We start from the raw sequence: 142,442 nt of genomic DNA on the forward strand, positions 1-142,442 counted from the left end.
TGTTATTGTTTGTCCTTTTTTCAGTGTTTTATTTGTTCGCGAGTAAATCTGTTTGGCTGAGATTAAAGTGATTAGATTAGACTGGATTAGATTAGATTAGATACAATAAAACTTTATTAATCCCCCGGGTGGGTTTCTCCTTGGTTTTCACACAGCTGAATAAACGTGAAACAGAAAACTGATTAAACAGAAGTGTGAGATGGTCGAAAATTTGCACCAGTGTCCTGTTATATATTAGATAGCAAGGAGCAGACTGCCGAGTTTAATCATCTCCACCAAGACAGCGGTGACACTAATCTGAAGGCTACAGCGTCCAATTCCACGGCTGTTTACTTCGACCTACCAGACCTTCTGAATGTTTCTCTTTGGTCATGTGACCATTTGACCTCTGATCAGTGTGTTCTTCAGTTTCAGGCCTGTTTCTGCTGACTGCTGCAGGTGAGCTGATGTTCCTACACCTATCTGTCCTCATCATGACCTCTGACCTTTGGTGACCTTTAGTGACCTCTGTCCTGTTGCAGGTGTGTGTGTGCTGCTGCTGTCTGCTCTGACCGTTTCTACAGGTGAGTTGAAGGTAACAAGAACTCTGAGGTGATGTAGGTGCTCTGTGGTCGCTGCTCCATCATCATGTCTAATAATCCTCAGTCAGCCTCTTCTTCTTCTTCTCTCCTTTATCTGGACGACTGTTTACAGCTGATAAATAAACCTTCAGCTTATGTTTAGTTTTTCCTGCTTGCCTTAAGAGCTGCTGTTTTATCATTCTTTAAACAGCTTTAAACCCCCTGTGGCTCAGGGGGTTGGGAAGCGCATCTGTAACCGGAAGGTCGCCGGTTCGATCCCCGTGCTCTATGTCCTGGTCGTTGTGTCGTTGGGCAAGACACTCGACCGCCTACTGGTGTTGGCCAGAGGGGCCGATGGCACGATATGGCAGCCCCACTTCTATCAGTCTGCCCCAGGGCAGCTGTGGCTACAACTATAGCTTGCCTCCACCAGTGTGTGAATGTGAGAGTGAATGAATAATGGCATTGTAAAGCGCTTTGGGTGCCTTGAAAAGCGCTATATAAATCCAATCCATTATTAAGATTTTTTAACATTTTTTTCTGACTTAACTATTTTTTTATTGTAACAAATGTTTTGAGTTTATGAAACTCTGAGGGGAATTCAGTTTCTTGGTGTGTCCACACTCACTCAAAGGTCCTCGAACACTAAGAAAAAACCTGGCTTCCACAAGAGGAACTACAAAAGACCATAAAACCACAGTTCTAACAATGTAACCTTGGCCTGCAACACCCACAGGTTTGGGTCAGACCCACAAACATGTACACCTGAGGGTCAAAGGTCAGAGCCGTAGATACAAGGCTGGCCTTCAGTGCAAATTTACTTACAGCAAGATGACCAAGGCTCTGTGTGGTTATAACAGGCAGCTCTATGTCTACAGTACCCAGGATTTGAAGTACTCTATGATGTAATTTGAGTAATAAAGACCTTCTGACTCCTCTGTCCTCCTCTTTCAGGTCCTCCTCCTCTCTGTGAGTCTGTGCTGAGGCTCTTCTGCCATCTAGTGGTTCTCTGTCCGTACTGCATCTCCACTGGTCTGCTGCTGTACATCTGCTGCAGCAGGAAGACACCAAACAAACCGGCCGTCTCCATGGAGATGAGCCAGCGTGATGGAGGTGGTCAGGGACTGACTCAAGATAGTGATGATGTCACTGATGATATCACCACTGAGCATGCCTTCTAAGCTGCAGACTGTGTGTCAGGGTACCAGCATCTGCAGTATTTCTGTATCTGGATTCCTCTTTTGCTATATTGGAGAAAAGTTCTAATGTTTACTGTCAGTATGGATTAGTTTGGTTTGGGTTTATTGCTGTGCCTCCTGTACATTCTCCCAGCCCATCATGTGCGTCTCCTCCTGTTGTCTTCCAAGTTCGTCTAGTTCTTCCATCCTGTCTCCTGTGTCATGTTGTCACGGCCTTTTATGTTCCAAACACCAAAACAGTGCAAGAAAAGGCCATGGGTGGCAACGGGAGGTTTGTTTCAGAACGCACATTCTGACTCCATTGTTTAAAAATAATATGCTGTTTATTTTGTGGAAAATTATAAACAAAAATCAGCCAAATAACTTCTTAAAACTTCAAATTAAATAAAAGTTAACTTAATTTGCTTTAACAACTATAGAAGTGGTCAAAAAATCATTTTCTAACCCTCCTGTCCTCCTCTCTGACATTTGGCAGACATTTGGCAAACAAAAACCATCTTTACCACACCCATCCAGGGTGCTCTTAATCCCTTGATTAATGGGAGGGTCCATAAGCTAATAAACCAATCACTTTCCAAAACCTTTTCCAACAATTAATTACAAATTTACGCAACAAAACTATGTCAGTATATTCTTACAACTTTAAAGAAAAAACTAAAATGAATACAAATTGCATTTTATAAACATTCAACAAAAATGGCCACAACATTCTGGCCCCTAATTCCTGTGTAACATGAATTACTTCTGTCTAAGTGGCCATCACAAAATGCAATACCAATAATTTTCTTCTGTAGTCCATATGTCTTCTTTTATGATCCAAACTTTATTAGATTTAAAAAACAAACAAAAAAAAAACAACAACAACAAAAACCAACAACAAAAAAAACCAAAAAACCCAGAAGATAACAGGATGGACATTCCCAATAACAACAACACAACAATTTGATAATCAATGATACTTCCATCAAAAAAAACAAACAAAACCAAAAAACAAACAAAAAAAACCCAAAAACCAAAACAAAAAAACAAAACAAAAAACCCAACAACACAAAACACAACCTAAGTATACACTGATGCCAGTATTTCACATAGACCCTATTACAGCTATCCTATTTAGTCCGACCTTAACTACATTAGCCGGATACGTCACTGACCTGTATGTAAAAAGTAGTTAGCCCACTTATCATTATAATCGTCCAGTCTATATGATAATTTTTCGTAAGCTTCCACTTGTCCCAAAGAGGTGTACCACTGAGAGAAGGTGGGAGTCGATGAGGCCTTCCACTCTTTCACCAGCAGCTTCCTCCCTAGCATAATAGCCGTTTGTATTCAGTGAGCAAGAGGAGTGGGTAAGTGACTTAAAGCTGAAGGGTCTCCTAATACATATAGACTGTTCATAAATGGGACCCTTTGACCTACCACCTTCTCTACTATCGTGTGAATATGGGTCCAATAATCTTGGACTTTGGAGCAACCCCAAAGCAGATGTAAGAGTGTGCCACTTCCCTGCTGGCACTTCCAGCATGCATTGTCAGTCGCTAGACCCACCCTATGCAGCCGTGAGGGTGTCCAGTATACTCTATTTAAAATCTTAAATTGGACCAATCTTGAACGCAATTCGCGTGACATTTTTTTCAAATTCCTGAGAATGCCATTCCATTCCTCCACAGTGAAGCTAAGACTTAAATCCATTTCCCACGTTCTTTTGAGGGACAGTGTGTTAGGATCAGAGGCTAATAAAAGCATTTTATAATAAGCTGATGCCTCTTGTCCACGCCAAAAGGTTTTTTTTATTTCCTCTAGAAAGTCGCAGCTTAAAGGGAACTTTGCGGATAAACTAAATGTAATGGCCATCAGGTGTCTTAGTTGCAGGTATTTCCAAAATTCCTGCCTGGGTAAATCAAATTCTTCTGCAAGTTTTTCAAATGATTTAAATGTACTGTTTTCGTAAAGATCCCCCAAAACTGTTATGCCTCTCTGAAACCAGAGCTTCCAAAAGAAGGGTAGTTTAGCAATAGAAAGTTTGGGATTATACCAAATGCCAGCAGATTGGTTAAGATATGTCCATATGTCTTCTTAAAAAACAAACAAAAGGAAAGGTCAGTGTTCTATGATTTCAAGTCTCTGTTGTTCAGATGTTTGCTTTGAGTGTATTGAAAAAAGGTGTATGTTGCATAATGGAGTGTAGAGCAAAGTGAGTGTCAGTGTAAATGTAGAGCCAGAGGTTCCAGAACTTGGTTCAGTTGGAGGCAAACATTCATTGTTTCATCTAGATGGCCTCCACCAGGAGACATATTTTGTTGATTGGCCTCTCCAGCTCATTTGTTCGTGTCTTAACTCGAACACGCTGAACTACTCCATGTGCATCGGCCATGGTTTCAGTGATGCGGCCAATGGGCCACAGCTCCATCAACAATAAGCACAACATCCCCAATGCAAAAGTTCCTACGAATCTTGTTCCATTTCTGTCGTTCCTGCAACATAGGAAGGTATTCTTTCACCCACCTTTTCCAGAATAGATCCACAATATACTGGGCTTGTGTCCATCGTCTTCGCAGATACAGATCCTCCTTTTTGAATAAACCAGGTGGCAGCACAGGTTTGCCTTTTAATTGGAGCAAATGATTTGGAGTAAGAGCTTCTACATCATTGGGATCATCAGAAGAAGGTGTGATTGGGCGATCATTCAGTATAGCCTCCACTTCACACAAAACTGTATGTAAGGTTTCATCATCTAGTACTTGCTGGTTTGTGATAGAGTATAATATTCTCTTTATTTCTTGCACCAAGCGCTCCCATACTCCACCATGATGGGCCCCATAAGGCGGGTTAAAGGCCCACTTTATGCCATCCTGTGCTAATCCTTTTTGGATTTTACTTTGGTTCAGCTCTAACATAGCTTGTTTTAACTCACGATTTGAGCTGACAAAGTTGGTTCCATTGCCTGACCGGATTTCTTTGACCTGTCTTCTGCGGCAGATGAATCTCCTGATGGCATTAATGCAGGAACCTGTATCAAGAGAATGTGCCACCTCAAGGTGGACTGCATGACAGGTTAGGCATGTGAAAAGAACTCCATACCTCTTAACAAGACTCCTGCCTCTCTTTACTTCTATTGGTCCAAAATAATCAACACAAACATAAGTAAATGGTGTCAGATCAGCTGAGATTCTATCAATAGGAAGATCAGACATTTTCTGCTCAACTTTGCCGTTGTCTTTGACACACTATACAGTCTTTGATTATTTTTCTAGCTGCCGAATTAGCATGAGGGATCCAGTATTGACGGCGAAGGGTTGAAAGCATGTGATTTCTTCCTCTGTGACCAACCTTTTCATGGATATGTTGAAGAATAAGCTTTGAAACATTGCTTTCTTTTGGCAAAATTCCAGGATGTTTTGTTTCCTCAGGCAAATCTGCTTTACTCAGTCTTCCACCCACTCTCAAAACACCATTAGTAACTACAGGATCAAGCTTATACAGATGACTTGACTTCCTTACAGTGCCGGAGTTTACTGCAGTTATTTCATCGGCATAATGTTTTCTCTGTACAAAGCTCGCTATAGCTTCCTCAGCCATGGACAAATCATGTGTGAATTTAGAAATTTAGAATTTAGAAAGAAAATAAATATACACTTTAGGACTAGAGGTCAATAACAATTTAAAATTTATATTTTACAGTTTGATGATTTAAAGTCTCACACACAACCTGTCGAAAGGGAAGGGGGGGCTGCTTCTTCCAAATGGAGCACATTTCATTCATAATGTTGTAAATCCAAGCCCATTATGTATTCATGATTTGAACCCTGGGTTGTGCGAAATCCTAGAAATAAACTAAAGTGAATCTGTGAACTAAGGTGTAGGTCTGTTAGGTTATGTTGTGGTGATCCTTGAGTTGGGGGATTTGTGTTCATACTGGAGTGCAAAATTAAAACCAAGATGGACAAGAAAAGTTCAAAGCCATCAGGTGCTCAGTTTAGAAAAAAGAGAAAAGAAGAGGAGGAGAAACGAGCAAAAGATACAGGTAAGCAGATGTGTCATTGGATAATGGCAGGTCATCCTGAAACAATCAGAATCAGAATACTTTATTAATCCCTAAGGAAATTATGTGGGTTACAGTTGCTCCAAGAAGAAATTGTAAAAATAGCAACAGTAACAGACTAAACTCCAAACAATACATTATGTTACAGATTTTACACATTTAAGAAATAGCACTAATATATATAGTTCATTCAATTAGAAATGTCAAGGATTAACAGAGGTGATTATAAATAAATATCAAGAAAATTGATGAGAATATTCCAGAGTAGAAAAGAGTGTGTGTTCAGCACAATATTAATTAGTCATTGCCAATTGAATTGTCAATTCTGTCATGGCCCTGGGTCTTTTGACCTAAAGTTTTGAGTTTTGTGCGTTTTTGGCATTCTGTATTACGTTATGTCCACCTGTTATTCCAAAGGTTTATTCTATGGTCCCTGGGATATTCTGTTTAGTTTTGTTTATTGGATTCCCTGTGTTTGTATAGTTGTGTGAATTCTTGTGACTTGTTTCCCCTTCTTGTGTTTTATTCCATTATGTTTATGCATGTTTCCCCATGTCTGCTCTCTCCCTCGCGTTCTCTCATTCCCTCTCATCTGCCTCTCCTCCACTCTCGCATCATGTTTCCTGTTTTATTGTGAAGGTCCTGTGTTTCCATTTTCATTCTGTTCCCCCTGTCTTTTTATGGTTATTCATGTCAGTTGTGTTCCTTGTGTGTTCTCACTTCCTTGTTATCCCTCTGTGTATTTAGGTCCTCCCTCTTGGTTCTGTGCATGTCCCTGTGTCCTTCCTTGTGTATTTAGTGCTCCCATTATAGTTCATGTTATTTTTCCCAGTTTTGGTTGTGTATCACTTTTTCGATTCTCAGTAATAAAGCTGTATTTTAGGTTCACATTTTGCCTAAGTGAGTTTGCGTTTGGGTCCTACCCTGCCTGCACTCAGCTGCTTTATGACACCATCAGTGCATCAGGAAGATAAACCCAAGTGATTAGGTGCTTAGTAAATAATTCAAGCAGCTGAAACGTCAGGAGGAGGAGGTCAAGCAGGAACCATCATGGAAGGACAAACCCTTGTAGGATGAAGCATTAATCAAGGCTCCAAGTACAAGACCAGTAGAGGCTGGTGTTTACCACACCAGGCAGGACCCTAGGTGCAGTCTGTGCAAAGATGCCCGCCATATAGTCAAAGATATTAAATTGGCCCTCCAGTGAGATGACAGTGCCCAATGTGGCACACAACTCATTTAAGTTTGAGACCCCTGCTGTAACTTCTTACAAACAACCTCCACTGCTTCAGCAACTGAAGCACAAGTGAAAGATCAAACATTATATGAGACCATTGTTTCACCTGTTCAATAATGGCATCTCTCACCTTCTCAACAAAATCCAAAGTGTTCTGGATGTGGTGTTTGGAGCTGCTTACAAATGGGTTGTGGACAGAAGACAGAAACGTCGAGGTTTTATCGGTGACCAAGCTGACCATCCACACAATTGGTCTTAAACGTACACCCTGTTTATGTATCATTGGTAACCCATAACACACCTCTTTCACCATCTTATAAATCAAATCAAATCAATTTTTATTGTCACATCACATGTGGAGGTACAGTACATGCGAGTGAAATTCTTGTGTGCGAGCTTCACAAGCAACAGAGGTGTGTAAAAATACAATACCATAAAAACAAGCAAAATATAAGAATGGCTAAATCTGAGAGTTATATAAATAAATATATGTGTATACTAAATATGTATATCTACGTGTATATATGTGTGTGTGTCTGTGTGTGTATGCATATTTTACAAATTAAATAGAGTAAACAATAAAATAAAATATACAGAGGTTGGCAGTTGGACATGCAAAACAAGTGGCATTTATATACAGTATGTGGGTTTAGAGTGAATACAGGAGAGGGCTCAGTACACACCCCTGTGGAGCACCAGTGTTCAGTGTGATGGGGGATGAGGTGATACTGCCCAGACAGGAAGTTAAGGATCCAGCTGCAGAGGGAGCTGCTCAATCCTAGATCCTGCAGTTTCCTGTCCAGCTTTGAGGGAACGATGGTATTGAATGTTGAGCTGTAATCTACAAACAGCATTCTCACATACGTCTCTCTTCTCCAGGTGTGACAGGGCAATCTGTAGTGTCAGGGCTATGGCATCATCAGTGGACCTGTTGTGGCGGTATGCAAATTGTAGAGGGTCCAGTGAGTCAGGTAGTGCAGAGCAAGTGAAGTCCCTGACCAGCTAATTGAAGCATTTGCTCACGATGGGGGTCAGGGCTACAGGTCACCAGTCGTTGAATGAGGAGAGGGTGGAGGATTTGGGTACAGGGACAATGGTGGCCATTTTGAGGCAGAATGGGACTACAGACAGAGAGAGGGAAAGGTTGAAGATGTGTATAATCACTCCAGCCAGCTGAGCCGCGCATGACTTGAGGACGCGGCCGGGAATCCCGTCCGGACCAGTAGCTTTGCGTGCATTCACCTTCCTGAAGCACTTCCGCACATCCTCATCAGACACTGTGCACACTGTCCGGTCTCATGGTGTTCGCTGTGTCGAATCATGCAGACCCTCATGCATGACACAGACACATAGATAGATAGATAGATAGATAGATAGATAGATAGATAGATAGATAGATAGATAGATAGATAGATAGATAGATAGATAGATATGGTGGCCCTGAGAGGCCAAATGGACTGCAACTTCAGAAAACACTTGCAAAAAGAAAAATGCTGCAAAAAGAAAAACGGCGCAAAAATTTCTTTCTTTATTCATTATCTATTTCTTCAGTCATTGTGAGACGCGAGATTGAGCCTCTTAAGGGGGCCTCTTAATGCGTGTTTTGTTTGGGTTTCCACCAGAGTGGAATTACCAAAAATAGAGGGTATAGCCAAACATATTGTGGCGAGCTCAGACAAGGAGGAGACAGAGCTGTCGTTTGGTCTTGCTTCCCCGAGTTGCCGGGAGCACAGCCGTTTTATTTTCCAACAGAAACAGAAACACACCGCCGCTAACCAAACTGCTCAGCATAGCTTAGCACAACAACAACAGCAAAAAGGCGCTCTCTCACCCAGGAAACACAGTCGCAGAGAGAGCGTCGCCCTGTAACCATGGTAACCGTAACACTGCCGCCTGGAACAACAGAACATAGCTGTCAAGCAAAACCTAAACAGTCCTGACCCGCGACAATATGAAACAGGAAAATACCGCCGTCTAATCCATTTATTTCAACAAAGTAACTGTATTCTAAATACCACCTTTTTAAACGGTAAATGTAACGAAATACAGTTACTCATATTTTGTACTTTAAATACATAACGGCGGTACATGTATTCCGTTACTCCCCAACACTGTGCGCTGACCCCAATATAAAGTGCATTACAGTAATCCAGCCGAGTGCTAACAAAGGTATTCCGCTACTCCCCAAAACTGAATACACTTACTCTGTCTGTGTGTCTGTGTGTGTGTCCTCCAGTGTCTCTGTCAGTCTGTCCAAACCTTCAGCAGGTCTTCAGTGGATCTTCTTCAGTGTATCTGAGTTGTGTTGATGATGGACAGACAGTTGATGGATGGACAGTGAAGAGGACCAGAGGAGGACTCACTGAGGACTGTGGAGCAGCTCCAGGCTTTGGGAGGCTTCTTGGTTCCTACTGTGTTCTGGATCGCTCCGTCTCCTCTGGGGGAAACTTCTCCTGTGTGAACTCATCTGGACAGCAGAGCGATGAAGTGTCCATCATTGTTTCAGGTACAGACAGATGTTCCAGCTGCTTCTCTGTCTCTGTGTAGATGTTTCCAGATGTTGGATGTAACATTCCTGTTTTTCCAAGGACATTGTGTCATGACTCTGATCTGTTTGTGTCTCTGTTGGTCAGATAAAGGTGTGATCTTGGAGATTCCTGCACTTCCTGTGAGGACAGGAAGTGATGTCACCCTGCGTTGCAGAGAGAGGAGCGGTGACACAGCTGCTGCTTATTTCTCTTTTAATGGACGTCATGTTGGATCTGATTTAAAATCAGAGCTCATCATCACCAACATCCAGCAGTTTCATGAAGGTTTCTACTCGTGTGCTACTGATAAATCTGGAACATCTACTCAGAGCTTTCTGAGGGTCAGAGGTCAGAGGAGTGACATCACTTCCTGTTTACAGACATAAACTAGCCTGTTGACCTGATAAGAAACTTACTTAATCACCTTCATCATGTCTCCTGCAGATCCTCTTCCTCCTACACAGAGAACTCCTCCTGTGAACTCTTATTTCACTAATGCTTCCTCACCTCCTCTTCAGCCTCACAACTCTATTCTCACACCACTCATAGCAGGTCTTCTTCCACTGGGCCTTCTGGTTCTGGTTCTGTTTTTCTACAGAATAAAAACAGGTATGAAGTCTGTCAGATTCACCTGAGCTAAGGACACCAAATCCTAAATGTTTCCATTTTGTTTTTTGTTGTGGAATCTCAGCTGCTCATAAATTAAATCAAATTCAATTCAATTTTATTTATATATAAATCACTACAGTAGTCACGCAATGTCCTTTATATTGTAAGGTAAAGATCTACAATAACACACTATAGCATACCACAGAGAGTCAACACCAGCAGGACGTAATCTCTAGATGTTTCAGTGGGAGATGCTCTGGGGCGCTGAAAGAATAATTTAAAGCAGCTGGAATACGAGGACAGTGTGGTTTAGCATCATCTGGCTAAAATAATGAGATATTCAATGTGTTAACTGAGGCCTGTGGAGTCTGAGGTGTAGCTCTTGACTTTTGGTTTCCCTGAGGAGTGTTTGAGTTTGGGGTGAATTAGCTGGAACGTCCATTCCTGGGAATATTGGCCCTAATGTGTTGCACTTGTCAATAATCTTTTACAGTACACAGTAAAATTTAATTAGTTCTCTGCTAAAAAAAAAAAAAAAAAAAAATCAAATTTGTTGCTTCAAAAGAAAAACGTTACATTTTAAATAAAGCTTACTAAAGATGGCTAAGATAGAGCAACATATTCACCACACAGTGCTAAGTATAATTAGATTTTTCAGAGTGATCAATACTAATTGTTTCTCCACTGACAAACATTTAAAGTTCTACTAAATTAAAACAATATGTGGTAACTTACTTTTTAAAATTATATTTAAAGAAAAAATATCTTAAACTAAATCACATTAGGTTTTATCATCCTTGCACCTAATCTATTCAACACTTAATATAAACACTCTAGGAAAGTATGGTTTCCTCACAGCAAAAAGGTCCTGAATTCAATTCCACCATCAGTTTTCATGTTCTCCCCGTGTCTCAATGCATGCTCAATCATCCAGGTAAGTAAATCTCCAAAGGTTGAATCTGTTCATCTGGACGTTTTCAGTGGGAGAAACGTTTCATCATCATCCAAGTGACTTCTTCAGTCTCAGCTGACTGCAGGTTATAAACAGGACATTTGCATAATGACTGACACCAGCCCACTGAAGGAACAATGGGCTGGGAGGTCATTAATATGTAAATTGTCATGACCATTGATCAACAACCACTGATCAAACTGTATAGCCGTGAGACCAGTTTTCCTGTGCTTCACTCGTGTACGTTCATTCGAAGAGGAAAAAGAAAAACTTCCACGGGACTCCGATATGAAAAGATAAAAACAAAAATAAAATTTATTCCACAGCTTTTCTTACAGGAGCAATCAGGTCTAACTTATCCTCTAGAACAAACATACTATGGTAGAAAAACAGTGTGGCTCTACTGGCTCTGTGTCTTGCCTCTGCTATACTAGTAGAGACAAGACACAGAGCCACATGGTTTTTCCTACCATAGTATGTCTCTGCTATACCACTCATTTGCAGAAATCCAGGATGCCGGGTTTTTAACTATGAACCAAGCCTTTAAGGCAAATGAATGTATTCACAGTTTTACTTAATCAAGCCAACATGGATCCACTAAAATAATTTTAGCTCAACTATTACCATGAATGTACTTATTAAATTTCTTATTGCATGACTATATTAACTTGGCTCTCAGAAAGACCACTGATCAATGGCCATGAGTACCATTCACAGAGAGTTGGGGAATGGCTGCAGTCACAGGATTGTAAGATGGTGACAGATGTACCCTTAGGCCCCCTCCTCGATACAGAGATGGTCTTTCCCTTTTCACATAAATGGCCTCCTTCACTCCGCGCTCAAACCAGCGTTCTTCCCTGTCCAGGATGTGTACATCCTCATCGTTGAAGGAGTGTCCACTGGCCTGTAGGTGTAAATAGACTGCAGAGTCCTGGCCTGACGATGTGGCTCCTCTGTTGTGCCATCCGCGTAGCCAGATGCTGTTTGGTTTTCCCGATGTATAAATCCTGGCAATCCTCCTGGCACTTAACAGCGGCTTGTGTCAGCCACCAGCAGACAGGACAGACTCTCCAGAGCCACCTGGAAACAGACGACCATGTGGGAGCAGTGGAGTGCTGAAGCAGCTCTCCAGAGCCCCCAGCGGACACGATGGAGTGCTGAAACTGCTCACCAGAGCGACCAGCAGAGACAGACAGCTGGAGCAGCTCACTAGATCCCCCAGTGGAGACAGATGGCGGCGTGGGAGCTGCAGGCAGCAGAACTGGCTCTCCTGAGCCTCCAACAGGAACAGGTGGCAGTGTCGAAACCGTGGTTGGCTGAGCAGGTGACTGGGTTTATGTGCGAGCTGATGACTGAGCTAGTAACTGAATGTCGAGTTGATTCTCCAGAGCCCACTGAATGAGGAAAATGGCTGGATGGGTTCTCCTGAGCCTCCACTGGAGACAGGAACGCCTGCAGGTACCTGCTGGACACTAGCCACTCCCACCTGAGGAGTAGGTACAGGTGCAGAGGTTGGCTCTGTCCTGGCCAACCTCACGTCAGGGACCAGCTTGGACGCTGGGGCAGGCTGGACACCAGTCACTCCCACCCGAGGAGTAGTTATGGGTGCAGGAGTGAGCTGGTTCACAGCCGCCTGCATCCTGGGAGCTGGGACACTCACCGGCAATGGCTGGCATCTGCTGTACAAAAACACTACAAAACAACTAGTGAGGGAAACAGAGAAAGAACTAGCAAAAACCTAAACTGGGGACAGCTAAACATAAGAACATGTGGAACTGCTGCTGGTCGTTCATACTGTCCATGTCCCAGTTTGTTCTCTGAGTTTCAATATCTGCCTGGACTGCAGGTGGTTACGGGCAGCTTAGACACTCTCTGTGGTTTTTCTGTTTCCTTCTCATCTTTACAAGAAAGAGTCACTCCTGTCCTCCAGAAGATGTTCCCTATGCTGAGGTAACCATCAGAAAGACAGCCAATAGGAGAGGTAGGCTGTAAGAATGTGTGTGTGTGTGAGCTCTGATGCCAGACATTACATCATCAGCACACACAGTGTGTCCTCTTTAAGGATGTTAGCAGAGCTTAAATTTACTATGATGTGAATCATTAACACGTGGCCTCTGTGTGTGTGCATGTGTGTGTGTGTGTTCCAGATAAACATCCAACTGATCCACAGATCAGAGATGAGTTTTATGAGGGTGTAGTTACGCTACCAACTCTGTATCAGAGCAGAGTGTGAAATGACAAACATGCACAAGTTGCAGTACCAGCAGAGGGAGACATTCTGTTTCCAGCCAGCATGAAAACAATCCCAGCACATGTAAGTACATATCAGACACCTGGTTCAATCTCACCTGGCAGAGAAGGTGCCTGGACTGTACTTCGTACCTTCCTCGGTCAGTAGCAACTGGTTGGCTGTGAATAAATCATCGCCCCCTGCTGGTACTTCAGCTAAAGTACATGTGTCCATTTCACACTAAGGAGAGGAAAGTGTGGAATCCACACTGTGGACCAGCGTGTCTGTTAATCACTTGCTGTGATATAAGAGGATAATCATGTCTGAGAGGTGGAGGATATTTAACCATGACCTGCATGGTCGAGAGCCCGAGAGCTCAGCCCCAGAGCACGGGAAGTCTAAGGAACTTGGAAAGAAAAGCAGAAAACAAAAGAAAATCTGGGACTCTCCAACAATTTCTCTTAGAATTAAAGAAGCTTCTCGGATGAGAAGCAACATCTCTAAAAGAAACCTAAAGAAGTGCAGATGCTTTTCTTTCCAAGCTCTATAGACCATGATGACCTACATGACTGAGAACCTTCACAGGCGAAGAGCAGAGGAACAGGGTATTGCAATGGTCTCTGCAGTCCTTCATCAGTGTTTCTATGGATTAACTTTCATGATGGGACAGACTTTATATTGGCTTTATTAAGAACAGCAGATGAAGATAAAATCATTTTTATTTGAGAAATGTCCTGAAACCATTTTGTCCCCAGTCTGGATCTGTTCTTTGTGGGGTTTCTATCAAAAACAGTTTCATGGTTCTCACAGAGCGTTTCAGACGTGTTTCAGAGACACGTTCAGCTGATTCAGGTCTCTCAGGACTGAGACGTTTCCTGTGTCTGATCCAGCAGCATCACTTCATTCATGTCTTCAGGTCCTCCTGAGGTCACTTATTGTCAGGTGGCCATCAAACCTCAGAGGAAGGCTGGCAGGAGGACAGGTACCACAACACCACACACATACACAGTAATGGATGTTTTCATCTACAGGCTCAGAGTTGTATTAATATCCTTCCTCTCGCTCTGACTCTGTAAACCAGTATATTACTGCTCTGATGTGGCCTCTGTAGAAAAGAGTGTCAGGCCCTTGAAGTGCACACAGGTGGGTCTAAATGTGGTGCTTTAACTGAGTTCCAGCATTTTTATTAAACATGTTTTTCAGGTCATAATTTAAGCTCTGTTAGAAACTGCACCAATACCATCAGACATAGATCTGTGATTTAGTAGGAAAACCTTTCATATCTGTGATGTAGAGGAACATACATGAGCATTGGAGTCCTGATCTTCTGAAGATACCTTCACAAAGTTAATTCTGGGTAAAATTTAAAGCTGATATCAGCATGTGTGATTAAAAAAACCTTCTTCAGATAGAAGAGTTTCCTCTGGCATGTTGAACAGGTGAGTCAGCACTTAGATCTGTGGGAGCTCTGTAAAGTGTTCACAGTGACTGTGGGTCAGTAACAGCTGCTCACTGAGTCACTGACATACACTTCAACATCGTGTGACATCCTACTGAAACTGTAGAAACAGCTCAGCAGCAGTTTCTACTGCCGTCTGTAGAGGGCGCCAGAGACATGCATGTGAAACTGTTAAAGACAGATGACCATGTGGTCTGTGTGTTACAGAGCAGTCAGCTGATCCAGGTGTTGTGTATTCATCACTATGAGTGCCAGCAGAGGTCAGAGGTGAAACCAGCTGGTGAGCTCAGCCTGATGGATGACCTTCATCCTTCACTCTGCTCCTCTTCATCACGCTGTCTTCATGTTCGATGTTCCAGTAATCCTGATCAGAGTCGGCTCTGAGTTCATTAAAGAAAGACATCGTCAGTGGAGCTCTGATACCAGGATTCACCATGGCAACCAGTAAATGTCTTCATGTTTACTGGTTTCCCTCCATTTGAACCCAGTGCAGTGATGAACGTGATGACTCGTGGCTGTTAAACAGGCGCTCTGATGTTTCTCATAGATGAAGCTGTGATCAGAGTTTAAATGTTAAATGTGATTGTTGAGCTGACAGAGCGTCCACATCAAACCTGTGGGACGTCTCACTGATGGAGCAGAGGTCAAAGTTCAAAGTTCAGCTCTGTTGGTGTCACATGATTAAACCGTCATGTCACGTGATTACTTTGTTATGCTATATTAACCCGTTCTGCTTGCTAATCGAATGTTTCCTGTAAAGTCTTCTCTGTATGGGCCTTTGTCTGATTTTAAAGTGTTACATGAAGAAACTTGAAGCTTTTTATGACTTTATGAATAAAACTCACCTGAAACCTTCCTGTTTTTAAGACTGCTGCATTCAGATGCTCACATTCAGCAGCTGTTGAGCCTCACAGCTGAGATATAACAGGACATAATCATTTAAACTAAAAGCTGAACAGACAGAAACAGAAACCACATTCAGAGCCAAAGACCTTTGACAAAAGCCACATAATCACGGTAAACATAACATGTTACGTGAAGTCCATCATTAGGTGTGTTTGAGTGTTTATGAAACACTGAGACATACATACATAAATTTATGCAACAACCAGCAGAGGGCGTCTGTGAGCCAGTCCTGTCTGAGGATTCTCTGTTTGCGGCTCTTCTTCTCCTGTCAGCAGCTTTCTTTGGTTCAAGGCTGGCAGGACATCTGGGGTACGGGGCCCAGTGGGCTGACGCACATTATAGGGCTGTTGTAAATTATCGCACGACTAATATTGTTAATGAACTACAATAGCTCTTATTCCAACTATGAACAACTCTGCACAGTAGACTCCCTCCCTCTGTGCATGTTTGTCACACTTATTGATTCCAATCATTAAACAAATGCAATATTAGACAAATAAAACCTGATTAAATACACAATGCAGCTTTTAAATGATGATTACATTTATAGACACAAAAACTTATCAAAACCTACCGGGCGCTGTGTGAGTGTGCTTCTCATCAGTGGAGCGTTTGCTCAGACAGTGAAAGTGGTGAAGCTGAAAACGTCTCTGCTGCTCAGACTTCAAACATTCAGTCGCCATTCAGACCCCGTCTGCCTCTCTGCTCCTCGGTGAGTCAAACGTTCATCTACTTATTGATTCATGATATCATCTGAGCTCCAACACACACTCACAGAGGAAAACACACATTTAGGAATTCACCCTGGACAGGACACCAGACCATCTTCAGAGTCAACTGCATCATTCAAAGGCTGTGTTTATTAGAAAATACCCAAAATGTCGAAACTGAGAAACTGTGGGCCACAACTATTAATCACTGAAATCATGTGTTTCTAGTCTTATAAGCACAGGTGTATAAAATCCAGCCGCTGCCATGCAGACTGCATTTAGAAACATCACTGAAAGAATGGATCTTTCTAAAGAGCTCAGTAAATGTGAGGCTAGTAATGTAACAGGGACGTGCCGCTGAAACACGTTGGTTTGTGAAATTTCTTTGATTCTAAATGTTCAACGATCGACTCTAATTGAAATTATTTTACAGTGGAAACATTTAGTAACCACAGCGGCTCAGTCAGGATATATCAGACCACATACGGTTACAGAAGACAGTCGTTGAGTCCCGAGGCACATGGTGTGAAAAAGGCGAAGCTCCAAACATCCTGACACTGACAGACACTGTTCACCGGGAGCTTCATCATCAGGGGGACAAACTGCTGCAGTTTAAAGACCAAATTATTCAGTTTCTAGCTTGATATAAAAACATACAAACTACATAATAAGCTGACAACCAACACTTATCATACAACCTGACTGAGCCTGAAAGAAGAATGGCTCATGCAAATACCAATTTCCCTTGGAAGACCCTGCCAGAGGTAATTTGACCAAACAACTAGAACTTTGGATCACACTTACAGTGACCTCTGACCTTTAGTGACCTCTGTCCTCCTGTTGCAGGTGTGTGTGTGCTGCTGCTGTCTGCACCAACTGTTTCTGCAGGTGAGTTGATGAAGTGAAAACAATCAGTGAGACTCCAACAAGAACACAAATACATTTACTCTGTCTGTCTGTCCTCCAGTGTCTCTGTCTGTCAGTCCAAACCTTCAGCAGTTCTTCAGTGGATCTGAGTTGTGTTGATGATGGACAGACAGCTGATGGATGGACAGTGAAGAGGACCAGAGGAGGACTCACTGAGGACTGTGGAGCAGCTGCAGGCTTTGGGAGGGTTCATGGTTCCTCCTGTGTTCTGGATCGCTCCGTTTCCTCTGGTGGAAGTTACTTCTGTGAGAACTCATCTGGACAGCAGTGCGATGAAGTGTCCATCAGTGTTTCAGGTACAGACAGTCAGATGTTCCAGCTGTGTCTCTGTGCAGATGTTTCCAGAGGTTGGATGTAAAATTCCTGTTTTTCCAAAGACATCACATCTTGACTCCTCTCTGTTTGTGTCTCTGTAAGTGTCGCAGAGACACAGTTGAGCTGTTTAGTGGTGAAGGAGGAACATCATCAGCTGTTTCTTCATCACAGCACACAGGAAGTGCATATTTTGCGCCTTCGGCCCCAACTTATCTCTCTCCTGGTCACCTGGTCCAGCCCTAACTATATGCTTTAGCAAAAAGGAAAGTTTGAAGCCTAATCTTGAAAGTAGAGATAGTGTCTGTCTCTTGAATCCAAACTGGAAGCTGGTTCCACAGAAGAGGGGCCTGAAAACTGAAGGCTCTGCCTCCCATTCTACTTTTAAATACTGTAGGAACAACAAGTAGGCCTGCAGAGTGAGAGCGAAGTGCTCTAATAGGGTGATATGGTACTACAAGGTCATTAAGATATGATTGGGCCTGATTATTTAAGACCTTGTATGTGAGGAGCAGGATTTTGAATTCAATTCTGGATTTAACAGGAAGCCAATGAAGGGAAGCCAAAACAGGAGAAATCTGCTCTCTCTTTCTGGTCCCTATAGATATGTCTATAACAGAAAAGCCAGAGTGTCCTTCATCTGATGAACTAACTCAGAGTTTTACTCAGACCGTCTTCCTGGAACAGAACCTGTGTGTGTACGATGAGTCTCAGTGTGGTGGACTGAAGGTCCTCAGGAGATACATGTCCCGTTTTAGTGGAAGAATCAGCGATCTAGTCTGATTTTTCCCACTGAACTCTTTATTCTAAAACATTTAGAGACCTGAGCTCCATCACACCTGTGGTACCAATGTGCAGGTGTGTTGAGCTGCTGAGTGGTCAAGTCCTGGTGCTGAGCTCAAGCCCACTCTGGGGTCTGAGAGACTCTTTGTTCTCTGAAGTGTTCACGTGTGTCTGTGTGGAGTTTTTAAATGAATCTCTAACTTAAACAGCTGTGAGAGAGCATCACTCACAAATCTCAGCTGCTGCAGCGTGACATCTTTATGAGCGACAGCACGTTAAAATCAGATCAACCACAAAATCCAGATGTGAGGGTGAAGAGCTGTTGCTTCATCATCATCATCTGCTGTGTGGGAATACCTCAGATTTAGGACACATCATCATAAATAAAACGAGTCATACACAGAGAGTGCAGAGTTGTGTTTGCGCCAAAAAACAACACAGCTGACATTTCAGAGATCACCTAAATCATAAACTGGACCCATAATCTGATCCACTTATTATTCTCATACATTCTCAGTTTCATCACTGACAGAGCTTTAGTCAGCTGTGATTGGTCGGTGAGCCTGATGGATGACCGCTGGGCTGATGTCTGCACTGCTTCCCTCCCGCAGTTAATGCAGCATTGATAACATATAAAACATACAAAACACATAAAACCCCAAATCATCTTTTCATGAAATGGATGGTTGAATTTAAAATTACACACATACTGGTATTATAAAATCATGTTAGCACTGAGCTGCTGTGCTATGCTGACACAACCATTATCAAGCTTTTATCTCAGTAATTATCATTCGTGTTCCTTTGTTTCCTTCAGCGTTTCTATTCTGGCAGAGATGAATTCTATGAGCATCATCACTGCTGTGAAGCTGGTCACCTGATCACAGGTGCGCCCTCCTGTGGCCTTCAGGTGCAGAAGCATTTTCATGTGAGGAAAGTGTAATAGAGTGGACTGATTGTAGAAGTGTTACTACCACCTAGTGGTAACTAGGCAGAATGTCCTTTTGTAAGGGAAGTTGTCTTCAGGAAGTAGTGCTCTCTTGCTTCAGTGGACGAGAGCAATCTGGAGCCCTGTACTGTACTGGAGCCCAAACCAAGTACTGAGAGTGTAAATGAACAGAGTTTCAGAAGGTGAACGTTTCTGAATGTCTATTGTTTAATGTGAAGTTGAAGCAGACGGTAAAGTGGAGCAGCACACAGAGTCATCATGTCTTTGAATAAATCCTCACAGTGAGGTAACTCTAATCATCTTATTTCTAATAACGCATTGTTGTGGAAATCTGATACACTGATCTACACAAACAGGTGGTCTTTGCGTTTGCAGAGAGTCAAACAACCAAACATCACAACAGCAACAATCACAGAGTCATTTATAGAAACATGTCATCCTTCCAGGTCAGCTTTACACAGAGGAGGACTGATGTTAAAGTTTTCATTTTACCTCACAGTTCAACACTTTGATACTAAAATAAATAAATATATAAATATGTGCAGTAAGTTTGTTCGACTGAACCATTACAACACATTCAGATTACAGTTCATGTCACACTGATAGGAACAACACACTCAGACCACAGGCTTCAGCACACAGATATAAACAAGTACATGCATGAGCATAATATTCTTCTCTGCTGTTTATTAAAAGCTGATCTTCTCTGAAACTCTGATGGTTCCTGACAGTCAGCAGCTTTGACCTTTGACCCACAAGAAGTTTTCATAATTTTAAATAGATCAGATCAGAGTGTGTTTGAGGTTCTGTGTAATCAGCCTGCAGCAGTAATGTCTGTTACAGGATTACTTTAGGATCATTTATGTTAGTATTATGTTGGGTCAGCTGCTTCTAATAAATGAATCCAGCTCAGGGTTCACTGATGTGTTTGATTTAGTTTGGATTGATATGAGGAGGCTGAAGGAGGTCCTCAGGATGGAGACTCAGGTGGAGCTCAGGGTTTGTCAGAGGAGAGCTGCAGTGGTGGACACGCTGTTGTCATGGAGATGAGTCTTTAGTAGTCTTCGGGGGCTGCAGACATTTTTAAATGTGTTTTGTAACAAAAACACACACATACAAACAGCACGTGGTGACCCATAGTGCCTTCTACTTATGCTCCGCCATCTTATTGTGTTACACATGCACTCGAGTTTGTTTATTTACATCATACTTTTAGGAAGGATTTGTAGTGTAATACTGTAATAGTCACATCATGTCTGTCACCTCCACACTGAACAATTCACACCAACTTTAACAACAGATGAAAAACAAGAGGAACAGAGAGAAGGAGGGAGGAAGAGGACATGACTCACAGGAAGGAGGCAGGAAGAGGACGTGACTCAGAGGAAGCTCGATCAATGGTGGATTCCTCTGGTTGGTTAATTTTCTCCTGAGGAGCAGACAAACAGATTGAGTCTCAGCTCAGAGTCCTGATCAACTTATTTCTACATCAGACACTTGAACATATCATGTGACTCTGAACATGTCTTTTTCTAAAATATTGTAAATATTGATAATGAGGTCCACAGGAACCAATCAGTGACAGAGATCTGAGCTGCCAGGCTTCATGAACATGGCAGAGCTGTGCAGTGATTCTGTCCTAGTGGTAAAAGTGTGTTACTGCGACTCGGCGCTCATCACATGACATCAGTGAGGCAAACTGCATTTTCCCCAAACAAACAACAGGAAACAGTTTTTAGAGAAAGATGAGAAAACTTTAGGAATCAGAATTTGATCCAGTTGTGTTTGTAAAGCAGCGATCACTGGATTAACAACAGGAGTCAGTTTATCAGAACTTTGTCTGAAGGAACCAGGAGAAGAATCTGTGTGATGCAGCTTTGACACTTATGAAACAACATTGCCACTGGCTTTGCTGGTTCAAAGTAACATCATGTAAAATCTAATGGTGGGGAATGAAGGTCCACTGTCCTGGCAGGTTATCGTCTAAATAAGGTGGTCAGACATGATGTATTTGTGGGGTCAGGGCGTGGCCAATAACCAGACACGGGGCTGCTGATCTTTTTACATATGGAAGTCACAGGAGCCCAACTCCTGCAAACTGCACAGGACTCTGAGTGGGTTTATGGTGTGTTTACTGACCTGTGTCAGATGTGTCCCCCATCTTCAACCTTAATGTCAGACTTTCTATCTGAGGAGAGAACAGAGCACATCAGGATCACACTGAAAGACAGATAACAGTGATTTCATTCTCACTTACTTTGGACAAACAGATGTTACTCTCACCTCTGACACTGAGAGTCACTGATTTCTGTAGCAGCTTGTATCCATACTTGTTGTAGACGGTGCAGGTGTAGACTCCACTGTCAGTGAGGTGGAGGTCTTTCAGGATCAGACTGAGGTCTTTAGTAGTCACAGGATCTTCATTCATCTCTGTGCGGCTACTGTAAACCTGCTCCTGGTCGTCTTCATCTGAGAGGTTGTTTCCACTCTCATACACATGGACCATCTTTTCTTCAGGGTGAGTGAGTCTCCACTCTGCTTTGATGTCACGTGGAAGGTCAGCTGTGATTTTAAAAGGCAGCAGGACAAACCCCTCTCCCTCCATCACCTCCACCATCTCTGTCTGGTATCCTGAGAGGAGAACAGACAGACAGACCATCATCATCCATCATCTCCTCTGCTGTGTAACCAACAGCTATTTACTCCTGTTTTAGGTTATTGTAGACAAACAGCTGTTACACTCACCTCTGACACTGAGTGTCACTACTTTCTGTAGCAGGATGCTGCCATCTTTGTTGTAGACGGTGCAGGTGTAGCCACCATGGTCACTAAGTTGGAGGCCTTTCAGGGTCAGACTGAGGTCTTTATTTTTCAGAGGCCCTTCATTCATCTCTGTGCGGCCTTTATAATCCTCGTCCATTAAGAGAGACTGGTTTTGGCTATTCTGATACACATGGACGATGATATTTTGATGTTTCCACTCTACTTTGATGTCCTCAAGGAGATCTTCTGTGATTTTAAAGGGCAGCAGGACAGACGCCTCTCCCTGTGTCACTTCCACCATCTCCAATGGATAGTCTGAGATGAAAACAGAGGTCAAAATTAGGTGTGCAGACATCAGTGAGTGAGTGTGATCCTCCATCATCTCTAACCCTAACCCTTTACTCCTGTTTTTAGTTAATGTGGGCAAACAGCTGTTACACTCACCTCTGACACTGAGAGTCACTACTTTCTGTAGCAGCATGTGTCCATCCTTGTTATACACGGTGCAGGTGTAGACTCCACTGTCAGTGAGGCGGAGGTCTTTCAGGGTCAGACTGAGGTCTTTAGTGTTCAGTGGATCTTCATCCATCTCTGCACGACCTCTGTATACATGGTCTCGTGAAGGAGACTCATTTTTACTCCTTTCATACACGTAGACCATCCGGTCTTCAGGGTTAATGAGTCTCCACTCAACTTTGACATCCTGAGGAAGGTGATCTGTGACTTTAAAAGGCAGCAGGATAGACTTCTCTCCTTGTGTCGCATTCACCATTTCCACCGGGTAGACTGAGATCAGAACAGAGTAGAACATGAGGTGCACAGAGAAACACAATGAGACATCAATGAAAGCCATTCATAGTTCTTACTGTCATAGTTTATTAACTGTCAGGCTGGGCAAGCACACATCCTGCGAGCTCACTGTAAGTACTGCAGTCTGAATTGTTTTTAAATGTCTTTAATGGCAGGCATCAATGAAAGAGTCTCAAATAAAAAGAGTTGGACAACCCCAGACCATGAGATGAAAGAAGCTGACTAGGGTGGTAGTCAGAGGCTGTGGTCCTGGTGTTCCAATACCTCAGCATAACTCAGGCTATGGAACCAGTCCCCTGGAGAGGGGCTGCACTCTGTTCCACTCTGGAGTTGTCCTCCAATAACAGGCGATGGGCAGGAGTGGGTATAATCGTACCCACCCAGTTAACTGCCTTTTTTGGAGGGTTTACCCAGGCAAATGAGAGGATTGCCTCACTGTGCCTTTAGGTTGGGAAATGGGTCATGACTGTCATTTGTGCCTATGTCCCAAATGACGGTTCAGAGTACCCACACTTGGGGTGTAGTGGGGTGCTGGAAAGTGTCTCATCCAGGGACTCCATTTTTCTGCTGCTGGGGCACCTCAACACCCACATGGGCATTGACAGTGTGACCTGGAGGTGTGTGATTGAGACAAACGGCCTAACAGATCTGAATGCGAGTGAAGTTCTGTTATTGGACTTGCTAAGCACAGCTTGTCCTTATTCAAGCATAAGTGTGTTCATAAGTAGACATGGCATCAGGTCACTCTAGATCACATGTCAAGGATTGATTTTGTAATTTTATCAACAGATCTGTGGCTGTACGTCTTAGACACTTGGTTAAAGAGAGGTGCTGAGTAAGCTGATCATCACCTGGTGGTTAGTCGGATCACCATCATCAGGCTTAAGAAGGAAACTTATTGGGCTTGGTTAGCTTGTGAGAATTCAGGTGCAGCTGACAGAAACTGGCAGGAATAGTGATTCTGGCAAAAAATGAGATTTAACACTTCCAAGTCCAAAACCATGGCTCTCAGCTGAAAAAGGGTTGAGTGCCCACTCTGAGTCAGAGAAGAGTTACTATCCCAGGTGGAGCCATTCAAATATGTCAGAATCTTTATCATGAGTGAGAGGAAGGTGGAGGGCAAGCTTGTTAACTAGATTGGGGTGAAGTCTGGAGTGAAACAGACACGTGCTGAAGAGCAAGCTGACCGTAAACTTGAAGCTGTGGATTTACTGGTTAATCGATATTCCTACCCTCCTCTACGGTCAAGAGGTCTGGGTGGTGACCAAAAGAATGAGGTCACAGATACAAGTGGCAGAAATTAGTTTTCTTTGAAGGGTCTTTGGGTTCTCCTTTAGAATTAGGATGAGGAGCTCGGTCATTTGAGAGGGACTCTTCAATATCGAAAGGAACCAGTTGATGTGGTTTGGACATCTGAGGAGGATGCCTCCTGGGTGAGGTGTCTGAGCATATCCCAGCAGGAGGAGGCCCCTAGGCAGACCCAGGACACGCGGGAGAGATCATGTCTCTTGGCTGGCCTGGGAACGCCTTGGTGTTCCCACGGATAAGCTACAAAACTTCACCACTTGATGGATTCTTGTAGAATTGTGGCTTCCTTAGTCAGGAGCTTTGCAGACTAATATTAACTGTACTTCAACATAATATTACCATATTGTGTGTGTATAAGGAGCCCAAAATGGCACCTGCTAAGAGATATGCTTACAAAGCAGATTTCAACATCAAGGCAATAAGTTACGCTCTAGAACATGGGAATAGAGCAGCTGTGAGAGAATTCAGTATCAATGAATCAATGGTATGGAAGTGGAGGAAGCAAGAAGATGGCGTGCTCCAATAAAGAAGACCAAATAACATTTTAGAGGGAAGAAGGTGCGACATCCACAGTTAGAGGACATAATTGAACAGTGGGTTATTGAACAAAGAACAGCAGGTAGAAGCATCTCTACGGTCTCTATTCGACTCAAGGCAACAACAGTAGTGCGTGACGTGCACTAGCACTGGCCAGATCTGGCCAGAACACATCACCAACATGGATGAGGTCCCCCTCACCTTTGAAATCCCCATTTACTGTACTGTCAAGAAAACAGGGACCAGTACGGTGTCTATGCTCACCACAGGGAAAGAGAAGTAATCCTTCACTGTAGTTCGCGGTTGCCATTCTAATGGCCAAAATTACCACCTATGGTCATTTTCAAGAGGAAGTCTTTGCCAAAAGAAAAGTTCCCCGCGTTCTTCAAGACTAACCCAAAGGGCTGGATGGACGGGCGAGTTACACCAATGGATCACGGATGCTTGGGCTAAGGCATCAGTCTCAAGTGTCGTCGGGGTGCTGGAGCCTATCCCAGCTGTCATAGGGTGAGAGGTGGGGTACACCCTGGACAGGTCGCCAGTCTGTCACAGGGCTAAGCACCGACCGACCAACTCAGGTAAAGATGAGCGTGATCTGGGCATGCTTGATGCCAAAATCGCCCAACTGTTAAACTCCGACACTGAAGATGAAGAATTTGAAGCATTTGTGGAAGCGGAATGAACTGAAAAAGTTAGTGTATTGTTCAGTATTTTATGCAATGTTAACAATGTTGAGAGATACTCTGAATGAGTTGAATAAAGTTTGACGGTGACTGTTTTGTATTGCTTAATGCACTTTATGATCTGCAAAATACGGTAACTTCAACAGGGATATTAGTATTCTGAGTCTGATCCGTGAGGCTGCACAAACAGCTGCTTTACTTTTTGCTACTTTCTGCACTTTGACACATTTATTCTCACCTCTGACTGTGATCGACACGACTTTCTGTAGCAGGATTTCTTCACCCTCACTGTAGACAGTGCAGGTGTAGGTACCATCATCAGTGTGTTGCAGGTTTCCATTTTTCACTGGCTCTTGATTCACCTCCTGATCGTGAGACTGGTTACGGCCATTCTGACGCACGTGGACTTTCTTGTCTTCGTGTTTCCACTCCACGGTGACATCCTGAAGCTTCAGGACTTCAGTTGTAAATGGCAGAATGACAGACTGCATCCCTTTAACTACTTCCACCACCTCGGGAACTAAGAGGAGAACAGAGGTTTACAGACAAACAGACATCAGTGAGGTTGATCCTCCATCATCTCCTCTGCTGTGTAACCAGCAGCTCCTGTTTTCAGTGTTTCTCTGACTTGGAGCTGAACTGCTGTGTGTTGATGTGTGAGGCTGTACAAACAGATGTACAGCTTTTATTCTCACATGGCTGGAAACAGCTGGACACACTCAAAGGTTTACACATCTGGGATTCACACTGTGGACAAACAGCTGTTACACTCACCTCTGACACTAAGAGTCACTACCTTCTGTAGCAGGATGTCTGCATTTCTGTCATAGACAGTGCAGGTGTAGATTCCACGATCACTAAGTTGGGGGTCTTTCAGTTTCAGACTGAAGTCTTTAATTCTCAGAGGATCTTCATTCATCTCTGTGCGGTCTCTGTGATTCTGGTCCTTTAATAGAGACTGATTACCACCATTCTTATACACATGGACCGTCGTGTTTTGATGTCTCCACGCCACTTTGACGTCCAGAGGAACATCTTTTTCTTCTGTGATCTGAAAGGACAGCTGGACAGACTCCTCCCCCTGTTTCACCTCAACCATCTCCACTGGATAGACTGAGAGAAGAACAGAGCAGAACATGACATCAGTGAGTGAGATCCTCCATCATCTCCTCTGCTGTGTAACCATCAGTTTTCAGTGTGTCTCTGACTTGGAGCTGAACTGCGTGTGTGCAGCATTCACTCTGACACAGCTGGAAACAGCTGGACAGACTCATGTTTCCCCTGAATGGGAGTGGGAACTGGTTTTGATGAGGATCTGTGATTCTACATGAGCAGCTTCTTTTATTTACCAGCTGCTGTGGAGTCAAATCATCGTGTTAGTTCATTTGTATAATGACAGTGACCTGACTGGATGAGTTAATATGACCTGGTGTGTATAAAACGTATAGCACTGATCAGGTGGTTAAGGCATGTGGGAGTGCCATCAAACATTGTTAGCTCTATAACTCCATCAGAGCTGGAGGAAAACATTTTGAGGTCTTCTGCAGCCTGTGATTAAGACCTTGACTGCCCTGAAACTAAAGGGAACTTTATTGTATTTTAAATGAAATTATAGTTCAATCAGATTGACCTACAGATGGTCACCAGTAGATGCACTAGAATGGGGGGTAACAACTATCCTGTGAGTAGTTGAAGTATTGGGTCCTCCTCTTTGTGCTGTTTCCTTGAAAGAGCAGCATCAGTCTCCAGGGTACCAACACTTGTTTCTATTATAAACCAAGTCTCTGTCTATATCACTGTAACTGTGGGTGTCATGTTCATCTGGTGATGGGGAGACGATTGCTGTTGCTTTTATTTATTGAGGAACACACACACAGTCATATACACTTATATACCTTTTCTGCTCTTCATCATTTTATATCTATGATAGATGAAGACACCAAAGCCAGCAGCCAGGAGAACCACAGGATCCAGGACAGCTAAGAGAACTATGGGCCAGACTGCAGGAGGTTCTGTAGCGCAAACACAAATTTTACTGAAATTATAACAGTATTCATGAGGACGGTGATCTCTGTCTGCAGCACTGACCTGTGACCTTCAGTTGGATATCGATCTGGCTCTGATTTCCTCTAAATACTCGAGTGTTGCAGGTATAGTTTCCACTGTCAGAGACTGTGGGGTTCCTCAGAGTGAGGCTGAGGTCTCCAGTCTGCAGAGCGTCGGCTCTCAGTGATGTTCTGTTGGTGTAACGAACGTTCTGATCTTTAAAATCATCACCACTCTGCAGACGCACGTGGACTGTTGGGTCCTTGAGCTCCTCACGGTCCCACACTGCTGCTAAGAAGTCACTGGAAACATCAGCTGGTAACTGACAGGGCAGCAGGACAGACTCCACCCCATCATACACCTCCACCTCCATACCTGAGGCATGCTGGGAAACTGCGGAGAAAAATATAAAGCAGGTGGGTGCTGTGATTTTGCAACTAGCTGAGATACTCGGGACCCAAATGCTTCACACCACCAGGTAAAGTTCCAAAGTGTTTCCTGATGGTTCACAGATGAACTAAACAGGTAAAGAGGAGCCGACTGACTCAACAGAAGTGACCGACTCAGTAGAAGCAGACGTCCTCTGCACATGTGCAAACGTGTCAGCCTGTCTGAGTCTAAGCTGTCCCTCTGATGGACTCCACCCACTCCACCCTGCCTGTGCTGTCTTCTTTATCTCTGTTCTGATGGTTAACCTCAGGTATTTCTGCTCCTTCATGATCACCTCCCCACCCGTCTCTCTCTCTCATCCACACACATGTATTTTGTCTTGCTTCTACTAACTTTCATTCCTATTCTCTCCACAACATTTGTGGCAGACCCCAAGCAGCTGGGGAAAGAGGGCGGCTGGGTGACGGTGAGGAGGAAGCATAATCTTAAACAGAAGCCCCAGGTACACCACCAACCTGTTCATGTGTCTAACCGTTTTTCCCCACTTGGCGACACACCCGCCGGGGGTCAAACTCTGGTAATTGGTGATTCTGTTCTCAGACATGTGAAGCTAGAGACACCGGCAACCATAGTCAATTGTCTTCCAGGGGCCAGAGCAGGCGACATTGAAGGAAATTTAAAACTGCTGGCTAAGGGTAAACGTAAATACAGTAAGATCATAATTCACGTCGGCAGTAATGACACCCGGTTACGCCAATCGGAGGTCACTAAAATCAATATTGAATCGGTGTGTAACTTTGCCAAAACAATGTGGGACTCTGTAGTTTTCTCTGGTCCCCTCCCCAATCAGACCAGGAGTGACATGTTTAGCGCATGTTCTCCTTAAATTGCTGGCTGTCTGAGTGGTGTCCCAGAAACGATGTGGGCTTCATAGATAATTGGCAAACCTTCTGGAGGAAACCTGGTCTTGTTAGGAGAGACGGCATCCATCCCACTTTGGATGGAGCAGCTCTCATTTCTAGAAATATGGACCAATTTATTAAACCCCCCAAAATATGACTATCCAGAGTTGGGACCAGGAAGCAGAGTTTCAGTCTTACACGCCTCTCTGCAGCTTCTCTCCTCCTGCTACCCCCCCAAAAACCCATCTCCATTGAGACTGTGTCAGCTCCCAAACAGACAAAAAACAAACTAAAAACCAGCAATAAACAATTTAAACATAAAAAATCAAAAAGAAAGAACAATACAGTATCCACATCTGAACCAAAGAATAAAACAGTGAAATGTGGATTATTAAATATTAGGTCTCTCTCCTCCAAGTCTCTGTTAGTACATGACTTAATAATTGATCAACAAATCGATTTACTCTGCCTTACAGAAACCTGGTTGCAGCAGGATGATTATGTTAGTTTAAATGAATCAACACCCCCGAGTCATTCTAACTACCAGAAATCTTGAAGCACAGGCCGAGGGGGCGGTGTGGCAGCAATTTTTCACACCAGCCTATTAATTAAACAAAGACCAAGACAGACTTTTAATTCATTTGAAAGCCTGATGCTTAGCCTCGTCCACCCCAGCTGTAAAACTCAGAAACCAGTCTTACTTGTTATCATCCATCGTCCACCTGGGCCTTACACAGAGTTTCTCTCTGATTTCTCAGACTTTTTATCTGATTTAGTGCTCAGCTCAGATAAAATAATTATTGTGGGTGATTTTAACATCCATTTAGATGCTAAAAATGACAGCCTCAACATCGCATTTAATCTGTTATTAGACTCAATTGGCTTCTCTCAAAATGTAAAAGAACCCACCCACCACTTTAATCACACTCTAGATCTTGTTTTAACATATGGCATAGAAACTGAACATTTAACAGTGTTTCCTGAAAACCCTCTGCTGTCTGATCATTTCCTGATAACATTTACATTTACAATAATTGATTACACAGCAGTGGAGAGTAGACTTTATCAAAGTAGATGTCTTTCTGAAAGTGCTGTAACTAAGTTTAAGAATATAATCCACCCACTGTTATCATCTTCAATGCCCTGTACCAACATAGAGCAGAGCAGCTACCTGAACGCTACTCCAACAGAGGTCGATTATCTTGTTAATAATTTGACCTCCTCACTACGTACGACTCTGGATACTGTAGCTCCTGTGAAAACTAAGGCCTCAAATCAGAAGTACCTGACTCCGTGGTATAATTCTCAAACACGTAGCCTAAAGCAGATAACTCGTAAGCTGGAGAGGAAATGGCGTGTCACAAATTTAGAGGATCATCATTTAGCCTGGAGAAATAGTTTGCTACTTTATAAGAAAGCCCTCCGCAAAGCCAGAACATCTTACTATTCGTCACTGATTGAAGAAAATAAGAACAACCCCAGGTTTCTCTTCAGCACTGTAGCCAGGCTGACAAACAGTCAGAGCTCTACTGAGCCAACAATCCCTTTAACGTTAACTAGTAATGACTTCATGAACTTCTTCACACATAAAATTTTTATCATTAGAGAAAAAATTACCAATAATCATCCCACAGATGTAATATTATCTACAGCTGCTCTTAGTACCATCGATGTTAAGTTAAACTCTTTTTCTCCAATTGATCTTTCTGAGTTAACTTCAATAATTACTTCCTCCAAACCATCAACGTGTCTTTTAGACCCCATTCCTACAAAACTGCTCAAAGAAGTCCTGCCATTAATTAATGCTTCGATCTTAAATATGATCAACCTATCTCTAATAATTGGCTATGTACCACAGGCCTTCAAGGTGGCTGTAGTTAAACCTTTACTTAAAAAGCATCTCTAGACCCAGCTGTCTTAGCTAATTATAGGCCAATCTCCAACCTTCCTTTCATATCAAAAATCCTTGAAAGAGTAGTTGTCAAACAGCTAACAGATCATCTGCAGAGGAATGGCTTATTTGAAGAGTTTCAGTCAGGTTTCAGAGCTCATCACAGCACAGAAACAGCTTTAGTGAAGGTTACAAATGATCTTCTTATGGCCTCTGACAGTGGACTCATCTCTGTGCTTGTCCTGCTAGACCTCAGTGCAGCGTTCGATACTGTTGACCATAATATCCTATTAGAGCGATTAGAACATGCTGTAGGTATTACAGGTACTGCGCTGCAGTGGTTTGTATCATATCTATCTAATAGACTCCAATTTGTTCATGTAAATGGAGAGTCCTCTTCACACACTAAGGTCAATTATGGTGTTCCACAGGGTTCAGTGCTAGGACCAATTCTGTTTACATTATACATGCTTCCCCTAGGCAGCATCATTAGAAGACATAGCATAAATTTTCACTGCTATGCAGATGACACGCAGCTCTATCTATCCATGAAGCCAGATAACACACACCAATTAGTTAAACTGCAGGAATGTCTTAAAGACATAAAGACCTGGATGGCCGCTAACTTTCTGCTTCTTAATTCAGATCAAACTGAGGTTATTGTACTCGGCCCTGAAATAATTAGAAATATGGTATCTAAGCAGATTCTTACTCTGGATGGCATTACCTTGGCCTCCAGTAATGCTGTGAGGAACCTTGGAGTCATTTTTGACCAGGACATGTCCTTCAATGCACATATTAAACAAATATGTAAGACTGCTTTCTTCCATTTGCACAATATCTCTAAAATTAGAAATATCCTGTCTCAGAGTGACGCTGAAAAACTAGTTCATGCATTTATTACTTCCAGGCTGGACTACTGTAATTCACTATTATCAGGATGTCCTAAAAACTCGCTGAAAAGCCTTCAGCTAATCCAAAATGCTGCAGCAAGAGTCCTGACAGGGACTAGAAAGAGAGAGCATATTTCTCCTGTTTTGGCTTCCCTTCATTGGCTTCCTGTTAAATCCAGAATTGAATTCAAAATCCTGCTCCTCACATACAAGGTCTTAAATAATCAGGCCTCATCTTATCTTAATGGCCTTGTAGTACCATATCACCCTATTAGAGCACTTCGCTCTCGCTCTGCAGGCCTACTTGCTGTTCCTAGAGTATTTAAAAGTAGAATGGGAGGGAGAGCCTTCAGTTTTCAGGCCCCTCTTCTGTGGAACCAGCTTCCAGTTTGGATTCGGGAGACAGACACTATCTCTACTTTCAAGATTAGGCTTCAAACTTTCCTTTTTGCTAAAGCATATAGTTAGGGCTGGACCAGGTGACCCTGAATCCTCCCTTAGTTATGCTGCAATAGACGTAGGCTGCCGGGGATTCCCATGATGCATTGAGTTTTTCCCTTCCAGTCACCTTTTTCACTCACTATGTGTTAACAGACCTCTCTGCATCGAATCATATCTGTTATTAATCTCTGTCTCTCTTCCACAGCATGTCTTTATCCTGTTTTCCTTCTCTCACCCCAACCGGTCGCAGCAGATGGCCCCGCCCCTCCCTGAGCCTGGTTCTGCCGGAGGTTTCTTCCTGTTAAAAGGGAGTTTTTCCTTCCCACTGTCGCCAAAGTGCTTGCTCATAGGGGGTCATATGATTGTTGGGTTTTTCTCTGTATTTATTATTGTGCGGTCTACTGTACAATATAAAGCGCCTTGAGGCGACTTTTGTTGTGATTTGGCGCTATATAAATAAAATTGAATTGAATTGAACATACCTCCACCTCTCCATGCTCTCCTCCACCTGCTCCCTACTCTCTCTACAGATCACAGTGTCGTCTGCAAACATCAGAGTCCACACAGACTCCTGCCCGACCTCATCTGTCATTCTGTCCATCCCCTCTGCAGAGAAGAAGGAGCTCAGAGCAGATAACTGATATGATCCCACCCCACCTTAAAACCATCTGTCACTCCTCCCACACACCTCTCTCTGTCCTCGTAGATGTCCTGCACCACCCTCACAGACTTCCTCATGCAGTACCACAGTTCCTCTCTCAGAAGTTAATCATCTGCTTCCTCTGGTCCACAAAGTAAAAGTGAGTCATGGGTGCGCATTGCTGCAATACAGTGATCCAAAACACACTGCCAATCAACGAAGGATTGGCTCAAAAAGAAGCATATTAAGGTCTTGGAGTGGCAGAGTCAGTCTCCAGACCTTAATCCCACAGAAAATCTGTGGAGGGAGCTGAAGGCTCAAGTGGTCAAACATCAGCCATGAAACATTATTGACTTGGAGAGGATCTGCAAAGAGAAGTGGGAAAAAATCCCCCCATGGATGTGTGCAAAACTTGTTGTCAGCTACAAGACACATCTGAGCCCTGTGATTGCCAGCACAAGTTTTGCCACTAAGTACTTGTTGCATCTTCAAAAAATAACAATAAAATAACTGAGCTTTACACAGGAGTGTCACGGTTCTGGGTCGGTTCGACCCAGCATTCTGAGTTTATTATGTTTTGGATTTATTTTTGCATTAGGGAATGTTTTGGGGTTCTCTGGTGTTTTGATTATTTATGATAGATTATATTACTGTGGTTCTGGTTTGGGGTTTTGTTCACAGGGTTTGTGTTCTCATGTTTATTTGCATGTTTAGTTCAAGTTCCATTTTCTGTCTGTCTCTCAGTGCCGAGTCTGCGTCTTAGTGTGATTTCTTATTCCTGGTTTCTTGTTCCTGTTTTGTGAAGGTCTGCGTCTCATGTGAGTGTGTTCAGTTTTACCCCTGTCTCCTCTTGTTGATTATTCCCAGCTGTGTTCCCCACCTGTGTGTAATCTCCCCGTGTTTCTCTGTGGGTATTTAAGTCGTGTCTTCTGTGTTTGTAGTTGCTGGTCCGTCTGTGAATCTACCCTGCTTCATCTGTGTATCCACCCTGCTTCATTCTGTGTGTTTCCCTGCTGTCAACCGTCATCTGTTTCCGCCCGCTCTCATTCATGTTCAGGTTCGTGTTCTGTAGTCAGTTTGTTCCCAGTTCAGTTTAGTCTTTGTTCCATTCACCATTTGTCCATTTCATTTTGTGTTTAATAAACCACCCTCACACCTGTACAAGTGCCTGCGTTTGGATCCACCTTTATTTTCCACACGGCTCATCTCACTCACCGTGACAAAGGAGTATCGTTGCAACTTGTTTACTGAACCTTCTTTTCAGTACATGTTCAGAGCATCAGTGTCCGTTTCACTGCCTGCTACAGGACACTCACTTCTTCCACTTTCTTACAACATTAATGTAATGTAATAATATACTGCCTCTCCTGGCATTACCATTGTAACAACACACTCATTCTATCTGTTTCTTGATATGAATAACAGGAACTTAGGATGTATGTATCTATATATATATAATAACTATTATGCATACAATATATTTATATAAACAACTAATTTCTTGCGATACCGCATCTCCTCCCCCCTTAAGTCAACAACTCCCTTGACTAATAAATAACTGCTTATCTAAAGAATGCTTAACAAGCAATCAACATATAACTAGGGTAGCCATACAACTCTACATATGTTTCAATGGGTTTTGGGATTGTTTTTGGTTTTTTTGCTAACTAGGAAGGAACGTCCTTCCTGTGAGATCAAAGCGCATTGTTGGTCCATTCCTGGAAGATCTCACTCTATCTAACAAAGTCCTTTAAAGTCTCTGGTGGACATCTCTCTCTCTGAGAACGTCGCAACACTAGTGCCACTGAGGAGTTTCCTGGAGCGGGAGTCTCCGGAGCACGAGGCAACTGCGATGATGGAGGTTGCGGCGATGTGTCTAACTCTGATGGCAAGCAGCGCTCAGGAACTGCTTCTGCGTCATGAAATGGCTCCACCTCCCTGTCCAGTGTACTGGGAACAGTGTCAGCCACTCTTGCTCTCACCTGATCCACGTGCCGCTTCACAGTTTGACCTGATCCAATGGTAACAATGTAAGACACTGGACCCGATGCTCTCACAATGACTGCGGGAATCCACTTTGGGCCAAAGGACTAGTTTCTGATGAACACCTTGTCTCCAGGTGTGAAACTTCTTAGTCTTTTCTTGGTGTCATGATTTTCTTTCTGTTTCAGTTGTTTGTGCTTTGTTTTCATATCAGGCATGAGCAAGTCCAAAACTGATCTGAGCTTCCGTGACATCATCAAGTCTGCAGGTTATAAACCAGTAGTGGCATGCAGTGTGATGTGATAACTGAACAGGAATCTGGACAATCTGGTTTGCAAGGTATCACCTTTGACTTTCTTCATCCCCTCCTTAAAGGTCTGGACCGCCCTCTCAGCCAGCCCATTTGAAGAAGGGTGGAAAGGTGCTGACCTCACATGGTCAATTCCATTCTGCTTCATGAATGACTCAAATTCAGCACTTGTGAAACATGTTCCGTTGTCTGAAACTAACATTTTAGGTGGTCCAAACACACTGAAACTCTGTCGCAGTTTCTCTATAGTCACCTGTGATGTTGAGGATTTCACAGGGTAAACGTCCATCCACTTGGAATGAGCATCCACAATAATTAGAAACATCTTCCCAAGGAAAAGGCCCCGCATAGTCCACATGGATTCTCGACCATGGTGACTCCGGCCACTCCCAAGGGTGTAATGTTGCTGTGGGTGGTGACTTGTGGTGTTTATGACATTCCTCACATGCCTGCACTTCTCTTTCAATGGTCTCATCCATCCCTGGCCACCATACATAAGACCTTGCCAAGCCTTTCATCTTCGACATGCCTGTATGAGTCTGGTGCCGGCAAACGGCTGAGTGCATCCGCGTTTTCATGGTGTTTTCCTGGCTTGTACCTGATGTTGTACTCATAAGCACTCAATATCATGGCCCATCTTTGTACTCTTGGTGAGGTATAGGCTTCTTTTCATTGAACAGTGAGATCGGAGGTTTATGATCTGTGTAAATCGTGAAAATTCGGCCATACAAGTATTTGTGAGATTTCTCGATGCCAAATGTCACAGCTAAGCCTTCTTTGTCAAACTGAGAATACTTTTTCTCAGCAGGAGAGAGTGTGCGTGACATGAACCCCAAAGGTCTCTCGCTACCATCCTCCATCTTATGTGACAATACGGCACCTATGCCGTATGGGGATGCATCACATGAGAGAACCAACTCTCAGTCAGCAGAATAATGAACTAACACCTCTGCTGAGTTCAACAGGTTCTTGGATTTCTGAAATGCTTCCTCTTGTCTCTTTTGCCATGTCCAGCGTACCTCATGTCACAAAGGTTCATGTAGGGGTGCCAACAGGGTTGCCAGGTTTGGAAGGAACTTGTTGTAGTCATTTAGCAACCCTAAGTATGCTTTTGATTCAGTGACATTTGTGGGTGTAGGTGAGTCCATGATTGCTTTAACTTTCTTTTCCACTGGGTGGAGCCCCTGGGCATCCACTATGTGCCCCAAGTACTCCACTTTCTCTTGCATGAAGGCACACTTGCACCTATTTAACCTCAACCCGGCCTCCTCCAACCGGGTCAACACCTCATCCAGGTTCTGTAGATGGCTTACCTCATCCACCCCAGTCACTAAGATGTCATCTAAATACACGGATACCTGAGGTATCCCCTTCAAAAGCCTTTCCATGGTCCTCTGGAGTATTGCTGGAGCAGAAGCCTCTCCAAAATGCAATCTGTTTTACGAGATGTGTTTACTGTGACATACTTTTTCGATTTGTCATCCAAGAGGATTTGCTGGTAAGCGTGGCTCATGTCTACTTTTGAGAACTGCTTACCCCCGGATAGTGTGGCAAACAGGTCCTCCATTCTGGGTATTGGATACTGTTCCAGTGAAGCCACTGTATTTACAGTAAGCTTGTAATCCCCACACAGTCTTATGGTCCCTGTGGGCTTCAGAAGTGGCATTACTGGTGCTGCCCATTCAGCATATTTCACTGGCGAGATGATGCCTTCTGTTAATAGTCGGTCTATTTCCTCATTGACTTTTGCTCGCATAGCAAAGGGGACAGAACATGGACGGAAGAAGCGTGGGGTGGCAACACTTTTCACATGAATTGCAGCTTTCATACCTTTCAGGGTGCCCAACTCCTTTTTGAATACATCCTCATGTTTACTTAACACTTGCTGTATTGTTTTTTCTGTTGCTTTGACCTGCTGCAGCTTTCTATTGTTACGACGGTTTTTCACTTCACTCCAGTCCAATTTAATTTCCTCGAGCCAAGCTCAACCTAGCAAGCTGGGGCCGTCGCCTTTGGCCACCACCAGGGGCAGATATTTTTCCTGCTGCTTATATACCTTATCACGTTAACAGGATCCCCTGTATAAGTTTCCAGTTTGATTTTGATGGGCTGTAGGCTGGAGGGCTTGGTGTCTTTGCTTGTTTCTCTGAATGTCACTTCGTTCATGACTGTTAGGCAACATCCAGTGTCTATTTCAAAGTTCACCTTTTTCCCATCAGTTTGCATATCCACAGTGTAGGGATCTACTTTTCTCAAGTGTACCACGCTGCCAGACCCTAACTTGAACAGTTTTCTTTTGTGCCCTTGACACAGTTCAAAGTGAAAGAGTCATCTTCAGAGCTATCAGTTTTGCTGTTATCTGCTTTCTCACCCACATTGTGAGTACTGTAGTGGGAACTCTGCTTTTTGTCTTTCTTTACATATGTCGATCCGTACTATTTCTGGTTCAGTTTAGTCTTGCTTCTACAAGCTCTGGCTATGTGGCCCACTTTACCACAAGCATGACATTTTCCTTGATTGTACGCACAGTCTGCCGCTGTGTGCTTGGTTCCTTTGCAACAATAACACTCTTTGCTTTCTCCTTTAAAGGTACGACTCTCCTGTTGTCCTTTGGTGAGGCTGAAAAATTTTGTTGTCGCCCCTGAGGTCTGCAGATCCTGTGCACTTTTATTTGTAGTCTCCATGGCTACTGCAATTGACAGGGCCTTGTCAAAAGTAAGGTCTATTTCTGACAAGAGATGCCTCTGAATGCGTTCATCCCTAATTCTGAAGACGATCCTATCTCTCAACATCTGTTGTAACGTGTTGCCATAGTTACAATCCTTTGCGAGATGATGCAGCTGCGCAACATATTCCATGATGGTTTCATTCAGCTTTATTCGAATTTATACCTTTGCAAAATTTCACTGGGCTTCAGATCAAAGCTGCATATAGGACTACTTTGTGTGGTAACAAAGGTTCTATTTAGATTTTTAGATTTCTGTAGCTCACATTGTTATCAAACGTTATTAGAAATTCATGATTCCTTCTCCCTCTCAAGCACAAATTGTGTTTGTTTGCCTCTGAGCCTGCGTCTAAGTGTCAGTTTCCTGCTTCACCCTGAAACACTGATGCTTTAAACAGATGAATGGACTGAAACCAAAATGACGCTTCATTATTTGTAGTGTTTGCCCTGCATGAGAGCTGCAGAGAGGTAGGTTCACTCAGCAGACTGCACACATCACATCAGCCTAGCTTTAAACATGAGCATGCATTCAAACAGGATCAGAACAACTTTCTTACCAGGTATGAGGAGCAGCAGCATAATCATCATCTTCGGTTACAAGTCCTGCTGGAGCTGATCCTCACCCACACTGAACCAGCAGCTCTGTGAGCAGCCCGTGACTCTGCAGACACTCCCAGAGACTGCTGCATAGATGTCACTTTACTTTCACTTTCCATTCCACAACCGGGGCATTTCCATATAATCAATCAGAAATAAAACAGGGGGCGGGAATCGTGGCTCATGTTTGTTTCTGTGTCCTGTGACACTTTTATTCTGGTTTTATAGATAATTTATGTGGATTTCAGGCGTGAGGTCACAGCTCAGACACTCCCTTCTTCTGTGCCTACAGCCTGTCTCCATTATCAGTCATCATAATTTTACCATCTCTGTGAAAGTCTGCAGATTTCTTTATTAAATCATAAGATTCTTGAATTCATCAAATCTCTCTGTGCCTGGGTCCTCGTCACAAAACATGATGATGGGTCTGTCTAGCACAGGCCCACTGCTGGAATGAGACAATTTTACTACAACAGCAAAAGCAAGACGCAAGTCCCCAGAGCTCTTTGTGTTACTCGTGCAGGAGGGAGAGAACCGTGACAGCGCCGTTCCTTCGCTTGACCCCAGTCGCTCTCGTCTGCTCCCTCGTAACACTGCTCTTTTATTGAGGTTACATGAATATGCATAGATTCATTAACATATGACGTCTTACATAAGTATACATGTGACCAAAGAATACCAGTCTGTGCATAGTGTGTGTGTGTGTGTGTGTGTGTGGGTGGGGGGGGGGTGGGGTGGGGGGCAAGATGTGACCCTGTGAACGACTCCCCAAAGCTGGTGCCAGGAGTCCAGTGGTCCAGCTAAACAAAGGCTCTTACACCTAACCAGATATACATGTGTTTACTATACCATATATCAGCAAGTCAGGATACGACCTCTCTCATGACCCTGGGAGGTGTGTGATCTATGCCAGAACACTCTGAAGAGGAGTGAACACACTCCCCTCTTCATGCTGCGCAGAGTTGTTACAGACCTCCTAGGATGAGACATTCTTTCAATGTACAAATGATTATATATTTCTAAGCATAAATGACAATCAATAATATAAACCTAACACATGACATCACTCTTTTGTACATTTTAACACAATTTAATCCCCACAGTTGTGAAAGAAAAGCAAAACACTAAAGTCTGTAACAAAACCATCAAATCTGATAAAGCTTATTTAGATGCTGCAAACGAAGAATGGATTGGAATTAAAAAATACATATCCTAACCTTAATTACTGGGGAAAATGATGAATGATGATCATAGTGAGTAGGAAGTAAACTGAGTGAAGTTTTTGGACAGAGATTCACCTTTAATGTGTATGTATAATATAATACAGATATATAAAAATACACTCCAAAAATAGAGTCCTTGAAATGTACAAATGTACAAAATATTAATAAAAACATTATAAAAATGGAGGCAACTTTGCCGATGGTACAATGTATAAAAAGAGCTTTACTGCAGATACTACTACGGCTCTGCAGATTTTTTATTTTATTTTAACCTATGTCGCCTCACCTTGAGGTTGGAAAATCTGTCTATCTCATTTTGGTGGTCAAGTCTCTCAAGCAGTTTACCAGTTTCTGCTTTGCCTGTCACGTTTCCCTGTCTGTTTTCTTACCTGGTTCTTCCTGACCTTGTACTTTCTCCTCACGTTCCCCTCTTTCCTCTCTCCCTCTTTGGACTGACAATCATACACAAATAGATTGTATTCAGTTGGATGAAAAAATTACATTAATATGAAAAAAAATACTATTAAGATCACTAATGAAAAAAAGTCCTCTCTCAGTGTACTTTCAACCAAAAGGCAAATAACCAAACCACATGTACATCTAATAAAAGATATAAATATTGAAACACTGATCCAACATTATCCTTTATTGACGGATCATTTGATTTTACACTTTTACCTGAATGTGGCTCCTGGGTTTGATATCGGCACATATGACAAAATAAGCAGCTTCTCTCATTGCATTTCAAACAGGACAGTGGTAACAACAGCAGGCTACGGACAATTTTAAGTTTTAGATTTTAAATATGCTGTATACATTTCACAGGAAAATGAAATGTAGCTGATTTTACTACAGAGTAGGACGGATTGTAGGGTAGCAAACATCGTCGGAAAACACGTTTCCAACACTGCAGGTTACCTGGGTGTAATGTTTTTCAGCTAAAAAGAAACATGGTCTGACTCCTACCTAAATTTATAAAGAGTAACTGAAGGTTATATGCAGGTAATATGTCCTGTTTTAAGGCAGGCACTTCCACCTCCGCTCCGCTGCGTCTCAGCCACCATCGATCTGGCAGAAAGGGCGCTGAAGCACCCCCAAAAATGGGCTAAAATCACCCCTGCTCATAGAGTGTCACCCCCAACCTCAACCTCTTAGATGGCTCCATTTAAAAACAAGATCACAAGCAGGCACACTAGGATCAGGCTGGACTCTCCAAGTCATCAGCCTGTGAACCCTGGGAGAACATCACCATCAGTGCAGCACCCCTCCAACCCCTCCAACCAGACCTTTATGGCGGTGTCACCAGCTGGAAGCCAATCCTCTCCAAAGGACACCTGAAGCACTCCTAAGTCATGACAGCTAAGTCCTGAACTCCAGGTCTGACTTTGGCACAATTCCCAAAGAAGCATGACTGAGCCACTGTGACTTCACTAATACCATCCTCAGAGTCAAACACTTGCTGCACAGGTGTTGTGAGACCATATCAGTGAGACCATGAAACACAGGAGAGACTTCCAGAAAAATTCAGTAAGAGTCCTGGATGGTCCCCCTATAATCTGGACCTGTTCCTGCAGATATCTGAGAGTCAAAGATGTATACTGATGGTGTCCATCCAGCCTGGCTGAGCTCAAATGATCTGAGGAGAAGAGCCTCCAAAGGAAAGGTGTGCCAAACTTACAGGCCATCACCAAACCCTGGCCTTCTCTGACCACATGCACGTATGCAGCTGTGGAAGTCAGTAAACATCAACCTCTGAGTCAAACTCAGACTCTGAATCAGAAGCCAAACCATGGTTTTAGTGGAAGAACTCAAAGTTAGCAAACCAGAGGTACACTCATTGGCCCAAACAGTCACACCTGGATTCAATGAAATGAAAAGCATCAGTTGGGGTTATATATATATATATATATATGTATATATATAACCCTAACTGATGCAGTGAGTGGCTTTTCATTTCTTAAGCAGGTCAGCTGATCACCTGAATACATGAATGTTTTGTTCCATGTGAGGATTTCTGCTTTTCTGGTGGTCCAGGCTATTCCAAGATGCCATCACCAGGCTTCATCACACTCCAACTGTGAAAGTGTGGGTCAGGGAGATTCACCACCACAGACCCGAACCCCACAGAGAACATTTGGAAGAAGACTTTATGCGCAGCTTACCGAAACGATGCTACAGCTAATGCTAAAGTCAGTCAATGACCGCCTCTAAATCAGACCCGACCAACACAGACTGAAAGTTCATCACTTCCCATCATAAGTCACGGCTCGCCATCCCGACACCTTTTAAGGAAAAAGATGAAGCAGGAAAAGAAACAGAAACAGTTTCAGGAGCATCATGTAGAGACGTGCAGGATAAAAATACAAACTGAGAGTCGCAGCACTGTGCAGGACCAAAATCTGACACTGCAGAGCAAATGGACATATATTTAAATCCACACCGAATATCTGAACATGTCCAAATACTACAAACCTTCAGCTAACCTGCCAGTCCAACAGTGACCCAGAGCAGACATCCAGATCAACAAAAGCAGAAAACACCAGAAGAAGGTGAAAGTTTTAGATGGATCCATCTGAAATCTGTGGGGTGACCTGATGAGGGCGCTCATAGAGCTGCAATGTTCCTGCAAACAACATGGCCAAAAATCTAAAGGTGCTTCTACAGAGTTTGAGAAGCACCTTTAGGGGTCTTCACCTGAATGCAACCAGGTTATTGTAGGTTTTTATTTTATCTCCTTTAATGTTCCAGCCCAGTTCAGGGCGATGGTGAAGTTAAAGGTGGAAAGGTTCTGGAGTGATTAAGGTGAGTTTGCAGACATTTCTGCTGATTCAGTGATCCTGTCGTTCTCTCTGACTGTGACTATGATGAAGCACAGGTGAGGACACATGGATATGCTGCTGTTTTGTAGGTTTCTTTCAGATCTGTGACTTAAATGCTGTCAGCATGTTTTATGATGGACACTTTAAAATGTGATCTCACCCCAACCGGTCGTGGCCGCCCCTCCCTGAGTCTGGTTCTGCTGGAAGTTTCTTCCTGTTAAAATTGAGTTTTTTCTTCCCACTGTCACCAAAGTGCTGCTCATAGGGGGTCATATGATTGTTTGGTTTTTCTCTGTATGTATTATTGTAGGAGCTACCTTACAATATAAAGTGCCTTGAGGTGACTGTTGTTGTGATTTGGTGCTGTGTAAATAAAGCTGAATTGAATTGATCTCTGAGCTAAGAGTGAAATAATGTCTCCGTTTGGCAGAACAGGATCTGTACCCACACACCAGGAGGAGGTCACTTGTTGTGATTAAGATGCAGGATTACATGGAAAAAAGATCATTTAATAATGAACTTGTGATGTTGGTGTAACAGAGGGATTCTTCACTTGATGACTGATTTCTGCAGTAACAGGCGCATTTTGACTGAGCTCAGTCAGACGGGTAGTGAAAGTGTTGGAGCAGAGGGACGTGTTGAATGTGTAACAGGGAAGTGATGAAGCTGAAAGCCTCTCTGCTGCTCAGGCTTCAGACTCTCAGTCGTCACTCAGACATGAAGACTGCGTCCGTCTGTCTGCTCCGGGGTGAGTGAACATGTATTCCTTACAGCTTCATCCAACACGCGCTCAGACAGCACGTCTGCATGAGTGCATCAGGGTAACTTCCACTGATGTATCACCTGAGTATCTGCAGCCTGCAGGTACATGAGCTCAGATCATGTACCTGTTCTGCTCAGAGTCGGGATGAGGTTCTTGGTTCTGGTTTTCCTTCAGTCGAGGAACATAAACATCCTAAAACAGCATCATTTCTGAACCCTAACTGAGCTTTCATTGACCTCTGACCCTCAGTGACCTCTGACCTTTAGTGACCTCTGCCCTCCTGTTGCAGGTGTGTGTGTGCTGCTGCTGTCTGCACTGACTGTTTCTGCAGGTGAGTCTTTTCTAAGTTTCTATTTATGATTTCAGGTGCAGAGACAGTCTGCAGTCATTCCGGGTCTCTGTGACAGAACAGAGTGCGTTTTATATACACTGAGCCAATACTTACTTCTAAAGGTTTGTCTAACAGTAGTAATCCCACTCTACTGGACAATACAGTTACATGTTTACTTATTTTTACAGAGTTATTCATTCTTTTGGAAGTGCCCTAAAATTCCAGTTCGTCATATAAGTTATAAATATATATATATATATATATATATATATATATATATATATATATATATATATATATAGTTATCTTTTTAAATATGGCCTTATGCACAATGTTCTCCACCAGCTGTAATTTTTCCATTAATACATTTTTACTGCCTTACAGTCTTTAAAATAATCGAATTGCTTGACGCTGGTCTTAATCTTAAGGAAAGCCCTTTAAAGAGGTCCCTCATTGACCCTGTAGTCACAGACTTACACTAAGTCTGTCTGTCATCACCCTTGTTTCCACGTATCAGGATGGTTCACAGATGCATTAAAGAACAACACATCCACCCTTATTCACAATATAATCTGATATTTTTGGTAATAAGGGTTAAGCATAAAACATCCTCGCTTTTACTTTTTGTATTATGATGTACGTATAATAAATGGTTCGTAGGAAAAAGTCCAAATTTATAAATATCAACAGTGTTAAGACAGAGATGATTAAAATAAGCAAACATTTTGTTAATAATTTTACGCAGGCACGGGTCTTTTATTATGACATAAACAGTAATAATTGTGAAAAGGACGGTCAGTCATCCCATGTCACATAACACGGACCTTATATAATGATTTTTAACTTCATATATCAAATACTTTTCAAGATACTTTATAAAAATATCACATTGCAAAAGACACATAGTGACAGTTCCTGAATTGTACTGTACATGAAACATAAACATAAAATTCTCAGACACAAAAATAAAGAAAATCCTTTTTTCATTCAACTTTCCTGTATGAATTATTGATTCGTTGATTTATCAGTCGATCTGCATCCCCACCCTCACCCATTCTCACAAACTCTGGCTTTGACCGAAAGAATAAGATTGTGGATGCAAACGACGGAAATGAGTTTTCTCCAAGGTGTGGCTGTCAGAGTTAGCCATAGGATGAGGAGTCTGCTATCTGCAATCTGCTATTCATCCATCCAGTAGAGCTGCTATTCCTCCATGTCAAATTAACCAGTTGAATCTGTTAAAGAAGCCTACTGGAGCTAGGTGTTTCGGGCATGTCCCACTGAAAGAGGTCTCAGGGAAGACCAAGGACATGCTGCAGAGATTCTATATCTCGGCTGGTCTGGGAGCACCTTCGTGTTTCCCGACCACTCGGGGGCCTGAAAGCTAAAGGCGCTGCTTTCCATTTTACTTTTAAAACAAGTAACAGAAACTCAGTTTTGCTTAAAAAAATCATGAATAAAATCTGAAGCAATGTTATTTTTATTTTGACGGTGGGTTTTAGAAAGAGTGAGGTTGTCAAGAAGGAAACCACTTTTGATGAATGTTTTAATGCATGTTAAATTATTCAGGTAAAGACATTGATTCTGTTAAAATGTTTCTCCCAATCAAAGCACTATGTCCACATGAGTCCTATTGCCCAAGGATCTGAAATTGGACTCTTAAGCAGACTTTTCATATTTTTGTATTTTATTAGCAGAGGTTGGCTTGGGCCCCATCAGGATTCTAGTCCTGGTTTCTGGTCCTGAAGGTCTCATGATTAATGCCCACCCTGAATCTGCTTTCTCCTCCTTTACAGTTGTAACTCCATGTGTTGCTGGCGACCTTTGTTCTAACAATTTCCTCTTTCTGTCCTCCAGTCTATCTGTCTGCCAGTCCTAACTTTCAGCAGTTCTTCAGTGGACCCACATCTGTGTCTTTGGGCTGCGTTGATGATGAGGATGGACAGGACGTTGATGGATGGACGGTGAGGAGGACCAGAGGAGGACTCACTGAGGACTGTGGAGCAGCTGAAGACTTTGTGATGATTGACAGTTTGTGTCTTCTGGATCGTAACTCGTCCTACAGTGGAAACTTCTGGTGTGAAAGCTTATCTGGAGAGAAAAGTGATGAAGTTACCATCAGCGTGTCCAGTACAGAAAGTGAGATGTTCCAGCTGTGTCTCTGTCTCTGTGTGACTCTGCTCTGATGGTGGAGCTGTGTCTCAAACATTACTCTGTTTTATTGTTATTCAGAAAAAGGTGTGATCATGGAGATCCCTGTACTTCCTGTGAGACCAGGAACTGGTGTCATTCTACAATGCAAGAAGAAGAACGGTGAAACAGTTCCATCTTATTTCTTCATGAATGGACGTCTGGTTGGACCTGGATCTACATCCGAGTACAACATCAGAAGAGCCCAGTACTCTGATGAAGGTCTCTACTGGTGTGCTACTGATACGTTTGGAGAATCTCCTCAGAGCTTTCTGAGGGTCAGAGGTCAGTACAATGGCATCACTTCCTGTTTAAAGACCTGGCCTGCTCAGCTAACTCATTTACCTGTTTCATCATTTCTCCTGCAGGGTCTCCTATAACATCTCTTAAAACATCCGTCTCTTCTGAGACCAATTCCTCCCTTTCCACTTTGCTTCTTCCAAACAATTCTTCCTCCCCTCCTCCTCCTCCTCTTCCTTCTTCTCCCTCTGTGTCTTGGATCAGAGTCATCTGCCACCTGTTGGCCTTCTGCCCGTACTGCATCTGCACCATCCTGCTCCTGTCCATCTGCTGCAGCAGGAGCTCAGGTACAAACTCAAGCAGATTCTCACATAAACACTTTGATCACATCAACACCGTCCTGATTTCTCCACTCTGCCCACAGGTAACAAACATGCTGTCTCCATGGAGACGCCCCTGCGTGACGCGGAGTATGATGACATTGTTGCTGATGTCACCACTGAGCACGTCTTCTAAGCTGATAGATCCTCTGAGGAATCTGAAAGTGTCCAAAGCTGTAAACTCTGTTCACTGATCAATCAATAAGCTGTCAAATTGATTTCTGAAGTATTGAATCAAAGTGTAAAAACATGAATCTGACTAATTTATATTCACAGCTGTTTGTTTCTGTGATGTCTTTGTGCTTTAACTGGATCCAACCACAATAAAAGATTCAAACATCAAAAACGTGTGATTGAGACGAGCTGCACAGGACTAAAGGGGAACATCATCAGGAAACTGCACTCATAACACACTAAAATGACCTGTAATAGCAACCGCATTGAAACATCCACAGACCAACCAGGAGAGAGCACACAGAGCAGAACTAATCTCATTGGCTGGACGCTCACTTCTATTTAAATCTTATGAAAACAGCTCCGTCATACCTGAACACAACACTTCTGCTCTCATGGTCTATAACTGGAGCTTTAACTTCAACAACACAAACATCTGACATTATTATAATGACATATTTTATTATATCATCTTATTATAAGACGCTCATTTATAAGGAGCAGAGCAAACATGCTGAGAGGTGTCAGAGGTCAAAGGTCAGTCATCTCCTTCAGTGGTTTGATTCTCCTGTGAGCAGAGAGAGGATCTGAAAGTGCAACAGGAACTGTTGATCAGGAACCTTTGAACAGTTTCAGATAATGATGACTTTTTAATATTTTATGAATTTATTAAGAAAGAAATGAATCACAAACCAGGTCTTTATGTCTTTAGGAAATGTTTGTATAATGAACTAGTGGATTTGTGTCATCTGGCTTTTGGATCAGTAAAGCTGGGTATCATCTGCATAGCAATGAACAAATGCAGTGTTTTCTAATAATGCTGCCTGAAGGAAGTATGTACAATGTGAAAAGGTACTGTTCCCAACACAGAACCCTGAGGAACTCTGTGACAAGCATTTATTCATGAAAATCATCATAAAATGGGGAAAACCAAGAGTATAACAATATAAAGTGATTAAAATAAATAAAAAAAGAAAACATTGACACTGAGCAAACACACAAAGAGTCACAGAGTCAGGTTTGTGTTCCTGTCAGGCTGAAAACAAACCTCTGCAATTATCCAGCCTTTGCCAAACTCTCTGATACATGCAGTACTGTGAGGCTCCACCAACAGCACACGGGGATACCCAATGGGATCAAAGGGAAGTGATGAAAGGAAGCTGAAGGCGTCTGACACAGTCAGTCAGCATCCAGACAGCATGAAGGCTGCAGCTGCCTCTCTGCTCCTGCTCGGTGAGTCCCACCTTCATTCTTTCACTCTCACTGCAGCAGAGTCTGACCTTTGACCTCTGACTGTCACATCGTCCTGTTTCCAGCAGCTGCTTGATCCAAATATGTGATTCAGAGCCAGTCAGTCATCATAAAGGATGTAATGTCAGAGTTTATGTGGATAACATGACCCAGCTGATGTTTTCAGTCCGTGTGGGAGTATTTTATCATGACAGGACGAGGACGCTGTCTCACACTTAGTGACCATCATTTACATCCTGTCACTTCCTAAAGGTAGAACATCTGTGACTGGTGCTTTTGGACTGTACTGACTCTTTTTCATAGTTCTAGTAAGAGCTGAAGGTAGGACTCCTGTTTGTGTGTGTGTGCACACAGGAACTGGGCCCATTGTTTTACTCTGAGCTGTCTGTAGATGTTTGTGTCCACAGAACAGCTGTCTGCTGTGATGCTTCTCAGGATTACAGAATAACAGCAGACAGCTGTTACAATCAGCTCAGTCGTCTCTCTTTACTGTATTTCACTGATGGAACAGGAACTGTTCTTCACCATGATATACTCAGGCTGTGTCAGTCACTGACCTCTGATGCTCTGTGACCTGTAACCCTCAGTGACCTCTGACCTCCTGTTACAGGTGTGTGTGTGCTGCTGCTGTCTGCACCGACTGTTTCTGCAGGTGAGTAGATGGAAGTGCGGCTTCATCAAATCTGTTTTTGTTTGGCCTTTATAAGTTTTATCTTTATTCTTTAAAATAATTAAGCTATTAGACATTTAAACTTCAAGTTTCGTTCAGTTACTGAAGAAATAACTTTTCTTTTTGGCATGAATACTAGTTAGCTAACAGGACTAAGAGTTAATGTCGCAGCTAAGTTGTGCTCCACAAACTGAGAGAACAATTTCCTGCAGACTGATTTTTTGCTGATTTAGAATACATTTGCACAATAATTGCAAAAGACAGCCAAAGAAAAAATTAAGTTATTTTATTTACATTTAGCTTTGACTCAAACTCAGAATATGAATATCTGACGATGTGTCAGAGGCATGTGTGGTCCTTTAAAATCTGCCTGTGCCTCAAAACTATGTACTGATTGTACTGATTTTTAATTTTTAATGGTCTTTAAAAGTGTTATTAGAAAAAGTTCTTAAACAAGGCTCTTCCACTCTTATGCTGATGACCCATACACATTTTTGACAGTTATAATTGATGATTTAAAGATTTTATGTTTTTATAGCCTTTAATACTAACTGTCGAAACATTTATAGCCACAGAGGTTATTTTTATTGACACATGGCCAACCCCCATTAAAAGGGAGTCGCAGTATTCAAAGCCTGAGGTGACAGAGCATGGATGACAGTTTCCAAGTTCATGCCTGGACAGAAAAGGCTTTAGCTTCGATCTGACGTGAGAGAATGAAGATTTCACCGCCCCATTTATGTGGCCATTGCTTCCACTTTTTGTTCATAAAAATGTAAAAACATTTTGAGCCATCCATGATTTAACTTTGCTAAGACGATCAAGCAGGAGTCCAATCGATGAGCTATCAGAGTGATTGACAGATAGATAAAGCTGGCAATCATCAGCATATAGATGAAATGAAATTTCATGTTTTCAGAAAATCACACCAAGTGGCAGGAGATACAATGAAAACAGTAGTAAAGTGGGTGAGATGTGGACATGCCAGGAACACCTCACCCAGGAGATGCTCTCGAGGCATCCTTGTCAGATGCCCAAACCAATGAACAGAATCAGAGTCCAACACAAACTGGGAATGAGTTCCACTTATTGCCAGCTATGCGGACCAAGGACTTGTAACGCTTTTATGAGGATCTAATGATCCATAGCAACGGGCTCGACTAGTGGACGGACTCTCCTTTCCAGCACCCTGACTTATACAGCACTAACTAATACACACACTAAGACCTAAAATGAATATTGAATATCAAAATATTGCAGCATGGTATTCTGACAGTTGGCATGGTGGTGGAGGTTTGGCATCATTACCAAACACCACGAAGGTCAAGAGTTTGAGTCTTGTTAGATTAACTGACAGTCATAAATTGTCTGCAATGATGTCTCCGTTATGGACTGTCAACCTGTCCATGATGTACCCTGGTTTTTTGATCACAGTCATTGTGATGCTGGTCCTCTCCTCTTTGGTGGTGATTATCTGTCTGTCCTCCAGTGTCTCTGTCAGTCAGTCCAAACCTTCAGCAGTTCTTCAGTGCATCTTCTTCAGTGTCTCTGAGTTGTGTTGATGATGGACAGACAGTTGATGGTTGGACAGTGAAGAGGACCAGTGGAGGACCCACTGTGGACTGTGGAGCAGCTGAGATGAGTGGAAGTTTGTGCGTTTTGGATCGTAACTCGTCCTACGGTGGAACCTTCTGGTGTGAAAGCTCATCTGGACAGCAGAGCGATGAAGTGTCCATCAGTGTTTCAGGTACAGTGAGATGTTCCAGCTGTGTCTCTGTCTCTGTGTGACTCCAATCTGATGGTGGAAGTCTGTCTCTGTTTACCTGCTATTCAGAAAAAGGTGTGATCCTGGAGATCCCTGCACTTCCTGTAAGACCAGGAAGTGATGTTACTCTGCAATGCAAGAAGAAGACTGGTGAAACACTTCCATCTTTTTTCTTCATGAATGGACGTCTCCTTGGGTCTAAAGCAGAACACGTTATCCCTAATGTCAGGCACTCTGATGAAGGTCTCTACTGGTGCGCTTCTAACACATTTGGATCATCTCCTCAGAGCTTTCTGAGGGTCCGAGGTCAGAACACTGACGAAACTCCCTGTTTAAAGACCTGACCTGACCTGCTGAGCTCACTCATTAACCTGTTTCATTATGTCTTCTGCAGGGTCTCCTATAACTACTCTCAGAAAGTCCGTCCCTCCACCTCCAGTTTCTGAGGCCAGTCTTTCTCTGTCCACTCTTCCTCCTCTCACCAACTCTTCCTCCCCTTCTTCTCCCTCTGTGTCTTGGATCAGAGTCATCTGCCACCTGTTGGCCTTCTGCCCATACTGCATCTGCACCATCCTGCTCCTGTCCATCTGCTGCAGCAGGAGCTCAGGTACAAACTCAGGCAGATTCTCACATAAACACTTTGATCACATCAGCACCGTCCTGATTTCTCCACTCTGCCCACAGGTAACAAACAGGTCGTATCCATGGAGACGCCATTGGATGTTGACGAGCATGATGACACCACTGAGCATTATGTTTGAGCGGATGGATCCTCTGATAGAATTAAATGTTTCTAAAGCTGAAAACTCTGAGGTCCTCACTCTGAGTTTCTCAATCAGAACCTGATCTGTTCACTGATCGATCAATAACCTTCAAATTACTGATGAATTACTGAATTATTGGATGAAAGCTTTGTTTGACATTGTTAGCATCTTCAAACATTGAAATCTCTGTGCACCTCTCTAAAGTTATTTACTGCATTTTATGTATTTACCACTGATTCCCAACCTTTGGGAGCCACAACACACATTTTGCATTAGAAAAATCACACCACCAACAAAAATGTCAAAGAAAGTATATTGATAGCTTTTCCCTGCACACCAGGTACAGTGGTACTGGCTCGGTTTGTCCCCAGTGTAACTGTTTTAATTTCTTCTGACCACTACTCATGCTAGGACCTTCATCTGCGTCTGAGTTTTCTCCAGGACCCAGGTCCGATTGTTTTACTGCCAGCTGGCAACTCATTTAATTAGAGCTGGTAGTTGTACTGCCCTCTAGTGGAAGAGAATGTAATTGTTCCATCTGTTACTCACGCTGATTACTTAGAGGACTAATCGGGTGGAACCAGATAATCGTCAGCGGCACACCTGATCATTTCTCAGGGCACACCTATGTGCTGCACCACAGTGGTTGGGAAACACTGGGATATATGGTATCAAACACTGGGAGCGTTCTCCGGTGTTTTACAGAATGATGGTGTAAGAAACGGTTGATGCAATTTGAGTTCTTCAGCTTTGTTAAGGTTTTGTTTTAATCAGCAGGAGAAAAAAAAGCCATGTAGTTTTAGGAGATTATCATATTTATTACCAATCCCAGGTTTATGCCACAACTGACTAAATACAGTCAATCCAGCAGTGTGCATGACCTCTTTAAAAAAAAGATATTTTAATGCTCAGATCTGAATATTGTTGTTATCCATGAATTTTCGGTTCCATGGATAAAAAGATAAAATTAAAACGGATTGTATTCCATTAAGATTCCAAATTACAGTTTTTTACTTTCATTTCTGAAGAGGAACTTTGCGTTTTTGAGTTTTTTTGAGCTGTCCAGTGTGCCAGCTCAAATTTGGATTTATAAAAAACACATTCAGGTTCCAAAAGGTAATACAGGAAGAACTCAGCAAAAACAAGGGTTTGATGACGGGAGGTTTAATAAGTGTGTTGATCAGTGTTTGTGGAAGCTCTGACACAGTTAGTTCAGTTCTGAAACTTTACTGTGGCCTCACAGCTCTTCTTCTACTGTGTCATTAAAGAACCTTTTCAAACTCTCTGAGCTGGTTTTCCTCCTCAGTCCTGTTTCATGACAGAAAGCACCAAACTGTATCCTAATCTCACTTCTGATGATTCAGTTATTAACACGTTATTTATCATCTTGTCAACCAACAAACTATTTGAACATGTCAGCAAATAGCAGATTGTAGAAAAGCAAAATAGTAACCCTTTAACTCCAAGTGTCTCATATTTGATGCATGAGTTTTTCACACTTCTACATCGTCAATGTCATTTTACATTTTAAACAATAACCTGCTGGATGCAGCAAATGTGATACAAATTAAAACTCACATATGCAAATGAATGTTACATTTTTTAAGTTCTGTTTTTTATGTTTCATCAGAAGGCTCAATAAACATTCAATAAAAACAACTTTATTTTCTGGCTATTATTTCATAGTTAATGTTTTTAACGGCACAGAAGCTAAACAAAAGTCATCAAAGGTCAGCATGCATGACATGAGTCAACATCACACTGCTCTGTGACGTCTGTGACATCAATTCCACATCACTTCCTCTTTTGTAAAGTTTTTTTTCCTTTAAATTTTCCATTCAGAATTTAATCATTCACTTTATTTTGACACTGCTGATTTGTTTCACACAGTCTGTTCTGTGTGGTGACTTCAGCCGTCTGTGAGTGTTTATTAATACGGTGCTTTAACCGCCATCATCTTCTTCAAGGCATCAGTGACACAGAGTGCACAGGTCAGGTCAGGCATCTGTTTGTCTTCCCAATAAACAAGTTAGAAAGAGACCAAACCAACAAAACCTCTGCTTCAAACACTAAATCCATCCATTCTCTTCTGCTTATCTCTGTCGGGTCACTCGAGCCCTCGTTTATCCCTCGTTTCAAACAGCTTCTGGATGTTACCTGGCTACTGTCTACTGTGTCTTTTAATATTATCATCTAATAAATCCATGAATTTCATTGCATGTAATTGAATAAATGATGAATTTGTTGACTTTAGGATTAGGATTCAACTTTATTGTCATTACACATGTATAAACAGGGACTGAAATATAATTTGCATCTAATCAGACGTGCAAGAGCAGTAAGTGCAATAAAAGCAAATTATATGCAGATAAGGGAAGTGTGAAAGATGGGAACAGTTATGAACAGAGTATGTACAAATATACAAGTCAAGTGGCTTTATTGTCATTTCAACCATGTGCAGTGGTACAGTACAGAGTAAAATGAGACAGCTTTCCTCTGAGACCCTGGTGCTACACATGACGGACAAACACACGACTACGTAAAGTGCAAAATATTGCAAATAAACAAAACAAGATAGTGCAATGGAAATGTGCAAAATGCTAAGTATTTTGCAAAAGTAACTTGGTGTGTGTGTGTGTGTGTGTGTGTGTCAGTCCAGTCACTGAGTGTTCAATGATTCAGCTGATGTTTGTCTCGGGTCTCCTGGCACCGCTTCACAAATATTGCTGTGTGTTACAATCAAAGCAGTTTACTAACAGTCACCAGTTCACTTTCCATGGGATCCAGAAGCTGCTGTAAATGTTTCTGACTACAATAAAGTTGTGTCATCAGCAAAGAAGATACACCTCAGAGACAAGAGACTGAACATTAACCTGTAATAAATAAACACCGACGCTCCAAGTACCGAACCGTCTTTGGATGAGAGTGCAGAAACATGAGTGAGACTCCTTTATATTCTCATCCAGTTGTTTCTGCTTTAACAGCAACGATAAAAGGAGGAAGATCATCAGGGCGCTGCAGCTGCTTCACTCCGAACACTCTAAAATGACCTGTAATGATACCAGCAGGAAACAGTCACAAAGAAACCCAACAGAGTGGAACTGATCTCAGCAGCTGGATGCTCACGTCTATTTTAGCTCTTCTGGAAACAGCTCAGTCAAACCTGAAATGACAAACTGGGACTTCTGCTTTTCATGCACAAACTGCTTCAATCCTGTCCGTGAGCTGCCTGTGAGGCCATGAACCTGCTGCTGTGATCTCACACACACCTTCATACATCAAGCTACTTTTTGCACAACCCACTGTTGCACTTTTCTATAGCACTGTTGTGTCTGTAATATTTTATTCTGTCTTTGTTTTGATTTTTTTTGCAATTTTTGCACTTTATGTCGTCCTGTGTTGATTGTCTGTTATATGTCATATGTAGCAACATGGTCTTGGAGGAACATTGTCTCATTTCATTGTGTACTGTACCTGGACATGGTTGTGTAACACAGTAACACGAAAAGACAATATTAATTATTATTAATTAAAGACAATATTAATGGGCCAATGCCATCTAATTCACTGGAGGAATCCACCTCAGGAACAATCCAGTCTACAAAAAACCCTGACCTGTCAACAGACAGGGTCAGCAACTCAAATATTAATTATGCTGTCCTAACTATAATTCACAACTTAGAATTTTGGTGACACCATATTTGACATAAATGACAAAAATAAAACATCTCTGTTATACAACCTATGCATTAATGCAATGTATTGTTAAAACGCTTTTTTAAAAATTGTAAAACAAACACTTTTCCAAATAATATATGAAAACATTAAAACTTACAATTCAACTAAGTAAAGTTATTGCAAATGCGACAATTATAAATCAAAACAATTCAGATAAATTCAGTTACTCAACAATAGAGTGCAAAACAAACTAAAACTAACTGAGACATACAGTATGTGCTCACTGATCTCAGCACATCGTGGCCGAAGACAATGGTATGGTGTCTCTCAGTCGAAATATGTATGGGGTTAGAATGATGCCACCTTATAATGCAACTGAAAAACAATATTGTAACTGAAATAAATGTACTGAAAAATCTTGTATTGAAAGTGAAAAGAAATTGATAGTGAAAAACAATTAATTGAAACTACATTTTTTGTTTCACTTACAATTTTTTTCAGTTTCAATCTGCTGGCACTGTCTGGGGGCGCACTTGAGGGGCGGAGATTCTGACCTGCATGTATTTGCCTACATTATAGAGGCCATTAGTGCTGACCAAGCTGCCATATTTCTCTCTTCACCTCCTTCAATGGCTGCTTCAATTTCAGGTAGACCCTCTAAACTGCACGTAAGCAACCATTTTTCCTTTCCTTGCTGTCCCACTGGACTGGACATGAGTTTAGTTTTTTTAGCTACATCTGGTGAAGTTGTGGTAAAATGTTAATGTAACCCAGTGTTAATTTGGTTATCTGATATTGTGTGATATTCAGTATATATGTATATATCTATATTGGGTGTTCGGTTATAAAATGTTCTTCAATGATTTTGAGGGTTTTTGTATTGCTATTGATTTGCGGCTGCTTTACGACGGTCGACTGGGGTAGTACATCCTGGCGGGAGGGGCTACGAGCTCACATGGCTTGTAGCTGTGCCAGAGAGCTAGCTTGGGTGAGCTAGTGGGGAATATCTCCATTTGCAGTAGCCTTAAAAAGACTATTGTTCGTTCTCCTGCCAGAAGCCTCGCTGCTGTGCTGCCTTACTGCTGTGCTGTCTCACTGGTGCCATTAAAGGATCGGCTGCTGCCATCCATTCCTCCGGACCTCGACGTACTTATACACATTTCCGCACTCAGTGCCATACACTCTCTTTTTTTTGCTGGCCAGCTATCACGATTGTTTGGTGTTGTTTTTTTGCATTCACAAAGACTATACAAGATATTTTGGTTATTGTCAAATAGACACTCTCTGTTTACAGACTGAGGAGGTTGTAGTGTTACAACCACAGGACTGAGGTTCCACTTCTCACGTGTACACCACTTTGTGTTGGTCTTTCACGTGGAACTCCAATAAAATTGATTCATGTTTGTGGCTGTAATGTCACAAAATGTGGAAAAGTTCAAGGGGCCTAATATTTTTGCAAGCCACTGTAGATGAAATTCAACAGTCAGAAAAATCTGGGTTAGGCGCCCTCCTCGTCAGCACCTGAAGCAGGCTTCTGCAGGGTACTGGATCCCTTCATGCTTTGAAGTCCCACAGCCCTCATTTCATAGTGTTTATTGTATCCCAGCACCTGCCACAGTCATTAGCTTCACTAAGTAGACTTCATAGCAGTAGTCATTCAGCTTTCTTCTCAGCCCAGTGCCCACCATAGACATTCTAGTTCAGAGTATGTATTTCTGCCCTCACCTTTGTGCATTTTTCCCCAGCCTCTACCGTGCTTGTGTAGTTTTTCCCACAGTGTCATTATTTTCACTACTTGCCCTGACTCATAGAGTCATGTCACCTGTACATAGCCAATGAACGCCACACTAGTGTGTATCCACAGTTTCTCATTCACTGTAATAATTTCTTTCCATCTACATCTTCTGTCCGAGTTGAATCTGTTTTGGGTCCAATCTGTTAATAAGGCTCACGCCATGACAGTTAGGCTTAAGTTCAGTTTGATTCTAGTTTTGTTTAATATGATTATTAGAATTAATATAATAATATAAAGTTCAGTATAATTTCTGATTTGATTGATTGATTGAAGCATTTATCTGTCACTTGCATTTGCCTGCAGTGAAATTGGACCTTTGCCAACCGTACATTCAATACACAAACATCACAATGGTGAGACAGATCAGAACAGGTAGCAGAGAGAAAACAATGAAATGACTAACACAGAAGGAAGTGGAAAAAGAAACTCTGCTCATCCTGATCCCTAATAGGGGATTCGAATGAGAACAGAGAACAAAAACTCCTCAGCACGAAAAGCAAGACAAGCAAAAGGGAAATATGCCAACGTACACAGCAGCATCAAGGACAGCTGCAAACTCTGTGCATCCTAAAGTGATGCTGAACCTTGTTGTACATCGGATAGGAGGCAAGCATGGGAGGCGTTGGATTCGGGGAGGGGGTGTGAGTGCGTGTCGCCACGCTCGGTTAAGCGAAGGACAACATTCTCCAGTGGCCTTGAAGGAGGGATAAAGCCTTCCAAACAGTCCTGTTATCAGTGGAGAATTTTGCTGTTCCAGTCAGCTTGGACCTTGGCAGCTGGCATCAGTGGGATAGCCGTGTGACTGAAGATGGTGGTTGTTTGGTTTTAGTGCAAACAACTGCATCCAATTTTTACAGTTGGTCAAATGTCCGTCACTGGTCACAAGTTCTCTCAATTTCGTTGCGGAGCCATGAGCTTCTCCAAAATCTTGTCCATATGCATTCAATAAACAGTTTGAGTACTCACAACCCTGCCCATCCTCTATCATGTTGGCCAGCCTTGTGGGGTTTTGCTTCTTGTTCTTTGATAAGCCAGGGCCAAGTCAGCTCCGATCAGCCAGAACTCTGCTATCGTGGCTCTGAATAGGTAGATGTCGTTCAGTGTCCTCCATTGAGAGTCTCGCCAGATAAACGATGTGACCAACCATCAAGTATCTGGCAGCAAATATCTCGGCTTCTCATCTAGAAGAGGGTGTTAATTTCGTTACCGGACCAGTTGATCAAATCCATTATTCTTTAGGTTTTACAGAACAGACTCTTTGAGGGTTAGAGTTAGACAAGACCAGACAAGGACATGAAGTTAAGCAGGAAAGATAAGGGAGGGAGAGGGTGAGAGATGCGTCCGAGCTGAAGAGTCTATTTACTATTACTAGAGTACATAAGTCGTTTCTCGTCTTCTGTTTCACGTGTTTCTTGTCTGCATGTTTCATGTTGTCAAGCTTGTGTGTCATGTCTACATATGTGTTTCCTGTTTTATTTTGAAGAGTTGGGTGTCTCCATGTTCAGTGTGTTTCATTTTAGTTCCCCTGTGGTGTCATTAGCAATGTTCCCTCTAAGCTGCGTGCATGCGCAATTGCAACTGCTGGCACGGTCTCTGCGCAGAAAAAATCTGCTCCAGTATGGGATTAGAACGATGCCACCTTATCCCATAGTCCAGCCAATGATGCGATTCACATTCGTATATATGCAGCTAATCAACCTGGTTGACAGGCTATGACAGAGTCCTTATGTGCCGGTGTTTTAGCTAGCAAAGCGGCGTGGCTGATGTGGAGTGAAGCCACGTGTGAGCAGGACAGACAGAACAATTGACGGAAAAGTGTGGACTTTATACCAGTTTGTAAATTGTGTTGATCGGCCACGTAAAACCAGAGTTGTGATAAAAATATTTGCAATGTTTGGTTTTCTTCCTGAATACTATCGTTGTTTATATTTACAGAGGTAAGAAACGGTAAAAACGGTGTTTTATAAGGAAAACGCTTGAAAGTGCTCTCCGCCCGTGAGCAGAGACGAAACCAAAACACCTCACCCTTTCCCATTGGTCGAAAAATGTACCATGTCGACCAATCAAAATATGGCATTTAATTGTTAAGAAACAGGAGGAAGTTTTAGGAGTGACGGCGGTTTTGAAATGTGAGAGATTTGAGACGTTTAGCACAAATCTTGTGTAGTTAGTGTGTAGTGTAGTCAATAGTTTTGTTGTGTGTCAGAACAATGAGGCGACTGCTGAATGTTACAGGTGTTACAGCAGTGATACATCTCCTGTTGTCAGGCCTGCAGGTATCAGGCTGTTGTTCTCCTTTATCTCATAGTGGACAGAAATTATGTTTTGGAGTGGCACAAATAATTTGTGTGGCATCAGATTTGATGCAGAACAGCTGATTGTTCTGTAAATAGTTTGAGATGTTTATTTTAAAAAACACCTTGGCTGCATTTTTAGGTAAACAACTGCAAAAAACTTTGTTGTTTGCAAAACTCAGTAACTTTTTTGAAGAAGTAACTATATAATTAATTGCCCAGCATTGGTCATTATTTACTGTATTTTGCAGACAGAGAGTTACAGGACTCTCTCCCAGACCACAGACTCATACTCATAATACAAGTCAGAGCTTTATAAAAAAAAAGAAAGAAAGAAAGTTGTGTTTTCAAAATTGAAGTTCAAGTTATTTTTACTTCTAATAGTGTTAACATACTACACAGGTCATGAACAAGATTTTCTTACATTTTCATTGTAAGTGGGCTAAAGCAGTTAATTAAAAGTAGTCTAACATAAATATAAATGCTGTAATGTGATTATTTTATAAACCATGTAACTTGGATGGATTCGACGCTGGCGTGACCACAGTGCACACGTCTGATGTTGCTCACAGTGGTCCAAGGGACGCTCAGGGAGTTTGTGTGTTCAGACACATGGAAAATTAGAGGGAACATTGGTCATTAGGTGTATTCCAGTCAGCTGTTTCCTCATGTGTTTCTACTTCCCCTGATCACCTCCTTCTGTGCATTTAGTCTCTGTGTTTCTGTTCATTCCTTGTCAGGTTGTCTGTTTTGTCTTCATGCCTAGTCACATCACATCATAGAGCTTTTCACTGTTCAGGTTCATGTTTGGATTATTTCATAGTTACATTGTTGCATGTTCCTGTTCAGTTTCACTTTTGATCAGCTGTAAAACAGCCTGTTTCAGTTTAAGCATTGTTTTAAATAAATTGCATGCTCAAAAAAAATGTTTTCTCCCATTTCTTCTTGTTGCATGTTGAAGCTCTACTTGGAACCTTGTTAAGATCCAACCATGCAAAACATGATTTTTTGACATTTTTCAAGCAGTCTTAAACTTTTGATCAGGACTCTCAGATAATTTTAGCTTTCAGAGCCTCTGAACAGCTTATTACTGCACATTTTCCCTCTTTTCTCTGTCTCTTTCTCTTTATCACTCTGTCTCTTTCTTCTTGATAATCTGCCCCTCCCAACCTGTCAGCTCAATCATATTATTAACATTAACATATTATTCACATACAGGATAAATAAACTGACAAAGCATTCAGATCACAATTCTCCTTCTAAAGCTGCTGAACAGGACAGAAAAAACAACAACAATAATAATAAATCTCAAACTAAAAATCAATTCTTTTTAACCCTTGCTTGAAAATGAAAGTGAAAGTAAACTGGTGTTTGTGCAGCAGTCTCTGGGAGTGTCTGCAGTGCTGCTGCATGTGTCTGACTGAGGATCAGATTTAACAGGGCTTTGCAGGATGAAGATGCCACTGATGCTGATGCTCGTCTTACTCGGTAAGAAAGCTGCTCTGATACTCTGTATGCATGTACACACACACACCTACACACCCACAGGTTATTATATATGCAGTGCACTGATGTCTGCTCTCTGTGTCCTGCTGAATGAAGCCCTCCCTACTCGGGTCGATACAGGGCGGATCCCACCACATGGCTCAAATAACTGAAAACTATGAAGCTTAGTGAGGTTTTAGCTCATCATATATAAAGCACTGACACACATTCACGCAGATCTCAGTGTTTAATTCATTTTGAAGCAGCTCATGAAGAACAGGTTAATGACAGTGTGCATGACTCATGAAACACAACATCACAACAGTTTGTTTAGAAGCTGTTTATATTTAGAAGGTTGAAGTAAATGTATTCTTTTTTTTTTACTTCAGTATCTTAAAATTTCAATGGTAACTTTGTTAATATAACATTAGGTAATATTTAAATTATTCTGAACAAACAGCATCTCTGCTGTTCACCTGTTTCATGTCACAGTGGCATCTTTTACATATTTGTCAGCTTCGTTCAGATTATTCTGATTAATTTTGCATTAATTATTGTAAATATACAAATGAAACCTTACTGATTGTTTTTCATCAGAACCCAACACAAAGCTAAATTCTGCTTCATCATCTCCACACTGCACTTTGCTCTAAAGGAAATTCGCTGTGTGTGTGTGTGTGTGTGTGTGTGTGTGTGTGTGTGTGATTATCTAGTATGACATAATCACAGACACGCATACAATGTAACTGTTTTGGTTGTGCTGCATGAAAGACGAGTGTGTATTGGGGAGGTTGAGTCATTCAGGAGAACTCTCCCCTTACATTAACTGTTACTGTACCACCTTAATAAACCACGTGCTTAAGACTCTGCATGAAAGTTAAAATATCTAGAAATATATATATATACAGGGAGTGCAGAATTATTAGGCAAATGAGTATATTGTCCACATCATCCTCTTCATGCATGTTGTCTTACTCCAAGCTGTATAGGCTCGAAAGCCTACTACCAATTAAGCATATTAGGTTATGTGCATCTCTGTAATGAGAAGGGGTGTGGTCTAATGACATCAACACCCTATATCAGGTGTGCATAATTATTAGGCAACTTCCTTTCCTTTGGCAAAATGGGTCAAAAGAAGGACTTGACAGGCTCAGAAAAGTCAAAAATAGTGAGATATCTTGCAGAGGGATGCAGCAGTCTTAAAATTGCAAAGCTTCTGAAGCGTGATCATCGAACAATCAAGCGTTTCATTCAAAATAGTCAACAGGGTCGCAAGAAGCGTGTGGAAAAACCAAGGCGCAAAATAACTGCCCATGAACTGAGAAAAGTCAAGCGTGCAGCTGCCAAGATGCCACTTGCCACCAGTTTGGCCATATTTCAGAGCTGCAACATCACTGGAGTGCCCAAAAGCACAAGGTGTGCAATACTCAGAGACATGGCCAAGGTAAGAAAGGCTGAAAGATGACCACCACTGAACAAGACACACAAGCTGAAACGTCAAGACTGGGCCAAGAAATATCTCAAGACTGATTTTTCTAAGGTTTTATGGACTGATGAAATGAGAGTGAGTCTTGATGGGCCAGATGGATGGGCCCGTGGCTGGACTGGTAAAGGGCAGAGAGCTCCAGTCCCACTCAGACGCCAGCAAGGTGGAGGTGGAGTACTGGTTTGGGCTGGTATCATCAAAGATGAGCTTGTGGGGCCTTTTCGGGTTGAGGATGGAGTCAAGCTCAACTCCCAGTCCTACTGCCAGTTTCTGGAAGACACCTTCTTCAAGCAGTGGTACAGGAAGAAGTCTGCATCCTTCAAGAAAAACATGATTTTCATGCAGGACAATGCTCCATCACACGCGTCCAAGTACTCCACAGCGTGGCTGGCAAGAAAGGGTATAAAAGAAGAAAAACTAATGACATGGCCTCCTTGTTCACCTGATCTGAACCCCATTGAGAACCTGTGGTCCATCATCAAATGTGAGATTTACAAGGAGGGAAAACAGTACACCTCTCTGAACAGTGTCTGGGAGGCTGTGGTTGCTGCTGCACGCAATGTTGATGGTGAACAGATCAAAACACTGACAGAATCCATGGATGGCAGGCTTTTGAGTGTCCTTGCAAAGAAAGGTGGCTATATTGGTCGCTGATTTGTTTTTGTTTTGTTTTTGAATGTCAGAAATGTATATTTGTGAATGTGGAGATGTTATATTGGTTTCACTGGTAAAAATAAATAATTGAAATGGGTATATATTTGTTTTTTGTTAAGTTGCCTAATAATTATGCACAGTAATAGTCACCTGCACACACAGATATCCCCCTAAAATAGCTAAAACTAAAAGCAAACTAAAAACTACTTCCAAAAACATTCAGCTTTGATATTAATGAGTTTTTTGGGTTCATTGAGAACATGGTTGTTGTTCAATAATAAAATTATTCCTCAAAAATACAACTTGCCTAATAATTCTGCACTCCCTGTACACTGTAAAATGTAATATTGTGTTTAATTAAAAATATTAAATAGGCTGAACTCAATTTTTATCAATTTGTTATTAGAACTCAATTTAAATAAGTTACCAGTACTTTTTATGCAAAAACGCTGATAAACTCCATTTATTTGAGTTGTCTTAGAAAAACTAAGTAAGCTGGAAGTTTTGCTTCTCAGTGCGGAAGGATGAAAGATGTGTTTTGAAAATGCCACGTGACTACCGTCCTCCTCCCTCTCGGATCAGTCCGCATGTTCACGGTGCATTTTTTATGGAATATGTTGAGCAAACCTGGAGAAGCGTCAGCTCAAGATATTATTGTTGTCATTGCTGTGGATTTTTACCTGATACACTGACTTGGTGAGTAAATGTTTACTCTTATTCAAACTGATTTTGTGGCTTCTCTTAGTTTAGCACCAGGTTTAAAATCTTGCTAGCTAGTGAGTGTTAGCCTAGCGTTGCTGCTGCCGCTGGGCTCATGTTACTTAAAAATTAACACCACAGCCTTAAAAACCTTACATAAAACTATGTGGTGAAATTTTCTGTTGATTGTTTGAAATAAATAAATGAGATAAGAGCCCAGACAAAATTCTTCGGGAGGTGTAGCCGTTAGGGGTGGGGTAGGTGTGGATAACAGAGCTCTCCAAAAACGTGGAAGCACTTTTGCAAATATGTGATATTTTGATAAATTAAGTAGATATTTGAGCATTACACAGCTACATTGTCGCCTGAAAATATCTTAAAAGGTTATTTTGTGACCCAGAAAGGGTAGTCTGGGGAAAAGGAGGATCGCATTTGTCGGCCACGGTTGTCGGAGCCTGTGCGTACTTGTAAGCGCGGCAATGGCGGAGGAGCGCCGCTGAAAAACTTATTACTTTTTCTGGGTCACAAAATAAACTTTTAAGATATTTTCAGGCGAGAATGTAGCTGTGTAAAGTTCAAATATCTGCTCGATTTATCAAGACATCACATATTTGCAAAAATGCACCGACGTTTACGGAGACGTCCATTTTTTTCATGCTTTGTGGCAGCTTTTGAACATCTGTGGCATCTATTAATGTCAAATCTAGCCTTTATTTAACAACATAAGCAAACTCTATGTTACAATGATTGCACAGCCATTAAGGATCAAATCAGTTTCTGAAAAATGTTCTGTTTTTTCTCCCTCTGCTTGCTTCTTACTGTCTTTGAGGCTCGGGACCAGCACTCCTGTTGTTGGACAGAAAGACATCAGTAAGTGTTTTGGTTTTCCAATATATTAGCAACTGTCAGTGACATTTATATTAATCAGGCTGAACTTTAATCATACTTTAGATCAGCCTGTTTTACTTATTGTTTTATTTGTGCTTTGGTTTGGGGAAGTTGTTTCTTTCCTGATCTTTTCCTGTCTTCTGTTATTAGACTTGAGATATGACTGCACTGTGCTGTTGCTGGTGACCACAGTTAATTCTACAAGACATGCTGTGTAAGTAAACAAACAACAACAGTTTGGTCTGCATTTCTTGAAAGATCACATCCCCCAAACTTAGTTTAGAGGGTCTACACTGTATATAGTGAAGTCTGCAAGATTTCTAACAGCAAAATCTGTTTTGTGCCCAAATCATTTTGCACATCATTAGAATGAAAGTTATTTGCCATGTTTGCATAGCCCTTTTTTAAAATGATGCTTTCATGACATTATTGTGTGTTGGGTGGTGGTCAGGGCTATCCAGACTGACAATTTGGGACATTGAATGTCACCTCTCCGGTGGGGAGGGAGCCTGAGATCGTCTAAATTGGAGTCTGTTTTATACCAAATGCAGAAAAAAATGTTTTAAGAAAGCAATTAAGTTCATGTTCCAAAAAATATGATTGTTTGCTTGCAGGACAACAGGAGAGATGAGTCCTCCGTCACAGATGGTGTGGTCAGTGAAGATGGTCGCCTGCAGGTTCAAGCTCATTGCATCTCCAACCCACATCCACTGCCACTGTACTTAAGGGAAGTTAAAGACTTTCTTCTGCACCTACATTTGGATCACCTCGATCCATGACAGTCATTCAGGCAGTAATGCCTGGACTGGAAACAAGCATCCTTAAAATAATACAACATTCCAGCTCATGTGTTGGAATGGAAAACAAATGTGTTGTTTAAATTAGAGACTGCACTTGTGACAGAACAATAAATATTTTATTTTGATTATATAAGTAATGTAAGTACAAAACAAACTGTGGTAGGCCTAAACTTATTTTCAGAATAATTACATCTGAGACTTTGTTTCATTGTAAGATTATAACAGTGATGGCAATATAATTGTTTGTTGTTCAGCAGAACAGTGTCCAGTATGTTGGCTGTTATACTTTGTTGTGTTTGAAAATAAAAGTTGGGCTCATTTTAACATCATTACAAAAAGTGTTGTTAATTATTTTTAATCATATTCAGGTTACCACAAATTGTTTTTTCATTTAGTTGAACTTAACATGTTTGTCAGTAGGTAAACAATTAGTATTGTACAGTCAGAAATATCAAGTTATTGTTAATACTGCAGACTTGCAATGTATAAGTTGTCCTAACAGTCATCTTAAGTAAGCTTTACTTAGTTTTTTTGAGGCAACGAGTTTCCATAATTTTTTTGAGTTCTGGGAACTAACACGGCTGTACAGTGTACTCAAAATGAGTAAGTTGCCCTAACTTGGTCATCTTACGTAAACTTGATCCAATTTTTTTGAGTTCTGGGAACAAATGAGCTTATACAGAGTACTCAAAGTAAATAAGTTGTCCTAACTTAGTCATTTTTAGCTAAGCTTTACTCAATTTTTTTGAGGCAACGAGTTTCCATAATTTTTTTGAGTTCTGGGAACTAATTAGATTTTACAGTGTAGAAAGATATATAGTGTATATAGTTATATAGTAGGGGTTCAACAATACTCGTATCGATATTGAACCGTTCGATACAGTGCTTTCGGTTCGGTACGCATATGTATCGAACAATACAAAATTTTTTATTTATTTTATCAACTTTTCTTCTGACGATGCTGTCTGTGTTGAGCGCTCAGTGGATCTGCGTTCGACTACTCCGCCTAGGCTGCACTGTCGAGCGCAGATCCACTGAGCTCAACGCAAGCTAGCAAGACAGAAGCTAAGCTCGTTGCAACATGGCAACTGCCTCAACGCTACCTGAAATTGAGCCTCCCCCACCCTCATTCAGATCTGGCGTTTGGAACTATCTTGGTTTTCATGTGAAGCATGACCCTGAAGCGCGTCATGGACAAAAGTAAAACAGTATGTCGGATGTGCCACGCAATGCTCAATTGGTGGGAACTAGTGTGTTAGCGCAGTTAGCTTGTTAACGTGTTGACGCCGTTGTTCCAGATTAACTGGTGTTTAGATTAACTGGATTTGGTCGAACAGATGTGTGGCAGTCTTGCGTTTCAGGAGCTGCTACCGACAAACCAGCAAAAAAACCCCCAAATGTGTCATCTGTGACACTTGTGAGGTTATCTCAAACACACTCCGTCAGTCTTGATGCTGTTGAACAAGAAAATGTTTAAAAATGTCGCGAGTTTACCTGGTGATATCCTCATGCGCGACGCGATCGCGAAAACAGCAAACAATTAACACCACGCCGATGTTGTTCACAGGACAGGAAGAGTAAACGATCGGGAGACTCTAGTCGTCGTTATCGTCCCTCTCGCACGTTTTATTTCTCCGGTTTCAGCGTTTTTGCTTCACAACTAAAGCGTGCAGTTTACTTTGTGTGCACTAACATGGACTCGAGTCAACCAGCGCCACCTCTGGCCAAGTGCCACAGCCTACAGCCAGATCAACTTGTGACACACATCTGCAGCACGTTTGAATTCGCTTCATGCACGACACATTTGTACCTTTCAATTGTGTCTGTTTGTGCGTCATGCAAACAAACCTTTGAAATGAATGAAATGATATTGTTGGGAAATCAGTTTCAGTCCGGTTCGTTTTATTCTTCGGGCATCCAGAGACGGCACCGGAACTCAGTAGTCATTTCACAAAACCTTTATTCATCTTCATTTAAGCATGCATTATTTACTCCACGTAAATGAACTAATCAGCAGATTCAGACCAGAGTAAACAAACTGTGGGTGTAAAAAATGCATCATCAGGTCAACTCTAAACTCTCAGCTGGTCTCTTTCTCATTCTGTCTCAGCAGCTGATACAAAACCAGAGCTCTCATCTGCTTCATGTTTCTGTCCTCAGGTTCCCAACATGCCTCGGGGTTGGAGGTTGAGGTGTATGAGGGGGTAGAGTCTGTCCTGCTGCCCTGTGAGGTACCGGGTATTCCCAGTGACACCACAGCAGCAGTGTGGGACTGCAAGGACCTCAACATCCAAACAGTCCATGTGCGTCTACGGAGCGGTGACAGATTTGAAGATCAGAACATTCATTACGCCAACCGAACATCAATGAGAGCTGACGCTCTGCAGACTGGAAACCTCAGCCTCACTCTGAGGAACCCCACAGTCTCTGATAGTGGAACCTACACCTGCATCACCCGAATCTTTGGACGAGATGATAAACAGATCTATGTACAACTGAAGGTCACAGGTTAGTGTTGTGGATAGTAGAGTCATAGTTGGATGTTGGATGATGTTCATGATGTTTGTGTTGATTACAGAACGTCCTCCTCCTCCTCCTGTCTGGCCCAAGGTTCTACCAGCTGTCCTGGTTCCTGTGGTTCTCTTGGCTGCTGCCTTTGGTGTCTTCATGTATCCCAGATATAAAATGATGAAGATGAGAAAAGGTGAGTGTGTGACTGTTTGTCTTATTGGATAAGGAAGAATACTACTGTACGTGTGTGTGGTTTCACACTGAACACACATGACACTGAACACTGAGCAACATTTAAGCTCCATGTCATCATGAAATCACCCCAAACACAGTCTCTATTTTTTTACTCTGTGTCTTGGTCTCATCAGTGTGCTCTCTCTTGCGCCGCCTGTAACTTCTCCTAATCACCCACACGTCTCCCTTGTGCTTTGTCAGAGTGCACCGTCTTAGTCCCTGGTCTTAGTTCTCTACACGTCCTCGCCTTTTGTTACTTCAGCCTGCCTTTCTGGGTCCACATTTAAGTCCTTCTTCACCCCTCACAAAACCTTAACTATTAGAGATGCTACAATATGATCGTTATCAACATATTTCAAAGATATGAGACAGTAAAATTTAAATTAATACATTCTCAAAGATTATTATTAGATTTTCTAATAATCCAAGAATATTCTAATAGGTACTGAGATAACTGTAAAATTACAGACTGTTGGGTTCATTTTAAGAGATAGAAGACAAATATGCTCAAATTTCATTTTCATAAATCTATTAAGCAGTTGAAGGTTCAAGTTAAAAAAAACATCTGCCGTGTCTCTCTGCTCGCGCAGGAGGCCCAACAAACAAAGAGCCCCACAGCCAGACAGGAAATGCTTGTTATTATGTGTGATAGCAGGACATTAAGGTGATGCAGGCTCACGTTTCTCCTGCAGCTTTCTGGGTGTCTCCTATTTGGAGATGAGCCTTCTGCCAGCAATGCTCCTGTTACCATGGCAACTACCTCTCACCCTCCAGTGTACGGTTAAAAAGGGGGCGTAGTGCATACTATAAGAGCAGGTTTATGACCGAGGCCACATTCCTGTGAGGGGTCTTAGTCTGTGTCTGTCAGTGTACAACACACTGTGTGCAGTAAACAATAAAACACAAATATGTGATTCTAATCATGAGATATTAGCCTTACAGATAAACATAAATCCCAACAAAAGTCTGATTGGATATCAGTGTTAGAAATAAATACAAAGCTTAATTTAATTAAGAAACAAAGTAGAAGAAAAGTAAAAGTAGTGAGTAAAAGAATCATTTAGGATTAACAACACAAACTGTTTTGATAGCAGAAACAGTTTGTCTTACAGTTCTCGGATGTTACCGCTAGCTTTACAAACACATTCTTCTTCATGTCTGTCTATGTGGTTTTTATGGATTAAATGATAGTACAACCATCATCTATCTTTTCATTCATCTCCATTATAAATGCAGGAATTTGCTGGCTTTATTAAAACTGTCACAATTTAACACTCAATGCCAAAAACAGAGTTGATCCATGTTTCTATGAACACTGTTTCATATATCAACAGCTCTGAAAATCCCCTTTTTTTTTTAGAAAAAGTAATGTAGAACATGATCTCTCTCACTCTCTGTGTCTCTAAACACTCCAGCAAACTGGTAATCGCATCTAAACAATTGGGGTAGTTTTTGGCCAACACCATGTAGCACCTGGATGTTAGGATCTTTTACAAGAAGGTGTTGTCTGACCTCTAACTCTTGCTGCCATATGTCCATAGTACTGATACTAGCAGTAGTAATACTAATATTGTGCAGAAACACACAGACTGGCTTCAAGAGCGATCACTGGCATGCAAATGGTGAAAACATGTCACAGTCTTAGCTGCAAATCAGAAATGTTGATAGGTAAATTAAACTAAAGTTTTGGCATTGACACAGAGTTTATTAATCCCACACTGGGGAAATTTGGTGATTTGGCGGATACGGGTGGAACGGAGGATGAGACACTGGGTTTGGCTGAACGTAGACAGTTCCCATGGCACCCAAGGCTCCTTCTGGCAATACAGCCCTTGGACCAGTATTTATTAGGCTAATGTGTGTTTAACTATGGACAACTGAGCACAATGGGAGTACCAGGGGTGTCAAACAGAAAGAAACTAATCTTTTCAAAGTGGTTACCAGATAAGGAAAGCTGAATGGCCTGAGAGCGATGGGTAACTTCAGTGACTTTAGTACCATTTAATTTGAACCAATCAGCCAGTGAAAGTGAAAGTACGAGAGTTCAAAGAGACTCAGGGATTCATTACACCACCTCCATCCACAGCCTGCTTACATGTGCTGTATAACAACAATTACAAACATTAAGATGTTTACAAAGAGGTCTAAACATAAAATCTGTTCCCAGAGCTTCACATATAAATTCTTTCACAGGCTGTTAAAAGCTACAGGAGACTCAAAGGAGCTGTTGTTTTACAATCTGCTCTAACTCAGTGAATAAAAACTATTCCTTTATAATAAATGCTGCAAAGAACCTTTTCAAAGTAAAAAAAAAATTAAATTAACCGGACTAAACATCCTGATGTAATGATTGTTAAAATAGCTGGCTCAGTGAAATCTTTTTCTAATTCTAATGAAAAGCATCAGATTCAGTTAAGGACTATGAAAGCAAACCTCTGTGATATGAAACTCTTTGAGTACACAAAGACCTCATAAATGTTATTTATTGATTTACTTGTAGTAATTAACAGAGCTATGGTAAATATTTGACACTTCTGTCCTTTGTAATCACAGCTCTTCTGCCTGTGGACATCATCAAGTGGAATTAAGACACAGAAACATGATGAAAAGCTACTTTGATAATGGAGCAGACACACAAAAATGAATAAAAAATGACAGAGAACTAGAGACTGATGCTAATACAGGAGTGAAGAGCTGCTGTTTACACAGCAGAGGAGATGATGGAGGATCAACCTCACTGACATCTGTCTCATTGTTCTGTTTTCAGATTACCCTTTGGAGATGGTGGAGGTGACAGAGGTGGAGGAGTCGGTCCTGCTGCTGTTTAAAATCAATGAAGAAGATGATCTTCCTCAGGATGTCAAAGTGGAGTGGAAACACCAAAACATGATGGTCCATGTGTATCAGAACAATGAACACCTGCATCTCTTACAGGACCAGGATTACAGAGACCGCACAGAGATGAATGAAGATCCTCTGAGAAATAAAGACTTCAGTCTGAAACTGAAAGACCCCCAACTTAGTGACCATGGTGGCTACACCTGCACCATCTACAACAAGGGTGGATACATCCTGCTACACAAAGTAGTCTCATTAAATGTCACAGGTGAGAAAAGCAGCTGTTTGTGCAGCCTCACACATCAACACACAAGCAGTTCAGCTCCAAGTCAGAGAAACACTGAAAACAGGATGAAGAGCTGCTGGTTACACAGCAGAGGACATGATGGAGGATCAACCTCACTGATGTCTGTCTGTTTCATGTTCTGCTGTCAGTTTTCCAGGCAGAGATGGTGGAGGTGACAGATGGGGAGGAGTCGGTCCTGCTGCCGTTTAAAACCACAGCTGACCTTCATGATGTCACAGTGCAGTGGACACACAAGAACATGAAGGTCTGTGTTTATCCAAGCTGGAGAGAACAACCAGACACACAGGAGCAGGATTACAGATGGCGCACTGAGATGAAGAAAGACCCACTGAGAACTAAAGACCTCAGTATGACTCTGAAAGACCTCCACCTCACTGACAGTGGAGTCTACACCTGCACCGTCTGCAACAAGGATGGACACATGCTGCTACAGAAATCAGTGACTCTCAGTGTCAGAGGTGAGAGTAACAGCTGTTTTTCCACATTAACAGAAAACATGAGCGAAGAGCTGCTGGTTATAAAGCAGAGACAAAAACTCAGCTAAAGAGTAAACAAACAGCTGTTTGCAGAAAGTGCTTAGCGTGTCCACTATCCACTGACACTGAATCCTCACAGAAAAGCATTTCAGCTCCAAGTTTAACATTTCATCTGTTTTATCATTAAGATAATGTTTTCTTACTTCAGTTATGTATTTATTTATTAATTTATTTACTGCTACAAACTGAGATGATCAAACACTGTCAGGAAAACCTGCCATAAACGTTGTCATAACACAGAGTCAGTCTGATATCAGTCTGCAACTGACCAGAGTCAAGTTGCCAATTGCATTCAGTCTGTTTGCGATAATACAGCAGTTAACTGTGATAAAGTCTCAGAATCATATCTGTTGTCTGCGTAGACAACAATTCACATTTAACACAAGCTCAACACACACAAGCTCTGGGGGTTTGTTTAGTCACCACAAGTGACCACTGAGCCATTAGCTTTCTCTGAATTATGACGTAGCTTTGTCAAGCTCAATGTGTCCAGAGTGGGACGACTTTTCAGCTGAGTTGATTTAAAGCAGGTTTTCTCATTTAATGTTATTTCAGGATGGTGGTGTATGAGATAAGCTCTCTTGTTTATAGTATTCACAGAGTATTTTGGTTCATAAAATACTGAGGTTGATGATTGCAACCTAAGGTTGAAGGGGCGGTATATTATAAACGATTAAGTTTCATCAAACGACAGTAACCCCTCTGTGAATCTCTATCTAATTATGATAGAGGGCTGTGGGCTTTTGTCCTGAGTGAGGGACCAGAGAAAGAGCAATTCAAAAATCCCCATGAGTGAAAAATCTAGGGAACAGTTTAAACTGCCCAGGAAAGAGTTACCGGGCCTCCACCCTGAAGCCAATCTTTGGAAGGCTGCCTGTGGGTGAGTGCCTAGTTTGGTGGGCCCCTGCACCATCGGGTTGGGAAACAGATCCTGACTGTGATCATTTTTCTATATCTTTAACAACCCTCTTACAGGTGAAATGATAAAATCATGGAAAAGGTTACTTGTGTTTATTTTTTTCAGTGTTAGTTCCTCACACTGACACAGAATAATAGGAATAATTTAAAATCATTATTCTCACATACAAATTCATGAACCATGAGCCCCTGTGTTATCTTAAAGATTTCATAGTTACGTTATACTAACAGAGCGTGTTACTCTCATACTGAAGGCTTATTTGTGGTTCATAGAGTTCTTAAAGTAGAACGGGAGACTTTGGACCATCTTCTATGGAACCAGGATTCAGAAGACACACATTGTCTCTACTTTTAAGACTCGTTAAAATTTCCTTTTTGTCACAACTCATACTTAGGGCTGTGAGTTGTGAGTATGATCCATGCAGTGCAGCAGAGAGATGGTGGCTTCTGCTGCCTCTGTGTTCTGATAAGAACCACAAACACTTTATGTAGGCAGAATCATTGTTCCTATGTGGATAACCCTGTGAGAGATTTATCAAGGTCCAAGTGGGTCCAACAAGTGGTAAACAGGCCAGTACAAGAACTCACATATAAAACCACACAGTCTCCTCTGGTCCATCTGTCAGCTCTGTGCAGTAAAATATTTGGTCGTGTGATTTTAAGGGTTTAATTTTAGTGTTCAGAGAGTTTCAGAGTGTAGTGATTTCTGTTTGGAGGTCAAACTGTGTTCTGAGTGAAGCAGTTGGACATTTATGAAACATCCTGATCAGATGCTGAACCACCTCAGCCGTCCCCTTACAGCCTCTCTGAGCTGCTGAAACCTTCTCTGCTCATTAAATGAGAGAGAATTAAATTGTGAAACAGATGGATGAAGCTTCAGAGTCACTTTGATCTTTCTCACATTTTAAACTGTAAATGTCCCCAGAACGAGCTGGAGGTCATCTCTCCATGAAACCAACAAAACCACATCATCTGCAACAAGCAGTGTTGGTCAAGTTACTTGAAAAAAGTAATCAGTAACTAATTACTGATTACTTCCCCAAAAAAGTAATCCAGTTACTTTACTGATTACTTATTTTCAAAAGTAATCAATTACTTAGTTACTTAGTTACTTTTTAAAAACACGATTTACAACCTGAATAGGTGATAAAGCGATAGATCTTTCAGCCCAATTCTACTTTTTCTGCATAATCCATCATACAAAATGTAATCAAATGGAAAACTCTCTTTTTAAAACTTGTTTTATTAGTTTTAATCTTTTAACTTTGTGCATCAAGCAAAAATTAAATTATATGCAACATTCTCTGACTGGAAGAAATTTGTTTAACATTTAAACCTATTTTCTGCACATTCCAGCACATAAAATAAAATATGTTTTTGTGTTTACACTCACTCTTTCAAATAGATGCAAGTAAAACACAGCAGAAAATAAATAAAGTCAAAGGCTAGTTGCTCTATTTTCACCTGTAAAGCAGGAGTGGGGTAGGCGGAGGTTTACCCTGGTGCAGGTGAGCCGCAGCGGTCAGTGGAAGAATCCGCGAGTTTCTCTATGAATTTCCCATTACAGTCGTAGCGCACTCAGCGCTTGCTTGGAAGTTAAGGGGTTTTTTTCGCTGTAAAAAGAAGTTTTCTTCCCATGCACAACGGACACTAATGTTTTTGTCACTTTTTATGGAATCAAACTCAAAATAAGGTCAGTACTTCCACGCTTTAAACGCTGCATGCTATACTCTCTCCCGCACTCCATATATTATCCATTGTTGATCTGCAGACAGCTGTTGTCACGAACGTCGCACTCGCTTACGTCACTGTCATGAGACATTCTCGCAAAAAACTCACGGTTTTAGTAACGCAGTAACGCAGCGTTCCTACGGGAAAGTAACGGTAATCTAATTACCGTTTTTGCAATGGTAATCCCTTACATTACTCGTTACTTGAAAAAAGTAATCGGATTACAGTAACGCGTTACAAGTAACGCGTTACTGCCCATCTCTGGCAACAAGACACGAGATCCTGACACCACCAAACCCAACACCCTCCACCCCTCACTGCACCTACAAACTCTATCCATAAAAGTGATGAACACAGTCAGTCACAAAGTCAAACAGCAACCAGGAAGTAGTCTGACTGATTACCAGCAGAAATCTGCACAGCTGTTTGTGCAGCCTCTCACATCAACACACAACAGTTCAGCTCCAAGTCAGAGAAACACTGAAAACAGGAGTGAAGAGCTGCTGGTTACACAGCAGAGGACATGATGGAGGATCAACCTCACTGATGTCTGTCTGTGTTCATGTTCTGCTGTCAGTTCTGCAGGTGGAGATGGTGGAGGTGACCCAGGGGGAAAAGTCTGTCCTTCTGCCCTTCAGAATCAAAGACGACCTGCCTGTGGATGTAACTCTGCTGTGGAGACATGAGAATGTGACGGTCCACACATATCAGAGAGGCCAATATCAGCCTGACATACAAGGGCACACTGAGATGAAGAAAGACCCACTGACAACTAAAGACCTCAGTCTGACCCTGAAAGACCTCCACCTCACTGACAGTGGAGTCTACACCTGCACCATCTACAACAAGGATGGACACATGCTGCTACAGAAAGCAGTGATTCTCAGTGTCAGAGGTGAGAGTAACATATGTTTGTCCACATTACAAATCCTCAGTGAAAAAGATCCAATCAAACAGCCTGTGATGCATCATGGGAATGTGACATATGTAGAATCAGTGCAGGTTTGCTGTATGTGAGTTGAGCCGTACAGTGCAGGAGAGAGAGGGTGGCTCCTGCCTCTGTTTTACAGTCCATGATTGTATAGAAGCTGTTCCAGAGTCAGCTCATGTTCACATATTTATGAAGTCTTACACTGGAAAGTCTGCTGTTGATCTCAGTAAATGAACGGGGTTTCCTCATTCCCTGTACACAGACTGGCAGATGTTGATATAAGAAGATGACGTGGTGCTCTGTAGGGAAACAGAACAAGTCCACCATCAAAGCAGACTGTTTTCTCAGTTTGATATGTAGGACTGTGTCACAGTCTAATGTTTATTAATTCCAATATATTTTAAATTGATAGCCCATTTGTGCTCTTTCAGTTTGAGCTTGTTTTATATTTAATGTTGAAGTTATGGCACAAATCATCATCATCATCATCATCATCATCGTTTATTTGTATAGCCCTTTAAGAACACACAAGGCAGTCCAAAGTGCTGAACAACACAGGTTAAAATAACTACCAATTTAAAAATACGATAAAATCATTACATACAATAAAATAAATAAGAAGGTGTCAGTTTCCTACAGAGTTAAAAGCCAGGGAATAAAAATAGGTTTTCAATCTGGACTTAAAGACCTGCACTGATGACGCTAGTCTAATTTGAAGGGGAAGGTTATTCCAGAGCATCGGAGTCACAATTGAAAAAGCTCGGTCTCCTCTGAATTTCAGCCGCGACTTAGGAACCGACAACAACAGCTGCTCAGCTGAACGGAGCGAGCGAGGAGGAACATGTGGTTTCAGCAAATCAGATAAGTAGACAGGAGCCAGACCATTTAAAGATTTAAAAACCAATAAAAGGACTTTAAAACGAACCCTAAATTCAATGGGAAGCCAATGCAAAGAAGCCAGAACCGGAGTGATGTGATCGAATTTCCTACTACCGGTTAAAAATCGTGCCGCCGCATTTTGCACTAACTGCAGGAGTGACAAGGTGCCCGACCCGGCCCGTATTAAAAGGGAATTACAATAGTCCAGACGTGAGGTGATAAAAGCATGACTAAGAGTTTCCAAATTGGGTTTGGAAAGGAAAGGCTTAACCTTCGACAGGCGTCTGAGGTGATAAAAAGCAGATTTTACCACCCCATTTACATGACCTTCAAATGTAAGCGCGGAATCAAGTTTAACACCAAGATTAGTGATTGAACTTTTCAGATGAGAGGTCAAATCACCAAAATCAACATCTGGGGTATCAGTAGAGCGATGCGGGCCATATAAAATTGCTTCCGTTTTGCGACCATTAAAATTCAAAAAATTATTTGCCATCCATAATTTATTATCGCTAAGACAGTCAAGCAATGATTGACATGGGGAGGTATCCAAATGACTAAAAGGTAAATAAAGCTGACAGTCATCGGCATACAAATGAAATGACACTCCGTGTTTACGAAAAATCGCACCAAGGGGGAGTAAGTACAGCGAGAAAAATAATGGCCCAAGGATAGATCCCTGGGGCACACCCCAAAGCAGAGGGGCCACAGAGGAAGCGGCCAGTCCCAGTTTGACACAAAAACTCCTTTCGGAAAGATATGATTTCACCCATGACAATGCCAAATCAGAAATTCCCACTCAGTGATGTAAGCGGGAGATCAGCAGGTCGTGGTCCACTGTGTCAAATGCAGCTGTCATGTCCAATAGCACAAGCACAGCATATTTACCACGATCAGTCGCAACAAGAATGTCATTCATAACTTTAACAAGAGCTGTCTCCGTACTGTGAAAGGGCTTAAAACCAGATTGGAAGATTTCAGACAGTTGCGAGTCGTTCAAATAATCCAACAGCTGGGTATGTACAACCCTCTCCAAAATCTTGCTTAAAAAAGGAAGCTTGGAGATAGGTCTAAAGTTTGACATAGTAGAACTATCAAGGCCAGGTTTCTTATGTAAGGGGTGTATGACTGCATGTTTAAACCGGTTAACAGACTAGTATTGATAATTTTCAGGATATAAGGTCCAATGATGGGAAATACTTTTTGGAGAAAGCGGGGAGTAACAACATCATTCGGGGAGCCACAGGGCTTAGCATGTAGCACCAACTCCTCTAAATCACGCAGTGAAATCGGTGCAAAAGCAGGAAATAGGCTTGAGCAAGGCGCATGCATGGCCGTATCAACAATAGGTGGGATCAGAGGCCTCAGGCTAGCAATCTTGTCCATAAAAAAGGTAATAAACTTATTGCACATAGCCTCAGAGGACGGCAAAAGGTCGTTACCCTCCAAGTTAAGTACAGAATTTATCGTACTGTATAAAACACGAGGGTTATGAGAGTTGGCCGAAATAAGTTGAGAAAAGTAGGAGTGTTTATCGGCCTTAACTGCCCTCTGATAAGTTTTCCGACTAATCTTTAAGGCTTCCAGGGACACATGCAATCTATCTTTTTTCCACTGTCTTTCACATTTCCTACATTGTCTTCTAAAAGCTAAATAACTAAATAACCAGAGAGCTCTAAATGAAGAGAGGATTTGAATCTTTGTTAGGCTGTTTTAGAGGAAAGTCAAATAGGGGAACATATAAGGTCTAAAAGAAAATTGAAAACCATAACTAGCGGAACATGGAACTTGGAAATACACTGGGCTGAAAGAAATAGAAAAAATACAGCAGAAGTACATGAAGAAAATTCACTGAGAAGTAGAGTTGATGTTTTGACCAGGACTGACAGAAATCAGCACTATATATACACACAGAGAAGGGTAATCAGGGGAGTAGAGACAGTTGGGAAAATGAGACACAGATGTAAAAGAACAGATAATAAGATGAGGGAAGTAAAACTCACAGTAAAGAGCAAGGGATGAATAACTATCCAATAAAGCAGGAAGTGAGAAGTGATAACTAAACATGGAAATGCAGACACAGAAAAAATGGAACAAGAAACACTGAGAGAAAAACTAAACTCTAATACAACCCAGAACTAAGAAGTAGACTAAAAACACTCAAGAAAAGTACAATTATAAAACATAAACACTAAAAACACACAAATGAAGAACCAAACAGAATATTTAAATAAAAACTTTACAAATGACATGACTGCTAAAAGACTTAAAAACCCTAGGTCAAACAGCTCAAGGCCATGACAAAGATAGACTAACAATCACAAAATTAGGGAAGCATTTCCAACTAATGAAGAAGCCAAATTGTTTTACTGGCTCATGTAATGAGAGAGAAGAGTCTGATGGTGCACAACATTGTGGGGATGAGGACTTTGAAGATCCATCTTCTAGTAGCTCATCGGTCCCCAAATCTTATACTGAGTCCTTTAACCGGTACAAGATTTGGATCTATCAAAGGAAGTGTCTGATTTTGTGGGTCTGGCCTCAGTCAGAAAATCTCCTGGCTCCAGGAAGTTCAGACCTGACGTCTCTACAATGAGTCATCTAGATGTAAAGGATGTTGTCTGTCTGACTATGTTCTCCTCTGTTTTCTCTTTAGAGTACCAGCTGGAGATGGTGGAGGTGACACAGGGGAAGGAGTTTGTGCTGCTGCCCTTTAAAATCAAAGAAGGCTTCACCCAGGATGTCAAAGTGGAGTGGAAACACAAAAACAAGATGGTCCATGAGTATCAGATTGGTAAAGACCAGTGTCACTTAAAGGGCCAAGATCAGAAACAGCGCACTGAGATGAAGAAAGACCCACTGAACACTAAAGACCTCAGTCTGACCCTGAAAGACCTCCACCTCACTGACAGTGGAGTCTACACCTGCACCGTCTACAACAAGGATGGACACATGCTGCTACAGAAATCAGTGACTCTCAGTGTCAGAGGTGAGAATAACATCTGTTTGTCCACATTACAAATCCTCAATGAAAAAGATCCAATCACCAAGCACCTGCCTCTGTTTTACAGTCCATGATTGTATAGAAGCTGTTCCAGAGTCAGCTCATGTTCACATATTTATGAAGTCTTACACTGGAAAGTCTGCTGTTGATCTCAGTAAATGAACGGGGTTTCCTCATTCCCTGTACACAGACTGGCAGATATTGATATGAGAAGATGATGTGGTGCTCTGTAGGAAAACAGAACAAGTCCACCATCAAAGCAGACTGTTTTCTCAGTTTGATATGTAGGACTGTGTCACAGTCTAATGTTTATTAATTCCTATGAGGTGCCGTAAGGGACATTATTACTGAAATGCTCTCACACACACTACTGAAACGCTCTCACACACACTACTGAAATTTTACCTCTCACACACACTACTGAAATGCTCTCACACACACTACTGAAACGCTCTCACACACACTACTGAAACGCTCTCACACATACTACTGAAATTTTACCTCTCACACACACTACTGAAATGCTCTCACACACACTACTGAAACGCTCTCACACACACTACTGAAACGCTCTCACACACACTACTGAAATGCTCTCACGCATTCCACTGAAACCAGAGGCATTTCCGCTGAACAGGAAGTTGTTTCCTGACAAGGAAACTGATGGAAAAAGTGGTATATTGCAAAACACTACAAGGATGTCTACTCAACAACCTGCTAGTACAGCGGTCCCCAAACTTTTTTGCGCCACGTACCATTTATGGCCGACAATAATTTCACGGACCGGCCTTTAAGTTGTCTTGGATAAATACAGTAAAATAAAACCAGTACCGCTTCCAAAAAAAGAATATTTAATTATAACACACGGGAAAAGACCCAAGGAAACCAAGTTAACAATATAAACGATAAAAAAAAAAAATAATAAAAAAAACCCGATAAATACCCTGAAAACAATCAATTTCAAACTCAAGCCTCAACTCTTGTGACCCGGTACCAAATGAATCACAGACCGGTACTGGTCCAGGACCTGGGGGTTGGGGACGGCTGTGCTTGTAGCTTAAGTGAAGCAGCCACATTACTTAACAATATTTTAGCTTCCTTGAATCAAGGAATGGATTCAAGGTGCAAGAAGGAATTCGGCAAGTATGTCCTGTTTCCCCTAAGCTTTTTATATTGGCAACTCAGTTGTTAACACTATTAATCAAAAATTCTAACGACATACAAGAAATATCAATTTTTAATAAAGACTTCAAAATAAGTCAATTCGCAGATGATACATCTATTTTTCTTTAAAGAGAAATACGTGGTCGAGAAAACTAAATTTTCTCTAAAGCTTCTCGTTTATCTCTCAGTATCAAAAAATGTGAACTTCTCCCGATTCATACAAGCTCTGACTCTTCAATAGCTTTGGTTAGAGTTGAACCTAAAGTTAAATATATAGGGCTGATAATATCTAAAAAAAAAAACAATTAGCAGAGAAGAGACTAATATTTCTAACTGTATCATGGAGATGAAGAAATCACTTAGCCAGTGGTAAACCAGAGACCTCGCTATTATTGGCAGAAACATCCTATCTAAAGCTGAAGGCATCTCCAAATTGATTTATCCTTGTCACTCTCTATATATCTCCTCTAAAAACATTAATAAGGCTAACACATTTATTTTCAAATTTTTGTGGAGGAATAAAACCCATTACATTGAAACATCTCAGAAAAATATTGTCTAAACTGTTCTAAAAGAGAATATAACAAATTTTGTGAACTGGTCCCACTGCCTCTGCTTCATTTGATTAAAAATGTTATGATATACAATAAGTTCCCATCTGTGCTCCCAAATTTATTGCTAGGGCAATGTCAGCTGTTTGATAAAAATGCAATAATAGATTTATTAGTAGTTTCTTCAAAGACAAAATATTTCATAGTTACAACAGAATGGTTACATTGCATGGTTCTAATTTAGTTATTTCATATACTGGATAAAGCATACTAAAAATTTATGAAATAGCCTATTCTACCTAAAGTTGAAGAAACACACTTAAAGTAATATACAAAATTAATCCTGTGGCAGAATTACTAAAAAAGAGATTTGGTTTTGAGGTGGATCAATGTTCTTTTTGTACTGATGAAAATGAAACCCTAGAACATCTTTTTTTCTATGCCCTATCACACAATGCATATGGTGCAACTTAAAAAAATTGGATTTCCCTAAATATTAATGATGTGCCACTATTTGAATTACATCATAAATTTTTTTATATGGATCATCATCATACTTTTGAGTAAATATCATATCCATTGTGCTAAATGGAGGAACGCTAAGCCTTCTCTCCCTGGTTTTATTAATGATTTTAAGATATTTTTTTCTTTGCTGAAAAAGACAAAAAGCACATATGCCAAAAAAAATTAACCAGGATAATGCCCGTCTGCTATTCTAAATTTTGACTTATGCTGAGGCTTATATATTGTTAAGTAATGCAGCTGCTTCACTTAGGCTACTAGCAGGTTGCTGAGTAGACATCTGTGTAGTGGTTTGTTTGAAATCTACCACTTTTTCCTTCAGTTTCCTTGTCAAGAAACAACTTCCTGTTCAACTGAAACGCCTTGGTGTGTGTGAGAGCATTTCAGTAATAATGTCCCTTACGGCACCTCATAGATTCCAATATATTTTAAATTGATAGCTCTTTGTGCTCTTTCAGTTTGAGCTTGTTTTATATTTAATGTTGAAGTTATGGCACAAATAACCAGAGAGCTCTAAATGAAGAGAGGATTTGAATCTTTGTTCGGCTGTTTTAGAGGAAAGTCAAATAGGGGAACATATAACATCTAAAAGAAAATTGAAAACCATAACTAGCGGAACATGGAACTTGGAAATACACTGGGCTGAAAGAAATAGAAGAAATACAGCAGAAGTACATGAAGAAAATTCACTGAGAAGTAGAGTTGATGTTTTGACCAGGACTGACAGAAATCAGCACTATATATGCACACAGAGAAGGGTAATCAGGGGAGCAGAGACAGTTGGGAAAATGAGACACAGATGTAAAAGAACAGATAATAAGATGAGGGAAGTAAAACTCACAGTAAAGAGCAAGGGATGAATAACTATCCAATAAAGCAGGAAGTGAGTGTCACGGCTCGGGGCAGCGGCCGTGTGAGGTGACGAAGGAGGACTCAAATGCAGCACTTATTAAGACGTGAGGGTGATTTATTAAGAATACTGAACATAAAGTGGGGATGGCAAAACAGAACCAAGGATGAACTAAACTGGGAGAAACTAAACCAAAGAGTAGCAAACCTGAAACCCGAGAGGAGAACTGCAGGGAGAGCACATAGAGGAGACACAGAGTAATGCAGAGTACGCAGGGTAACACGGAGGATGAACACAGACGACGCGACGAGGAACTGAGGGAAACACACACTATAAATACACAGAGGGACACTGGGAAATCACACACAGGTGGGAGACACAGCTGGACCTGATTAACCTGACGAGACAGGGGAACACTAACACCAGGGACCAACAGAAGGAGCATGTTGTGGAAGTTTTCCACTTAAATAAAGCCTGCAGATGAGCGGTGAGCGGTAGCTAACATTCTTTAATCAAAACACACAGAACAGAAAACCAAGCTTGATGGAGAGCCTGCATGACCACGGGGCAGGGTCAGCAGAGTCTCTCTGAGCCTAGTGTGGCTCTCAGTTAAATACCTTCTCCAGGAACAAAAGGCAGTACACAGCTGTTTCACACCTTAAGGTTCACACTCCCTTGCTACCTCCCAGAGTCCTCGAAGAGACAAAAGACTCTCCCTCCTGTGGAGTTGTCTGCTTCCCCCAACTTCCTAAATAGACCCCCACCATTTGTCTTACAGTATGGGTGTCAGACATGTTAAAATCACCAAGGCATTACAATAACGTGATTAATACATAAGTGAAAGAAATTCCATTACAATCCCACCCTTTGATTCTTAAATCAAGAATCACAATAATACCAGAATTTCTTTCCCGACATTCTGTATATCACATCAACATTATTGTACACTTAAAGGAGTTTCACACTGTGTATCCTCACTTCACTGTTCTCTCACCACCCTTTGTTCATCTTTAATCCTCCCCACAATCTAAGCTCTCACATGCAAATGGCAACAACAATGATACAGAGGAAAGGTCTTCTCCATAGTGTCAAAGTACTTTGCATGGCAAAGTGAAAAAGGTCATTCTCAGTTCCCGATCATGGCTCCTGGTGTCTGTGCCATTTACAGAGTTATAATTCCAACGCCGATCTTCCTCTGCGCTGTCACTTTTGGAGCTTGGCACGCTCTCTCCATCCCTCGATTTCTGTTCCAACGCGGCTGTAGATTTAAGGCAGAGCACGTCGTTCACCTTAGTTGTCTTCCTCAACGTCAACGGCGAAACTCTTTCATTTTATTTTAAGATTTTGCTGTTCAAAATCTCCTTGTGACAATCCTTTGGAAGCCCAGTGGTGCAGCCCACTGTCGTTTGTCAGCTGTCCTGCAGATGGTCCCTGCTTCTCACTGGTCCTGTTGAAGCGTTCTCTCCCGGTCGTGGTCTGTATCTGCGTCAATCCTTCCATCTCTCATGTCACGGTCTCTGCAATTTAAAAATGAAAGCTTCCCCGGAAAACCCTCTTTTGCCCTATGTCAGCTTAGCACAATTAGACATGCACAATAAAGTTGTGCATTGTCTCTTAAAAATTCACAGGGATTCTCCCCTGGAGTAGTTTCACTCCAGGCCCTGTCTTAAGAAAAGGTAAAACATTAGCCAGTGGTGTGTCCTGCTGTAAATCATGTGATTAGATCATATGATTAACCCTCTGCTGTGGAAGAATAGATGTTAGCGCAGCGCATCTGTATGCACACTTTCTCACAGTGACCTCTGCACTGTAAACAGTACAAGGTCAAGAATAACACACTGCTGGTAAATTCAAAGACACAGAAAGTGGCGATTAAAGGTTAAGTCAGCACGGCCCAAAGGTCATGCAACCTGTTGCTGTCATCTTTCTGCTCCTGTAAAAAGAAACATACATACATCCACCCTTTTGTCAGGTCAAGGTGGAGGTGCAATCTTGCATACTGGTATCAAGTCAGTCAAAGCTTTTGTCAGTCCAGTCAGTCCCCATTTTTTATTTGCTGACAGTAGAACCTCGTGACGCAATAAGTTTCTACTGCCAGCAATGACGTCATTTCAAAAAAAAAGAAAAAAAGAATTTAGACTGGATTACCTCGCTGAATCCTTTTTGACAGGGACTTGTTTTCTGATTGTCCCAAATAAGTGGCTTTCTCCCGAGCCCATTTTAATTTTTTTTGGAGAAGCTCACTTGCGATTGTTCAACATGTTGTGTAGCACTTTCGATCCCGATATTGCAGGCCTGCTTCAAAAGAGAAAATTGCCAAACAAAAAAAATATATATATATATATATCTCAGTGCACTGTTAAAAATCAAAACAATATGAAGGCCTCTTTTTAGAAGTTGTCTAAGCATACTCTCTCAGAATGATAGATCAAAACAAAACTAATTGGCAGTTTCAAAGTGGTACCAAAGGAAAATGCTAAATCCCCAAAACTTTCATCCACCAGTCACACACCTCACACAACAGCAATATTCTATTAGATGATGAGTTTTGTTTTCCCCCATGTAACCAGATGTGTGTCATGATAAGACCTCCCCCACACATCAGAAACCAGAAACTCAATGATCTATTGGTCTCCACTCATCTGACCCCCCTGCAGCATTCTGTTCACCCCTGCAATGATTCAATCATCCTTCCCCAAAATAATATTAGTTCACTAGTCTATGTATCACTTCTTAACCCACTAAGTGAACCGGACAAGATGATGGTAACAGAAACGCCTGCTTAAAATGCTATTTGATCTTCATGAGCTTCATTGCATGTGTGTTTGTGTTAGTAGGATTAATGCATTTTTCTGTTTGTGTAATTTTTGTGTACCTCTCCTCTTTGCGGTGCTCCAGACACTTTTCAATTCTCCACGCAAGGCAGTCGTTTTTCTTCCCAGTTTCCTAAACTCAAATTTCAGTTCCCACACTAAAACAGCCATGTTCTCCCCTGCTCCTTCCACTGTGGTCTCATCTCATCTCTCCCCCCTTGCAGCAGTCCAGTGAGAGTCATTGTCTTTCAGCTTTGTCCTGTGTTTTCCACTGTCTCATCTTGCCATTTTGCTCCAAAAGTGGCAAATGTCCAACTCAGGCAGTCTTTTCAAAGGTCCATTCACACAGTGAAGTTGCAGCTCGTTGGAAATGCACATCCATCCATCCAGTCATGATGATGCCATTTTTCTCCTTGCTGTCGCTGTCTTGCACAGCTGCTGCTGCAACTTTTCTTCACTGCTCAGGATACTGCTGTGAGCTCTTGATATCCATCTCGTTGTTCTGGAACTGCATTTCTTGTCTTCAGGGAGAGATTCTTGGAGCTTGTGTTCTCAGGGTGACAAACACATGGAAGTTAAGCTGTAAAACAATTCAGCCAAAACTTGGCTTGAGTGTTTCTAAATGATGTTAACCTATAATTTTCTTCCGACTGCTGCATGTGAAAAATTGATCAGGGTCTGCTCTTCACCTGCAAGTGACACACTGAGACATTTTGATCATTCTTATCACTGCTTAAAGAAACACGTCTCCCCTCTCTGGTTCTGAAGTCCCCTTTCTTAAAAACCCAGAGAGATTGTAGTTGTTCTACATTGAAAAATCACCAAACCCTCTTCCTATTTTTACTTATTTTCATCAACAATTCTGCTAATTTTGTGTGTGTGTCCACCCTAGGGGAGCTGGTGGCCTGCAGTACCACCCTCTCCCGCTAGTTGGAAACAATTTTTACACACATTTCTACACTCCTCTCTTTTTTTTTTCTTGTTTTTGTTCCCTATTTTCAACATTTTGAACCCCATTTTTCTCTGTTTTTTACACACACAACAACTTTTCCCACACAACTATTCTCTTTCATCTCACAACATACTTTTACCCACAGTTCTTAACATACAGTCAAACATTGAGTTTTGTCCCTGGCCGCCTGGTGGAACGTCTGCCGCAGTCGCCTCTCGAGCCGCTAATCCGGCTCCGCTGACTGCCCCTGGAATCTAGATTCTCTTCCTACTACACGAGGCGTCCCCCGTGAGGTTCCTTGCCTTCTACGGACCAAGGAACGAACACCGCCACCCCCAGTCTCCTTTGAAGAAGTTAGGATCTTTTAGAAGATGCTAGGGATGTCACTCCGTGATTCTACACGAAGACTCTCCGTGATTCTACACGAAGACTCCCTCGGAGCTCTTGCCCTGAAAGGTCGTAAGACACCTTCTTGGGCTCCCCGAAGGCTGCAACACGCTCACTTCTTGCCAGACACAAAACTCTTGGGACTTGTTACAAGTTAGCTATCACTCACCCATCTGCAGGAGTCCCCTCAAAATCGATGGTCTCGGTGGCTGCTGAAACACACGGCTCCGTGACTCCTCCATTTCCTTTGCTTCAACAGCTGGTAGGACAAAGGTACCTTTTCCCTCAGGGGTGATCAGCCCGTCCACGGAACCATTGTTCAGCGACCACACGGACCACCCTGCTCGCAGCGCCATTCTGTTGTGGAAGTTTTCCACTTAAATAAAGCCTGCAGATGAGCGGTGAGCGGTAGCTAACATTCTTTAATCAAAACACACAGAACAGAAAACCAAGCTTGATGGAGAGCCTGCATGACCACGGGGCAGGGTCAGCAGAGTCTCTCTGAGCCTAGTGTGGCTCTCAGTTAAATACCTTCTCCAGGAACAAAAGGCAGTACACAGCTGTTTCACACCTTAAGGTTCACACTCCCTTGCTACCTCCCAGAGTCCTCGAAGAGACAAAAGACTCTCCCTCCTGTGGAGTTGTCTGCTTCCCCCAACTTCCTAAATAGACCCCCACCATTTGTCTTACAGTATGGGTGTCAGACATGTTAAAATCACCAAGGCATTACAATAACGTGATTAATACATAAGTGAAAGAAATTCCATTACAAGCACAAACCCAGTATCTAAAATCCCAAAACACCAACCATCCCAAAACAGCCCACAAATAATAACAATAAATACACCAAACACAAAATCACTGAGTCACAGACTCAGGATCGTGACAGTGAGAAGTGATAACTAAACATGGAAATGCAGACACACAAAAAATGGAACAAGAAACACTGAGAGAAAAACTAAACTCTAATACAACCCAGAACTAAGAAGTAGACTAAAAACACTCAAGAAAAGTACAATTATAAAACATAAACACTAAAAACACACAAATGAAGAACCAAACAGAATATTTAAATAAAAACTTTACAAATGACATGACTGCTAAAAGACTTAAAAACCCTAGGTCAAACAGCTCAAGGCCATGACAAAGATAGACTAACAATCACAAAATTAGGGAAGCATTTCCAACTAATGAAGAAGCCAAAATTTTTACTGGCTCATGTAATGAGAGAGAAGAGTCTGATGGTGCACAACATTGTGGGCATGAGGACTTTGAAGATCCATCTTCTAGTAGCTCATCGGTCCCCAAATCTTATACTGAGTCCTTTAACCGGTACAAGATTTGGATCTATCAAAGGAAGTGTCTGATTTTGTGGGTCTGGCCTCAGTCAGAAAATCTCCTGGCTCCAGGAAGTTCAGACCTGACGTCTCTATAATGAGTCATCTAGATGTAAAGGATGTTGTCTCTCTGACTATGTTCTCCTCTGTTTTCTCTTTAGAGTACCAGCTGGAGATGGTGGAGGTGACACAGGGGAAGGAGTTTGTGCTGCTGCCCTTTAAAATCAAAGAAGGCTTCACCCAGGATGTCAAAGTGGAGTGGAAACACAAAAACAAGATGGTCCATGAGTATCAGATTGGTAAAGACCAGTGTCACTTAAAGGGCCAAGATCAGAAACAGCGCACTGAGATGAAGAAAGACCCACTGAACACTAAAGACCTCAGTCTGACCCTGAAAGACCTCCACCTCACTGACAGTGGAGTCTACACCTGCACCGTCTACAACAAGGATGGACACATGCTGCTACAGAAATCAGTGACTCTCAGTGTCAGAGGTGAGTGTTACAGCTGTTTGTCCACCATCCAAAATAGGTATAGATTTATAAGTAACAAAACAGAATTTAGAGACTAAAACTAAGAGTTCACGTAATAAAAGTTAAACAAAAACTAAACATTTACACACAATCAAAACAAAAGTGAAAGGAGCAAAGCCACTCTGGAAACTGACAGAAACTAAACTGAATTCAAAAGAAAAGGCCAACACTAAATAAAAACAATGAAAGTATCAAACTATAATAACTGTAGATGATGGAGGATCACCTTCACTGACATCTGTCTGTCTGTCTCATATTCTCCTCTCAGTTCCTGAGGTTCAGATGGTGGAAACAGTTAAAGGGGTTCAGTCTGTCCTGCTGCCATTTACAACTGATATCAAGCTTCAGGACGTCACAGCGGAGTGGAAACATGAAGACAAGAAAGTCCACGTTTATCAGAGAGACCAAAACCAGTCTTACATACAAAGTCGCACAGAAGTGAAGAACGAGCAAATAAAAAATGGAGACCTCAGTCTGACCCTGAAAGACCTCCACCTCACTGACAGTGGAGTCTACACCTGCACCGTCTACAACAAGGATGGACACATGCTGCTACAGAAATCAGTGACTCTCAGTGTCAGAGGTGAGAGTAACATCTGTTTGTCCACATTACAAATCCTCAATGAAAAAGATCCAATAAAACAGCCTGTGATGCATCATGGGAATGTGACATATGTAGAATCAGTGCAGGTTTGCTGTATGTGAGTTGAGCCGTACAGTGCAGGAGAGAGAGGGTGGCTCCTGCCTCTGTTTTACAGTCCATGATTGTATAGAAGCTGTTCCAGAGTCAGCTCATGTTCACATATTTATGAAGTCTTACACTGGAAAGTCTGCTGTTGATCTCAGTAAATGAACGGGGTTTCCTCATTCCCTGTACACAGACTGGCAGATGTTGACATAAGAAGATGACGTGGTGCTCTGTAGGAAAACAGAACAAGTCCACCATCAAAGCAGACTGTTTTCTCAGTTTGATATGTAGGACTGTGTCACAGTCTAATGTTTATTAATTCCAATATATTTTAAATTGATAGCCCATTTGTGCTCTTTCAGTTTGAGCTTGTTTTATATTTAATGTTGAAGTTATGGCACAAATAACCAGAGAGCTCTAAATGAAGAGAGGATTTGAATCTTTGTTCGGCTGTTTTAGAGGAAAGTCAAATAGGGGAACATATGACGTCTAAAAGAAAATTGAAAACCATAACTAGCGGAACATGGAACTTGGAAATACACTGGGCTGAAAGAAATAGAAGAAATACAGCAGAAGTACATGAAGAAAATTCACTGAGAAGTAGAGTTGATGTTTTGACCAGGACTGAGAGAAATCAGCACTATATATACACACAGAGAAGGGTAATCAGGGGAGCAGAGACAGTTGGGAAAATGAGACACAGATGTACTAAAGAGATCATAAGATGAGGGAAGTAAAACTCACAGTAAAGAGCAAGGGATGAATAACTATCCAATAAAGCAGGAAGTGAGAAGTGATAACTAAACATGGAAATGCAGACACACAAAAAATGGAACAAGAAACACTGAGAGAAAAACTAAACTCTAATACAACCCAGAACTAAGAAGTAGACTAAAAACACTTAAGAAAAGTACAATTATAAAACATAAACACTAAAAACACACAAATGAAGAACCAAACAGAATATTTAAATAAAAACTTTACAAATGACATGACTGCTAAAAGACTTAAAAACCCTAGGTCAAACAGCTCAAGGCCATGACAAAGATAGACTAACAATCACAAAATTAGGGAAGCATTTCCAACTAATGAAGAAGCAAAAATTTTTTACTGGCTCATGTAGTGAGAGAGAAGAGTCTGATGGTGCACAACATTGTGGGGATGAGGACTTTGAAGATCCATCTTCTAGTAGCTCATCGGTCCCCAAATCTTATACTGAGCCTTTTAACCGATACTGTCACGATCTGGTTGTAGGGACTCAAGCGCAGAGCGGTTAGATGTCTCCAAATAACAGTTTATTTACGGCACCAGTGCACAATATATACAGTGAAGGGAATCCAAAACTCCAGGGAATAACAGGGTAGCTCTCTCACACTCGCTGACGTCTTCTTGCCCACACTCACACACGTTCACACGGCAGGGAGGTCGCAGGTCCGGGGGGGGGTCCTAAGCAGAAGAGAAGGGAAGTCACAAACTAATCACAAATCACGAAGCACAAGTTCACAGGAGCTGTGAGAACAGTAACGTCACAGTACAATCATCCAGCGACGAGAGGATCTGTGTTCCAGCCTCAAATAGTGCTCCCGGTGATGACAGGTGATTGTTGTCAGGTGTGTGGGCCAAGGGCGGGAGCGCACAGTGAGCTCCGCCCAGGTAGAGAGGGAGAGAGAGAGAGAGAGAGAGAGAACCGAAACAGCAAATGTAGCCCTGTGGGGCCGGCCGGGCAGGAACGGAGACCATGACAGTACCCCCCCTCAACGGGAGTCTCCTGGCAACCCACCAGGCTTACCTGGATGCCTGCAGTGGAAGTCCCGGAGCATTGCCTTATCCAGGACAGCTGCTCGAGGCACCCAGGAGCGTAACTCTATCCCGTAGCCCTCCTTGTCAACCAGGTACTGAAAACCCCTACCCCGGCGTCCCGAGTCCATGATGCGGGTGATGTTGTAAACCAGCTGACCATCCACGAGCCGGGGGGCGGCGGGGCCCTGGAGGGAGGGCACAACGGGCTGGAGAGCACTGGCTTGACCTGAGACACATGGAAGACATTGTGAATGCGCATGTTGCGCGGCAGTTTGAGGCGGACAGACACAGGGTTCACAATGGCGTCAATGGGAAAAGGGCCAATAAACTGAGGGGACAGCTTCTTCGACTCAGTCCGTAGCGGCACAAAACGGGTAGACAGCCATACCTGTTGTCCGATGGCGTACTCAGGGGCTGGTGTCCGGCGACGGTCAGCGAGGGCCTTGTTCCGCTCCTTAGTACGGAGTAGGGCAGCCCGAGTCGCACGCCAGGCACGACGGCACCCGCGGAGGTGAGCCTGTACTGAGGGAACGGAGTGCTCAACTTCGATGGCCGGGAGCAAAGGCGGTTGATAGCCCAGGGATGCTTCGAAAGGAGATTTGCCCGTGGCGGAGGATGTGTGGCTGTTGTGGGCATATTCGATCCATGGAAGCTGTTCACTCCAGGTTGATTGGTTGTGCGAAGCGACACAGCGGAGGGCAGCTTCCAGCTCCTGGTTGGCCCGCCCCGATTGCCCGTTACTCTGCGGATGGAAACCGGAAGAAAGACTGACCTTGGCCCCCAGTGCGGAGCAGAACTCCCTCCAAACTCGGGACGTGAATTGTGGCCCTCTATCCGAGACGATGTCCTTGGGGATCCCGTGAAGTCGGAACACATGTGAGGTGAGGAGCCGGGCCGTCTCCAAGGCAGAGGGGAGCTTTGGGAGGGCGATGAAGTGTGCAGCTTTGGAAAAACGATCAATAATGGTAAGTATGGTGGTGTTACCTGCAGAGGGCGGCAGACCCGTGACAAAGTCCAAAGAAACGTGGGACCATGGTCGGGCTGGTGTAGGGAGAGGCTGCAGAAGACCCGGTGGAGGGCGGTTCGAAAGCTTGTTCCGGGCGCAGGTCGAACAGGCTGACACATACTCCTTGGCGTCCTTAGCCATAGCGGGCCACCAGAAGTAGCGTCGGAGGAACGATAAGGTGCGGAGGACCCCAGGATGGCATGAAAAACGGGCGGTGTGAGCCCACTGGAGAACCTGAGAGCGGACGGCTGAAGGAACGAAGAGGCGACCAGGTGGGCCAGTTCCAGGATCCTGTTCGGTCTCCTGCGCCTCTTGGATGAGCCTCTCGATCTCCCAGGAGATGGCTCCAATCACGCAGGCGGCCAGGAGGACAGGCTCGGGGTCCGAGTCCTCCCCAGTGATGGAGAATTGCCTGGACAGGGCGTCTGGCTTTACGTTCCGTGATCCTGGCCTGTAGGTGATAGTGAAGTCAAAACGAACGAAAAACAGCGCCCACCTGGCTTGCCGGGAATTGAGACGTCTAGCCGAGCGCAGGTACTCCAGATTCTTGTGATCCGTCCAGACGATGAATGGTTGTGCTGCTCCCTCCAACCAATGTCTCCACTCCTCCAGGGCCAGCTTGACGGCCAGAAGCTCCCGGTCCCCGATATCATAGTTACATTCTGCTGGAGAGAGACAGCGAGAATAAAAGGCACACGGGTGCAGCTTACCGTCCGTCTGTTGAGACAGAACTGCCCCCACCCCAGAGTCCGACGCGTCCACCTCCACAACGAACTGCCGTGTAAGGTCCGGTTGCCGGAGTATGGGTGCAGTGGTGAATCTCTCCTTGAGCAGGGCGAAGGCTCGCTGAGCGGCAGAATCCCACTGGAAGGGAACTTTGGGAGAGGTGAGTTTAGTAAGAGGGAGAGCGATCCTGCTGAAATCGCGAATGAACCGTCTGTAAAAGTTAGCGAATCCCAAAAAACGTTGCAATTGGCGGCGATCAGGAGGAGTAGGCCATTCCACCACAGCCCGCACCTTCTCTGGATCAGTCTGCAAGTCCCCCTTCTCGATGATGTGACCCAGAAAACTCACTGAAGTCACGTAGAAGTCACACTTCTCCCCCTTCACAAAGAGCCGGTTCTCCAGAAGGCGTAGCAGGACCTGCCGTACGTGGACTTGGTGCTCCTCGAGTGTCCTAGAAAAGATCAGGATGTCATCTAAGTACACAAACACACAACGGTTAACAAAATCACGAAGGACATCATTAACCATCGCCTGAAACACTGCGGGGGCATTGGTCAGCCCAAACGGCATCACGAGATACTCAAAGTGGCCCCGATGCGTATTGAGCGCGGTTTTCCACTCATCCCCCTCTCTGATGCGCACCAGGTGGTAAGCGTTGCGCAGATCCAGCTTGGTAAAGACGGTCATGCCCTGAAGCAGTTCAAAGGCCGAGGAAAGCAACGGCAAAGGGTACTTGATTTTATTTGTGATCTGGTTAAGGCCCCGAAAGTCAATACACGGCCGCAGCGAACCATCCTTCTTATCCACGAAAAAAACCCCAGCCGCGACAGGGGAAGAGGAGGGGCGAATTAACCCCGCCGCCAGCGACTCCGTGATGTAGCGCTCCATAGCATCCCTCTCAGGCCGGGAGAGGCTGTACAGGCAGCTAGACGGCAGCGGAGCTCCAGGAAGAAGATCGATGGCACAATCGTACGGGCGGTGCGGGGGAAGAGACCGCGCACGATCCTTACAAAAAACATCCCGCAGATCATGATAAACCCGCGGAACCATCGAGAGGTCCGGGGCGTCCGACGGCGAGGCCGTGGGCGGGAGCGGAACGGGGGAAGCCGCAGCCCGGAGGCAGTTCATGTGGCAGTTCACACTCCAACCCAGTATGGCACCATTCTCCCAGTCAATATGTGGCTTGTGGAGAACAAGCCAGGGGTGACCCAGAACCAGCGGAGTGAGAGGAGCTTTAAACGAAAAAAAACAAATCCTTTCTGCGTGATTGCCTGAGAGAGATAATGAAAGGAATTCAGAAACATGAGTGATGTCGGGCAGGCACTGACCTGATAGTGCGTGAACGCGGAGAGGGCGTGACAGAGGCTCCAAGGCGATGTTTAGTTTGGCGGCAAGTGAGGTGTCAATAAAGTTCTGCTCAGCCCCAGAGTCAACGAGAACGGAGAGAGAGTGAGAAACAGTCCGAACACGTAGTTTAGCCGGCAAGAGAAGTCTGGGGAGAGGGCTTTCACTCGACAGATCGCCCACCAGCACCCTCACGATCACTGGTGAGCGCGCCCTTTTGCCAGTGTTGGACAGGAGGAGACAGAGTGGCCTTTACGGCTGCAATAAACGCACTCACCGGAGGCAAGGCGGCGCTGGTGCTCCGCGGGCGACAGCCGTGAGCGCCCAAGCTGCATGGGTTCTTCCTCATCCCAGGTGTCGGCGTCACGCGGCCCACGGGCTGCAGTAGAGGTCCCACAAAAATCCAGCGGGGCATGCCCTGAACGTGCGCGTGCGCTCCGATGTGCGCGCACCTGGTCGTCCACCCGAATACACAAAGCCAAAAGCGCATCTAGGGAGGAAGGCAGTTCACAAAGTATCAGTTCATTCCTTATTTCCTCATTAACATTAGTGAGTAATGCACTCTTAAGGGCCTCTTCCCCCCATTTCGTCTGTTCGGCCAAGGTAGAGAAATCAATAGAAAAATCAGCCATGCTTCGTTTACCTTGTTTGAGCGCAAGCAAGCGCTGGCCGGCGGTGGCAGTTGTGGCTTTCCTGTCAAACACACCTTTAAACTTAACAAGAAAGTCAGAAAAGGTGATGTCCGGCTCCGCCTGAAGCGCAGCTTGAGCCCAGGTCAGAGCACGATCCTGGAGTAACTGAACGATATAAGCAATTTTCGCACCATCAGTAGAAAAAGCTTGCGGTTGCTGGCGAAACTGAAGGGCACATTGAGTAAGGAAACCAGCACATTTATCAATCTCTCCCGTGAAAGCTCTTGGAGTAGGAAGAAATCTGTCAAAGTGAACAGGTGAGGGAGCAGGTGGTGTGGCGCTTACTGCTGGAGCTGGCGCCTCCGGCGGAGGAGCGGCGACAGGTGGAGCGGTCGGTAGTGGTGTTAACTGGGCCACGGCCTGTGTGAGGTTTGCGAGCTCTGCTCTAAGGTGAACAAACATTTGCTCATGGCGCTCCACCATCGCGGCCAAAGTGGCGAGGGTGGGGGTCGAGACTGCCGGGTCTGCTGAATCCATTTTCTTGGCTGGATGATTCTGTCACGATCTGGTTGTAGGGACTCAAGCGCAGAGCGGTTAGATGTCTCCAAATAACAGTTTATTTATGGCACCAGTGCACAATATATACAGTGAAGGGAATCCAAAACTCCAGGGAATAACAGGGTAGCTCTCTCACACTTGCTCACGTCTTCTTGCCCACACTCACACACGTTCACACGGCAGGGAGGTCGCAGGTCCGGGGGGGGAAGGTCCTAAGCAGAAGAGAAGGGAAGTCACAAACTAATCACAAATCACGAAGCACAAGTTCACAGGAGCTGTGAGAACACTAACGTCAGTAGTACAATCATCCAGCGACGAGAGGATCTGTGTTCCAGCCTCAAATAGTGCTCCCGGTGATGACAGGTGATTGTTGTCAGGTGTGTGGGCCAAGGGCGGGAGCCCACAGTGAGCTCCGCCCAGGCAGAGAGTGAGAGAGAGAGAGAACCGAAACAGCAAATGTAGCCTTGTGGGGCCGGCCGGGCAGGAACGGAGATCATGACAGAAACAAGATTTGGATCTATCAAAGGAAGTGTCTGATTTTGTGGGTCTGGCCTCAGTCAGAAAATCTCCTGGCTCCAGGAAGTTCAGACCTGACGTCTCTACAATGAGTCATCTAGATGTAAAGGATGTTGTCTGTCTGACTATGTTCTCCTCTGTTTTCTCTTTAGAGTACCAGCTGGAGATGGTGGAGGTGACACAGGGGAAGGAGTTTGTGCTGCTGCCCTTTAAAATCAAAGAAGGCTTCACCCAGGATGTCAAAGTGGAGTGGAAACACAAAAACAAGATGGTCCATGAGTATCAGATTGGTAAAGACCAGTGTCACTTAAAGGGCCAAGATCAGAAACAGCGCACTGAGATGAAGAAAGACCCACTGAACACTAAAGACCTCAGTCTGACCCTGAAAGACCTCCACCTCACTGACAGTGGAGTCTTCACCTGCACCGTCTACAACAAGGATGGATACATGCTGCTACGGAAATCAGTGACTCTCAGTGTCAGAGGTGAGTGTTACAGCTGTTTGTCCACCATCCAAAATAGGTGTAGATTCATGAGTAACAAAAAAGAATTTAGAGACTAAAACTAAGAGTTCACGTAATAAAAGTTAAACAAAAACCAAAACAAGCAAAAACAAGAAATAACAAACCCTCCCAGGTCACAGTCCCAGAGTCAGACCGCGCATCCCGCAGTGGCGCAAAAAAGAAAAACGCCACAAAACAGTCTCAGGCGGCCCATCACAAAGGAGTTCAGGTGGCCTACCTCGGGTTCCGTGATGGCAGATGGACACTTTAGGCGGCCGACCTCGGCACTGCTCCTCCGGCGGCCTGCCCCGGGTCCAGTGGCGGCGGCGCTTCTCCTCCGGCGGCCTGCCTCGGGTCCGACGGCAACGACGCTGCTCCGGTGAGCAACAGTGAGGAGTGGCATAAGGTCTATGAAGCGCTGATCGCTGACGTGGACGCACTGGACGTGAATGGCGTGAATGGCGTGCTAGAGGTGGGCGGCGTGGAGGGCGCGCAAGACGTGGAGGTCCCACCGGCACACTGACCTCCAGTTCCGGCTGAGCAGGTCCCTCCGGACCTCCAAGCTCCTCCGGCTGCGGCGCGGGTTGCTCCTGCTCACCACGCTCCTTCCGCTCGCCGAGCTCCTCTGCTGGCAACACCGGTCCCTCCGGCTCGTTGAGGTCCTCCAGCAGCGGCGGCGCTGGCTCCTCAGCTGGTGGCTCGCAAAGCTGCTCCTGCTCCGGCTCCTCAGCTGGTGGCTTGCAGAGCTGCTCCTGCTCCGGCTCCTCAGCTGGTGGCTCGCAAAGCTACTCCTGCTCTGGCTCCTCAGCTGGTGGCTCGCAGAGCTGCTCCTGCTCCGGCTCCTCAGCTGGTGGCTCGCAGAGCTGCTCCTGCTCCGGCTCCTCAGCTGGTGGCTCGCAGAGCTGCTCCGGCTCCTCAGCTGGTGGCTCGCAGAGCTGCTCCGGCTCCTCAGCTGGTGGCTCGCTGAATGGCTCCTGCTCCGGCTCGCTGAGCGGCTCCTGCTCCGAGTCCGGCTCGCTGAGCTCCAGCTCCTGCTCTGGCTCCTCGGCTGGTGGCGCGGGCTCCTCCCCCTCGCCGAGCTCTGGCTCTGGCAGCGCGAGCTCCTCCGGCTAGCTGAGCTCCTCCGGCTCGGGCCGAGCAGGTATGGGTGGCGTTGTAGCAGGAGGCACTGCTACAGATGGTGAAGAGGTGAGCGGTGAGGAGATCGCTGAATGAGGCGACGCTAGCTGTACTGTTGGCTGGCTTAGAGCAGCGTCAGCGGCGTCACCATCCACTGTAAACGAAGAAGCAGATGGGGTGAGAAATGAAAAAGTGTCCTTATTACTCACCACAGCCGGCTCTTGAGATGTCCGGGAAGTCGGCTGCGGTGAGGAACGCCGGCGGCGCGAACATCGTTTCCGGGTAGACGTCGGGGCCGGCGTGTCAGGCTGTGCATCCACCAGCTGACTGGGCTGGTGAGCAGCCTGAGTAGGAGAGTGGAGGTGGAGGGTTGAAAGCAGGAAGTCCAGGACAACTGAATTAAGGGAGTCCACCAGCCAGGGGAATTTAAAAAGCGTCTCCTGCAGCCGCCTCTCCACGGCACGACGCAACCCCTCCGTGGGCTTCTCCCACCATAATTCACAGAGTCTGTAGACTTTGTCCATTACCTCCTTCCTGAGCCTCTCCTCAGAGACCGCTGGGTCCATGCTTGGCGGGATCATTCTGTCACGGTTCGGCATGGCAGACCGTGGGGGTATGGGGAAAAGGACCCAGGCGCGGAGCTCTGAATAACAACAGTGCGTTTATTTACAGTGTAGTAAATAACGATGTACAATTAATCCCCGTGCTCCCCAAGACTCCCGTGTGTGTCTTCCAGTGGCGTCCGTGTTCGTGCTCCCCACTGTCATAACTCTGCACACCCTGTGCGTGCTGTCCTTCCTCTCCACGCTCCTCCTGAGGGGAAAACAATGGAAGCAGCCGTTAGACACTGACCCCTGCGGGCAAACACGATCAGAACTTCCTGCACTAACACACTGACTTGGGAGTCTAACTCAATGATCCCGCGTCGGTGGGAGCTCCAAGACTCTCTTAAGTAGCTCCCCCGACGAGGCCTGATCAGGAGCAGGTGTGTGGCTTTGGGTGTGGTCAGTCCACCAGCAGGGCCACACCCACCAGGCCTGAAGGCGCCCGCAAACCGGCGCTGGCAGAAACACGTATACACACACACACACACATCCACAAACAGGAAGAAGAGGGGCAGCAACACCAAATATACATACAATAACACAAGTCTATAACTGCTCAGGGATCCTGGGTCGCTCCGACCCAGGATGGTAAATGGCCTGTATTTATATAGCGCTTTTATGGTCCCTAAGGGCCCCAAAGCGCTTTACATATACAGGCATTCACCCATTCACGCACACATTCACACACTGGTGATGGCAAGCTACGTTGTAGCCACAGCCACCCTGGGGCGCACTGACAGAGGCGAGGCTGCCGGACACTGGCGCCACCGGGCCCTCTGACCACCACCAGTAGGCAACGGGTGAAGTGTCTTGCCCAAGGACACAACGACCGAGACTGTCCGAGCCGGGGCTCGAACCGGCAACCTTCCGATTACAAGGCGAACTCGCAAAAATGAGCCACGATCCCTGACACATTTACACACAATCAAAACAAAAGTGAAAGAAGCAAACCCACTCTGGAAACTCACAGAAACTAAACTGAATTCAAAAGAAAAGGCCAACACTAAATAAAAACAATGAAAGTATCAAACTATAATAACTGTAGATGATGGAGGATCACCTTCACTGACATCTGTCTGTCTGTCTCATATTCTCCTCTCAGTTCCTGAGGTTCAGATGGTGGAAACAGTTAAAGGGGTTCAGTCTGTCCTGCTGCCATTTACAACTGATATCAAGCTTCAGGACGTCACAGCGGAGTGGAAACATGAAGACAAGAAAGTCCACGTTTATCAGGGAGACCAAAACCAGTCTTACATACAAAGTCGCACAGAAGTGAAGAACGAGCAAATAAAAAATGGAGACCTCAGTCTGACCCTGAAAGACCTCCACCTCACTGACAGTGGAGTCTACACCTGCACCGTCTACAACAAGGATGGACACATGCTGCTACAGAAATCAGTGACTCTCAGTGTCAAAGGTGAGAATAACATCTGTTTGTCCACATTACAAATCCTCAGTGAAAAAGATCCAATCAAACAGCCTGTGATGCATCATGGGAATGTGACATATGTAGAATCAGTGCAGGTTTGCTGTATGTGAGTTGAGCCGTACAGTGCAGGAGAGAGAGGGTGGCACCTGCCTCTGTTTTACAGTCCATGATTGTATAGAAGCTGTTCCAGAGTCAGCTCATGTTCACATATTTATGAAGTCTTACACTGGAAAGTCTGCTGTTGATCTCAGTAAATGAACGGGGTTTCCTCATTCCCTGTACACAGACTGGCAGATGTTGATATAAGAAGATGACGTGGTGCTCTGTAGGAAAACAGAACAAGTCCACCATCAGAGCAGACTGTTTTCTCAGTTTGATATGTAGGACTGTGTCACAGTCTAATGTTTATTAATTCCTATGAGGTGCCGTAAGGGACATTATTACTGAAACGCTCTCACACACACTACTGAAACACTCTCACACACACTACTGAAATTTTACCTCTCACACACACTACTGAAACGCTCTCACACACACTACTGAAACGCTCTCACGCATTCCACTGAAACCAGAGGCATTTCCGCTGAACAGGAAGTTGTTTCCTGACAAGGAAACTGATGGAAAAAGTGGTATATTGCAAAACACTACAAGGATGTCTACTCAACAACCTGCTAGTACAGCAGTCCCCAAACTTTTTTGCGCCACGTACCATTTATGGCCGACAATAATTTCACGGACCGGCCTTTAAGTTGTCTTGGATAAATACAATAAAATAAAACCAGTACCGCTTCCAAAAAAAGAAGATTTAAGTATAACACACAAGAGAAGACCCAAGGAAACCGTGTTAACAATATAAACGATAAAAAAAATAAATAAATAAAAAAAAAACAATAAATACCCTGAAAACAATCAATTTCAAACTCAACCCTCAACTCTTGCGACCCGGTACCAAATGAATCACAGACCGGTACTGGTCCAGGACCTGGGGGTTGGGGACGGCTGTGCTTGTAGCTTAAGTGAAGCAGCCACATTACTTAACAATATTTTAGCTTCCTTGAATCAAGGAATGGATTCAAGGTGCAAGAAGGAATTCGGCAAGTATGTCCTGTTTCCCCTAAGCTTTTTATATTGGCAACTCAGTTGTTAACACTATTAATCAAATAGTGCACAAACTGGAACACAAACTTGGAGTAATTAGGACCCTACACCACCGGGCAGAACATGTTCCCTCTAAGCCTGAAGGGAAAAAGAAGGAACACACACATGTAAAGGAAGCACTGAAAACATGTGGTTATCCTAACTGGGCGTTCATAAAGTCAGCAAAGAGGCACAGAAAAGAAGATCAGACACCAGCGAGGGAGGATAAGAAAGACAGACGCAACAACATTGTCATCCCCTATGTAGCCGGTGTATCAGAGAAACTCAGGAGAGTTTTCTCCAAACACGACATCCCAGTGTACTTCAGACCCAGCAACACACTCAGACACAAACTGGTTCACCCGAAAGACAAAACTCCAAAACACAGACTGAACAACGTGGTGTATGCGGTACAGTGCAGCGAGGAATGCCCAGACCTCTACATTGGAGAGACCAAACAGCCACTTCACAAGCGCATGGCACAACATAGAAGAGCCACCTCCACAGGACAAGACTCAGCAGTCCATCTGCATCTTAAGGATAAAGGTCACTCTTTCGAGGATGCCAATGTTCACATATTGGACAGAGAGGACAGATGGTTTGAAAGAGGAGTGAAAGAGGCCATCTATGTCCACTGTGAGCGACCATCTTTGAACAGAGGCGGTGGTTTACGACACCAACTGTCTGCCATCTATAATCCAGTTTTGACTTCCCTCCCCAGACGCCTTAACGCCCACTCACATCCTGGGCCATCTGACCTCAGGAATTCACATGACAAGGTGGGGCCAGGTTTCACAATGAGCTCACCCGAAACCCTGGCTGATTAGGTCCCACACCCGCTTTCACACCTTGGCGCATGTGATTAGAGGATCACCAGGGGGTCCTTTGTCCCTCCTTGGGGGGATACTCCCACTGGGTTTAAATCTGGGACTCTCGGCCATTTGACCTTAGAACTGAAGAAGCTTCTCGGATGAGAGGTGAAACGTCTTCAAGCAACTTAAAGAAGTCCAGACGCTTTTCTTTGCAAACTCCTTTGACTATTAATCAAAAATTCTAACGACATACAAGAAATATCAATTTTTAATAAAGACTTCAAAATAAGTCAATTCGCAGATGATACATCTATTTTTCTTTAAAGAGAAATACGTGGTCGAGAAAACTAAATTTTCTCTAAAGCTTCTCGTTTATCTCTCAGTATCAAAAAATGTGAACTTCTCCCGATTCATACAAGCTCTGACTCTTCAATAGCTTTGGTTAGAGTTGAACCTAAAGTTAAATATATAGGGCTGATAATATCTAAAAAAAAAAACAATTAGCAGAGAAGAGACTAATATTTCTAACTGTATCATGGAGATGAAGAAATCACTTAGCCAGTGGTTAATCAGAGACCTCACTATTATTGGCAGAAACATCCTATCTAAAGCTGAAGGCATCTCCAAATTGATTTATCCTTGTCACTCTCTATATATCTCCTCTAAAAACATTAATAAGGCTAACACATTTATTTTCAAATTTTTGTGGAGGAATAAAACCCATTACATTGAAACATCTCAGAAAAATATTGTCTAAACTGTTCTAAAAGAGAATATAACAAATTTTGTGAATTGGTCCCACTGCCTCTGCTTCATTTGATTAAAAATGTTATGATATACAATAAGTTCCCATCTGTGCTCCCAAATTTATTGCTAGGGCAATGTCAGCTGTTTGATAAAAATGCAATAATTTATTAGTAGTTTCTTCAAAGACCAAATATTTCATAGTTACAACAGAATGGTTACATTGCATGGTTCTAATTGAGTTATTTCATATACTGGATAAAGCATACTAAAAATGTATGAAATAGCCTATTCTACCTAAAGTTGAAGAAACACACTTAAAGTAATATACAAAATTAATCCTGTGGCAGAATTACTAAAAAAGAGATTTGGTTTTGAGGTGGATCAATGTTCTTTTTGTACTGATGAAAATGAAACCCTAGAACATCTTTTTTTCTATGCCCTATCACACAATGCATATGGTGCAACTTAAAAAAATTGGATTTCCCTAAATATTAATGATGTGCCACTATTTGAATTACATCATAATTTTTTTTATATAGATCATCATCATACTTTTGAGTAAATATCATATCCATTGTGCTAAATGGAGGAACGCTAAGCCTTCTCTCCCTGGTTTTATTAATGATTTTAAGATATTTTTTTCTTTGCTGAAAAAGACAAAAAGCACATATGCCAAAAATAATTAACCAGGATAATGCCCGTCTGCTATTCTAAATTTTGACTTATGCTGAGGCTTATATATTGTTAAGTAATGCAGCTGCTTCACTTAGGCTACTAGCAGGTTGCTGAGTAGACATCTGTGTAGTGGTTTGTTTGAAATCTACCACTTTTTCCTTCAGTTTCCTTGTCAAGAAACAACTTCCTGTTCAAATGAAACGCCTTCTTGTTTAACTGAAATACCTTCCTGTTCAACTGAAACGCCTTGGTGTGTGTGAGAGCATTTCAGTAATAATGTCCCTTACGGCACCTCATAGATTCCAATATATTTTAAATTGATAGCTCTTTGTGCTCTTTCAGTTTGAGCTTGTTTTCTATTTAATGTTGAAGTTATGGCACAAATAACCAGAGAGCTCTAAATGAAGAGAGGATTTGAATCTTTGTTAGGCTGTTTTAGAGGAAAGTCAAATAGGGGAACATATAACGTCTACAAGAAAATTGAAAACCATAACTAGCGGAACATGGAACTTGGAAATACACTGGGCTGAAAGAAATAGAAGAAATACAGCAGAAGTACATGAAGAAAATTCACTGAGAAGTAGAGTTGATGTTTTGACCAGGACTGACAGAAATCAGCACTATATATACACACTGTGAGATTATTCTGTTATCATATGTTACCTTATATCTGTAATCAAAGTAGTTGAATTATGATACTGCTGTAGATAATATTATACCCTTTAATATAGAGTGTGTGATCAGTATGTAGTTTTAGTTTGCATTATACTTCTGACTTAAAAGAGTGTGAAAATCATTAGATCTATTTGATTGACCTGTATTACTCGACACTGTTGAATGTGTTACACTGTTTCTTGACATTTCATACTGCTGAATCATGAAGAGAATATTGTGTGCAGGAGACCTTGTGTCTAGAATAGAAGAGACAGACCACATTCCATACCCCCACCTTTACAGAGAGCAGAAAAACAAGGAGCCGAGGTCATAACTTAGGCGCCGTGTGAGAGAAAGAATGTGAATGTTTAGGCTTTTACGACTAGGTGGGGGCTACTAGAGGCTATAAGAAGCTGAGTAACCCGTCACCATTTTGAGACTTGCTGTGACCCTCTGCAGGCAGGTCTCCCCATCATGATGGTTCTTATGCTCTTAAGTGTTGAATTATATGGAAATAAATGATTGTTGATTGAGCATTTATACACCGAGTATTGTCCTTCCTTCAGCCCAAAGATTAAAAGAACTGAGATTTTAACAACACAGAGAAGGGTAATCAGGGGAGTAGAGACAGTTGGGAAAATGAGACACAGATGTAAAAGAACAGATAATAAGATGAGGGAAGTAAAACTCACAGTAAAGAGCAAGGGATGAATAACTATCCAATAAAGCAGGAAGTGAGAAGTGATAACTAAACATGGAAATGCAGACACACAAAAAATGGAACAAGAAACACTGAGAGAAAAACTAAACTCTAATACAACCCAGAACTAAGAAGTAGACTAAAAACACTTAAGAAAAGTACTATTATAAAACATAAACACTAAAAACACACAAATGAAGAACCAAACAGAATATTTAAATAAAAACTTTACAAATGACATGACTGCTAAAAGACTTAAAAACCCTAGGTCAAACAGCTCAAGGCCATGACAAAGATAGACTAACAATCACAAAATTAGGGAAGCATTTCCAACTAATGAAGAAGCCAAAATTTTTACTGGCTCATGTAATGAGAGAGAAGAGTCTGATGGTGCACAACATTGTGGGCATGAGGACTTTGAAGATCCATCTTCTAGTAGCTCATCGGTCCCCAAATCTTATACTGAGTCCTTTAACCGGTACAAGATTTGGATCTATCAAAGGAAGTGTCTGATTTTGTGGGTCTGGCCTCAGTCAGAAAATCTCCTGGCTCCAGGAAGTTCAGACCTGACGTCTCTACAATGAGTCATCTAGATGTAAAGGATGTTGTCTGTCTGACTATGTTCTCCTCTGTTTTCTCTTTAGAGTACCAGCTGGAGATGGTGGAGGTGACACAGGGGAAGGAGTTTGTCCTGCTGCCCTTTAAAATCAAAGAAGGCTTCACCCAGGATGTCAAAGTGGAGTGGAAACACAAAAACAAGATGGTCCATGAGTATCAGATTGGTAAAGACCAGTGTCACTTAAAGGGCCAAGATCAGAAACAGCGCACTGAGATGAAGAAAGACCCACTGAACACTAAAGACCTCAGTCTGACCCTGAAAGACCTCCACCTCACTGACAGTGGAGTCTACACCTGCACCGTCTACAACAAGGATGGACACATGCTGCTACGGAAATCAGTGACTCTCAGTGTCAGAGGTGAGTGTTACAGCTGTTTGTCCACCGTCCAAAATAGGTATAGATTTATAAGTAACAAAAAAGAATTTAGAGACTAAAACTAAGAGTTCACGTAATAAAAGTTAAACAAAAACTAAACATTTACACACAATCAAAACAAAAGTGAAAGGAGCAAACCCACTCTGGAAACTGACAGAAACTAAACTGAATTCAAAAGAAAAGGCCAACACTAAATAAAAACAATGAAAGTATCAAACTATAATAACTGTAGATGATGGAGGATCACCTTCACTGACATCTGTCTGTCTGTCTCATATTCTCCTCTCAGTTCCTGAGGTTCAGATGGTGGAAACAGTTAAAGGGGTTCAGTCTGTCCTGCTGCCATTTACAACTGATATCAAGCTTCAGGACGTCACAGTGGAGTGGAAACATGAAGACAAGAAAGTTCCACAAGGACGAGCAGAGATGAAGAAAGACCCACTGAGAACTGGAGACTTCAGTCTGACTCTGAAAGACCTCCACCTCACTGACAGTGGAGTCTACACCTGCACCGTCTACAACAAGGATGGACACATGCTGCTACAGAAATCAGTGACTCTCAGTGTCAAAGGTGAGAGTAACATCTGTTTGTCCACATTACAAATCCCCAGTGAAAAAGATCCAATCAAACAGCCTGTGATGCATCATGGGAATGTGACATATGTAGAATCAGTGCAGGTTTGCTGTATGTGAGTTGAGCCGTACAGTGCAGGAGAGAGAGGGTGGCACCTGCCTCTGTTTTACAGTCCATGATTGTATAGAAGCTGTTCCAGAGTCAGCTCATGTTCACATATTTATGAAGTCTTACACTGGAAAGTCTGCTGTTGATCTCAGTAAATGAACGGGGTTTCCTCATTCCCTGTACACAGACTGGCAGATGTTGATATAAGAAGATGACGTGGTGCTCTGTAGGAAAACAGAACAAGTCCACCATCAAAGCAGACTGTTTTCTCAGTTTGATATGTAGGACTGTGTCACAGTCTAATGTTTATTAATTCCAGCATATTTTAAATTAAATTAACAGCATTTTGTGTTCTTTCAGTTTGAGCTTGTTTTATATTCATATACTTTCATATATTACTATACCTTTCTTCTGAGTAATGTTCTCTTACCAGAGGTGGGAAGTAACAAAGGACAAATACTTCTTTACTGTAGTTAAGTACAATTTTCAGGTATCTGTACTTTAGTTGAGCATTTTCTTTTTTGACTACTTTTTACATTTACTCCCTACATATATAAAAAATTATCTGTACTTTCTACTTGTATTTTCAAAACACCCTCGTTACTTTTGCTTTAATGCTTTTGGGTCGAGTTATTATTTCACATCACTTCAAGCCTCCAAACATCAAATCGATCTGAGCCTAAAAAGAAACACATGAAGGGAAATGCTGTTCATTTATTAATCACCAGGAGATTTTGCATAAAAAGAAGATATTAAATCAAGGGTTATAAGTAGGCAGGTGTTTTGTTTTTTTGGTTTATGCGACAGTAACTGAACTCACAGTGTGTTGCAGCTAAAGGTTCAACTGCTCATTTCACACACAGAGAGAAAAGAAAGAGAGCTACCTTCACTCAGAGATGGAGAAAGATAAGAAATACAGGACAGGAGAGGAAGAAGGGAGCTTAGATTTAAAGGGAAGGACTGCTCAATTAAAGCTCACATGTTAGTTTGCTGTACTGTGATGGATTAAAAAGTCCCTCCACCTATTGAATGATGTACCAAACAAGCCTACATCATTACATAAATATTCTGTTTTTTTCTACTGTGTGAAAAACCTTTGTCATCATTACAGGTTAGAGCCAAAGAACTGGACCTCAGGTTCAAAGGTCGCTGAGTAAGAACAGTTTATGTTTGGTGGATGGATCTAACCAGTCAGTATTAAAGTCTCCTCTGGTCCATCTGTCAGCTCTGTACAGTAAAATGTTTGGTCGTGTGATTTTAAGGGTTTAATTTTAGTGTTCAGAGAGTTTCAGAGTGTAGTGATTTCTGTTTGGAGGTCAAACTGTGTTCTGAGTGAAGCAGTTGGACATTTATGAAACATCCTGATGAGATGCTGAACCACCTCAGCCGTCCCCTTACAGCCTCTCTGAGCTGCTGAAACCTTCTCTGCTCATTAAGATTTAAAAATATGAAACAGATGGATGAAGCTTCAGAGTCACTTTGATCTTTCTCACATTTTAAACTGTAAATGTCCCCAGAACGAGCTGGAGGTCATCTCTCAATGAAGCAAACAAAACCACATCATCTGCAACAAGACACGAGATCCTGACACCACCAAACCCAACACCCTCCACCCCTCACTGCACCTAGAAACTCTATCCATAAAAGTGATGATTACAGTCAGTCACAAAGTCAAACAGCAGCAAGGAAGCAGTCTGACTGATAACCAGCAGAAAGCTGCACAGCTGTTTGTGCAGCCTCACACATCAACACACAAGCAGTTCAGCTCCAAGTCAGAGAAACACTGAAAACAGGAGTGAAGAGCTGCTGGTTACACAGCAGAGGACATGATGGAGGATCAACCTCACTGATGTCTGTCTGTGTTCATGTTATGCTGTCAGTTCTGCAGGTGGAGATGGTGGAGGTGACCCAGGGGGAAAAGTCTGTCCTTCTGCCCTTCAGAATCAAAGACGACCTGCCTGTGGATGTAACTCTGATGTGGAGACGTGAAAATGTGACGGTCCACACGTATCAGAGAGGCCAGAGTCAGTCTCACATACAAGGGCGCACTGAGATGAACAAAGACCCACTGACAACTAAAGACCTCAGTCTGACCCTGAAAGACCTCCACCTCACTGACAGTGGAGTCTACACCTGCACCGTCTACAACAAGGATGGACACATGCTGCTACAGAAATCAGTGACTCTCAGTGTCAGAGGTGAGAGTAACAGCTGTTTGCAGAAAGTGTTTAGTGTGTCCACTGACACTGTGAATCCTCACAGAAAAGCAGTTCAGCTCCAAGTTAAATATTTTATCCAATTAGATAATGTTATGTTAATGAATAAGATCCAATCAACCAGCCTGTGATGCATCATGGGAATGTGACATATGTAGAATCATTGAAGGTTTGCTGTAAGAGCTGTTTGTCCAGAATAACTGATTACAAAGTCCTGGTGATCGTGGCTCAAGAGTTGGGAGTTTGTCTTGTAACCGGAAGGTTGCCGGTTCGCGCCCCAGCTGGGACAGTCTTTGTCGTTGTGTCCTTGGGCAAGACACTTCACCCGTTGCCTGCTGGTACAGACCGTTTACAAACAGCAGTGAAGAGCTGCTCGTTACACGACAGAGAAGATGATGGAGGATCACACTCACTGACGTCTGTCTGATGATCACTGCTTTTCCAACACAACTGCAGCTGGCAGCTCTGATCATTGTCACTGATTGGTTTCCAGTATTTTAGAAAACATGTTCAGAGTCATGTGATGTGTTCAAGTGTCTGATGTGGAAATAATTTCATCATTGAGACTCTGTGTGTCTGCTCCACAGGAGACAATAAAACTACCACAACTCAGGCTGCCAAAAATCAACATACAAAGAAATCCACAGGTCAGTGATAGAGCTTCTTCCTCTGAGTCATGTCCTCTTCCTGTCTCCTTCCTCTCAGTAATGTCCTCTTCCTCCCTCCTTCATCTGAATCAAGTCGTCTTTCGTCCACCTTTCTCTTTGTAATCACCTCTTCATCTTTCTTTCATCTCAGTTGTGTCCTCTTCCTCCCTCCATCCTCTGAGTCATGTACTCTTCCTCTCTCCTTCTCCTTTTTCCTCTTGTTCTTCATCTGTTGTTACATTTGGCTCCAGTAACACTGTGAGGAACATTGGAGTCATGTTTGACCATATGTAGGACTGCTGTCTTCCATTTGCTCAATATCTCTAAAATTAGGAATATGCTTTCTCAGAGTGACTGTTGTTCATCTGATGATCGCTGCTTTGAAAACACGACTGGATCAAACTCTGATTCCTAAAGTTTTTCACAGCTTTCTTTAAAAGCTGTTTCCTGTTGTTTGTTTGGGGAAAATGCAGTTTGTGTCACTGATGTCATGGCTCTGAGTTGCAGTAACACACGTTTACCACTAGGACAGAATCACTGCACAGCTCTGCCATGTTCATGAAGCCTGGCAGCTCTGATCACTGTCACTGATTGGTTCCTGCAGTCCTGATGATCAATATTTACAGTATTTTAGAAAAATGTGTTCAGAGTCACATGATGTGTTCAAGTGTCTGATGTAGAAATAATTTCATCAGGACTCACTCTGTTTGTCTGCTCCTCAGGAGAAAAAACAAGCTTCCACATCTGAAGCTGCCAAAGTTCAACATACAAAGAAATCCACAGGTCAGTGATGGAGCTCCTTGCTCTGAGTAATGTCCTCTTCCTCTGTCCTTCCTCTTGTTCTCTTCCTCTCTCCTTCCTCTGAGTAATGTACTTGTAACATGGACCCAACACACAGACAATGTGCTCACAGTTCAGCTTCCCAACGTTTTTATGCACAGCTACAGTCTCTGCTCAGAGCTGGCACTCCTCTTGCTTCACTATAAAAAGAAGAGACTGTGAGAAGTCTAAATGCCACCACCTGTGGCCTTACCTGCCTCCCCGGCACCACCCACCGAATAGCCAGGCACTCCTTTTCTACAGTGTTATACCTTCTCTCACGCTACATATGTGAGAGAAAGGCTAATATAGAGCACTGGCTGGTGGACCCTCTTTTACCTGCTGGGACAAAACGGCCCCCAGCCCTCGAAGTGTCAGTCTGCAGGACAAATGGGAGTGAAAAGTTAGGAGTGGGGAGCAGTGGTTCCCCACAGAGAGCTTTCTTCACCTGCAAAAATGATGCCTTGAATGGCATGACCCACTCTCCACACAGTACACACATCCCCATGTAATGCCCCAACAGACTACTAAACCCCGGCCAATTCCTGCCCCAAAATTGGGGGATGCAAAAGTCGCAGGCTAACTGCGGCCTTAATTCTATGCATTTTGTCCCTTCCCTTCTCCTTTGTCCTTCCTCTGAGTCATGTATTCTTCCTCTCTTCTTCCTCTTGTCTTCCTCTTGTCTTCTTCCTCCATCCTTCCTCTGAGTCATGTCCTCTTCCTCCCTCGTTCTCTCTGTTCATCTTGTTCTTCACCTGTTGTTAAAGTTGGTGTGAAATGTTCAGTGTGGAGGTGACTGACATGATGTGAATATTACAGTGACATAACAAATCCAAACATTCCTTAAAGGATGATGGAAATAAAACCAGACCTGATTTAAATGTGTCAGATCTTCAGGGTGGCCTCCTTGTGCACCTCTGGACCTCCTCCAGTACTGCTGGACTGATTTACTGTTTCTTATAGATTTTTTCTCACTGAAACTGGGAAAAAGTATTTAAAAATGCCATCTCGTCAGGTTGTCTGGCAAAAGTCATGTTTTTAGTGTAATAAAGTTTACAATTTCCCTTTTTAAACTGAAATCTGCTGTTCTATATTTGAGTCAGAAAACCATATCCAATAATGATTTCTTACATTAATTCAAGTATTTCTAAGATAGAGACTCAAGAGACATAAAAATAGAAAGTGTAAGGATGATCAGATGAGCAGTGATCATGTCCCAACAGGTTTATTTTGTTCATAGCAGAAGTTGAGGAATCGCAGAACAGTGATACATAGTTAATTGTAGTAAACTCCTCATGTTTTGCAAAAACACTGTACATGATGGAGAGAAATGGACATAACCTTTGGATTCAGCACCCTAAAAAAACATTAAATTTGCCAAAAATCTCCCATGCAGCTGATTTTTCACTTCTCTTTGTGAAACTGGACCATGTGATGTTACATGTGTGTCAATATGAGACCAGACTGGATCCATCTGATGCTTAGTCTCTGACTCTCCTCTGTCTGCTCCTACAGGACGTCTGACGAGTTCCACAGAAAGGAAAAAATAAAAACCCAAATTCCTCTGGTGGTAAAACATGATGAAGAGGAGCTGGTGGATGAAGAGCAGATGACGAGCAGATGAAGAGCAGACCCTCTGCTTTTTGTGGTTCATACAGTTTAAAGAAGCTTTGATCTTCCTCTGTCAACAGCTGTTACATAATTTATTAGGGATCAGAATCAGAAAAGGGTTTTATTGCCAAACGTTGAGCAGATTTACAACATTAGAAAATTTCTGTGGTACTTAGTGCGAAACATACTGGAAGACAACACTTTAATCAAAAATTAGTGTCCAAGGTGTCTCTATTGTTGGGGCTGGTGGAGGTATGAAGGCTGCTTGATGGCTCATAAAAACGGCAGTAAAAGTCGTTGACGGTGTTGGCCAAGAAGAAGTTGTCAGTGGAGAGGGGGTTTCAGACTTGTAGTCAGTCTTTAGTTTTTTGACATTTAAGTTTTTTATTGATTTTGCAACATATACTTAAACCTGTATAAGAGGGAGAAAAAAACAAAACAAAACAAAAACAAGCAAACAAACAAACAAAAAAAGAAATGCCCACAAAAAAAAAAGAAAAAAAAAACCCTGCTGGTGTGCACCCCTGCCCTTACAAGTCTAAAAGAAAGAAAAGAGTAAATAACAATGGATTCCAACAGAAGAAACGCAGAAGTAGGCAAATAAAATTGACGGTTAAGTAACATTTGGACCGATGGTCACAGTTCAAATAGCTCCAAAAGTAGTCCCAATGTTCATCTTTGACTTCTGTATCATTTTTAAGTTTACTCAGCATGGACTCATAGGAAGCAGTCTCTGCCATTGCTCTGATCCAGTCTTTTAGCTCAGGACGTGCTGTAGTCTTCCAGTGCCTAAGGATAATCCTCGATGCAGTTACCAGTCCAACCATAACAACCATAAAAATATTATTATGAATTCTTGGAATATGAGAACGGTCTCTTAACAAGCACAATTCAGGAGTTAAGGGCACTTCTAGTCCTGACCAACCTTTTAAGAGTGTGACGACTTGCTTCCAAAAAGGAGCTATAAGGGAACATTCCCAAAAACAATGTAGGAAAGTCCCCGCCTCAATTTTACATTTCCAACAGAGATAGTCAGGCATAAGCTTCATACGATGTAATCTTGTTGGAGTATGATAATATCTATGCAGAATTTTATATTGTATGCATTTGCTCCTGGCCTCCTTAACATAAATCCCATTTTCTGCCAAAATGCCCATCCATTTTTCATTTGAAATTGGTGCATTTAAATCTTTCTGCCACAAAGTTTTAATATTCGAACATTCCCCACTTCTATTATCGTCAGTGTTGGGTAAGTTACTTTAAAAAAGTAATTAATTACTATTACTAATTACTTAATCAATATTGTATTTAAAATACTTATCTAATTACTGTGTCTGAAAAGTAACTTAATTACTCAATAAGTAATTTAACTAAATACTTATTAAAATCCCCATAAACCTTGAGTGGACAAACAATAGAAATTAAACTCTTTAAATAATAAATAATTTTTAAAAAAAATACGAGTCAACATGAAATAGTTTAGCCTTTTTGCTTCCTGAATCATCTTTATTACATTCTATAAAAAAAAACATTCTTTAATAATTACAGTTTTTAGTAAGGAATGTAACTTTCTTTAGCTAAGAAACACAATTCCAGAATAACAAATATATTTTTCTGCAACATATCTGAATAACAAAAAAGCTTAACTTAAGAAATGTTAAACATGACATATTTCACGCAGTAAACATTAGAATTTTTACATTTTCAAAGCAGTGAGTAACATATTCATACATAATGTAATCATGTCATGTGATTCAACAAAGTGAAGTTAACTCTGAACTTTGGTTAACAAACAGAATTCCTCTGAAACTTGCTCAAACCAATGAGCACCATATTTCCTGCATGCTGTATGCACTCATGTTTTCCAAAACATTTTTGGAAAACATAGCTGTGTTGTTTTTGTAAAAGTTGTTGTATCTCATTAATGTAAGTCTCTCAAAGCGTTCACTTGACAGTCTGTTCCTTCTGGGTGTAAGCACAAGATTGCCGAGGCTAAAAAGCCTTTCGACTGGTGCGCTTGATGGTGTGGCTGTGTTGTGCCTCAGTGAAATGGCCTTAATCCTGGGAAACTGGCTAAGAACACCCAGCTCAGACCCAGCAGATTTCAAATATTCCATCACATCTGTTTCAGCAGAGTAGGTACAGTCGTCCTCCTCAAATGAAAAAAAGTCATCAGTGGAGTTAGCAGGGTTCTTGTGATCTTGAGCAGGTTGTTGGTCTTCAAGAGACAACCCACGGCACTCTGTAGTAAGCATTGCCCTAACCATGTCTTTTTTCTCTTCTTCTCTGATCCAGCGTAACTTAAATTTAGGCAAAGTGACTGCAGCCAGGAGAGCTTCTTTATTGTCCATCATTGAGGAAAAGCGCACCTTGATCGCCTATGAGAAAAAAATACATCAGACACTTCACATAAGAGCATGATAGATAAAACAAAAATTTATTTTAGGGTAAGGCTATATATAGATTACCTTAACAATGATATCAGGGAGGGATGCTGTCAGCTTAAACTCGTCCTGCAGTGCCAGCGTCCTGGACATTAGAATCTCCAGAGTTGGAAGAAGCATTCCAAAATAGCAGTTCTCTTCTCCTTGCAATATGTCTAGTGCAACAGTGAGTGGCTTCAACACGATACAATATTCCTTTAGGAAGAGATACTCCCGATCAGTGAAGCATTTGATTCCAAACTGAGTGCAGACAGTATTTAATTCAGCAAGGGGAATGTCAGTGATCCTGGACAGAGCGTCGTGAAACGAATTCCATTGTGTTGAAACAGGTACTATGAGTTTTTTCTTGAAAAAATTATCTACCAACTCTGAAGCAACAGAAGAACGGTTTGCTTTTGTCCACATTGCAGAACACTTTGAAGTTGCACTTCTGTAGATGAATTTGGCAGGAGTTGCCGCGGTGTTATCCATGGATGATGAAGATGGCTCACTCAGAAGGCTTTGTCTGTGCTGCCGTGTCAGGTGCTTCAGCAGATTACTCGTGCTATTGACAGCGGCCGATAATTTTTTCTCCCCAGGACATAGCTTACATATTACCGTAATGTTCTTGTCTGCTTGTTTTAGAAAAGTGAAGTGACGGGAATATTTCCATTTCATAAAGCAGCCACTCGCTTCAGCCGAGTCCGACATCTTCCGCTGTAGAATACGACTATGCAGCAAACTGGCGCGAAATGACGTGCAGCTGCACTACAGCGATGTTAAAGCGGCAGAGTTTATTTTTACCTTTAGAAGATAAATTATTGAAATTAAATAATGATTTTCAGCGAGTTTAGTTATTTTACAATGTAACGCAAGTACATTGTAAGTAACTGTATTTAAAATACCTAAAAATGAACAGTATTTAGTTACTCTACTTTTTCAGTGGAAAAGTAATTTAAATACAGTAACGCGTTACTTAGTAACGCGTTACACCCAACACTGGTTTTCGGACCCTTCCCCTTCCCCTCGGACCCTGGAGCCCCACACCCCTCTCCCAAACACTTTGTGTATATTATCACCTTGTGAAATCACTGTAAATAAACGCACTGTCAGCTTTTGCAAAGGTCTCCTGGTCTGCGCCTGAGTCCGCTTACAAAACCCTGTCAGGAGAGCATTACAGTGCGTTGTTAAACTGTATAAAAAGTGAATCATATGAGGACAATTCTGACATGAGTAATGACACAATAAGTGTAAGGACACATGAAGTATATTGTCATGGTGCTGGGTCGTTGACCCAGTGTTTTGTGTTGTATGATTATTTTCCTCTGTTCTAGTTATTCTGATTTTGGTATTCTGTGTCCTCCCCTTGTGCCCTGTTCGTGTTCTGGATTTCCTGTTTTATTCTGAAGGTCTGTGTCTGTTGTCATTGTGTTCAGCTTGTATCCTCAGGTCGTCTTGTGTATTAGAATCAGCTGTGCTCCCACCTGTATGTCATTACCCGGTCTCCTTGTTTGTGTGTGTATATATAGTGGGTGTCGGTCTGTGCTTGTTGTCGGCTCGTCTGTGTTCCATGGTGTTTCGTTCCTCTCTCTGCGTCTCTCTGCCCTGCACCCTATTTCGTATGTTCTCAGGTTTGTTATTTAGTTTTCCCAGTTTAGGTTCATTTGTCATTCCTCACTGCCTGTTCTGTAACTCCGTCACTCGGAAATAAACGTCACTTGCATCATCAATCTACTGCCTGCATTTTGGGTCCTCTTTCCCTCCAACACCACACGGCTCGCCTCGGCAGCTGTGACATATATGAATTCATTCATAGTTATCTGATAATAAAGCTTCTGGGTTGGGTCACATCACTGCAGAACATTTAAAACAGTTTAAGTTTAAGGCTAGTTCCTCTTCTAGCACTCTGCTTCACAGGGTTTATGATTCATGGAAGACTACCAGACTCAATGCTGTGTATTTTACTGGTACCAGTTATGAAGGACAAAGCTGAAAAAGTGAGCTGTTTGGATAATAAGAAGAAACAGAAAAGAAAGGAATTAAAAGGGAATAAAAAAAACTCTCATGGCAGCCCAAGGTGTATGTGATGCTCGTTCTGTGTATACTGTTGGAGCCCACTGCACTGCATGTGGGGAGTAGGGGTAACAATGTGAACTTCATCCTGGCTGATATGGCTGAGGGCACTGAAGTTATCTTGGGGCACCCTTTCCTGCCCCAATCGTGTGCCTGCTTAGATTATGGCCAAGTGATAACCCTGTTTGATGAAAAGATACCGTGCTTTGGCTTGTGCCCTCAACCCGAGGTGCTTGTTGTCTGGGTCGCACGCACTACAGTTTTGGAACCAGGCTGCGAGTATGTGGTCCCTCGGGTTTTCCAGCTTCCACTGATAGGCCCCACGAAGCCCCATGAAGGGTTTTGTGGAGAAGCACCAAGTGCTGGTGGCTCACGTAGTTGTGCAGCCTTGCAAACCCTCTAGCATCCCGATCAGAGTCTTTAACCCTGGGGCTGCAGCTGTTACCTTAGAGTGGGGTGCCGTGGCTGGGGTTCTTCAGCCTGTGCAAGTCCTAGAGGGGTTGGCGAATTACCCACCAAGGGTCTTGGCAGCCCTCAAGCTTGATAGCACTGCCCCTGCTTTTGTGCCAAGCCATTTGCAGGCCCTGTATGCTGAGAGCAGCCCCGGTTTGACACACGTTGCCCGTTGGGGACTAGCAGGCCTGCTGGGGTCCTATGGTGATGTCTTCTCACTGGCCCAAATGACCTTGGTTGCACCAGTGTCGTCCAGCATGACATCTTGACCATGTCAGTGCCACCAGTTAAGCACCCGCCATGCGGGATGGCAGGAGACAAACAAATAGCGGCTGACCAGCATGTACAGCAGAGCCTGCGACTGGGCTAACTCAGCCTAGCAATAGCTGCTGGGCCGCTCCAATTGTGATAGTGAAAAAGAAAGATCAGAGTCTCAGACTTTGTGTGGACTATAGACCACTAAATGAACGCACTCTTAAAGACGCCATACATCCAGGATACCCTTGACACGCTTTCCACTGCCAACTACTTCAGTACACTAGACCTGACATCAGGATACTGGCAGGTAGAGATAACCCAGAGAGCCCGGAAAGCACCTGCATTTTGTACCTGTAAGGGATTGTTCGAGTGGAATGTAATGCTTTTTGGACTATGCAACGCACCAGCCAGATTCCAAAGGCTAAATCAACAGAGTCCTGCCCGGGCTGCTGTGGGAGACCTGCTTAGTGTACCTTAATGACATCATTGTCCTGGGTCAGGATAGCACCCAGATGCTGGAGTGGCTTGAGCAAGTGTTCATCAGATTGTGTGGAACCAACCTAAAACTGAAGCCATCAAAATGCTGCTTGTTCCTGGAGCAGGTTGCCTATCTGGGCCATATCATCTCTGCTGGAGGTATCACAGATCCCCTGAAAGTTCAACAAGTGACGGAATGGCATACACCGCGGACCATCACAGAAGTGCATCAGTTTGTTCGCTTAGCTTCATACTATTACTACATACTACTACATTGTGGAGATTTAATAACCATACTCCTACACATATATGAAATATTATATATTTTTAATATTTATATATCGCTCAATTACAAATATCTAGAATATTACAGAGGTGGCATATATGATTGAAATTTTACTCTAAACTGTGAAACATTGTTATTTATTATTTTACTGTACAAAAGATGTAACTACTGCATTTCTTGTTAAATGCTCAATAATCAAGGTAAGTAAATCCCCAAAAGGTTGATTCTGTTCATCTGCCAGTGTGGAAGTCCAACACCCATGCACACAGACACATTTTGCTTTTCCAGGAAGGTCATTAATTGGCTGTGAACTAACTTTTCAAGAATTTTGGAAAGAACAGGTAGTTTGGAGATAGGCCTGTAATTTGCAAGAACCGTAGGATCAAGAGCAGTTTTTTTAATCAGGGGATTGACTACTGCATGTTTAAAATCTTTAGGGACTACACCTGACATCAAACTGTGGTTTACCAGCTCGAGAACCAAAGGTCCAACTGTAGGTAACGCCTCTTTTAAAAGTCAAGGAGGAACCGCATGGTTTGGAGACCCTGCAGGCTTAAAACGACCCGGGCTCAAACCTTTTAAAGACAGCAGCGCAGGAAGCAGAGACTGATGGGTCATGAGCAGAAGGGGAGAGATTTGATTCTAAATAAAAATGTGTAATAAACTTTCACAGGCTTCAGATGAGGGCTCGATACAGTCAATATGTGGTGCACTAAGAACAGAGTTAATCGTTTTAAATAAAACATTGGGATTGTGACAGTTTGACAGAATAATGTCAGATAAGTGTTTTCTTCTGGCATCTTTTACAGTTCTTTGATATTGACCCCAAAAGTCCTTCAGCATCTGAAATGACAATTGTAGTTTGTCCGTTTTCGACTTGTGCTCAGCTCGACGACACTGGCGTCTGACAGATCGGGTCATGTCGTTCAGCCAGGGCTCAGATTTAGTTTTAGGCAGTCTGGTTTTTAATGGAGCCACAGTGTCCAAGGCAGTCTGACAAGTGGAATAAAACCATGAGCTCAGTTCCTCAGTCTGGCTGCATAAAAACTTTTACAGTTCTGGTTAAAAACAGTTGAAAACTGGTCAGCAGTGGAGGAGTTAAAAACGCAACAGCACCGAGCAGCAGCTGTGAGCAGGGTTGCATCACCGGCTGTTAACAAGAGTTGCAAGCCCCCCTCCTTTCTGCTTACTCCTTTCGGCGGATCAGGCTTTCAAATTAATTAAAAGTCTGTCTGGGGCTTTAGTTGACTGATAGGCTGGTGTGGAAGATTGCTGCCACACCACCTTCTTGGCTTGTGCTTCGTGCTGTGTATTGCGGCTCCTCCACCCAACGGGCACGGCAGGCCAAACATGAGAACGCTGATGATGCTCAACAATAAACACATTAGATGCACTCATGTACTATTTGTTCCTTTTATTCCACATGGTACTGTCCACTATACAAAATCAGCACATGGGATCAACTTTTAAACAAACGCACAGATTTCACAAACACAAGAACTGCAACTCAATTAGTCTTACTGTCATGATCCAGGGTCTTTTGACCCAGCGTTTTAAGTTTTAGTTCATTTTTTATGTTTATGGTTTATGTTTAAGTTCATTAGGTTATATAAGATCATTTGTTTATTAGATTCCCCTTGTGTATCCAACGCCTGTTAAGTCTCCTTTGTCCTTCATGTGTTTCATGTCTGTGTTTCTTATGTTGTCAAGTTCATGTAGTCATGTTTGCGTTTCATTACATTTCCTATTTTATTTTGGTCCTGTGTTCCTGTGTTTTGTTTTACTCTTCCCCTGTGGCGTCGTTATGTTCATGTTGTGTCTACTGTGCTTTTCTGTCCCATGTTTCAGGTCCCTATGTTCTGTCTCCCCAGTCTGTTAAGTTTACCTGTCTTGAGTTCAGTCACTGTGTTTCCTGTTTTACTTTCATGGTCTATATCCTATGTTAATGTTTCTAGTTTTGCTTCCCTTGTCTCGTCCTGCCTAATTACTCCCAGCTGTGCTCTCCTCCTGTGGCTCATTCCCCCTCGTTATCCCACAGTGTATTTAAGCCCCATGTTTCTCTTTGTCAGTGTTGCGTCCTCCATCTTAGCTGTGTGATTCTCCCTGTGTTTCTATGTATGATTTAGTATTAGTTTTCCCAGTTTAGTTTTGTTCTTTGTTTCCCTTCCACGCCAGCAATAAAGCTGTATTTTTTGAGTTTACTTTTTGTCTCTGCGAATTTGCGTTTGGGTCCTACTCTTGCTTGCACACAGCCGTATTGTGACACTTACACCAATTATATGTCACGCTACAACAATGGCCTATGGCATCAATTAGTGCACTAAACTAAACTCAAGTTGCATACAAAAATGCATCAAAATGACTCAAGCTGCACTCAAGCTACGGTCAACAGAAAGTTTCTCCTCATGCTCACCCTACCTTTCTGCTCATCAACATCAGGTACAGTGAACAGGTGACTGCAACCACATTTATCACCTAATACACCCATGAGTCATGCCCAACACCCGTGCACCAATACAGAGTGTGCATTTAAAACCAACCCTCTTAATCCAAAAAAGGAACAACTCATATGGCTCCTACACTGTGTGTTTATCTTCATGCAAACATGGCTGAATGACAAGATCTCCCACGTGGGCATTCAGCTAATGGGGCAACACAATATCCAGGAATGCCGGTACATCTGGAAAAGGACACGGCTGTGGTGGCCTGTATGTTTAAATCAACACAGGATGGTCTGGAAACACAGGTATGATCAACAAGCAGTGCTCTGCTGATGGAATTTATGGCAGAGATGTGAAGGCCCTATTATTTGCCAAGGGAGTTCAGTATCATTGTTATTGTGGCAGTGTACATTCCCCCTGAAGCTAAGGAAGCTCTACGCGAGCTGTATGAGGCTGTCAGTGACCTGCAATCTCACCAACCTGAAAGATTTTTAATTTTCACTGGGAACTCCTGTCACGACCGGTCAAATGCAGACACCACAAGGATGCTCGGAGGTACAGTGAAAACAAATGATTTATTTTGGCACTAAAAAGTGGCACACATTGAAAGTGGTGAACGAAAATAAAACACTACACATGAACTAAGGACGAGAGGGAAAACAATTGGCCTCTGGCCTCTTTAATTTACTAAACTAACGCAAAACTTCCTATTAGAGCACTAAGAACTTGTAACTAAATACTGGCAAGAACTATGAGACAAAACTACTACTAGGAATGCTGAGAAAGAAGACAAAGCTATGAAGCACTAGGATTGGCTAGGACACAATGATAATTAAGCATGAAAACAAGATTCACACCACATGTGCAGCGGCAGAGCCCAAAGGAAAAAGTCTCTTTATTTGGCTGGGGAAAAACAGCCTGAGCACGGCTCTAGGAAATTTTCCAGAGCAGGCACACAAGGTACTATTCAATTCAATTCAATTTTATTTCTATAGCACCAAATCACAACAACAGTCGCCTCAAGGCGCTTTATATTGTACAGTAGATTGTACAATAATAGATAGAGAGGAAAAACCCAACAATCATATGACCCCCTATGAGCAAGGACTTTGGTGACAGTGGGAAGGAAAAACTCCCTTTTAACAGGAAGAAACCTCCGGCAGAACCAGGCTCAGGGAGGGGCGGCCATCTGCTGAGACCGGTTGGGGTGAGAGAAGGAAAACAGGATGAAAGACATGCATCATGGGAATCCCCGGCAGCCTACGTCTATTGCAGCATAACTAAGGGAGGATTCAGGGTCACCTGGTCCAGCCCTAACTATATGCTTTAGCAAAGAGGAAAGTTTTAAGCCTAATCTTGAAAGTAGAGATAGTGTCTGTCTCCTGAATCCAAACTGGAAGCTGGTTCCAGAGAAGAGGGGCCTGAAAACTGAAGGCTCTCCCTCCCATTCTACTTTTAAATACTCTAGGAACAACAAGTAGGCCTGCAGAGCGAGAGCGAAGTGCTCTAATAGGGTGATATGGTACTACAAGGTCATTAAGATAAGATGGGGCCTGATTATTTAAGACCTTGTATGTGAGGAGCAGGATTTTGAATTCAATTCTGGATTTAACAGGAAGCCAATGAAGGGAAGCCAAAACAGGAGAAATATGCTCTCTCTTTCTAGTCCCTGTCAGGACTCTTGCTGCAGCATTTTGGATTAGCTGAAGGCTTTTCAGCGAGTTTTTAGGACATCCTGATAATAATGAATTACAGTAGTCCAGCCTGGAAGTAATAAATGCATGAACTAGTTTTTCAGCATCACTCTGAGACAGGATATTTCTAATTTTAGAGATGTTGCGCAAATGGAAGAAAGCGGTCTTACATATTTGTTTAATATGTGCGTTGAAGGACATGTCCTGGTCAAAAATGACTTCAAGGTTCCTCACAGCATTACTGGAGGCCAAGGTAATGCCATCCAGAGTAAGAATCTGGTTAGATACCATATTTCTAAGATTTTCAGGGCCGAGTACAATAACCTCAGTTTGATCTGAATTTAGAAGCAGAAAGTTAGCGACCATCCAGGTCTTTATGTCTTTAAGACATTCCTGCAGTTTAACTAATTGGTGCGTATTATCTGGCTTCATCGGCGTCATCTGCATAGCATCATCCACAATTATTTTCTGTTGCGGATGATAAAGGATTCAGAAAGTTTATCCATGCAGTGAATCCAATGCAATTGTATACAATTCCAAGCAGGAAAATTTGCACGTGCTTCAGAGTTTGTACGTGCCACCGTAAATATACTTTTATTTATTCACTCCACATAAAATGCATTAAATATATTATAAAATACAGAAATCAACAATTTACATTTCAACTTTTAACTATTTAAAAGCCTTCACATCAAACATTATGTTAACAGTCATGTTTCTTGGCCACCTAGTGTGCCACAGTAGTGGTTTGACATTAATGTATATGGGGTCAAATTGACCTTATTGGCCCCTAAGAAACTCAGGGTGACCAATTCAAACTCAATGTTCTCAGCCTCATTTGAAATACTGATGTGGTTCTGCTAGAGTTGAAGATGTCATGGAATGTGGCCTTTGCTAGGCATTCCCAGCACACCCTCACTATCTGTTTAGGTGAACCAGGCCTGCTCAGCATCCTCCCCCACCATCTGATCCAACTCACCACCAAGTGGTCATCAGTTGACAGCTCAGCTCTTGTCTTCACAAGACATACAGCTGCACATCTGGTGACACCATTACAAAATTATGGCTGTGCATTTGTGACCTGGGGTGTCTTGGTGTCATGTGCACTTATGGACATGGTGTTTGTTATAGACAAACTGTGATTCTGTGCACAAAAGTCCAATAACAGACTATCACTCAGGTTCAGATCAGGCCAGCTATGTAACACAGTTACTTTTAAAAATGAGTAGACACTCATTTTTAAAAGTAACTGTGTTACATGGCTGTAAAAAATAAAAAACAAAAAATATATACTGTTTATGCACTTGGTATTTAAAATCGATGTATTGTTTGTTTTAACAGCGCAAACTGTCTCAAGTTGTAGAAACTCCTAGTTAGTGGAATTTATACCTGATACTTGGGAGTGCAGCCTTTTCTAAAGTCATACAAATATCCAGTAATTAATTCATTCTTATTAAAAAGCTGTCATGACAGCCATTATTTCTGACCCTGTAAACAGCCATAAACCTGTCACAATGACTGTAATGAAGATGGACGATAAATACAAAGATCTCGCCAGTTTTGTCTAATAATAGATTAATTACCATGTTGACATATTATATATGTTATATTATGTTATAATATACAGACTGTGAGCTGCTGTCAGAGTCTCTGCTCTAAATAAATGAGTGAGGGACTCACCGAGGAGCAGAAGGAGGAGCAGAGGGGTGGCTGCCGGCTTCATGGTGTCTGGATGTCGACTGAGTACGTGGTCGTTGAGCTATGGAGAGATGCCCGGCTTCATCACTTCCTGTTCTCATGTTAGCGTGCTGCTGTGTGTCTGGCTCACAAAGGTGAAGTGTCCCAGCTGTCCTTCTCAGTCAATCACAGCTCAGTGTGTGAAAGCAGCTCAGAGAGCACAGGCTGACTATGACTCTGCTCATTATGGGGTCTTCACCATGTGGGTCCCACAGCATTAACTATAGTCACAAATACATGACGTAGTAAGTAATCATCATCTTTGCTTCTGTTTCTGATATAAACTGTGCTGTTAAAGGTTTTAATGGTCCTGAATTTAAAGAGTGCAGACTGCAGCAGTTTCAGATCCTCTCTCTGATCACCAGGAGAATAAAAACGAGGAGACAACTTCAACATGATTCATCTGCACCTTTAAACAACTTCCTCATAATAAAACAATTAATGAAGAATGTATGATTGTATGATTATAATGAGAGTATCTTGTAAAACTTTACCACGTGTCTTTCACAGAGATTAAATTTGTTGTGCAGATGATAAAACAGCAGAGGTTTTGTCTTGTACAGCTTGTCACTTTAGGTGTGAACAAGCTGTTTTCACACCATTTAAATCAGAAGTCAGACTGCAGATAAGATCAGCTCAGTTCTGTGCTGTGGTTAAAACAATCTGCTCCTGTCTTCATGCGCAGACCATGACCCAGCACTGTGTTTAGGCAGCAGCAGCAGGCCACAGCAACCTCACATCAAAGTCACACACCCAACAACCAGAATACAACACAGTATGACACAGACAGGCTGGGTCATCAGAGTTAATGTCATGGTCCTCAGGTGTCCTCAGGTGACCGTTTGTCTTTTGGTCAATTAATATTCTTTGATTTATTGTGATTCATGGTTCTGCTTCTCTTGGTTGTGCTTTGGTAGTTTCTAGTCCCGAGGTTTCTGTTACTGTGCCTCTGCTGTATTCCATGTTTCATGTCTCCATTGTCTTTGTGTTAGTTTATCTACTGTCTCTGTTTCCTTTCTGTCTCCCCAGTGTACGATTAAAGAAATTATTTTACTGCTACTGTTCATAACCATCATCTTTATCGTTGCATTAATTATCATTTCATACAAGCATTTATTGCAGCTGCTGGCATTATGTTATAATTTGCATTACAGGGGTATCATAATCACATATTAACATGTTTATTACAGGTGCAGTTATAACCACTTAAATCGTTGAGTTAAATCTATAATCTTAAAAGCTTATATGCTGAGTATATTGTTACAGTAAAAATAGTAGCTGAGCAAAGGCCTGAGTGTATTCAGCAACATGTTGCACTAGAGTTTACTTGACAACAGGTGACAGAAGGAGGACAAGTCCATGGGGACCTCAAAGGCCTGAGATCATCACCATATTTGGAAAAGGATGCCAGAAAGGGGAACTTCTGTGTCTGCATTTATCTCTTAAGATTGATCATTGTCTGTAAAAGAGGCAAACAATGTTCTTAAGATGCAAATTATGTGCTTGTAAACGCAAGAGGGGGCGTTACAATACCCTGATATTATAAAAGCAATCTGAAGTGTATTTTTGGGTGGAGATCTGATGCTGTTTGCATACATCTCCCCACGCTGCGTGTATTCATTAAAATCAATTGTTTGATCAAGCTCTTCTGGACCATCGTTGTTTTACTCTCGTCCTCAATATCGGACCCTTAACACCAGTCAGCTACGTTCCCATGTCTGTTTATTCCCCAGTCCCAGTTTCAAGCAGCAAGGTAAGCAGCAATACTTTAATTAAATATGGTATTTGATAGGGAGGCAGTGCAAATCAGCAAGGACAGGAGTGAAAGAGGCAAACTTTCCGGTTGCAGTCAAAAGGTGTACCGGAGCATTTTGGACAAACTGCAATCTATGGAGGAGGCAGACTGGAGACAGAAGTAGAGGGAATTACAGTAATCCAATCAGAAGGTCACAAAGGCATGAATGAGCTTTTCAAGATCCTTGTGTGTTACATAATGCTTAGCCTTAGAAATAAGAAGCAGTTGGTAAAAGCTAGATTTGACAGTAGAGGATAGTTATCTATCAAATTTGAAAGAGCTATATCACAGAACACCTAGACTGCTAACAGTGTCAGAGAGGAAAGTGGCAAGGGATCCAAAACTATCAGCTAGTTGGCCCCAGGAGATATGACTGTCCATATGACTGTGAAGAAGCCTGTCCACTCTCTCTGCTCTTCTTTCCTCCATTTCCACTTGCAGTCTCACGCCCTCTCTTATTAATTCCAAAAATTCATCCTTCCTGTTCGTCTTTCTTTTGTCCACTCTTGGCTCCAGCTGGCCCACTGCTGAACTTGGCCCTGGAATTTCCTCCTGGATGGAGACAATTAGGACTGGAGCCTGGTAGAAGGCTCTGCCCTAACACCTCATCCATAAGGGCAGAGCAGCGCCATTTAGCAGCAGTGGGCTTCCCACTCACTCCCTTGCCTGACCCTGGATACTTGCAATCCTAAAAGCAGAGGAAATCAAAAGTGGCAATTGACCTTGCCCGCAAAGGGGTGATTTTTCCCGCCAGGCCCATCTTCATAAGAATTGCCCTAACAGACAGAATATAATAGAACATCTCAATCATGTTAGTCCCTGATCAGCATCCACAGCAAAATGTACTAAATTACGACCCCAAGACCAAAAAAATCACTCAGATTAAAAACTGCATACTATTGCTGTACCTGCAACCCACAGAGGCTGACTTTGTCTCGGTGGAGTTTAATATACTCAGCCATCTGCTCCTTGCTATCTAAAATACAACAGGACACAGCCATAGATTCTCAATCATCTCACACTTCAGTTTAATCAGTTCTCTGTTTGACGTTTATTCAGCTGTGTGAAAACTATAAGTTACTATAACAAAACCGATTTACTCAGGAACAAATAAAACACTGAAAAAAAGCCAAACAATAACATTTTTAAGTCATCCAAATGACTTATATATCATGTTTAACCTGAGTAGTGAAAGACCGCGGGGGTAGTTAAAAAAACAAGGAGTTTGCTGTTCTCGCCAGCTGTACTGAGCCTCGACCTCCCAGTCAGCTATCAAGCTGTTGGGTAACAGACGTCTCCGAAAACGTCGGAGCACTTTTGCAAATATGTGATGTCTTGATAAATCGAGCAGATATTTGAAGTTTACACAGCTACATTCTCACCTAAAAATATGTTAAAAGTTTATTTTGTGACCCAGAAAGAGTAATATTTAAAAGCTTTTAGCCGCGCTCTTTGGCCATTGCCGTGTTTGAGTTAGGGATGAAATGGGTGCTCCGTCCTGATGTCTTAACCCTGCCCACAGGTAACACACCTGTCGTTTCCATGGAAATGAGCCAGCCTTTGTCCAGGATGATGTCACTGCTGATGTCGCCACTGAATATCACTTCTGACCTGATGGATCTCACAGTGATGGAGTTGAAGTGGGAACTGTCTGAGTGTCTTAGTGACTAGTTTCTGTGATGTTTTCTGCTTTAACTGCTTTAAGCAACAATAAAACAAACATTACAGCCCAGATACTGACACAGAGAATCAGAGTCATCCTCACAGAAACAGGATTAAAGTGACTCAGGAATCTGAACTATGGCTGATATAAGAGGAATATTTATTTATTAGGTTTATTCTATGCTGATGAGGTTGGCCTGAGGCCATGTCCACAGTAATACATTTTTGTTTGAAAACATCTTTTTTTTTTCTTTTCATCTTTTTCTCTTCGTTTTGGCCTCCTGAGACAGAGTTTTTGGTCAAGGAAAACAGAGCATTTTGAAAACGCTCTCCAAAGCAGATACATTTGAAAATGCAGTTTTCGCATCGCAGTATGGACAGCGAACCCGGAGCATGACTAAAATGCGCCATCGAAAACGATGACGCATTTTAGTCATGTGATGCAGTCATGTGGCCAATTAAACTAAGATAGCAGAGGTCATTATAGAGCAGTTGTTTTGTTTGCTCTCAGTTCTGACAGCCCTAAAAAAGATTAATATCAGTCTGTACATGTTCCAGAATTAAATAATTTATTCAAATTATTTAATTCTCACTCGCTTTGGCAACTTTGTACTTTTGTGTTACTTGCAGCAACAACTCCACCTTATTGTTAGTCCATTTAAAAAACTCGGTGCTTTTCCTCAACCTTTTGCCGCAACGTTTCAAAGTAAATAGTAAGTAAATAAATGGCAGAAAGAAATGAGGCAGGTCGAATCATCTTGCGTTTCACACATGCGCAGTACTGGAACATAAGCGTTGTCGGCCATTTCAATGTGGATGCATAATGACTGAAAATGCTAGTGTGGACGCGGAGCGTTTTCAGACAAAATCGCCGTTTTCAAGTCTATCCGGGCTAGTGTGGACGTAGCATTAAAGTGTGTGCATCAATAAGCTGTGATGGAAACAGGAACAAACAGAATAAAGACAAACATCCCAGATAGCAAGACGACATTGAATCTATGTTGATTTTTCATCCGAACCGTCGTATATGGTCGGGGTTGAAATGCCAATGTTGTAACAACATTGAAATACTGTGGTAAACCGACGGTCTTACTATAGAGACGTTGTAACGATGTTGATTCACCGTTGTTTTTTTGTCATTGATATTTGATCTATTTATAGTCGACCAGGTGACAACAACAATGTCGAGAAAACGTCTATTTATAGTTGACGATCATTCGGCTCCGGTCACCATCAAAAACCATCGATTTGTAGTTGAGCATTAAATTGCATTGCAACTGATCGGGTATAAAGTACCAGACAAAGTAGATTCATTGTTCATTTGTTATCAATGACTTGGTCTAGTTCACCAGCTTTAAAAAATCATGTCTACTTGCAATTTATGTATAGTTGACCGGGAAATTAAAGCAGTGATCACTTGGACTATTCCGCAGCACCCCTCTCACATTGGTACATCCCCCCAGGTATTCATTGTCTTCTACAGTAGAGCGGGACATTTGATTTACTCTCAGCGGAATTGACCGGAGAAGGCATCAGGTCATGCACTGCACTGGCCTGCACCACGATTAGTATAAGGTAAGAATGAATGATTTTTTTTCCTACTCGTTATTTCCATGTTTGCATTTGAATAACAGTAAAAAACTCGTTAATGTTGTACATTAACAAGTTTTTTACTGTTATTTACGTTGCTCCCACAAAATGTGGCAGCCCGAAATTGTGTCTACTTACAATCCGGCAACAAATAAATTGCACTGCGAACAAAGTATATCAACAAAGAAAACATTTTCGTTTCATAATTTCTTCGTTATATTCCCTTACAAAGCTAGCTTTAACGCTTCGAGGGTTCCTTTGTTCTTGCCGTCGCCTCGGCGCTTGACCCAGACTTTCGCTCTGTAGTTGCTTAGTACTACAAAAAATTCTAAATCTGTGATATATGATTGATAAACGTAAAGTTAACTGTATAAACGTGTTCAATGACTTTGTTACTTTTGATGATTGGAGAGCACTCGCTTCAATTCGCACACGAAAACTTTAGACTCAGTTTGAATGCCCACGTGACTGTACGTTGCACGCTGACCTAACTTTACGTTGCACGCGTACATGACTTTCCGTTTGTGCCTTGAATAATGAATAAGGCTACGTCCACACGTACCAGCGTATTTTTGAAAATGCTGATTTTTCTATGCGTTTGCACCTTTTGTCCACACGTAATGTATGTCTGGCCGTACATTGTGTTTGTATTTCCAGGCACATTTCACCAAGCAGAACGCAGTCTTCAGAGATCTCTACGTGAACACTGTGATCTGACCTTCAGTCCAAAGAAGAAACCCAGACCAGTCTTAAAAGAAAGCACAAGTAAAACCCTTTTATTCACAAACATATCTTTGATTGTTAAGAATTTATGATCTTGTCTTTTATACATATCTGTGGTGCTTGCATACTGCAATATCACCACATAATATAGTCCAAAAAGTGGAAGTTTGTAAACTTTTTAAAAATGCAAAGCCGTATACACTTGTGCACTTCAAAAATTCATTGTATACTGTACCTTCTTGCACGTCTCTGTTTCCTGTGTGTGTTGTTAGAAATCAAACTAACTTTAGGAAACAATATGCCAAAAGCATATTTACAATTACTTAAGACCGTTTTTAATTTCTTTTCTTTAGACCAAATCCCCTGTACACATATACGGACTCAGAGGATGAGCAGCCTACAAAAAAACGGTTTCCCCAGGCCCCTCGAGTGAAAATACCAGGTAATAAAATACTGTCTAGTGTCTGTGTACATATCTGTGTCTGACACGAGGAAACTTTTTTGACAAGTTGTCTGTATTCTTAAATACTTAAAAAATTATCTTTTTCTAAACAGCCCTCATCACTCCGCAGTCTGCCCCCCAGCCCACTGATAGCAACCATCATAATGCCACACCCAGCTTCCGGCACCTTTCGCCACTCTGGCACGAACCGACACAGCTTTGCGATCTCGCCAGCATGCAGTCTGATGTCTTCCCTATAGATGGTATGCTTTTAAAAAAGCTTTAAAGCTGCATCACAATGTCATTGTACTCTTATCTAAAAAAAAAAAACCCCAATTTATACTCCTGAATGTCATCTTGTTGTGATTTTTTTTTTTTTTTTCCTGCAGATTCCAGAGACTCTGTGAGGCCACTATTACAAGGCAAGTTTGAAAATCTTGGAATTTCACAGTTTACATGGTATGACAAATATATGTGACAGGCAAAAACTAGTAAACACTTTTAGCAGTTACAAGAACTAACAAATGAATATCCAACAAAAGGGAATAGAAATACATTGTACTGCCAATACTTTGGTTTATTCTTTGTATGACTTGAAAATCAGGCTTTAGGGAAAACTAAATGACATGTTTCTATCATCAATTACATGAAGTAAACACACAAGCACTTGCATACACATTTAAGACATGAGACACGCTAATTCCATCTCATAAAATGTGTCTATAGGTGAGACGCTTTGCGTTGATTGGTGCTGCTGGACCACACTGGAGGTGCGAGTCCGCCGTGTAATGGCTTATGCCATTACAAAGGAGCTGGCTTCTGTACTCAACTGGGCAGGGGAAAAAAAACCAAGGACCAGACAAAGCAAAAAAGGGCATTTAAAGAGACAGCGCTGTGCAGATGCATATTTGGTAAGTTTTACCATTTATTGTAGTTTTATGAGCCTAAAGTGAACAATAAAGGGATCAATTGATGTGCTGGGTGCGTTTCACATTTCCTATGTCTGTTTTTTGCTATATTACTTTGTCTTTCTTAATAACAAGACTTTCATGTCCGGTTAATCTGGAGATGGAGTCTTTGGTCTTCGGCTTGTTTTGTCCTCGGGTTGTACACTTTGTACAGCCCGAGGACCCCATGTTTTCTTTTTTCTTTTGGTGATACACGGCACACCATGCTAAGACATATCACATTTTCAGCTTATAGCTCTTTGGGAATCAAATGCAGCAGTTTGCTGATTTCCGCCTGGTGACTTTCATGTTTATCAGCCTAGGAGTTTACTTTCTCCCTGCTGAAGACAATTAACAAGAGCTTATTCATGTGCTCTAATTCCCTTTTTTTGTCTTTGTTTTTTTTGTGTGTGTGTCTATTTTTGTCCTAGATGGCCTGGCGCAGCAGGTAGGGGCGAACTCTATGTCTGAGTTGGTCTTTGCTTAAGCAGTCCAGAAATGGCTCAGATATGCTCCAGATCGTACGGGTGGCGCGCAGGACGCACATCATCCATCCCCATCACTAATAAAAAGTGACGTGAAACATAGAAATGTAAATAGGAAACTTTGTCTTTTAATAAAGTATTTTGCAAATGATACATGTCTATTGACCTTTTTTGTTTTTTTGTTTTTTTTTTCAATAAAAAGCAACTGTGCAAAAGAGGTGGAAAATCAATACCATAGCTCAACAGTGTTTCAATATCAGAATCTGACATTGTTTCAATGTCAACAGTATTCGAAAATATAACGTCGAATCAATGTCAGGTTTCAACATTGATTCAACATCAAAACCTGACGTTGTTTTAACGTTAAAAATGGGTGCAAGAGTGACGTTGGGTCAACGTCACACTTCAACGTTGCTTCAATGACGTCGCCTGATATTGACTCAACATTGTTTCAATGTTTCCTTGCTATCTGGGATCACACCTCCAAGTAAGACGAATCCTCACAAATACAGAGCTGATGTTATCATGACAGTCAAAGGAGTTTGCAAAGAAAAGCGTCTGGACTTCTTTAAGTTGCTTGAAGACGTTTCACCTCTCATCCGAGAAGCTTCTTCAGTTCTAAGGTCAAATGGCCGAGAGTCCCAGATTTAAACCCAGTGGGAGTATCCCCCCAAGGAGGGACAAAGGACCCCCTGGTGATCCTCTAATCACATGCGCCCAGGTGTGAAAGCGGGTGTGGGACCTAATCAGCCAGGGTTTCGGGTGAGCTCATTGTGAAACCTGGCCCCACCTTGTCATGTGAATTCCTGAGGTCAGATGGCCCAGGATGTGAGTGGGCGTTAAGGCGTCTGGGGAGGGAACTCAAAACTGGATTATAGATGGCAGACAGTTGGTGTCGTAAACCACCGCCTCTGTTCAAAGATGGTCGCTCACAGTGGACATAGATGGCCTCTTTCACTCCTCTTTCAAACCATCTGTCCTCTCTGTCCAAAATGTGAACATTGGCATCCTCGAAAGAGTGACCTTTGACCTTAAGATGCAGATGGACTGCTGAGTCTTGTCCCGTGGAGGTGGCTCTTCTATGTTGTGCCACGCGCTTGTGAAGTGGCTGTTTGGTCTCTCCAATGTAGAGGTCTGGGCATTCCTCGCTGCACTGTACTGCATACACCACGTTGTTCAGTCTGTGTTTTGGAGTTTTGTCTTTCGGGTGAACCAGTTTGTGTCTGAGTGTGTTGCTGGGTCTGAAGTACACTGGGATGTCGTGCTTGGAGAAAACTCTCCTGAGTTTCTCTGATACACCGGCTACATACGGGATGACAATGTTGTTGCGTCTGTCTTTCTTATCCTCCCTCGCTGGTGTCTGATCTTCTTTTCTGTGCCTCTTTGCTGACTTTATGAACGCCCAGTTCGGATAACCGCATGTTTTCAGTGCTTCCTTTAGATGTGTGTGTTCCTTCTTTTTTCCCTCAGGCTTAGAGGGAACATGTTCTGCCCGGTGGTGTAGGGTCCTAATTACTCCAAGTTTGTGCTCCAGAGGGTGATGGGAGTCAAAGAGGAGGTACTGGTCCGTGTGTGTGGGCTTCCGGTAAACTTCAATGTTGAGGTTGCCATTCTCTTCAATGTGCACAGCGCAGTCCAGGAAAGGCAAACAGTTGTCCTTTGTGTCTTCCCTGGTGAACTTGATGTTTTTATCCACAGCGTTAATGTGCGCAGTGAAGGATTCCACTTCTTGTGTCTTGATTTTGACCCAGGTGTCGTCTACATATCTGTACCAGTGGCTGGGTACTCTCCCTTTAAAAGAGCCAAGAGACTTTCTTTCCACTTCCTCCATGTAAAGGTTGGCTACAATAGGTGACACAGGGGAGCCCATGGCACAGCCATGTTTTTGTCTGTAGAAGCCTTCGTTGTATTTGAAGTATGTTGTGGTAAGGCAGAGGTCTAACAGTGTGCAAATCTGATCGGGTGTGAAGTTGGTGCTGTCTTCCAAGGAGCTGTCTTCTTGTAGTCGTTTTCTGACAGTCTCCACTGCTTCTGTGGTGGGTATGCAAGTGAAGAGAGAGACTACATCAAAGGACACCATGGTTTCATCTGGATCCAGGGTAAGTTTCTGGACCTTGTCGGTGAAGTCGGTGGAGTTCTTGATGTGGTGTGGGGTGTTCCCCACGAGAGGTGCAAGGATGGTAGCAAGGTTTGCTACCACAAAGGATGGTAACAAAGGATGGTAGCAAGGTTTCACCTTGCTACCATCCTCGCACCTCTCGTGTACAGTGCAGTGAGGAATGCCCAGACCTCTACATTGGAGAGACCAAACAGCCACTTCACAAGCGCATGGCACAACATAGAAGAGCCACCTCCACAGGACAAGACTCAGCAGTCCACCTGCATCTTAAGGATAAAGGTCACTCTTTCGAGGATGCCAATGTTCACATTTTGGACAGAGAGGACAGATGGTTTGAAAGAGGAGTGAAAGAGGCCATCTATGTCCACTGTGAGCGACCATCTTTGAACAGAGGCGGTGGTTTACGACACCAACTGTCTGCCATCTATAATCCAGTTTTGAGTTCCCTCCCCAGACGCCTTAACGCCCACTCACATCCTGGGCCATCTGATCTCAGGAATTCACATGACAAGGTGGGGCCAGGTTTCACAGTGAGCTCACCCGAAACCCTGGCTGATTAGGTCCCACACCCGCTTTCACACCTGGGCGCATGTGATTAGAGGATCACCAGGGGGTCCTTTGTCCCTCCTTGGGGGGATACTCCCACTGGGTTTAAATCTGGGACTCTCGGCCATTTGACCTTAGAACTGAAGAAGCTTCTCGGATGAGAGGTGAAACGTCTTCAAGCAACTTAAAGAAGTCCAGACGCTTTTCTTTGCAAACTCCTTTGACTACGATGACCTGGATGACTGAGAACCTTCACAGACTTATCATGACAGTCACTCCTGTTTTTAATGTGAAAACAGCTCACTCACAGCTGAGGTGTCAAACTGTTCTTCACAGGACTTCTGCTTTTCTTTTCTTTTAATAAATTCATTGTTTGCACATTTTTATCTCTTCAACTCTGAGACCACAGAGAAAAAACAGGAACAAGACTTCTTACTCTGTCTTAAACTGAAAGTAAGAAAATAGCAAAAACAACCTGAAGCTGTTACCTCATTTAAACTACTTTTAAACTGAAATCCTAAAAAAACAAAACGTCACAGCATTTAAACCTTTTACACTGAGAAACAAAGAACATGTGGATTTACACCACCCAGGTCTTGATTGAGGGCCGTTACTTCTGAGGAGCAGTAAGAGTGATTGATCCATTTAATTCATTCATCTGTCAAGTTCAAATAGCTGAACATTGAAGTATCACAGACCTGTTCATCTCCACAGAATTGGTCCAGCCCTAACTAAATGCTTTAGCAAAAAGGAAAGTTTTAAGCCTAATCTTGAAAGTAGAGATAGTGTCTGTCTCCCGAATCCAAACTGGAAGCTGCTTCCACAGAAGAGGGGCCTGAAAACTGAAGGCTCTGCCTCCCATTCTACTTTTAAATACTCTAGGAACAACAAGTAGGCAGTGTGAGAGCGAAGTGCTCTAATAGGGTGATATGGTACTACAAGGTCATTAAGATAAGATGGGGCCTGAAAACTGAAGCCTCATGGCGTGTCCAAATTCAGGATCTGGATCCTTGGAAATGTTGGAAATATGACACCACGGTTTGCCTACAATATACCAGTGAAACAAACACTAAGCAGCTCATTAGAATCAGAATTATGGAAGAATTCAGTGTCACAGCAGTCTTGTGAAACTGACTCTGAGGCTTTTGGAGACATAAGTGACAGACAAAGCTTTAATATGGGCAGAAATCTGTGCCATCAGAAACTGAATTTGAATAAGTTAAATTTGAATTTGAATTACTCGGATTGAATCTGAATTGTAACTTGAATGAAAGCTTTTGAAAACTGAATTTGAATTAGTCTAATTTGAAATTGAATTTATGGTTTGAAAATGAATTGATTTGCTTTGAAACTGCATTTTATCCTTTAAAAATTCAGCTCTCGAATAATTTCAGATTCACTTCTCACCATTCAGTTTCAGTTCTACAATTCAATTTCAGTTCCAAAATTCAGTTTTTTGGGACTTACATCCGGTTCCGGTTCAAGCGCAGATTAATAGAACTACAGACTGATAGCGTTACTGATGGGAATCTATAGCGTCTTGAGCTGAATTAAGACTTCAGAAGTCATTCGTCATGTCGAATGACCAGCGGATAAACTCTCAGGTTGGTAATAAATGTATTACATGTATAAGAACAAGCGTCATGTTAACAAATGATAGCCGTACAGTAACTTTTATGCTTATTGTAGCTGCTAGCTAAAAACGCTAATTTAGCCTAGTTTGCCCTGAATTCAGCTTTGACAAACAAATATGATCGACTGTTTCTAGTAGAATTCCAAAGTTGTCATCTTGTACCCTCTCAGAGCCCTGTATGCTTGCAGAGACCCCTAGAGTAAGGAAACATGCAAAACGCTGTCCAAACCTTTGTATTTGAGCTTTATTTATATCTTACACAGCATCCCAACTCTTTAGCTAACTTAATAACTTTAGCTAAAGTGAATAGTTAGTCTCATTCATTAGTGCAGCGTTACTGGATCACCTCTGTTTGAAGTGATATGATATACAACTATCACTGAAACAGCAAACTTTGTAAATAAACAACACTTCTCATTCTCTAAACGTTTGGCCACAGCTGTAGATTACACTATCAGTGCTTTTTCACTCTTGACAATAATTACATTTCTAAATTCTCTTTGTGCATTTACAGGTAAACAATATCTAATATTTTATCTAAATGACTGCTTTGTCTTTGAAAAGGTGAAGAGCCTGAGGCCGGTGACACTCCAGTTCTACTCTAAGTACATCCTTACGGTGGCTCACAGGACAAGGCGACATTCCTGTCCTGCCAGAAGAGAAGAGAAACTTCAGAGTCTTCATGAAGTTCAACAATGTTTGGGTCTCAAACTCCAGTCCTCGAGGGCCGGTGTCATGCAACTTTTCCATGCCCTCGATAACTGGAGTTTGAGACCCCTGCTGTATGGTGTTCATGCAGTTTTCTACCCCACAGTTACAGCATGTCTGACTGCCTGTTCAGCATATGCAAAAATATATGATGAGTTTAAGCATGTGATGACAAAGGCCTTCCATTATGGGGTTTGTCATCACATGTCACAGACATCTGGATGATCATTTGGAATAAAGAAAAAAACGAAAAACTTGTTACTTCATCTTTTATCTTTATTATTATTATTATTGTTCTTATTTTACATTTTTCATTGTTAGGCATTGGGTTTATTTGTAGTAGTCCTTTCCAGGTTCTTTCCCTCTTCCATGTTACTGTGTCAGCTTGTCAGCATCTATTTGGGGTTGGGAGTGGAACAGGAAGTAAGGAACAGAAAGTGCCATTTAAACCAGGAGAGGTTCTTATATTTCAGAAGAAGGGATTAATTCAAAAGAAATGACCTCAATGCCATATTTTATTTAGGAACCCTAGAGAGCACTTTGCAAAATAAAACATTCTTATAATTTCACCCTCAGATGAGCCAAGCTACGACTGTCAGGGAAGGTGATGTAGGTACAGAGCATGTGAGAGTGGTTAAGTTGATGTCTCTTGTCTAGATGAAGGCACAGGAGGGATCAATGGCACGGCGTAGAGATTCAGTATCTTCAGTCTTCAGTGGACACTCCATTTCTGGCACAAAACACCTGTAAAAGATGGTCGATTTAGGAGGTGACCCGACAACTTCAGCCTGTCAAACATAGCAATGGAGCAGTATGTTTAAAAAAAAATCTAATTAAGCATGCACTCAGTACCCTAAGAATTATTATGATAGTTAAACACAGTGATAGTTGTATATCATATTATATCACTTCAAACAGAGGTGATCCAGTAACGCTGCACTAATGAATGAGACTAACTATTCACTGTAGCTAAAGTTATTAAGTTCGCTAAAGAGTTGGGATGCTGTGTAAGACATAAATAAAGCTCAAATACAAAGGTTTGGACAGCGTTTTGCATGTTTCCCTACTGTAGGGGTCTCTGCAAGCATACAGGGCTCTGACAGGGTACAAGATGACAACTTTGGAATTCTTCTAGAAACAGTCGATCATATTTGTTTGTCAAAGCTGAATTCAGGGCAAACTAGGCTAAATTAGCGTTTTTAGCTAACAGCTACAATAAGCATAAAAGTTACTGTACGGCTATCAATTGTTAACATGACACTTGTTCTTATACACGTAATACATTTATTACCAACCTGAGAGTTTATCCGCTGGTCATTCGACATGAGGAATGACTTCTGAAGTCTTAATTCAGCTCAAGACGCTATAGATTCCCATCAGTAACGCTATCAGTCTGTAGTTCTATTAATCTGCGCTTGAACCGGAACCGGATGTAAGTCCCAAAAAACTGAATTTTGGAACTGAAATTGAATTGTAGAACTGAAACTGAATGGTGAGAAGTGAATCTGAAATTATTCGAGAGCTGAATTTTTAAAGGATAAAATGCAGTTTCAAAGCAAATCAATTCATTTTCAAACCATAAATTCAATTTCAAATTAGACTAATTCAAATTCAGTTTTCAAAAGCTTTCATTCAAGTTACAATTCAGATTCAATCCGAGTAATTCAAATTCAAATTTAACTTATTCAAATTCAGTTTCTGATGGCACAAATTTCTGCCCATACTTTAAGTCCAACAAGTTTTTCATTGAAAATCCAGGATGCCTGAAGCTAATTCTGTACCAGGATGCATTTGAAATTCTTAATCCTCTTGGCTCAGCTAAGAAAAAACACAAAGTGGTTGCAGTCTATCTATCTGTGGCAAATTTGCCTGCTCATTTGCGGTCCAATACTGATCACATGTCCCTTGTCTTACTATGTGGAGAGAATGACCTTAAAAAATTTAGAAACCCAAAGGTTTTCTCAAAAGTGGTAGAAGATTTAAAAGATTTGGAGGAAAATGGTATCATTTCTGGTGATGAAATAGTCAAAGCAGCTTTGTACAGCATTGCTGGTGATAATTTGGGTTCACACAACATTGGTGGGCTTACTGAGAACTTCAGTCGCTCTGAATACTTTTGCAGATACTGTGAAATCACACGAAGTGAGTTTCAGAGTAATGATCCAAATGTCTGTGGTCCACAGCGCACACCTGAAAGCTACAATTCTGCTGTGGGCGACCATTTCCCCCGTCACTATCCTGCACTTATTTTGAAATTTGGCCCCTTGATTAGGTTATGGACTATGCGTTTTACTTCAAAAGATGTGCCAGGAGTTTGAAAAACTTTAAAAACATCTGCCAAACCTTATCTGAAAGACATCAGATGTTTCAGGCATATCTTTCAGCTGGGCCAGGATGCAGTCAGTTTCTAAAAGTGAAAGACAGTTGCACCTTTTACCCTGACCTCTACAGTGATGCCATTAAATATGCAGTGAGACAGTTTGGCTTTACAGGAATTGATACTAGTGTTTGCACAGAGATGCAGTATAAAGGTACATTGTATAAAAAGGGGAATTTCCTTGTGTCAAAAAATGAGGAGTCCATTGAGTTTGGAGAGCTTCTTATTATTTTAATCAAAAATGATGCAGCAGTGTATTTTGTGTTGGATGTACACCAAGCAGAGTAGCTTTCTGAGTACCACAAAGGAAAGTATAAGGCTGCAATATCTTACCATTACTGACTTGGTTGACTTTTATCCATTACCATCATATTTCATACATACTATAAGAAAAACATTAACATTGAAATTTGTGTTGATAATGTATATCTAGAAAGGGTTAATACCATAAAATTTCTTGGTGTGATCATTGATCATTAGGCCTGTTGGAAATCACACATCACTTATGTGAGGGGAAAGTTAGCACGGGGCATTGCACTCTTGGGGAAAGTAAAACAATTTCTGGATAGGAAAACATTGTATATGTTATATTGTGCTTTACTATTACCATACATGAGTTATTGTGTAGAGGTTTGGGGAAATACATATAAAAGTAATATTCAGACTATAATCATAATGCAGAGAAGGGCTATTAGATTAATAAATCAGGAGGGGTATAGGGCTCACACAAACACACTCTTTATTAAGACACAAGCTATAAAATTACAGGTGAAGTTTAAAACAGTGCAAATAATATATAAGGCAAGGAAAGGGATGGTCCCAATCGAAACAAGTAAATGGTTCTTAGAAAGAGAAGGGAGGTATAATTTTAGAGGGAAGTGGAATTTAAAATTACAAAGAGTAAGAACAACATTGAAAAGGATGTCTATTTCAATAGCGGGAGTTAAATTCTGGAATGAGTTAAAAGAAGAAATAAAGGTCAGTAGTGATATAAACCAGTTTAAAATAAAACTCAAAAAAGAAATTTTAAATAAGTATAAGAATGAAGAAAATGCAATTAACCCAAGACAGCAGTCAAACTGATGTTTATTTTCTTCTACAAATGAGCAAATCTAAATATAGTTTTAGTTGAACATGAGAAAATATTTTTTGTGATGTTATGTTCTAAGTTGAAGGCATTGTAAACGTTTTTGTTGTTTAAATTTAGATGATGAGGATGTAAACCTGAGGGAGTAGGGCTAAATAAGTATATACTTCTGCCTACTCCTTTTCAAACAACTGCATGGAAAGATTTTATGAAATATTGGTGAATGTATATGTTTGAAATAAAAATGAACTGAACTGAACTGAACTTTGTTAATGGCCACCAAGTCTTTCCTCTTAAACACAGTGTGTTGTCAAAATAAGCTTTTTTTTAAAATGTCGCCACTGTTGTTGGGAAACCATACTAAAATGTATAACTGCAATAATTAAAAAGAAAATGTTGTGATGGGAGGGGAAAAATTAAAGTGAAATACCTTTTCCTTTTATATATGCAGAAAATAAAAGGTGTAAACCATCCCTCATATTACGCACCGAAAGCTTATTTATATATGCACAGTGTTACTAAATATAATTGTGTGGATGCTTTAAGGCATCCACACTATTGTTTTCCTGTTTCTCTTTATTGTGTGGATGCTTTAAGGCATCCACACTATTGTTTTCCTGTTTCTCTTTATTGTGTGGATGCCCTAAAAGGGCTTCCACACTATTGAGTTCCTGTTTCTCTTTATTCTTTATTATTGTGTGGATGCCCTAATAGGGCTTCCACACTATTGAGTTCCTGTTTCTCTTTATTCTTTATTCCACTATATTCCAGTTGCTTCCGTACACTTTTTGGCACTTATCTACTCCCTCAGTTTTCAGCCGATTTTCTCCGTTCAAACTCTAAACTGTTCTGCTCTTTCTGCTAATGCCGGCTATGACTTTTGGTGTTTATTACTATTATACTTTTTAAAATATTACACTTTTTTCCTTTAATTTGTCCCATTGAAATGAATGGGAAACTTCCACAATTCTGCTAAAACTTGCTTGTCTTTGAAACTTAACTACGTCCTCATGCTTTCACCTAGAAACTCCATTCAAACTTTAAAATGTTCTCAGATTATTGGGCTATTCCTGTCTGATTCAGCTTTTTCAGATCTTCTACCGTTTTAATCTTATCTCTCTTTAAGTTTTCAGTTGCAAAATTGTGATTTTTCAGAAAATACATGCGTTGTTACGGTTGCTATGCAATTAACTCAGAGTGTACACTCGTCCATTCTGAATTTTCTCTTCATGTCCGAACAACTTCTTGCTACTCGCTCAATTTCCACTCAACTCCCACAAATTATACATCAAAATGTAGGTATTTTTGCTGGCTTTCAGAAAATGTCACTATCATTGTTGTGGGATTTATAGAATTTTGGCAAATCTTCTCAGACCAACACAAAGTCTCAAAACTCTCCATGGAAAGTCAATGGAGAGCTTGTTCAAAATCACCGCTGGATTTCTCTAATGAGAGGCATTTTCAAATCGTCATATCTCCTTAACAAAACAGAGTTGAGACATGAGGCTTGTGCCAATATATCTTCAGACAGTCCTGATGCTCACAATTCAAGAATTTTTTTCTCACCTATTACCGTTTGGCCATGAATTGCATATTGTTTGAGAGTAGGAAATTTGTCCCTTGCTCAGATCTCTTCAGATTTCAAACTCTGGAAATGAGACACTTTTTTCTCTCGTCATATCTTTTTGATGGATTGCAACAGAGCCCTGAAAATTTCCATGACTGTTCACCAAAGCCTGCTGTTTCTTACAGTGAAAGAATGATTTTGATGCTCCATATAGATTTAGAGTTACAAAACGTTGTTTGAGGCCAAGTCAAGGCAGTTTTGCTTCGCCTCTACTCAGTTACAGTGTGTTACAAGTCATATATCTTCAATAATCTATATTTTATCTCTGAATTATGAAGACCTGCAGATTCCCCCATCTCTTCTGAACAAAACGATGTCAGAATGAGCTTTCTAGCCCCTATGGTTAGGAAATTATGGCCATTTGTTTGAGGGGAATCCTGAATGTGAGAAATAAACTGCAGAAACCTTATACCTCTCTGTGTGTCTGTGTGTGTAAGAGATGATTACAGCAGGTGCAGCCAATTTAGCTGACCTAGATATACCAAGTCCAGACTCTTAACAGCCTCTGTTCCCTTTAGGCTCTGTGTATGTGTATGTTTGTGTGTCTGTATCAATATTTCTCCCATGTTAAAGTATTACTCCTCCATAATAGTATTTCTGTTAACTCAAAGTACTTCTACTACATCTTAGTACTTCTGCTCAATCATAGTATTTCTGCTAAATCATAGTATTTTGGCCAAATCATAGTATTTCCACAAAATAACAGTATTTCTGCTATGTCATATTATTATTGCTCATAGTATTTCTGGCAAATCACAATATAACTGCAAAATAAAGTTTTTTGAGCCAAATCATAGTGTTTGTGCTAAATCCTAGTAATAATTTTAACAAAGCAAAGTCAAGACAAGAGACTTGTGCCAATTCCTCTTCACACACTGCTGACACTCACGGTCGGAGCAGTTTTTACAGAATTTTTGTTTTAGCAAAATTTCGCTGTCTTTACCCCTTTTCAGTAGAATTTTTTGCTTTTCACCACTTTTAAGCAAAAACCTATCCTTCTTCACTTGTTTTCAGTACAATTTTCAGTTCTTCACCACCATACAACTTTTTGCAACTTTTCATCTTTTTCAGCTTTTCATCAGACAGCTTCAGCATTAAGGCATCCACACTGCATTTTCGCAGGAAATGCAAATTTTCTAGTTCCTCTAGTTGCTTCCGTACACTTTTTGGCACTTAACTACTTTCTCAGTTTTCAGCCGATTTTCTCAGTTCAAACTCTATACTGTTCTGCTCTTTCTGCTAATGATGGCTATGACTTTTGGTGTTTATTACTGTTATACTTTTTAAAATATTACACTTTTTTCCTTTAATTTGTCCCATTGAAATGAATGGGAAACTTCCACAATTCTGCTAAAACTTGCTTGTCTTTGAAACTTAACTACTTTGTCATACTTTCACCTAGAAACTCCATTCAAACTTTAAAATGTTCTCAGACTATTGGGCTATTCCTGTCTGATTCAGCTTTTTCAGATCTTCTACCGTTTTAATCTTATCTCTCTTTAAGTTTTCAGTTGCAAAATTGTGATTTTTCAGAAAATACATGCGTTGCTATGGTTGCTATGCAATTAAGTCAGAGTGAGTGCTGGTCCGTTCTGAATTTTCTCTTCATGTCTAAACAACTTCTTGCTACTCACTCAATTTCAACTCAATCCCCACAAATTATACATCAAAACGTAGGTATTTTTGCTGGCTTTCAGACAATGTCACTATCTTTATTGTGAGGTTTACCGATTTTTCGCAATTTGCCTCGGAGTGACACAAGGTCTGACAAGTCCCCATTCAAAGTCTATGGGGAGGTTTTGAAATTCAGAGCTGAAATTCTGTAACGGGAGGCATTTTCAAATTGCCATATCTCTTTAACAAAGCAAAGTTAGGACATGAGGCTTGTGCCAATATATCTTCAGACACTGCTGACACTCACAGTGCAAGCAGTTTTTACAATTATCTTATCGTTGAGCAATGAATTACGTTTGTTTGAGGGGTGGAAATCTGTCCTTCTCTCAGTCTTCAAACTCTGGAAATGAAGCCGTTTCTTCTCTCGTCAAATCTCCGCGATGGAGGCACAAAGAGCTATGAAAATCGCAGTGAAAGTACACCAAAGTCCGCTGATTCACCCAGTACAAGAATTATGCTGCTAGCCCTCCTAGTTTTTGAGTTACACGACGTTTTGTAACTCCAAAAAACGGCGTTTTTCGCCTCTCACCGCGATCTATTTTCTGACTGCCCAAGTATCTGTCTTTCAGACCGCCGCCCCCTTTCCAGGTGGCGCAATCAGTAATGACACGGCTCTGCAGCTCAAAGGTCGTGGGTTCAATCCCACCTTGGTCCACGTTTTTTTTTTTTTCACTACAAATTTAGACACTATCACAGACTTGTAATTTATATTGCTAATTTATTACAATTCTGCAAAGTTTTATGATTTTAGCAGCTTTTCTAATATGGACCTCAGATTCTTGTTAACGCTCCATGGCAGAAACAAGTACACAGCCTGATGAAGCAGACTGAGGCAGTATCTCTGATTGGTGAATTTGAGCAGAACCAGGTTGTTCTTTCATTTCATTTCTTTATT

The 142,442-nt window shown here is 42.2% G+C and overlaps 6 protein-coding genes and 1 long non-coding RNA gene across 8 annotated transcripts; 5 read left to right on the plus strand and 2 right to left on the minus strand.

Annotated features, from left to right (window-relative positions):
• The first annotated feature begins 9,347 nt into the window (after positions 1-9,347).
• LOC109199629 (uncharacterized) lies at positions 9,348-10,168 on the plus strand. Its single transcript, XR_002059944.2, has 3 exons — positions 9,348-9,544; positions 9,672-9,914; positions 10,011-10,168. It is a non-coding gene; the product is annotated as an uncharacterized LOC109199629 (long non-coding RNA).
• Positions 10,169-19,489: 9,321 nt separating this feature from the next.
• Positions 19,490-38,854, minus strand: LOC109194439 (uncharacterized). Its single transcript, XM_025904256.1, has 10 exons — positions 38,283-38,854; positions 27,593-27,943; positions 27,400-27,516; positions 26,279-26,617; positions 25,743-26,024; positions 22,611-22,952; positions 22,149-22,481; positions 21,687-22,034; positions 21,543-21,591; positions 19,490-20,832 (listed from the first exon to the last, which is right to left on the minus strand). Exons 1-9 carry the CDS (start codon positions 38,311-38,313, stop codon positions 21,548-21,550), a joined length of 2,187 nt encoding a protein of 728 aa, XP_025760041.1. The 5' UTR covers positions 38,314-38,854; the 3' UTR covers positions 19,490-20,832; positions 21,543-21,547.
• Positions 38,855-43,421: 4,567 nt separating this feature from the next.
• Positions 43,422-45,984, plus strand: LOC109199625 (high affinity immunoglobulin gamma Fc receptor I). Its single transcript, XM_019354960.1, has 4 exons — positions 43,422-43,458; positions 45,316-45,597; positions 45,691-45,937; positions 45,981-45,984. The coding sequence occupies exons 2-4, from the start codon at positions 45,480-45,482 to the stop codon at positions 45,982-45,984; spliced, it is 369 nt and encodes a 122-aa protein (XP_019210505.1). The 5' UTR covers positions 43,422-43,458; positions 45,316-45,479.
• Positions 45,985-47,572: 1,588 nt separating this feature from the next.
• On the plus strand, positions 47,573-50,889 carry LOC109199626 (uncharacterized). Its single transcript, XM_019354961.1, has 6 exons — positions 47,573-47,675; positions 48,304-48,345; positions 49,853-50,110; positions 50,198-50,434; positions 50,523-50,735; positions 50,813-50,889. Exons 1-6 carry the CDS (start codon positions 47,573-47,575, stop codon positions 50,887-50,889), a joined length of 930 nt encoding a protein of 309 aa, XP_019210506.1.
• A 15,830-nt stretch (positions 50,890-66,719) lies between these two features.
• LOC112844645 (uncharacterized) lies at positions 66,720-70,750 on the plus strand. Its single transcript, XM_025904261.1, has 4 exons — positions 66,720-67,179; positions 67,250-67,375; positions 70,184-70,522; positions 70,698-70,750. Exons 1-4 carry the CDS (start codon positions 66,816-66,818, stop codon positions 70,748-70,750), a joined length of 882 nt encoding a protein of 293 aa, XP_025760046.1. The 5' UTR covers positions 66,720-66,815.
• A 142-nt stretch (positions 70,751-70,892) lies between these two features.
• LOC109199627 (muscle M-line assembly protein unc-89) lies at positions 70,893-110,721 on the plus strand. Of its 2 annotated transcripts, XM_025904263.1 has the most exons (13): positions 70,893-71,019; positions 74,324-74,641; positions 78,213-78,545; positions 87,298-87,630; positions 87,938-88,252; positions 95,092-95,424; positions 98,269-98,583; positions 103,965-104,297; positions 104,605-104,886; positions 106,878-107,195; positions 107,801-107,860; positions 108,583-108,643; positions 110,208-110,721. In XM_025904263.1, exons 1-12 carry the CDS (start codon positions 70,911-70,913, stop codon positions 108,606-108,608), a joined length of 3,075 nt encoding a protein of 1,024 aa, XP_025760048.1. In that variant the 5' UTR covers positions 70,893-70,910; the 3' UTR covers positions 108,609-108,643; positions 110,208-110,721. The 2 variants fall into 2 exon arrangements, with proteins under 2 accessions (XP_025760048.1, XP_025760047.1); XM_025904262.1 differs by lacking the exon at positions 108,583-108,643 and having other exon boundaries at positions 110,195-110,721.
• An 852-nt stretch (positions 110,722-111,573) lies between these two features.
• LOC109199633 (uncharacterized) lies at positions 111,574-113,727 on the minus strand. The gene is made up of 2 exons (XM_025904264.1): positions 112,759-113,727; positions 111,574-112,668 (listed from the first exon to the last, which is right to left on the minus strand). The coding sequence occupies exons 1-2, from the start codon at positions 113,422-113,424 to the stop codon at positions 112,105-112,107; spliced, it is 1,230 nt and encodes a 409-aa protein (XP_025760049.1). The 5' UTR covers positions 113,425-113,727; the 3' UTR covers positions 111,574-112,104.
• Between the last annotated feature and the right edge of the window lie 28,715 nt (positions 113,728-142,442).

This window comes from Oreochromis niloticus, unplaced genomic scaffold (genome assembly GCF_001858045.2).
Source record: "Oreochromis niloticus isolate F11D_XX unplaced genomic scaffold, O_niloticus_UMD_NMBU tig00000678_pilon, whole genome shotgun sequence".
Classification (NCBI taxonomy): Eukaryota; Metazoa; Chordata; class Actinopteri; order Cichliformes; family Cichlidae; genus Oreochromis; species Oreochromis niloticus.

What these genes read in the sequence shown, in the direction of transcription:
- LOC109199626 (XM_019354961.1), top strand. Translation starts at nt 47,573, where the DNA reads ATGGGATCAAAGGGAAGTGATGAAAGGAAGCTGAAGGCGTCTGACACA. An exon ending in AGTGTCCATCAGTGTTTCAG is followed by an intron (nt 50,111 to 50,197) that starts GTACAGTGAGAT and finishes CCTGCTATTCAG; the next exon opens with AAAAAGGTGTGATCCTGGAG. An exon ending in CTGCTGCAGCAGGAGCTCAG is followed by an intron (nt 50,736 to 50,812) that starts GTACAAACTCAG and finishes CTCTGCCCACAG; the next exon opens with GTAACAAACAGGTCGTATCC.
- LOC109194439 (XM_025904256.1), bottom strand. Translation starts at nt 38,313, where the DNA reads ATGATGATTATGCTGCTGCTCCTCATACCTG. An exon ending in AATGATGAAGAGCAGAAAAG is followed by an intron (nt 26,618 to 27,399) that starts GTATATAAGTGT and finishes TTCTTCTCTCAG; the next exon opens with TCTATCCAGTGGAGATGGTT. An exon ending in AGTGACTCTTAGTGTCAGAG is followed by an intron (nt 26,025 to 26,278) that starts GTGAGTGTAACA and finishes TTCTCCTCTTAG; the next exon opens with TTCCCGAGGTGGTGGAAGTA.
- LOC109199625 (XM_019354960.1), top strand. Translation starts at nt 45,480, where the DNA reads ATGATTGACAGTTTGTGTCTTCTGGATCGTAACTCGTCCTACAGTGGA. An exon ending in CAGCGTGTCCAGTACAGAAA is followed by an intron (nt 45,598 to 45,690) that starts GTGAGATGTTCC and finishes ATTGTTATTCAG; the next exon opens with AAAAAGGTGTGATCATGGAG.
- LOC109199633 (XM_025904264.1), bottom strand. Translation starts at nt 113,424, where the DNA reads ATGTCGGACTCGGCTGAAGCGAGTGGCTGCTTTATGAAATGGAAATAT. An exon ending in TCCCTGATATCATTGTTAAG is followed by an intron (nt 112,669 to 112,758) that starts GTAATCTATATA and finishes TTTTTCTCATAG; the next exon opens with GCGATCAAGGTGCGCTTTTC.
- LOC112844645 (XM_025904261.1), top strand. Translation starts at nt 66,816, where the DNA reads ATGTTTCTGTCCTCAGGTTCCCAACATGCCTCGGGGTTGGAGGTTGAG. An exon ending in TGTACAACTGAAGGTCACAG is followed by an intron (nt 67,180 to 67,249) that starts GTTAGTGTTGTG and finishes TGTTGATTACAG; the next exon opens with AACGTCCTCCTCCTCCTCCT. An exon ending in AGTCTCATTAAATGTCACAG is followed by an intron (nt 70,523 to 70,697) that starts GTGAGAAAAGCA and finishes TCAGTTTTCCAG; the next exon opens with GCAGAGATGGTGGAGGTGAC.
- LOC109199627 (XM_025904262.1), top strand. Translation starts at nt 70,911, where the DNA reads ATGACTCTGAAAGACCTCCACCTCACTGACAGTGGAGTCTACACCTGC. An exon ending in AGTGACTCTCAGTGTCAGAG is followed by an intron (nt 87,631 to 87,937) that starts GTGAGTGTTACA and finishes TTCTCCTCTCAG; the next exon opens with TTCCTGAGGTTCAGATGGTG. An exon ending in AGTGACTCTCAGTGTCAGAG is followed by an intron (nt 107,196 to 107,800) that starts GTGAGAGTAACA and finishes TCTGCTCCACAG; the next exon opens with GAGACAATAAAACTACCACA.